This window comes from Protopterus annectens, chromosome 10.part0 (genome assembly GCF_019279795.1).
Source record: "Protopterus annectens isolate FY-2018-M chromosome 10.part0, PAN1.0, whole genome shotgun sequence".
Lineage (NCBI taxonomy): Eukaryota > Metazoa > Chordata > Ceratodontiformes > Protopteridae > Protopterus > Protopterus annectens.
In genome coordinates this window covers 1,013,950,719-1,014,094,897 of record NC_056744.1, presented here as the reverse complement: position 1 = coordinate 1,014,094,897, position 144,179 = coordinate 1,013,950,719, and positions in this window count along the sequence as shown.

The following is a 144,179-nucleotide window of genomic DNA, read 5'->3' as shown; positions in this document are numbered from 1 at the left end:
TTGGGATTTCTTTAAGTGGAGCATGTCCAACAGCTCTGGGTTTGACATAGCTTTGTATGTTAGGCAGAGATCGCCTCTGAGTAGGGTTTGAAGGATGTCAGAGCCTTTTGTACTGTCATCATTTCCTTTTGCTTGATATGTAAGGGAAGGTGCTGGGCATACCAAAGACCTTGGGTGCACCTGCCTTCTAGGTGAGTGCCCCAAGCAATGTCTGAGGCATCGGTGGTAATGGTCTGCTGGCAGGACGAAGGGTGAAAGGAAGACCCTTGTTGTTGGCGCAGGCCCCTGCCCACCAGAGAAACTCGGCCCTTATACAGGGGATCAGAGGGAGAGAGGTCTTCAGAGGTTAAGAGTGCTGACACCAATAGGTTCTTTAGATACCACTGAAGTTTTCTCATGCGAAGCCTGGCCAAAGGAATTAGAAGGATGCAAGATGCCAAGTACCCCCCAAAGGCTTGCAGGAACTTCCTCGCAGTAAGGTGACTTCTGGAAGCCAGCTGGGTAAAGCAGAGAGGCAGGAAGCTCTGCTTTTCTGGGGGTATGAAGGGCATTTGGGATGCTGTGCCCAGCAGTGCTCCCAAGAAAATGATCTTCCTGGAGGATGTATGCTTGGATTTCTTCTCATTGATGGTGTACCCTAAGGAGGTTAGGACAGTTTTGACAAAGAGGAGGTCCTTGAGTAGCTTCTCTTTTCACTCTGCCTGAATGAGGCAGTGGTCCAGAAAAGGGTAAATCTGTATATTTTTCCTGTCTGCAAAAGGCTATGGCTGAGGCTAAGCATTTGGTGAATACACTGGGAGCAGTAGATAAGCAAAAGGGTAGTGCAGAGAACTGAAAGTGCTGTGAGCTTGCTCTGAAGTGAAGGAATTTCCTGCAGGATTCCCTTATGGGGATGTGCAGGTAGGCATCTTTTAGATCTAGGGTAGCTAACCAGACATTTTTGGTCAGCATAGGCAGCATTTGCTGCAAAGTTAGCATTTTGAATTTGGGGACCACCAGGGAGGTGTTCAGGATAGATGGATCCAGGATGGGGTGCCAGGTGCCCTCTTTTCTTGGAACAAGGAATAGTCTGGGCCTTTGCCTTTTTGATCTGAGGGGACAGGTTCTACTGCCCCTTGGGAATTAAGAGTTAGGTCTTGTTTCAGTGCCTCTGCCCAGTGACTTGGAGGTAAGTCTGGCTACCCTCTTGGAATAGGGAGTTAACTGAAGGAGAGTTTGTATCCCTGAAAAAATTATCTTTAAGACCCATTGGTCCTTTGTTACAAAAAGCCAATTTTCTTTGCAGAGGGAGATCCTTCCTGACAAGAGGGCAGAGGGGGGAGAGGGAGTCATTGAGAGTTCTTATCATAGAAGGATAGCTTAGAACTCCCTGCCTTTGGAGCAGAAGTGGTCCACTATTTGGTTCTCTGCTGTCCCTGGGATAGGAGCCTGGGTGGTCTGTCCCTGTAGGGCTTACCTTGCCCCTATCTGCTAGGTGCAGGAAAGGACCAGTGTTTAGAGGAAAAATTCCTGATGAACCTAGGAGGTTGTACTTGAAAGAAATATTTTACTGTCTGCATAGATTTTGCTTTGTCTTACATCTTTTTTAAGCATCTCTCCTGCTTTTACTCCAAACAAGTGGTCCTTATCCAAGGGTGCATCAATTAATTTAGATTTGACATGATCAGGGAGAGGTTGTTCCTTCAATCATGCAAGTCTCCTAAAGACAAATCTTGACACTGCTGCCCTGCTTGAGGCTTCTAGGGTGTCATATCCACAGTGTAAGGAGTGTTTTGCCACTTGACAAGTAGAGTGCAGTAAATCTAACTCTAGAATTGGCATAGTCAGGAAAGGTTGAAATCTTATAGTTCCAAAGTGTGTTGATATTTTAACATGTGGAACTGTGGCAGTTGAGTGCTCTGATGACTAAGGTTGCAGAGGTGTATACTTTTTTACCCCATCTGTCCAGAGCTCTGGAATCCTTGTCAGAAGGAATAGGATTCTTAGCAGAACTAGCCTTAGCTCCTTTTGGTCCCTATGCAATGACTTCTGGGTCTGCAGCAGGATTTCTGTACAGGTGTTTGTGAGAATCTGGTACTCTGTAATACCAGTCAGGTTTACTGGGAGCAGGTGGGAGGGCGTCAGGTGCCAAGCTGGATTCATGGAAGACATCATCAACCACCTCTAAAATGGGGGGGGGGCAAGGGTCTGTGCTGGGGCAGGTCTAGAAACCTTTCGTCTTTTCTTAGTCTGAGGTAAGTCCTGGGATTCTCAGTGGAAATGTTCCCCGAGGGTGTGAAGGGTTTCTCCAAAGGAAAGATCTTTGGTGGGGAGGCAGATGGAATGGATTCATCTGCATCTGAATCCTCTTAAGCAGTCAGAGGTGGTGGTGGTTCTTCAAAATCTGAAAATTCAGATTTCTCAGAATCCTGTTCTGTCAGTATTTTAGGAGAAGGGTCTCTTTTCCTTTTAGAAGTTGTGGCCTGACTGCCCCGATAAGGGAGATAAGATCCTCCGCCATTTTAAGCATTTGAGCTTGGGGTGGTGGAGGAGGAGAAAGATGGTGGCTAGAAGTAGGTACCCCAGAAGTAGTCTTGCTTCTAGGCAGAAGGGTATTCATCGGTCTGAGAAAAATGGTAGTCGAATGAGAAGACGTCTGCTTTTGCCTAAATTTGGTAGTGAGAATAACCTCCTCGGATGCCAGTGCCGGAGTCGCGGCTCTGGACCCAACCAACGCAGAGAGAGCCAAAGGGTCAGAAGACGAAAAAGATTTCTGCAGCATACCGGACTCTGAAAGGGTCTCGGTAGAGGCCTGCGAAAGTATCAGATCGGTCATCAGGGGCTGTGAAAGCGCATCACTGAATTCCGGAGAACTGAAGACCTGCTCAGCGGGAGACTCGTCGGAATGCTTAGCCTTGAGTGGTCTGTCTCTATCTTTACTTTTTTCGGAATGTTTATGGATTGCTGGCTGACTGATGCCATTACAGAATGCGAGGGCAGAAGGCTAAAATACCTGGCTACAATAAGAGCTCTACAATGAATAGTTCTCGCGTTAAAGAGGGCACAGAAAGTACAGTTGTTTACACTTACCATAAATGTAGATGTCCGAGTGTATTCACTGTTGCAGTCATCACATTTGGGTTATCTGCCTGCAGGTAGCCCTCAGCCGGCCTGAATACCAGAGTCTTTGAATTTCTGCGTCGGATGCTGTCGCTTCTTCCATGACATCAGGTCGTCAGGGGTATAAAACATGCAGCTGATGCCATTACATCAGATTTTCTTGCCCCAGATGTCAGCTGCCCCCACAATAAGAAGCAATTATATGGTATGGAACACCCCCAGCAAAAAGCAAATACACATGATATAATATATGCCAAACAAGAAGGAAAGGTAAAAGTCAAGAGAAGACAGGGGGCTGGAGGGAGGGTAACCAGGACTGCAACAGTGAATACACTTGAACATCTACATTTATGGTAAGTTTACACAACTTTACTATGTTCTTCGCGTTTCAGTGTTGCAGTCATCACATTTGGGTTGATTCCCAAAGCTAAGGAAGGGTGGAGGTAGTTAAAGAGCATTAGGGCTAGCAATCAGGCCCTGTAAGACTGCTGTGGCAAATCCAGCTCTGGATTTAGAAAAGACAGGCAGGTGGTAATGCTTAGTGAAAGTATGTACAGAGCTCCAGGTTGCAGCTTCCAGGATGTTCCTGGTACGGACTCCTCTGAGAAATGTAGTAGAGGTAGACCCAGCCCTGGTGGAATGTGTTCTTATCCCCTGTGGGGTAGGTTTTCCATGGTGTTTGTAGCAGAAATGGATGTAATGTGCTATCCATTTAGAAATGGTTTGCTATGAAATGGCCTTCCCCTCTGCCCCTGCAGCAAAAAGTACAGTTTTGTACCTACCATAAATGTAGATGTTCGAGTGCTAATACAGCTGCAGTAATTACAGATGGGTTCTCTGCCGTCAGGCGGGTCCTCGGTCAGCTGAATTCCAAAGTCTAGATCCGGTGTCGGTTGTTGTCGCTTTCTTTCCTGATGTTAGTGCGACATGGGTATATAAGACACAGCCAATGCCATATTCTTCAGTCTTTCTTGCCCCAGATGTCAGGTGCTCCCAGAAGGAAGGCAATACATAAATTATATATATAATCATGCAATGCAATATAATCAAAAATCAGTAGTTGCAAGCAAATACACCATTGAAGGATAACCCAATCAGGTTTTATGAGGAGGTGTTAGCCACTAGGCCTTTACCAAGAGGGGAAGGAGGGAGGGAAACCTGTACTGCAGCTGTATTAGCACTCGAACATCTACATTTATGGTAGGTACAAAACTGTACTATGTTCATCGTGCATACAGCTGCAGTAATTACAGATGGGTAGAATCCCAAAGCTACGCACAGGGTGGTAGGCACTAGGTGGAACTGGGAGGAGCCAGAATGCCCTACAACACAGCAGTGGCAAAGCCTGCTCTAGTTTTGGGAGTATAAAGGCAGGTGGTAGTGTTTTGTGAAGGTATGCACAGAACTCCAAGTGGCTGCCTCCAAAGTATCTTTGGTAGGGACTCCTCTGAGGAAGGCTGTAGAGGTAGCTGTGGCCCTTGTGGAGTGGGATCTGATGCCTGTAGGAACAGATTTGCCATGAAAGGAATAACAAAACCGTATGCAGTGGCCTATCCATTTTGAAATTGTCTGTTTGGAAATTGGCTTCCCTTGAGCTCCTACAGCATAGGACACAAAGAGTTGTTCTGATTTCCTGAAAGGCTTTGTTCTGTCCAAATAGTAATGTAGCTGTCTATGGATGTCTAAGGAATGTAGCAGCCTTTCCCCTTTGTTTTGAGGACTGGGGTAAAAGGTAGGTAAGTGCATGGTCTGATTTAAAGCTACCCTGGATACTACCTTAGGCATAAATGACGGGTTGGGTTCGTAGGGAAACCCTGTCCTGATGGAAGATGAGAAAGGGCTGCACAGCCATGAGGGCTTGTAGTTCCGAAACCCTACGAGCTGAGGTAATGGCCAGAAGGAAAGCTGTTTTCCAGGACAAATATTGCAAATCTGTTGAGGCAGCTGGTTCAAAGGGAGGCAATGTTAATTTTTCTAGAATGTAATTAAGATCCCAGGCTGGTATTGGTTGTTTCCTTGGAGGTCTTATATTCTTAGCTCCTCTGAGGAACTGTCTTAAGAGTGGGTGAGAGAATAAGGGTGGATCAGTGTTGTATTCTGCAGAAATGGCTGAGGCATGAATTTTGATGGAGGAAAATGAAAGTCCACTGTTCAACAGCTCAGCTAGATACTGTAATATCTGAGGCAAATTCAGTTTTCTAGGATCCTGGCCTTTTTTCTCATTCCAAGCTCAAAACCGTTTCCATTTTGCGGAGTAAGCCTTTCTAGTAGATGGCCTTCTTGCCTCCAAAATGACATCCTGCACCTCTTTGGAGTGTAGGGTCTGTTGTGGTGTTAAGGAATTTTCCATGCAGCCAATTGAGTGTTTTCAGCTGACTGTGAAGAGTTTTGTAGCTGTGCTGAGTCAGTAGAAGAGGCATTAGAGGTAGGGTCCAGGGAGGAGTATGTGTTAGGCTCCTCAGGAGTGGGTACCAGTGTTGTCTTGGCCAGTCTGGAGCAATCAGTATCATCTTCGGTCTGTCTGCTCTTGCTTTCAAGAGCACCTTGGGCAGAAGAGGCAAAGGTGGGAAGGCGTAAACTGTCCGTGCTGCCCAACTGAAAGAAAGGGCGTCCACTCTCCAGGCCTTTGTATGGAAGGTCCTTGAGCAGAACTTTGTCAATTGCTGATTCCTGTGGGAGGCAAAGAGATCTACGTCTGGCCTTCCTCACAATTGGATTATCTTTGTAAACACTTGAGAATGCAACTTCCATTCATGTGGGTCTGTCATATTTCTGCTTAGATTGTCTGCCAGCGTGTTTTCCAATCCTGGCAGGTACTGTGCTTGAAGTTCGATTTGTCATTCCAGAGCCAAGTTCCAAAATGACATGGCTAGCCTGCACAGGGGGTATGAATGTGTTCCTCCTTGTTTGTTTATGTACCACATTACTGTTGTGTTGTCTGTTCTTATCAATAATTGCCCTGGATGCAGGAGGTCCTTGAAAGCTGTAATTGCATTTATCACTGCTAGCATTTTCTTTTGACTGATGTGAAGGTGCTTTTCCTTTTGGGACCATTTGCCCTGAATGCACCTGTCTGTCATGTGTGCCCCTAGGCGTAGTCTGAGGCGTCTGTTGTGATGACTTGATTTGCTTGAGGCTTGCAGAATGGTAGACCTGTGTTTGTTTGGCATGCTTGGGCCCACCATAGAAATTCCTTTTGCAAACATGGGATTATTGGTATTATTGTTTCCAAACTGTGGCTGTGTTGAGACCATAGGTTTTTTAGGTACCATTGAAGTTTCCTCATATGCAACTTTGCACATGGGATTAGAAGAATGCAAGATGCCATGAAGCCCAGAGCCTGCAGGATTTTCCTTGCAGTTAGCCTGGTACAATTTGCTAGTATTTTGAAGTACTGAGTTAGTTGCCCCTGTTTTTCTGGTGTAAGATAGGCCATCTGGGTGTTTGTGTCCAAGTTGGCACCCAGGAAAGTTATTTTCTGAGATGGTGTTAGCCTGGATTTCTCTTTGTTGACTGTGTATCCCAGAGAATTCAATAACCGTTTTACATAATCCAGATGTTCCAGAAGTATGTGTTTGCTGTCCGCTTGGATCAGGCAATCGTCCAAATAAGGGTAAATTTGTATCCCTTGAAGTCTGCAGTAGGCAATTACTGATGCCAGGCATTTCGTGAATACTCTGGGCGCAGTAGATAAGCCAAAGGGCAATGCAAAGAATTGATAGTGGATTGAACCTGCAAGAAATCTGAGGTATCTTCTGCAGCTTTGTCTGATTGGGACATGCAGGTATGCCTCCTTGAGGTCCAATGTTACCAGCCAAAACTCCTTGCCCAGCATGGGAAGAAGCTGCTGTAAGGTGAGCATCTTGAATTTTGGTACGAGTAGAAATGTGTTTAGGATGGATAAGTCCAAAATGGGTCTCCAGTCGGTTCCTTTCCTTGGTACCAGGAATAATCTGGAATAAAAACCTTGACCTTGTTCATGAGTAGGTACCTCTTGAATAGCTTTCATGTCCATGAGCTTTGAAATTTGTATTTGAGCCTCTGCCCTTTGATTGTGTGGCAGGTTCGGCATGCCTCTCATTTTTGGAAGAGTGTGAAAATGAAATCTGTAGCCTCTGTTTATAATGTCCAGGATCCATTTGTCTGTTGTGATAATATGCCAATTTCTTGTAAATAATGCCAGCTTTCCTCCCAAGGGTGCTGCCAGCTGAGACTTGCTTGGCATGAAAAGGGGAAAGTCATTGGGTTTGTTTCCTGTATTGTTGTGCACTGTCTTCACCACCTCTTGGTGCTGGAATTTGCCATTGTCTGCCTCTATATGATCCTTGAGATTGTCCTCTGTCCCTTGTGCGCCTGTATCTACCTCTTTGGGGCTTGTCCGTGGCTGGAAAGGACCAGTTTTTTGAAGGCCAATTTCTGCTAAAACGTGGTGGTTGAACCTGTAGAAAAGCTTTGACAGTTTGCATAGATTTAGCTTTTTCTTACATTTTCCGTAGTATCTCCTCAGCATTAGTACCAAATAATACATCCTTTTGTAAAGGAGCATCTAGTAGTTCAGCTTTAACATGATCAGCCAAGGTTTGTTCCATAAGCCAGGCATGCCTACGAATGACTGATCCTGTCACAGCAGCTCTACTTGAGGACTCTAGAGCATCATAGCTACATTCTAAGGTGTGTTTACCCACTTGTTCTGCACTATGCATCATATCCTGCAACTCCTTCAAATCTGGTTGTTCAGGTTGTGACATTTTATTCCTTAATTGTGATAACAGAAACTGCTGATATTTAAGCTTATGAAACTGACAATTTAAGGCCCTCATGGCTAAGGTGGCCGAGGTATATACCTTTTTTCCCCACCTTTCTAAGGATCTAGACTCTCTTTCGGAAGGTAGTGGATTCTTAGCAGTAGAGGCCTTCATTCCCTTGGGGCCTTGAGAAATGGTTTCAGGGTCAGCATTATGGCTTTTGTAAAGAAATTGGTGAGAGTTAGGAACGTATGTCCAAGACAGGAGGTATTTTAGCATCTGCTTTTTAGGCATGGGGAAGGAAGATGAGGGTCTCCATCTGTAATTAAAGTACAGTTTTGTACCTACCATAAATGTAGATGTTTGAGGTATGCATGCTGCAGTCATAACATATTGGGGTTGTCCTGCTGTCCAGCCCTCGGCCCGAATACCAAAGTCTGGCTGGCCTCGGTCAGGCGCGTAGACTGACGCCAGCGTCAGGGGTACTAATGCGCATGACCGACGCCATATCCTCAGTCTTTTCTTGCCCCAGATGCCAGAAGACCCTGAAAAGATAAGGCCAAAAACAAAACTCCCAAAATACCTGCACCAAAAAATATATATACAATATATACACAATTAGCAGAATATAACCTCACCTACACAACCACCCTAAACACAGAGGGGAAGGAGGGAGGGTAAACCTGACTGCAGATGTGGATACCTATCGGACATCTACATTTATGGTAGGTACAAAACTGTACTATGTCCTTCAAGGATGAATCTGCAGTCATAACATATGGGTAGAATACCATAGCCAATCTGGGGTGGAGGTACTAAGAAAATGATGGTGTAGTTAAGATACCCTGCAGGACTGCTGTAGCAAAACCTGCTCTGGATCTGGAGTATAGAGGTAAGGTGATAATGCTTGGCAAATGTATGCACTGAACTCCAAGTAGCTGCCTAAAATGTCCTTAGTTGCCACCCCTTAGGAAAGGCTGTAGTGGTGGCTGTGGGTCTCGTGGAATGAGGCCTAATCCACAGGAACAGTCTTTCCATGAAAGGAGTAGCAAAATGTAATGCAATTTCCTATCCACTTTGAAATTGTCTGTTTGGAAATTGCTTTTCCTTGTGCCCCAGCAGCATATGCTACAAACAGTTGGTCAGTCTTTCTGTAACTTTTAGTTCTGTCCAAATAGTAGCGTAATTGTCTGTGTATATCCAGAGTGTGTAGAAGTTTCTCCCCTTTATTTTGTGGATTTGGGAAGAATGTAGGCAAGTGAATTGCTTGGTTTAAGGATACCCTAGATACCACCTTTGGCATAAAAGTAGGATTGGTTCTTAATGAAACTCTGTCTTGATGAAAAATAAGAAATGGCTGCACTGCCATTAAAGCTTGTAACTCAGATACTCTTCTTGCAGAAGTTATGGCCAGAAGGAATGCAGTTTTCCAAGACAGAAACTGTGGATCCGCCGATGCTGCTGGTTCAAAGGGAGGAAGTGTTAGTTTTTCCCAGCACAAAATTAAGGTCCCAAGCAGGTAAACGTGGTCTCCTTGGAGGATTGATGTTTTTGATTCCTCTGAGAAATTGTCTTAAGAGAGGATGCGAAAAGACAGGTGGATTTACATTGTATTCTGCTGAAATTGCTGAGGCACGTATCTTAATGGAAGAATAAGACAGGCCATTGTGGAACAATTCTGCTAAGTATTCCAGTATTTGTGCCATGCTCATCACTGACACATCTAGGCCTTTTGTTGTGTTCTAAACGAAAAATATTTTCCATTTTGCCGAGTATGCCTTCCTTGTGGAGGGACGGCGAGCTTCCATAATAATGTCCTTTACCCTCTGGGATAAGCTGTTCTGAGTAGGAGTCATGCTATTCTCCAGGCAGTCAGTTGCAAGGTTTTTAGGTTGGGATGCAGGATCTTGAAATTGTTCTGCGTCAGAAGAAGTGGCCATAGGGGGAGAGGCCACGGTTTCGTCTGTGATAAGCTCTTCAACAGTGGGTACCAGTGCTGCCTTGGCCAGTCTGGAGCTATCAGAATCACTCTTGGCTGTTCTGCCCTGATCTTCAGTAAAACCTTGGATATTAATGGGAGTGGTGGAAAGCATAGACTTTTCGAGCTTTCCAGCTGAAAGAAAGAGAGTCCACCTTCCATGCTTGTGGGTGGTATGTCCTTGAGCAAAAAATTTTCAGTTGATGTTTGTGGGGTGAGGCGAACAGATCTATCTCCGGCCTTCCCCATGTTTGTGTTATGAGTAAGACGATGTCTGGGTGCAGCATCCATTCGTGTGTATCCATGGTAGTTCTGCTTAAGCTGTCTGCGAGGGTATTGTATTTCCCTGGCACGAACTGGGACTGTAGTTGTATATTGAGTTTCAAGCAAAGTTCCCATAGATTCATGGCCAGTCTGCATAGAGGGTAGGAATGTGTGCCTCCTTGCTTGTTTATGTACCACATGACTGTGGTGTTGTCTGTCCTTATTAGCAGGTGGCCCTGTTGAAGGAAAGGTTTGAAGGCCTCGATTGCGTGGATCACTGCCAGCATCTCCTTTTGGTTTATGTGCATGCGTAGCTGTCCTTGAGACCATAGCCCTTGGATACATTTGTCCTCCATGTGTGCTCCCCAACCTCGGTCTGAGGCGTCCATGGTGATGGTTTGGTTTGCTTTTGGTTTGTTGAAAGGCAACCCTTTGTTGGACTGGCAGGCTTGAGCCCACCACAGAAATTCCTTTTGAAGGCAAGGGATGAGTGGAATCAAAGTTTCTAAGCTGTGACTGTGCTGAGTCCATACACTCCTTAGGTACCATTGCAATTTTCTCATATGCAGCCTGGCTTGTGGAATTAGAATTATGCAGGATGCCATGTAACCCAGGGCCTGCAGGATTTTCCTTGCAGTCAGCTGAATTTGTCTTGTTAGATTCTTGAAGTAATCTGGAAGTTGTTTTTGTTTTTCTTCTGTGAGAAAGGCCATTTGGGTGGTTGTGTCTAGATCTGCCCCCAAAAAGGTTATTCTTTGGGATGGAACAAGTCTTGATTTTTGGATGTTGACTGTATCCCAAGGCCTGTAATAGTTGGATGGCATAGTCCAAGTCCTTTAACAAATTTTCCTTGTTGTCCGCTTGTATCAGACAGTCGTCCAGACATGGGTGGATTTGAATCTCCTGAAGTCTGCAGTGTGCAATTACTGATGCCAGGCATTTCGTGAATACTCTGGGCGCAGTAGATAAGCCAAATGGCAATGCTGAGAATTGATAATGCTCTGATCCTGCAAGAAATCTGAGGTGTCTTCTGCAACTTTGTCGAATAGGGACATGCAGGTATGCCTCCTTGAGATCTAGAGTCACCAGCCAAGACTCCTTGCCCAGCATGGGAAGAAGCTGCTGTAGGGACAGCATCTTGAATTTTGGCACAATGAGGTAAGTATTTAGTGCGGATAGGTCGAGAATAGGCCTCCATTGATTTTCTTTTCTTGGAACAAGGAATAATCTGGAGTAAAATCCTTGGCCTTGTTCTGAAAGAGGTACCTTTTCTATGGCTTTCATTTGTATTAATTTGGTGATTTGCTTCAAAGCCTCTGCCCTCTGATTTGGTGGCAGGTTTGGCATTCCTTTTGGCAATGTGTGGAAATGGAACCTGTATCCTTTGTCTATACAGTGTCCATGAGTCCCTTGTAATGTAATGCCAATTTTTTGAAAATAAAGAAAGCTTTCCGCCCAAAGGTGCTTCTAATTGAGCCCTGGTTGGTGGAGTCAAAATTAAGTCATTGAGTCTGTCCTGGAGCAGCAGTAGTTGTTGTTGTTCCTGCACTACCTCTCTGGTTGGGAGGCTGCCACTGACGGCCTCTGTAGGAGCCTCTGGCTTGCCCTCTACCTCTGGCACGCCTGTTCCTGCCTCTCTGAGATCTGTCTGAGTCCGGAAAGGACCAATTCTTAGTACGCCAATTTCTGCTGAATCTCGGTGGTTGTACCTGCAGAAAATCCTTGACTGTTTGCACAGATTTTGCCTTTTCTTCAAACTTCTTTAAGACCTCCTGAGCCGTGGAACCAAATAATTTTTGTTTTTCCATTGGAGCATCCAGGAGCTTAGCTTTAACATGGTCTGGTAGAGATTGTTCCTTCAACCAGGCATGCCTTCGTATAACTGCCCCTGTCATAGCTGACCTACATGAAGCTTCCAGTGCATCATAACCACACTGCAAAAAATGGTTGCTAACCTGCTGTGAGTTATGCACCAGATCCTGAAGTGATTTACGGTCAAGGGGTTCAGAGGAGGAGAGTTTCTTGTACAATTCATCTAACAAATACTCTTGGTACTGAATCATATGAAATTGACAATTTAATGCCCTCATGGAAAGAGTTGCAGAAGTATAAACTTTCTTTCCCCATCTCTCTAAAGCTCTAGACTCCCTTTCAGAAGGAAGAGGATTTTTAGCAGTGGCAGCTGCAACCCCTTTTGGGCCCTGGGAAATAGTTTCTGGGTCTGCAGAGTGGGCCTTGTATAGGTGTAGATGAGAATCCGGGACCCTGTAGTACCTATCAGGTTTGGCAGGAGCCGGAGGGAGAGAATCAGGGGCTGTACTAGCATCAGAGTACACATCATCAATAACATTCAAAACAGGAGGTATAGCTAAAGGCCTATGCTGAGGTAAATGTAAAAAGGTCCTTAATCTCTTTCTAGAATCAGAAAAATCCTGGCCCTGCCATTGAAAATGTTCTCTCATACAGTGCAGTGTCTCACCAAAAGAAAACTCTTCAGGAGGGGAGGCCGAAGGAATAGATTGTTCAGCATCAGAATCCTCGTAGGCCGAATAAGCCTCCTGCTGGTGCTCTGACAACACAGATTCATCCGTAGACTCATCTGAAGAGTGGGGGTCAGAGGGCTCAACCCTATGCCTTTTGTCTGGTGGTGGAAAAGAGCCCCTGTCCGGGTGAGGTTGTGAGCCTCTAATTAAGGAGATAAGATCCTCTGCTAGGCTGAGAATCTGAGTGTCTGTAGAAGGCCTCTGAGAGGTAGTCTTGGGAGGCAAAGCTTTGGCAAGTTTGGCAGATTTAGCCCTGGAGAAGGCCTTAATGGACATGGATGCAGGGGGTCTGGCTGCCCCACGTGCAGGAGTAGACTTGTCTAAAGGAATGGTGTGGGACGTCTTGGACACCGGTTTCCATAGGTAATTCAATAACCGACTCGGCCGGAGCCTCTGTGGCCGAGGTAGTCGGCTGAATGAATTCGGTAGTAAGAAGCACTGAGGACTCGGTTTCAGCCGAAACCGAGACACTCGCGGTAGGCCTGACCGTGGTTTCAGCCGAAACCGCGGGCCGCGAGGGTCGGTCCTTGTCCTTCCGTTTTTTAACCACATGCAAAGTCGGAGTATCCGACAGCATCTTATACGCAAAATTAGCCCCAAAAAATTCCTCTGCAAACTACGACCGACGTCTAAGAGTTCGTTGGTTGAAGGAAGCACAGGCAGAGCAAGCCGAGACGTCGTGGTCTGGGCCTAAGCAAGGGAGGCAGTAAGAGTGGAAATCCTTATGAGGTATTTGTTTCCCACAAGTTAAACAATTATTTACTTTATCTGACATCGGCTGAGGCATGAAAGAGTCCCCAATGGGGTACTTAGCTTTTTCGAAGTCTTCGGTAGCTGAATCACAGGAGCTGGCTGACCGGCACTTGCAAACTGCTTCTGCTTCGGGCACCACGCGGCAAGAAAGACTGGGGAAAATGGCGTCGGCTGATGCTTTTATACCCCAGACGCTCTGATGTCAGGGAAAGTGCGACATCAGTCGAGGCCAGACCCAGACTTTGGAACTGCCGATCAAGGGCTGCCTGAGGCAGGACAACCCATATGTTATGACTGCAGATGCATCCTTGAAGGACATCTCTGTAGTACCCATCAGGCTTGACTGGGGCAGGAGGCAGGGAATCCGGATTAAGGCAAGCCTCCGAGTAAACATCATCAAGTATGTCCAAGACAGGAGGTATCGCCAGAGGTCTGTGCCGAGGTAGCAAAAGAAATTCCCCAAGTCTTTTCTTGGAATCAGAAAAGTCTTGGCCTTCCCAATGGAAGTGTTACCTCAAGGTATGCAAGGTTTCCCCAAAAGAAAAATCCTCTGGGGGAGATACAGAAGGAATGGACTGCTCTGCATCAGAATCTTCAAAAGGGGAGTACGAGTGTTCCTCTTCATCAGAATGTTCTGAAATAATGGAGCCCTGGTCAGAAGAGGGAGAATCTTCCTCCACTCTGGGTCTCTTGTCCGGAGGGGGTTGGGAACCCCTGATAAGAGTAATTAAATCCTCAGCCATTTTTAGCATCTGCTTTTTAGGCATGGGGCCTGGAGATGGGCCCTGTGCAACAGGCCTCTTGGGATGCATGGCTGATTTGGACTTAGTAAAGGCCTTTATGGAAAAGGAAGATGAGGGTCTAAAGACACCATGGGTGGAAGTGGACCTGTCCACATTAGGAGGCTCAACACTCACAGTGGCTTCGGTAGTTGTAGTCTGGGTATGGGCTGAGGCACCTGCGGTCTTGGTTACAGAAGACACTGCCAGAGAAGTGTCGTCGGTAGTCAGGGGCTGCGTAGGTGCCTCGCTGAGAACCAGACCACGTGTAGCCGGTTTTGGCGTGGTGTCGGTGGAGACCGCGGACCTCGCATGTCGGTCTTTGTCCTTGCGTTTTTTGGACAAAACGGTAGTCTGAGTCTTCGACGAGATTTTATAATCAAAAGCTTTACCAAAAAGTGCTGGGCTTAACTCTGCCCGACGCTTAATAGTGCGTTTATTGAAAGTAGCGCAAAAGCGACAGCCCGAGACGTCGTGGTCTGGGCCTAAACAAGGTATGCAGAGGGAATGGAAATCCTTATGCAGTATTTGCTTCCCACAAGAAATACAATTGTTAACTTTGTCTGACATCGGTCTGAGGCAAGAAAAGTTTCCCCAACGGGGTACTTAGCTTTAAAGAAGACTTCGGTTTCCAAATTTTCATAATTTCAGGAGCTGGCCGACCGGCACTTGCGAAATGCTTCTGCTTCGGGCACCGCACGGCAAAAAAGACGGGAGAAAATGGCGTCGGCTGTGTCTTATATACCCCTGTCACACTGACGTCAGGAAAGAAAGCGACAACAACTGACGCCGGAACTAGACTTTGGAATTCGGCCGACCGAGGACCCGCCTGACGGCAGAGAACCCATCTGTAATTACTGCAGCCGTATGCACGATGAACATCTAACTAGTAGCTGGTCATATTTTCTGAAAGGCTTAGTCCTGTCCAAATAGAATCTAAGCTGTCTGTGTACGTCCAGAGAGTGCAGTATCCCTTCCCCTTTATTCTGAGGATTAGGGAAAAAGTATGCAAATGAATGGATTAGTCCTGAGGGAAACCCTGTCCGCATGGAAGATAATGAAGGATTCCACTGCAATGAGGGCCTGCAGTTCAGACACTCTTTTTGCTGAAATGATGGCTAGAAGTAAAGCTACTTTCCAAGAACGAAATTTCAACTCTGCTGTAGCAGCTGGTTCAAAGGGGGGAAGAGTGAGTTTTTCCAATACAAAGTTAAGGTCTGATGAAGCGATAGGCATTATCGTGAAAACGCTTATGTTTTTTATTTTTTAAATAAATACAAGTTTGTTAGTGCAAGACTGGTGCATTTTGTTTGTTCTGAAGTTAAGGTCCCAGGCTGGATTGGGAGCTCTCCTGGGCGGTCTTAAAGTTTTGGCCCCTCTAAAGAAGTGTTTTAGCAGGGGATGAGAGAAGAGGGGAGGCTCAGTATTATAATGTGCTTATATGGCCGAGGCATGAATCTTAAATGAAGCAAAGGGTAGGCCCTTGTGGAGCATTCCTGTTAAATAATCTAGAATATGAGGTAAGCTGGGCACCGTTGTGCCCATCCCCTGAGCCTGGCTCCAGGAACAGTATCTTTTCCACTTTTCTGAATAGGATTTTCTAGTACTAGGCCTCCTTGCCTCACGAATGACATCCAACACCTGTTTGGTGAGGGTTGCTGGAGGTGGGTTCAGGGAAGTAACCAGCTGCAAGGTTCAGGGTTTGAAGCGGAGGGTACAGAATCTGGCCCGCCTGCTGGGACAGCAGGGAAGGGGTCTGAGGCAGGTGCCATGGTCGAAGCACTGTCAGACTGCGCAAAAGGGGGTACCAGTGCTGGAATGGCCAGTCTGGTGCAATCAGTGTGGTCCTTGGCTTGTCCTGTTTGATCTTTAGTAGAACCTTCGAGAGGCGAGGCGGAGGGGAAAGGCATAAACTGAGAGGCTTTCCCAAGTAAAGGACAGGGCATCCAATTTCCAAGCTTGACTGTGGGGAGTTCTGGTGCAGAATTTGTTCAAATGGAAGTTGTGAGGGGAGGCAATCAGGTCTACCTCTGGCGTCCCCCATTTGTTCCTCAAGAGCTTGAATATTTTGGGTTCCAGTTTCCATTTGTGTGGGTCCATGAGATTTCCGCTTAAGTCGCCTGCCAGTGAATTTAGTTTGTCTGGCAGGAATTGAGCTTGTAGGTTCAACTTGGTAGCTCAAGGCAGTGTTCTACAGAGCCATGGCTAGTCTGCAGAGTGGGTAGGAATGGGTCCCCCCCTGCTTGTTTATGTACCACATAACTGTAGTGTTGTCTGTCTTTACCAATAGTTGTCCTGGAAGAATAAGGTTGTTGAAGGCTGTCAGAGCATTCTGTACAGCTAACATTTCTTTTTGAGTGATATACAGGTGCATCTGTTTTGGGTTCCATTTGCTCTGAATGTACTGCCCTGCCATGTGAGCCCCCCATGCATAGTCTGATGCGTCTGTTAGGGTTTGGGTGGCAGGGGGTAGAGTGAAAGGGAGTCCCTTGTTGTGGTGGCAGGCCTCTGCCCACCAAAGAACTCTGTCCTTAGACAAGGAATGATAGGAATCATTGTTTCCAGGTCCTGAGAATGCTGACACCATAGATTTTTTAGATACCACTGAAGTTTCCTCATATGCAGTCTTGCATATGGAATCAAAAGAATGCAAGAGGCCATGAACCCCAGGGCTTGCAGGATTTTCCTTGCAGATAACCAGGATTTTGTGGCCAGTAGTTTGAAGTAGGTTGTCAAATAAACTTGTTTCTCTGTAGTGAGGAATGCATCTGGGAAGTTGTGTTCAAGCTTGCCCCTAGGAATACAATCTGTTGACATGGTAGTAGGTGTGATTTCCTCTCATTGATGGTGTACCCCAGTGAAGTTAGAAGTCTCTTTACAAATGCCAGGTGTTGTAAAAGCAAGTCCTGACTCTCTGCCTGGATCAGGAAATCGTCCAAGTATGGGTAAATCTAAATATTCCCCTGCCTGCAAAATGCAATGGCTGGAGAAAGGCACTTTGTGAATACCCTGGGCACAGGAAGTGCAGAGAACTGATATGCATGGAGCCTGCCCTGAAGCGTAGGCATTTTCTGCATGATTCCCTTATTGGGATATGCAGGTAAGCTTCTTTTAGGTCTAGGGTTGCCAGACATGCGTCCTTGGCTAGCACAGGAAGAAGCTGTTAAAGAGTTAGCATTTTGAATTTTTGGAACCTCCAGAAAGGTGTTGAGAATAGACAGGCCCAGGATAGGACGCCAGGAGTTTTCTTTTCTGGGAACCAGGAACAGTCTTAAATAAAAACCTTGTCCTCTTTGTTCTGCTGGGACAGGTTGAATAGCCCTGACAGGAGGAGAGACAGTACTTGTTTTTGGGCCTCCGCCCACTGGTTTGGTGGGAGGTCTGGCTATCCACTTGGGGTTGGGAGTGAGTGGAAGTGGAATCTGTATCCTAGGGAATTAGAAGTTATGTACTCACCATAACGTTCCATCTGAGTAGGTGTATTCATTTGTCTGCAACCTGTGGGTTATGGATCCGATATCGGATCCGAACCGGCATGGTTTACCAGCTATGGATCCGAGCTCTCAGCTCCTCCCCTCACCCATAATGCCCTGCTCTCCCTACATGACCTCAGATCGAGTTTGCCAACAGCATGAACACCCTGAAAAGGGTAACACATATTATGCAGGAAACTGAAAAAGGCCAGGGGGATAGGAGGGCGGGATGGTTGCAGACAAATGAATACACCTACTCAGATGGAACGTTATGGTGAGTACATAACTTCTAAATCTGAAGTAGGAGATTCATTTGTCTGCAACCTGTGGGACAGAGTCCCCAGCTACCTGAATCTTGGGCGACCATCATAGAAGGATATTCCGGAGCACCGTGGAGCCAAAGGATGCTCTACCCCTAGATGTAAGATCCAACTTGTAGTGGGAAATAAAGGTATGAGATGAAGCCCAAGTGGCTGCTGCACAAAATATCATCTAGAGGAATCCTAGCCTTAAAGGCGGCCGAGGTAGAGACTGACCGGGTTGAATGGGCATGTACACCCTCCGGTGCGGGCCTTCCAGAAGCTTGATAAGCCAATAAGATGCACTGTGAAATCCAGCGAGATAATGAGACTTTAGAAATTGGCTTGCCCAAATTAAATTTAGCAAAGGAAATGAACAACTGGTCGGATTGCCTATGACCAGCCGTCCTGTTTAGATAAACATCTAAGGAATGAAGCTTGTATTCACCCTTGTTTTGATATTTAGGAAAGAAAACAGGGAGGTTAATGGATTGATTAATGTTTGCTTCAGAAGCTACCTTAGGAAGAAAGGACGGGTTGGTCCTGAGGTATACACGGTCCGGATGAAAGACCAAGTAAGGAGGTTTGGCTGATAATGCTTGAAGTTCTGAGACTCTCTTGGCCGAGGTAATGGCTACTAAAAAGGCTGTCTTGAAAGATAAAAATTTCAGATCTACCGTAGCCGCCGGTTCGAAGGGGGGAGCGGTCAAGGCCTGGAGGACCAAAGAAAGGTCCCAAGGAGGAACCACTTGCTTTACAGGGGCCTGAGAAGGAAAGTACCTTTTAGGAAAATCTTACACAATTTGGCAGACATCAGTGGACTGGAGTCATGACCAATATGATAATGAGAAATTGCCGCAAGTTGTACTTTGACCGTGGAACTGCTGGCACCATCATTAAAAAGAGTGGTTAAGAAGTCAAGCACCAGAGGAAGGGGAACTGTGAAGGGGTTTAGGCCTTGCCGCTCCACCCACAAGGAGAACCGTTTCCACCTACTGCGTAGAATTTCCTAGTGGATGGTTTATGAGCCGCCACCAGGATGGCCTTAACAGGGGACGAAATACCGGGAGTCCTGATCAGGAGTGGAACTGGAGCAGCCAAGCGGTCAGCTTCAGGTTGTCCAGGTTCGAGGGTGATAAGCGGGATGGATGAGATATCAGATCCGGAATGGGATCTAGAATCCAAGGAGGATTCACTGAGTGAGACCTTAGGAAAGGGAACCAGATCTGTCGAGGCCAAAATGGGGCAATGAGAATCATTCCTCACCCCAACCGAGAGGCTTTCTGAAGAACTTGGAGCATCAGAGGCAAGGGGGATAAGCATAAAGAAGACCGGGTGGCCAAGCATGCACCAGAGCATCTCTTGGGGTACCTCCGGGAGGAGGTATTAGAGCGAAAAAACTGTCGCACTTGGTGTTTGAGGGAGACGCAAAAAGATCGCAACAAGGAGTTCCCCACCGTGCGAAGATGCGTTCCGCTACCTGAGTATTGAGAGACCACTCGTAAGGGTTGAGAATGGTGCGACTGAGTTTGTCCGCCAGGATGTTGGACCGACCCAGAATATGCGTTGTTATGAGAAAGCGGTTGGTGGAGATTGCCCATTCCCACACTCTCATGGCTTCTCGACAAAGAGGGTAAGACCTGGTTCCTCCTTGTTTGTTGATATACCAGACAACAGACATGTTGTCCGATTGAATCGCAATTGTTCCCAAGGGAAGAAAGGCCTGAAGTGCTAGCAACGCTAAGAGCACTGCTCTCATCTCTAGAACGTTGATATGCAGTAAGGTCTCTGAATCGTTCCACGTGCCTTGGACCGTCCGGCCTGCAAAATGCCCTCCCCCACCCCACCCGAGGCGGGAGGCGTCCGTGGTCACCGTGGCAAGAGGGGGAGAAGCACAAAAGGGGCGGCCTCCGTGGAGATCTGGAGAGTGTAGCCACCACAGGAGGGACCGCTTGCAAGCCTTGCTGATCGCAATGGGATGATGCATAGGAAGAGCAAGATACGACCACTGAACTAGGAGTGTCCACTGAAGGATGCGCATATTGAACCTGGCGAGAGGAAGAAACGCTATCGCTGCCGCCATGGACCCTACGGCCCTCAGGACCAACTCCGCTGGAACTGAGCTTGAGTGGAGAATGGCCCGCACCTGGAGCTGCAGATTTTGAATTCTGTCCGCAGTGAGGAAGGCTCTTAATCTCCTCGTGTCTAACCTGGCACCTATAAAATCTATGAACTGCGTGGGTGCTAGGTTGGATTTTTCTGTGTTTATTGTGATGCCCAGACGGGGAGCAAGATGGAGAAAGGAGTCTCGCGCCAATAGTAGTAGATGCCTTGTTGGGGCGGTGAGAAGCCAGTCGTCCAGGTAGGGAAAGACCTGCACCCCCTGAAGCCTCAGGTGGGCCGCTACCACTGCTAATGCTTTGGTGAACACCCTGGGGGCTGTGGTGAGACCAAAGGGAAGGACCCGGAATTGGTAGTGACTGGCTCCCAGCCGGAAGCGGAGAAACCTCCTGGATGCCTGTCCATTAGTATATGGTAGTATGCATCCTTGAGGTCTATGGAGCACATCCAGTGATTTTCTCCCAGAAGGGGGAGAATAGACTGCAACGTAACCATCCGGAATTTCTCTTTGGGGACTGTCAGGTTCAAGAGTGAAAGGTCTAAAATTGGTCTTAGATCCCCTGTCTTTTTTAGCACTAAAAAGAAACTGGAGTAGAACCCTGATCCGATCTGGTCTGGGGGGACGGGCTGGATGGCTCTTTTCTTTAGCAGACGGCCAATTTCTGCCAAAGCGGCCTCCCACTGACTGGGTGGAACGTCGGGGAGGGACTTCAATTTTGGCATGTGACGAAACGGGATACGGTATCCTCTGGATATGATTTGGAGGACCCAGCGGTCTGTTGTTATGGACTCCCATGCCGCTAGGTGCTCCGGAACGCCCCCGACTGCCCCCAGAGTGGAGCAGTCGGGCAACCCTTCAGGGCTGCTGCGCGGGCCGTTCAGAGAAGAGTTCTCTGGACCCGAAGTTCCTGGGAGCCCCTCTGCCCCTGGGGCGGCATCCTCCCTGTCCTCCTCTGCCACGGAAGGACTGGTTGTCTGGAGCGGCGGATTGCTGCGACTTCCGAACCACATCTTCTTCTGGCCCTTTTGGTTCCTAGAATAGGGCCTCTGGGGCAGAGAAGCGGATTCCGACGGCAGACAGCGCCTTCCGCCCTTTCGCTCTGGGTCAAGGTATCGCAAACAGATTTGCCAAAGAGGGCAGAACCATCAAGGGAGCGCTCGCAAATGACGCCTTGAAGGGCTCCGAAATCGCAATGACGGAGCCAGGCCTGATGTCTAGTAACTAGGCCTGCCCTGCGGCTCTAGCGGCACCTTCCGTGGCGTGGGACAGTAACCGCATAGAGGTATTAGTGACGGACCTAAGAGTGGCCATGTGGGTGGAGTGCAATGCTTTGTCCTCCTCCGACATGGACTCTGGGGGGGATGCAGCGTATTCTTTAATAAGATCGTGCTGTATCCTAATCACATGTGCCAGGTAGTTCAGCCTTACTGAAAAGGTCGCGAACTAAACATCCGCTTCCCCAAGCGGTCCATCATCCGAGACTCCTTGCTCGGGAATGGACTGAGGGACTCTCCTGAGCAAGTTCCCTCTTGGTGGCAGCCGCCGTCAACATGGCATCTACCAGAGGCCCCTTACTCCAATGGGCACGGTCAGCCGGGGGACTGAGAATACGGTCGGGCCTTTTCAGGATTGGCTCCACGGTGTCCGGTTCCTTCCACGCCCTGGTGGTAATGAGGTCCACCAGGGGGTCGGCGGGAGGGGACACCCAAGAGGTAGACGGGCCCGCTTCAAATGCCTCCAAGAACACGGACTCGTCCGAGGAAGACTTGGGGGCAGACCACCCCCTTATGCGGAGCATTCCCATGATGTCTCCAAATGAGACAGCCACAGGGGGTGATCTTGGGAGCCTTCCTTCCTCCAAGTCCGTGTCTTCTGTGAGAGACTCGGGAGTCAATGTGCCTCCTTTGCACGTATGTTTGCAAGGGCATCCTCCGGGGCTGTCAGAGGACTCTCGCAACAGTGACCTGTTCCAAAGGAACAACTTGGGGCAAAGGAGCGGGCTGTCCCAAGGGCCGGATGGTGGAAGCCTGACCCAGTGCAGAGGGAGCAGGACGGAGCCGGGCAAGTGCCGGGGTCCGGAGACCCTCAACAGGGCCCTCTCCACTACATCAAACGCCAAGGGGAGCCGACCTCGCCAAAGGATCTGACAATCGGCTCCCTCGGATCCGAGGAGTGGATCGAGCCGGCGCCGGCGCTTGGATCCGAGGGACAGTGCGCCCGACACAGACAGCGCCAAGGAGCACTGATCCCCGGATCCGGCTCGGATCCAGGCTCCGAGAGGTCGGATCCGGCACTCGAGGCAGGGTCGGATCCGGCATCGGTACTGTCGGCGCGACCCACCCCGCTCGGCTGCTCGGCTCCAACTGCTCCAACCCGGTAGCGGGTCGGAGAAGGAGCAATAGGTTTAAAGAAAGGTCGAGCTCCCCAGAGGGGGCAAGAGCACTCCCATCTGCATCTGGGCCTGGATGAACCTTCTCATCATCCGTCCAGATCAGCACCTGATAAGCTATAGGTCGATCTCGACGAGGCTACCGAGGTAGGCCTTGAGTGCCTCCTGGATAGCCTCGATGGAGATCGGGTCTCCTCCTCCTCAGGTCCCGTGAAAACACACGGGTGACCGGAGCCGAGGAGGGGAGAACCAGCAGACAAGGAGGCCGGAGGAGAAGCCTTGGCAGGCGGGCCGAACGGAGGTCTCGCCCGCCGCTATGGTGCTTCTCCCTCCGGTCCTTCTTTCTAGCTTCCTCTCCTCCAACCACTACAGGGAGGTTGAGTCCCAGGAGGAGGAGGGGAGCAGAGGAGGTAACCGTGGACACGGTTCCCCCCGAAGGAGCGGAGGTCGGAGCCGAGTCCGGGGGCAAAAGTCCCGCCAGGACCAGCTTAGACCTCCGCTCCTTCAATGCCCTGGGGTTGAACCCTGCACAAATGGAACATCCAGAAGTGAGGTGTTCAACCCCAAGGCATCGAACGCACCGAGTGTGGCCATCAGCAGGGGAAAGCTTATGGCCACACTCGGAGCACTTTGAGAAAACAGCCTTGGGTTGTTCTGACATCCCAAATGCTTAGAATTTACTTAAACTAAATGTAAAAAGCAAAAGTAAATTACACACACAACAGGCCCAAACACACACTACGCTACCAGCGAGGGGAGGGAAAACTAAGTAAAACTTATTAAGTTAACTAAACAAGTTTAAATATCAAAAAGGGAGCCTAAACTTTCACTCAAACTTTCAAAAACAATTAAGTTTTAACACTAAAACACTTTATATATCTACTTAGCTGAAGAGCTCGAGAACACCAATCTGGTCACCAGCGCGGCAAACTAGATCTGAGGTCATGTAGGGAGAGCAGGGCATTATGGGTGAGGGGAGGAGCTGAGAGCTCGGATCCATAGCTGGTAAACCATGCCGGTTCGGATCCGATATCGGATCCATAACCCACAGGTTGCAGACAAATGAATCTCCTACTTCAGATACTATGTTTAAAACTCATCTGTCTTGGGTAATGAGTTACCAGTTTTTTGCATGCATTGCGAGCTTTCCTCCTAAGGGAGCAAGTAGCTGAGCAAGGCTTGGAAGAGTTAAAGATAAGTCATTGTGCCATAAGAGGGCAGCGAACTACTCCCTGCTTTGGAAGTGGGAGCCTCCCACTTCTTAGATCTGTGCATAGCCTGAGACTGAAGTCTGGGTGGTCTGCTGCTCCTGGGTTTGGACTGAAAAGGCCTGGAAAGGACCAGTTCTTTGAAGGCCAATGCCTACTGAATCTAGGTGGCTGTACTTGTAAGAAATCTTTAACAGTTTGCATAGATTAAACTTTTTCCTCCATCCTTTTTAGGACCTTCCTCTGCTTTGTTGTCAAAAAGGCGGTCTTGGTTTAAGGGTGCATCTAATAATTTATCTTTAACATGATCTGGCAAGTTTTGTTCCTTAAGCCAATCATGCCTTCTAAGTGCAGACCCAATGACAGCAGCCTTGCAAGATGCTTCTAAAGCATCAAAACCACATTGCAAAGTATGTTTTCCAACTTGGTCAGCAGAATGCATTAACTCTTGCAAATCTTTGTATTCAGCACAGTCAGGAACCAACATCATTTTCTATTTAATTAATCCCATAATATACTGCTGATACTTTACCATATGAAACTGGCAATTTAAAGCCCTAATGGCCAAAGTAGCAGAAGTGTATACCTTCTTACCCCATTTGTCTAAAGTTCTAGTGTCCCTATCAGAAGGGGTAGGATTTTTGGCAGTAGTAGCCTTAATGCCTTTTGGTCCTTGGGACATGGTCTCTGGATCCGCAGTAGGATTCTTGAAGAGGAATTTGTGAGAATCAGGTACGCTATAGTACCTGTCAGGTGTCAGGGTTAAGGCTGGATTCCAAGAAAACATCATCTACAATCTCCAGAATAGGAGGGATAGCTAGAGGCCTGTGCTGAGGCAGGTTTAAAAATTTCCCAAGTCTCTTTTTGGACTGAGAATAGATCTGGCTTTCCCAGCAGAAATGCTCCTTAAGGATATGCAAGGTTTCACCAAAAGAAAAATCTTCTGGAGGGGAAGCAGAGGGAATGGAATTGTCTGCATCGGTATCTTCATAAGTAGATAAGGGTAAATCCTGGTAGTCAGAAGGAACAGAGATATCAGATTACTGGTCAGAAGAATCAGAAATAAAATCAGTTCTAGGTCTCTTAGAGGGGGAAGGCTGACTTCTCCTAATTAAGGTAATAAGGTCTTCAGCCATTCTAATCATTTGTTTTTGAGGCATATGGGCCTGAGAATGAGTTTTGGTAGTCGGTTTTCTAGGTGTAGTACGAGCTTTAAGCCTGAGGAATTCTGTATTCTTAGCTTGAAATAAAGTTGTCTGTTTAATATGAAAATTGGTAGGCCTGAATACACCCTCAGAAGCTGGTTCCTGCACAGCGGCTCCGGACCCATCCACGGTAGAGACATCCGCAGGTTCCATAGTCGAAGAAGCATCTCGTGTTATACCGGACTCCGAATGGGTCTTGAGGACTGTGAATCTGTAGTAGTGGGTATCAGGGGCTGCAAAAGTGCCAGTGCAGGCAGACTGGTGACTAGCTTAATGGAAGAGTCGTCGGCAGTTTTGGAGCTATGCTGTCCGTCTCTGTCTTTATCCTTACGTGTTTTTTTTTTTTTTTTTGGAAGATCGGTAGTTGGATGGCTTAACAAAGCCATTTTGGAGTACGGAGATCGAGAACGAAAGTATTTAGCTACAAAAATAAATAAAATGAAGAACCAGTGGTAGATTGGAGAGAAAGAAACTCGAAGCAAACAGCAAAAAATAGAAAGTATTCTCTCCACACCGTCAAGCCAATAACAAGTTTATTAAAACTGACAAAGCTTTCGGATAGCAAACTACCCTTCCTCAGTGACTTGCATAAAATAAAGGTTAAAAGCAAAGCATTTATACAAAAAACACACGACACAGCCATAATTCAGTTGTAACACATGGTTAACTCTTAAAGACATAGCAGCTGTAGGGGAGCCTTATTCAAACAAGAAAAAACTTTTTTCATTATTATTATCCTTTATTTTTTCTTCAGAACTGGTTTTAGTGTAACCTGTTTATTTATACCTGTAGCTCCTAAAGAGATAGCAGCTGTAGGGGAGCTTTATTCAAACAGGAAAAAAAACTTTTTTTATTATTACTATTTTTTCCCAAGCTTCCTTTGTTTTTTCTTTAAAACTGGTTTTAGTGTAACCTGTTTATTTACACCAGGAGCTCTATCTGCTTCAAGTCTCACTATCCATTCATATTTTTTCATGTTAATATTATTATTATGATCACCCAGTCTTATTCCTGAGTAGATAACAGAAATGACCCTAAAGGTAAACTCATGGGTAGGACCCATCATAAAAATATGATGAGCCAAAGAATTTGTACCTATATTCCTTCTAATCTCAGACCTATGTTCAAGGATTCTATCCCTTAGTCTCCTTGCTGATTTCCCCACATAGAACCCTGGGCATTGCGTGCAAGTGGCAAGATATACTATTGCAGAGGTGTTACATGTCACTGTACAGTGAAAGGTAAACTTTCTGCCACTAACAGGATGCACAAACTCTGAACTTTGATTTATACTTGTGCAGCATGAACAATTATAACATGGAAAAGTACCCGTCTTCTGAAAGTCCAATTTTTTCAGATTATTAAATGAAAAATCCTTATAACATAAAAGTTGCTTTAAATTATTACAATTACGATAACTAAATAGAGGTTTGTTGGGTAGCCACTTTTCATTTCCAGGTACAGATTTCAGAATAAACCAATTATTTTTTATGACCGTCTCAATTGTTTTACTCATTCTACTATATGTCATCAGATATCTAAGTGGCTGTCCACCATTAGTACCAGAATTATCAATACCATAAGGATCAGTAGCAGAAAAATATGGTCTGGCAGTAGAGTTCCTTAAACCTATCACAACCTTCTTGGCAGTTTCTATTTCCTCCACATTATATCCTCTTGCCAGGAAATTACTACTCATTTCCTGCATCTGTTCATTACACACCTCTATTTCTGTATTCAGTCTACTAGCTCTTAGACACTGGCTTTTCAGGACACTTTTAAAAGTTCTCTGAGGCGTCTGTAGTCATGGTCTGTGTTATCTGTGGTTTTTTGAATGACATACCTGTGTTTTCCTTGCTCACCGAGGCCCACCATAGGAATTCCTTTTGTAGGCATGGAATGAGTGGCATGATTGTCTCCAAGTTGTTGCTGTGTTGAGACCAAATGCTTTTTAGGTACCATTGAAGCTTTCTCATGTGTAGTTTTGCTAATGGAACCAGTAGAATGCAGGATGCCATGTAACCCAGGGCCTGTAGGAATCTCCTTGCAGTCAGCTGGGTGAGTTTTGCTAAACCTTTGAAGTAATGAGTTAACTTCTCTTGCTTGTCTTCTGTCAGGTAAGCCATCTGAGAGGCTGTGTCTAGTTTGGCTCCTAAGAAGATTATTTGCTGGGATGGCTGCAGTCTTGACTTTTGGAAGTTGACTGTGTATCCCAGAGCTGCAGTCTTGACTTTTGGAAGTTGACTGTGTATCCCAGAGCTTGAAGTAATCGTATGACATAATCCAGGTTTTTTGTCAACATCAATTTGTCGTCCGCTTGTATGAGGCAGTCGTCCAGGTACGGGTAAATTTGTATACCCTGGAGCCTGCAATGAGCAATTACTGAAGCCAGGCATTTTGTAAATACTCTGGGCGCAGTAGATAAGCCAAATGGCAATGCTGAGAATTGATACTGCTCTGGCCCTGCAAGAAATCTGAGGTATCTTCTGCAGCTGTGTCTGATAGGGACATGCAGGTATGCCTCCTTGAGGTCCAGAGTAATCAGCCACGACTCCTTGCCCAGCATGGGAAGGAGCTGCTGTAGAGTCAGCATTTTGAACTTTGGTACTATGAGAAAGGTGTTTAATGCGGACAAGTCCAGTATTGGTCTCCATTGAGATTCTTTTCTTGGAACAAGGAACAGTCTTGAGTAAACCCCTGTTCTTGTTCTTGTTGTGGAACTCTTTCTATTGCTTTCATTCGAGTCAGCAGAGTGATTTGCTTGATAGCCTCTGCCCTTTGATTTTGTGGTAGGTTTGGCATGCCTTGTTTTCTTGGTAAGGTATGAAAATGAAACCTGTACCCTCGGTCTATAATGTCCAAAATCCATTTGTCCTTTGTCAGTCTGTGCCAGTTTTCTGCAAACAGAGATAATTTCCTTCAAGGGAGCTTCTAGTTGTTCCCTGGTAGGCGTAGTAGAGGAAAGTCATTGAGTTTGTGGTTGTTGGGCAGGTGAAACCCCAAGGCCACTTCTTTGGTTTCCTGGCTGCCATTGTCGCCCCTGTAAGGGCCTCTGTATTGGCCTCTTCCTCGGCCACGTCTGTTCTTACCCCTTTGAAACTTTTCTGGATTAGGAAAGGACCAGTTTTTTGAAGGCCAATTCCTACTGAATCTGGGGGGTTGAACCTGGAGGAAATCTTTCACAGTCTGAACTGATTTTGCTTTTTCTTCAATGGTCTTTAACACATCCTTAGCATTTGCACCAAAAAGCTTGTTCTTTTCCAAGGGTGCATCCAGAAGTTTTGCTTTTACATGATCTGGTAGACGTTGGTCTTTTAACCAAGCATGTCTACGAATCACTGCCCCTGTCATAGCTGCCCTACATGAAGCTTCCAGTGCATCATATCCACACTACAGGAAGTGATTGCTTACTTGCTGAGTGTTATGTACAGCTTCCTGCAAAGTCTTCCTGTCTAAAGGATCAGGAGAAGCTAATGTTTTTTGTAAATCTTCTAAGAGATAATCCTGATATTGTAACATATGAAAAAGGCAATTTAAAGCTCTCATAGATAAGGTAGTGGATGTGTAAACCTTTTTGCCCCATCTCTCTAATGACCTTGCTTCCCTGTTGGAGGGCAAAGGATTTTTTGAGGTGGAGGCTGAGGCTGGGCCCTGAATAAATGGGAATGAGTTTCTGGGACCCTGTAATACCTGTCTGGATTGGCTGGAGCTGGAGCAGGAGGAAGAGAATCAGGGGTAGCACTAGAGTCAGAATACAAATCATCCAGAACATCAAGTACAGGAGGAATAGCTAAGGGCCTGTGCTGAGGCTTCTTAAGGAAAGTCCTAAGGCGTTTCCTAGAATCAGAAGATTCCTGACCCTGCCACTTGAAATGTTCCCTCATGGTGTGCAGAACTTCCCCAAAAGAAATATCCTCAGGAGGGGAGGCCGAAGGGATGGAATCTTCTGCATCCGAGTCCTCATAGGTCTGGAAGAGCTCTTCCTGGCTATCAGAGTGAACAGAGCCCTCAGAGTCTTCATCTGAAGGAGTAGGGTCAGAGGGGTCAACCCGGGGCCTTTTATCAGGAGGAGGCTGTGATGCTCTCTCAGGATAGGTCTGTGAACCTCTAATCATGGAAATTAAATCAGCAGCCATGGACATAATTTGTGTCTCCGGAGTCGGCTGAGGTAAGGATTTAGAAGTAATATGCTTTGTTTTGCTGGCTGCCTTAGCCCTAGTGTAGGCCTTAATAGACATGGCCATAGGGGGCCTGGCAGCTCCATCGCAGGAGTGACCTTGTCTACAGCAATGGTCTCGGCATTTCCTCGGTTTCGTATCCGGAGGAAAGTCTATAACTGGCGCCGGAGTAATGTCTGGAATCGAGTAGTCGGTAATGCGGTGTCTTCGGTTCGAGCGGTGGAGAGACCGTCTCAGAGGGAACCGGAGCACTCGTGCTAGGTTTTGGCGTGGAGTCGGTGGTAGACGCGGCGAGGATGTCGGTCCCGGTCTTTTCGCTTTTGGGAGTTTGCGATGTCGGAAGATCCGACGGCATGGTGTAGGCAAATTTATCGCCAAAAATCTTCAGCGAACTCCGCCCGGTGCCTGAGAGTGCGCTTGTTGAAGCGAGCACAGGCTACACAGGCCGAGACGTCGTGGTCTGGGCCCAGGCAAGGGAGGCAGTAAGAGTGGAAATCCTTATGAGGTATTTGTTTACCACAAAAGACAATTGTTAACTTTTTCGTAATTTCTGACATCGGCTGAGGCAAGAAAAGGTCCCCAACGGGTACTTAGCTTTTGATGACTTCGTATCGTAGAATACAGGAGCTGACCGACCGGCACTTGCGAACTGCTTCTGCTTCGGGCACCGTGCGGCAAGAAAGACTGGAGAAAATGGCGTCGGCTGATGCTTATGTACTCCAGCCGCTCTGACGTCGGAGAGAAATGCGACATCAGCCGTCGGACCCAGACTTTGGAATCCGGCCGACCGAGGGCTGCCTGAGGCAGGACAACCCACATGTTATGACTGCAGTTGCATTCTTGAAAGACATCCCAAGGTTTGCAGTATTTGTCTTGCAGATAGCAGGGTTTTTGTGGCCACTTGTTTGAAATAGTTTACCAAATGAATTTGCTTTTCTGGCTTAAGGTAAGCCATCTGGGAAGTTGTATTCAAGCTTGCTCCCGGGAATGTAATTTGTTGACAGGGTACCAACTGTGATTTCTTTTCGTTTATAGTGTAGCTCAGACAAGTTAGAACCCTTTTTACAAATGCCAGATGATTTAGAAGTATGCTCTGGCTTTCTGCCTGAATTAGACAATCATCCAGGTATGGGTATATTTGAATACTTCTTTGCTTGCAAAATACAATAACTGGAGCCAGGCACTTTGTGAATACCCTGGGTGCAGTAAACAAGCCAAAGGGCAGTGCAGAGAACTGATAATGCGTGCAGCCTGCTGTGAAGTGTTGGTACCTTCTACAAGATTCCCTAATTGGGATGTGCAGGTATGCTTTTTTTAAATCTAGTATTGCCAACCAGGCGTCTTTGCCTAGCATAGGAAGTAACTGATGAAGAGTCAGCATCTTAAATTTTGGTATCTCCAGAAAGGTGTTTAGAGTAGTCAGGTCCAGGATTGGAAGCCAAGATTTGTCTTTTCTGGGTACCAGGAAAAGTCTGGAGTAGAAACCTTGTCCCTTTTCCTCTTCTGGTACTAGCTGAATAGCCCCCATGCTTAAGAGGGAAATTACTTGTTTTTGAGCCTCTGCCCACTGATATGGGGGCAGGTTTGCCCACCCATTTGGTGTTGGCAACGTGTGGAAATGAAATCTGTATCCCTGGGACACTAAATTTAAAACCCATTTGTCCTGGGTTATGAGTTCCCAGTTGTTTGCATGAAGGGCAATCTTTCTCCCCAAAGGGGTGGTCAAAAGATAAGTGCTTGGTACTTTTTAAAGGAAGTCATTGAGACTGTTTACCATAGGGGGGTGTCTTGTTATTTCCAGATTTGGAAGAGGAGGCCCCCCACTGCTTGGTTCTGAGAGTCCCCTGGGACTGAAACAGTACAGTTATGTACACTTACCATAAATGTAGACGTTCGAGTGTATTCACTGTTGCGGTCATTACAATTGGGTTATCCTGCTGGCAGGCTACCCTCAGTCGGCCTGAATTCCAAAGTCTAGGTCCAGCGTCGGTTGCTGTCGCCTCTTCCCTGACATCAGTGCGCCAGGGGTATAAAAGATGCAGCCAACGCCATTTTCTTCAGTTTTTCTTGCCCCGGATGTCAGGTGCCCCCAAAAGGGAAGGCTAAAAATAAGTTAATAAAACATGCATACACCAGTAAATATTTTGCCTTCATCTACAAGCAAATACACCACATAGGTTGTATAGAATAGAGAAGTACAGATAAGTTCCAGCAAAGAAATGGGGGATGGCGGGTGGGTAACCTGGACTGCAACAGTGAATACACTTGAACATCTACATTTATGGTAAGTGTACACAACTGTACTATGTTCTTCGTGTTTTACTGTTGCAGTCATTACAATTGGGTTGAATCCCAAAGCTAAGATTGGGAGGCTGGAGCTAAACAGCATTAGGAGTGGCTATTAGGCCCTGCAGAACTGCAGTGGCAAAGCCTGCCCTGGATTTAGAGTAGAGTGGTAAGTGATAGTGCTTTGTGAAGGTGTGCACTGAACTCAAGTAGCAGCCTCTAAAATATCTTTGGTTGGTACTCCCCTGAGGAAGGCTGCTGAAGTGGCTGCTGCTCTGGTTGAATGTGGCCTAATGCCCTGAGGTACTGGCTTGCCATGCTGTGAATAGCAGAAACAAATGCAGTGGCCTATCCACTTTGAAATAGCCTTTCCTTGTGATCCTGCAGCATATGCCTCTAGTAATTGCTCTGTCTTTATGAAAGCTTTGGTTCTGTTCAAATAGAAGCATAGCTATCTGTGTATGTCCAAAGAATGCAGAATTCTCTCTCCCCTTTATTCTGTGGGTTTGGATAAAAGGTAGGCAGATGAATAGTTTGGTTAAGGGCCACACTGGACACTACCTTAGGCATAAATGTCGGGTTTGTCCTCAGAGAAACACTGTCTGGATAAAACATGATAAAAGGTTCCACAGCCATGAGTGCCTGAAGCTCTGAGACTCGTCTTGCAGAAGTTATTGCTAGGAGCAGAGCTATTTCCCAAGATAAAAACTTTATATCAGCTGTACCATCTGGCTCAAAAGGAGGCAGGGTGAATTTTTCTAAGTAATGATAATTGAGGTCCCATGCAGGTACTGGTGATCCTCCTTGGAGGCCTTAAATTTTTGGCACCTCTGAGGTACTGCCTTAGTAAAGGATGAGAAAAAATTGGTGGCTCTGTATTGTAATGAGCCGAAATGGGAAAGGCATGAATCTTTATAGATGAAAAGGATAGGCCTTTATCCAGCATCTCAGTCAAGTATTGCAAAATCTGAGGAATATTTGGTACTGCTGTGTCAATTCCTTGTGCCTGGTTCCAAGCACAGAATCTCTTCCATTTTCCAGCATAGGATTTTCTAGTACTAGGCCTCCTGGCCTCCAAAATGACATCCATCACCGCTTTAGTGAGAGGTGTGTTTTGTATGACTACATAATTCGCCATGCTGCCGGATTTAAGGTCTTGAGTTGGCTGTGCAGGATCTGATTGTTCTGCTGGGACAGCAGATGAGGCACTTGAGGTAAGGTCCAGGCTGGGCATTGAGACAAGTTCCTTACGATTGGATACCAGTACTGGCGTGGCCAGTCTGGGGCAATCAGCATCATTTTTGGCTTCTCCTGTCTGACCTTTAGGAGTACCTTGGGGAGGAGAGGCAGACGAGAAAGGCATATACTGTTAAGTTTTTCCAGCTGAAAGATAGGGCATCCACTTTCCATGCATGTCTGTGATAAGTCTTTGTGCAGAATATCTTTAGCTGGCAGTTGTCAGGTGAGGCAAATAGATCCATGTCCGGACATCCCCATTTCCTTGTTACCATGCTGAAGACTTGTGGATCCAATTTCCACTTGTAGGGATCCATGAGGTTTCTGCTTAGTTCGTCTGCCAGAGTATTTATCTTTCCTGGCAGGAATTGTGCCTGCAAATGTACTTGGTAAGTCAATGCTGTGTCCCACAAAGTCATGGCCAGTCTGCAAAGGGGGTAAGAATGAGTGCCTCCCTGCTTGTTTATATACCACATGACCGTGGTATTGTCTGTCTTTATCAGTAGTTGTCCCGGATTTAGTAGGTCCTTGAAGGCTGTCAGGGCATTTTGAACAGCTAGCATCTCTTTCTGATTGATATGTAGATGCATTTGTTTTGTGGACCATGTGCCTTGAATACATTTTCCTGCCATGTGGGCTCCCCATGCATAATCCGATGCATCCGTTGTTAATGTCTGTGTGGCTGGGGGTAGAGTGAATGGCTGTCCCTTGTTCTGGTGACAGGCCTTCGCCCACCATCGAAACTCCTGTTGCAGGCAGGGAATGAGAGTAACTATTGTTTCCAGGCTGTGGCAATGTTGAGTCCAAACACTTTTTAGGTACCATTGCAGTTTCCTCATATGCAGTCTTGCATATGGAAATTAGTAGAATGCAGGATGCCATGAAGCCCAAAACCTACAGAATTTTTCTTGCAGATAACTGGGCCTTTGTTGCCAACATTTTGAAATAGGTAGTCAGTTGCCTTTATTTGTCTGGTGTGAGATAAGCCATCTGAGCAGCTGTATTTAAGCTTGCATCCAGGAATATTATCTCTTGAGAGGGTACTAGTTTAATTTCTGTTCATTGACCGTATACCCTAGGCATGGTAGTAATCTCTTTACAAACGCCAGATGCTGTAGTAGAATGCCCTTGTTCTCTGCTTGAATGAGGCAGTCGTCCAAGTAAGGATATATTTGTATTCCTCTTTGTTTGCAGAATGCAATTACTGGTACCAGGCACTTTGTGAAGACCCTGGGCGCAGTAGATAAGCCAAAGGGCAGTGCAGAGAATTGGTAGTGCATGGAGCCAGCTTTGAATATGAGGTATCTTCTGCATGTTTATCTGATTGGGACATGCAGGTATGCCTCTTTTAGATCTAAAGTCACAAGCCAAGCCTTCTTGCTCAACATGGGCAGAAGCTGCTGTAGAGTCAACATTTTGAATTTTGGAATATCCAGATATGTGTTTAGAATAGATAGGCCCAGTATTGGTCTCCAGGCTTTGTCCTTTCTGGGTACCAAGAACAGTCTTGAATAGAATCATTGTCCCTGCTCTTGCTCTGGTACTTGTTGAATGGCCCTCATGTCCATGAGGGATGAGACTTGTTTTTGTGCCTCTGCCCACTGATGTTTTGGCAGGTCTGGCCAACCGTTTCCCTTGGCAGGGTATGGAAGTGAAACTTGTAGCCTTGTGACACTGTTCAAGACCCATTTGTCCTAGGTTATGTGCCAATTTAGAGAAAAAAGTGCTAGCTTTCCCCCTAAAGGAGCTCCCAGAAGATAAGTGCTTGGCGCAGGCAGTTGGGACTGTTTCCTGTATGGCTGTGATTTGTCTTCTCCAGTTTTGGCGGTAGAAGCACCCCATTGTTTAGACCTGTACGAACATTGGGGCGGGGATCTGCCTCTAGGGGGTCTGTATCTGCCCCTTTGTGGCCTGTCTGACAATGGAAAGGACCAATTCTTTATAGGTCAGTGTCTGCTAAATCTTGGTGGCTGTACCTGTAAGAAATCCTTGACTGTTTGCATAGATTTAGCTTTGTCCTCCATTTTCGTTAACGCCTCTTCTGCTTTAACACCAAACAAAGCATCATGCTGTAATGGAACATCTAATAATTTTGTCTTAACATGATCAGGTAGTTTTTGTTCCTTTAACCAAGCATGCCGCCTAATGACAGAACCCGTAACTGCGGCCCTGCAGGAGGCCTCCAGAGAATCAAAACCACATTGAAAAGTATGCTTTCCAACTTGTTCAGCTGCATGCAATAATCCTGCATTTCTTTGTTTTCTGCACATTCAGAATTTATCAACAGTTTCTGTTCAAGCAGTGACATAATATATTGCGGATATTTGAGCATATGAAATTGACAATTTAAAGCCCTTATAGCCCAGGTAGCAGACGTGTAAATCTTTTTTTCCCCATCTGTCCAGTGCCTTAGAATCCCTGTCAGAGGGAGTAGGGTTTTTTTGCAGTGGAAGCTTTGACCCCCTTTGGGACCCTGAGAGATAGTTTCTGGGTCAGCAGCAGGGTTTTTGAAAAGGAATTTATGAGAGTCAGGAACCCTGTCCGGCTTAACAGGAGCTGGAGGTAAGGAGTCAGGGGTCAGACTGGACTCTGAAAATACATCATCTACAATGTCTAACACAGGTGGAATAGCTAGGGGCCTCTGTTGTGGTAGTAAAAGGAAGTCTCTGAGTCTTTTCTTAGATTCAGAATAGTCTTGACTCTCTCTCTGGAAATGCTCCATCATGGTATGTAAAGTTTTCCCAAAAGAATAATCCTCAGGAGGAGAGGCTGAAGGGATAGATTCTTCAGCATCAGAACCCTCATAGGGAGGAAGAGAGTATTCCTGATCAGAAGAGGAATCAGATGAAATGGAAACCTGATCTGAAGATTCATATTCTGTCTCTTGCCTAGGCCTCTTATCAGGAGGGGGATGGGAACCCCTGATCAAAGTAATTAGGTCTTCGGCCATTTTGAGCAGCTGTTTTTTAGGCATGGAGGCCTGTCCATGAGGCTGTTGTACTTGTTTGTCTTTAAAGGTGCTTTAGTCTTTGCCTTAGAAGCAGAAATCATTTTAACATATAATTGAGTAGGTCTGAAAACACCCTCAGAAGCCGGTGCCCGCTCAGCAGCTCTGGCCCCATCTGTGGGAATATTTTCTGAAGGTGCAATACCTTGAGCGTCCAGCGGCCTGCTCGACTCCACATGGGTGTCGGTAGCGGCCTGCGAGTCTAAAGTAGCAGTCGTCAGGGGCTGCGAAGGCACCTCACTGAGAACCGGCGACTGGCTTAGAAGAAGCTTCGTTGTCAGTTTTGGACCTCGGATGCCTGTCCTTTTCTTTGTGTTTCTTGTGAATTCTGGTAGTCAGATGGCTATCCGACGACACTGTATAGTTAAATCTTCTGCCAAAATAGTGAAATGCAAAATCGTACCGATGCTTAATAGTGAGTTGGTTAAATCTAGCACAAAACCGACAACTAGCAACATCGAGGTCAGGGAATAGGCAAGGAATACAGTAAGAATGAAAGTCCTTATGAGGTATTTGCTTCCCACAAGAAATACAGTTATTAACTTTTTCTGACATCGGTCTGGAGCAAGAAAAAAGTTTCCCCAATGGCGTACTTAGCTTTTTAGTGAAGACTTTGGATCTGAAATTCAAACACGAAAATCACAGGAGTCGGCCAACTGGCACTTGTGAACTGCTTTTGCTTCAGGCACCGCGCGGCAAGAAAAACTGAAGAAAATGGCACCGGCTGCATCTTTTATACCCCTGGCGCACTGATGTCAGGAAAGAGGCGACAGCAACCGACGCCAGACCTAGACTTTGGAATACAGGCCGACTGAGGGTAGCCTGCCAGCAGGATAACCCAATTGTAATGACTGCAACAGTGAAACACGAAGAACATCTGGGTTTTTTGCTGTGCCTGGGTTTGGCCTGAGAAGACCTGGAAGGGACCGGAAAGGACCAATTCTTAGTAGGCCAGTGCCTACTAAATATAGGAGGCTGCACTTGTAAAAAATCTTTAACAGTTTGCATAGATTTTAGCTTTATCTTCCATCTTTTTAAGAACTTCTTCAGCCTTGCTGCCAAACAGGCGGTCCTGATTTAAAGGAGCATCCAACAATTTAGCTTTAACATGATCAGGCAAAGATTGTTCCTTAAGCCAAGCATGCCCTCTAAGCACAGACCCAGTAACAGTAGCCCTGCAAGAGTCCTCTAAAGAATCAAAACCACATTGCAAAGTATGTTTTCCAACTTGTTCGCAGAATGCATTAAGTCCTGTAAATCTTTATTTTCCACACAGTCAGGAATCAACATCATTTTCTGTTTAAGCAGTCCAATAAGATGTTGCTGATATTTTAACATGAAATTGGCAGTTTAAAGCTCTGATTGCCAAGGTTGCAGAAGTATAAACCTTTTTACCCCATCTATCCAGCGCCCTGCAGTCTCTATCAGAAGAGGTAGGATTTTTAGCAGTAGAAGCCTTAATGCCCTTGGGCCCCTGAGAAATAGTCTCTGGATCTGCAACAGGATTTCTGAAAAGGAACTTGTGGGACTCGGGAACCTTGCAGTATTTGTCAGGTTTACTAGGAGCAGGAGGCAGGGAATCAGGGGCCAGACTGGATTCAGAGAAAACATTATCAACAATGTCTAGTACAGGAGGTAAAGCCAAAGGCCTATGCTGAGGTAGAAGGAAATCCCTAAGCCTCTTTTTTGAATCATAAAATTCCTGGCTTTCCAGTGAAAATGCTCCCTTAAAGTTTGTAAAGTTTCCCCAAAAGAAAAATCCTCAGGAGGGGAAGCAGAGTGAATGAATTCTCTGCATCAGAATCCTCATAAGTAGGTATGGACAAATCCAGGTTACCAGAAGAGTCAGAAGAAATAGAATCCTGATCAGAAGATTCATAATCAAGCTCAGCCCTAGGCCTCGTGGGGGGGGGGGGGGGGTTGACTACCCTTAATTAGAGTTATTAGATCTTCAGCCATTTTTATCATTTGTTTTTTAGGCATAGGGGCCTGAGCATGTGGCCTGGGCATCGTTTTTTTTATACATGGATTGAGATTTAGGCCTTAGTAATGAAGGAGGTGTAATTTTAATATGCACGTCTGTAGGCCTGAATACACCCTCAAAAGCCGGTGCCTGCACAGCGGCTCCGGACCCTTACAAGGTAGAGACATCTGCGGGTTCCACAGGTGAAGTATCTCGCGGCATACTGGACTCCGAATGGGCCTCAGTATTGGCCTGTGAATCAGAAGTAGCGGGAATCAGGGGCTGTGAATGCGCCTCACTGAATACCGGCGAACTGGCAACTGGCTTAGGAGAAGCGTCGTCGGCAGTTTTGGACCTCGGCGGCCTGTCTCTGTCTTTATCTTTGCGTTTTTTCGGAATCCCGAAAGTCGGATGGCTAATCGATGACACATCTGAATAATTAAACCGAGACTCGAAATAATGAGAGGAAAAAATATGACGACGATGGATAGTGCACTGATTAAATAAAGCACAAAACAGACAGTAAGGTACGTCATGGTCAGTGTCTAGGCAAGGAATACAGTACGAATGAAAATCTTTACGAGGTAATTGCTTTCCACAAGTAATGTGATTATTAACTTTTACTGACATTGGTAAGGAGCAAGAAAAGTTTCCCCAACGGGGTACTTTGCTTTAAGTTGAAGACTTTGTAGCTGAAACTCGAAAACGAAAATTTCAGGAGTCGGCCGACTGGCACTTGCGAACTGCTTCTGCTTTGGGCACCGCACGGCAAGAAAGACTGATGTAATGGCATCGGCTGCATGTTTTATACCCCTGACGACCTGACGTCATGGAAGAAGAGACAGCAACCGACGCAGGACCCAAGACTTTGTTAATCAGGCCGAATGAGTGCAACCTGCCAGCAGATTACCCAAATGTAATGACTGCAACAGTGAAACACGAAGAACATCAGAAAAGTCACCACAGATCCTGTAAAGATACTGGGGGAAATTTTGGAAGTTTTATGAAAATTTGTATAAAGCAGAGGAATGTGGAAATCAAGAAAAAGTACAAACAAAAAAAATATTTATGGAAGACAAGTATGCGAAGGTTAGAGGTAGATGAGGCTCAACAATTAACAGTTGTTAGAGAGATGAAATAAAAATGATGTATAATCAATCTGCAAAAATGTCTCCAGGAATAGATAGTATTCCTGTGGAAGTCCGGAAGCTAAGAAAGAAGAAAGTGGTAAAGATCTGGAAGCATTTTTAACAGTATTTTAAAGCAGGGGAAAAGTACAGTTTTGTACCTACCATAAATGTAGATGTCCGAACAGGATAGCATCTGCAGTCCTAACAAATGGGTTGTCCTGTTGTCAGGCAGCCCTTCGGTCGGCCGGATTCCAAAGTCTGGGTCTGGCCTCGGCTGGTGTCGCACTTCACCCGACGTCATCTCTCCTGGTCTTCGGGTATAAAGGCATCAGCCGATGCCATTTTCCTCAGTGTTTCTTGCCCCAGATGCCAGTTGCCCTCTTGGAAAACTAAATTTTGGATAAATGCCAATGTTTCCAAAAAAAATAGTAGGCAAACACAAAAAATAAGCATGTATGTACATATACAAACAAATACACCATAAGAGATCCCCCCCTAGCTAGCTATTAGGAGGGTAAATACCCTAGGAGTACCACAGAGGGGAAGGAGGGTGGGCAATCCTGACTGCAGATGCTATCCTGTTCGGACATCTACATTTATGGTAGGTACAAAACTGTACTATGTCCTTCAAGGATGCATCTGCAGTCCTAACAAATGGGTAGAATACCATAGCCAAACTAGGGGAGGAGGAAGAAGAATTATGGTGTAGTTAGGATCCCTTGCAAGACAGCAGTGGCAAACCCTGCTCGGGATCTAGAGTATAGAGGTAAGTTGTAATGCTTGGCAAATGTATGCACGGAGGTCCAAGTAGCCGCCTCAATAATGTCCTTGGTAGCCACTCCTCGTAAGAAAGCTGTGGTAGTGGCTGTAGCCCTTGTAGAGTGAGGTCTTATGTTCTGTGGAATTTGCTTTCCATGGTAGGAGTAACAGAATCTTATGCAATTTCCTATCCATTTGGAGATTGTCTGTTTGGAAATTGCTTTTCCTTCCCTTCCTGTTGCATAGGCTACTAAAAGCTGGTCAGTTTTTCTGTTACCTTTGGTTCTGTCCAGGTAGTAGCGTAACTGACTATGTACATCCAAGGTATGCAGCAGTCTTTCCCCCCTGTTCTGTGGATTGGGAAAGAAGGTAGGTAGGTGGATTGCCTGGTTTAGAGACACTCTGGATACCACCTTAAGCATAAATGTAGGATTAGTTCTCATGGACACTCTATCCTGATGGAAGATTAGGAAGGGTTGTACTGCCATTAAGGCCTGTAGTTCCGAAACCCTTCTTGCTGAAGTAATTGCCAGTAGGAAAGCAGTTTTCCATGATAGGTGTTGAAGATCTGCTGTTGCTGCTGGTTCAAATGGAGGGAGTGTCAATTTTTCTAGCACAAAGTTCAAGTCCCATGCTGGTAATGGTGGTTTCCTAGGAGGTTTTACATTCTTGATTCCTCTGAGGAACTGCCTGAGTAGAGGATGTGAGAAGACAGGGGATCAAGCTGTATTCTGCAGAAATAGCTGATGCATGTATCTTGATGGAGGAATAGGACAGGCCTGTATGGAGAAGCTCTGCCAAGTACTCCAGGATGTTAGCAATATCTATCTTTGACACATCTTTTCCTCTTTCAGTACTCCAAATGACAAACCTTTTCCATTTTCCTGCACAGTTCCTTCTTGTTGAAGGTCTGCGGGCTTCAAGGATAATGTCTTTAACCCTTTGGGATAAATCTGGGTTAGTTGCTGTTATGTGATGTTCCAGGCAGTCAGTTGCAGAGTTTTTAGGTTTGGATGCATGATGTTGTAGTTGTTCTGAGTTAACATCAAAGGCATCAGGGGTAGTGTCCACGTTCTCCCCCGAGACATGCTCCTCAGCAATGGATACCAGTGTTGTCTTGGCCAATTTGGAGCTATCAGAATTATCCTTGGACGTTCCTCTTTGATTTTCAGTAGTACCTTGTGCATCAAAGGAAGAGGTGGAAATGCATATGCTGTCAAGCCTTTCCAGCTGAAGGATAGAGAGTCCACACTCCATGCAAGTGTGTGGTATGTCCTTGTGCAGAATTTCTTGAGCTGGTGAATGAGTGGGGATGCGAATAGGTCTATTTGTGGCATTCCCCATTTCTTTGTGATGGCCTTGAAGATGTCCGGGTGTAGCATCCATTCGTGAGCATCCGAGGTAGTTCTGCTTAACATGTCTGCTAGGATGTTTTCTTTTCCCGGTACAAATATTGCCTGTAACTGGATGTTGTAGCTCAGAGCCATATTCCAAAGGTCCAGAGTCATTCTGCATAGGGGGTATGAATGAGTGTCTCCCTGTTTGTCGATGTACCACATGACTGTGGTGTTGTCTGTCCTTATCATTAAATGGCCTTCTTTGAGGAATGGTCTGAAATTCTGGATTGCTAGTTTTACTGCCAGCATTTCTTTTTGATTTATGTGCAGGTGCAGCTGGTCTGGAGTCCATAATCCTTGTATGCATTTGTCCAGCATGTGTGCCCCCCAGCCTAGGTCTGAGGCGTCCGTTGTGATGGTTTGGCTTGCTTGAAAGTTGTGGAAGGGCAAGCCTGGGTTTGACTGGCATGCTTGAGCCCACCATAGGAACTCTTGTTTCAGGCATGGGATTAGTGGGATTTCGGTTTCTAAGCTGTGCCTGTGTTGAGACCATAAATTCTTTAGGTACCACTGTAGCTTTCCTCATATGCAGTCTGGCATGGGGGATCAGGATTATGCATGATGCCATGAAGCCCAAGACCTGCAGTACTTTTCTTGCTGTTAGTTTGTTCTGCTTTGTTAATGCCAAGAAATAAAGAGGGAGTTGTTCTTGTTTTTCTGCAGTTAGGAATGCCATCTGTTTTACTGTGTCCAATTCCGCACCCAAGAATGTTCTTGTTTGGGATGGTATCAGTCTTGACTTTTTTAAATTGACTGTGTATCCCAGGGCTTGTAGTAAGCAAATGACTCTTTGTAAGTCTTTTGTCAGCTTGCTTTTGTTGTCCGCTTGTATCAGGCAGTCGTCCAGGTATGGATAAATTTGAATTCCCTGTAGCCTGCAATGAGCGATTACTGATGCCAGGCATTTTGTGAATACTCTGGGCGCAGTAGATAAGCCAAAGGGCAATGCTGAGAATTGATAATGCTCTGATCCTGCAAGAAATCGGAGGTATCTTCTGCAATTTGGTCGTATGGGGACGTGCAGGTATGCCTCCTTGAGATCTAGAGTTACCAGCCAACACTCCTTGCCCAGCATGGGAAGAAGTTGCTGTAGGGTCAGCATTTTGAATTTTGGGACAATGATGAATGTGTTTAAGACAGACAGGTCGAGAATAGGTCTCCAACTTTTCTCTTTTCTTGGTACTAGGAAGAGTCTGGAGTAGAATCCTTTGCCCTGTTCTGTTAGTGGTACTCTTTCCACAGCTCTCATCTTTGTTAATTGAGCTATCTGCTTTAGAGCTTCTGTTTTTTGATTTGGAGGTAGGTTTGGCATTCCTCTTTTTACTGGTAAGGTGTGGAAGTGAAACCTGTAGCCTTGGTCTATGGTCTGCAAAATCCACTTGTCTTTTGTGATATAGTGCCAATTTTTTGAAAATAAGGCTAACTTTCCGCCTAAAGGTGCTGCTATTTGTTCCCTGGTAGGCGGTGTCAGAGCCAAGTCACTGTGATTGTCCTGTTGCAGTGGAAGTGGTTGTGTCTGTGCCTCGCTGGTTATAGCCTTGCCATGGCGTCCTCTGTAGGCACCTCCTCTGGATTGATTTCTGCCTCTGGAACGTCTATTCCTGCCTCTCTGAGATTTTGAGGAGTCTGGAAAGGACCAATTTTTGGAAGGCCAGTTCCTGCTAAACCTTGGGGGCTGAACCTGTAAGAAATCCTTAACTGTTTGTACAGATTTTGCCTTCTCTTCCATTTTCTTCATTACTTGCTGAGCAGGAGTACCAAATAGACTGGCCTTATCCATAGGAGCATCTAACAGCTTTGCTTTAACATGATCCGGCAAGACCTGTTCTTTCAACCATGCATGCCTTCTTATAACTGTGCCAGTCATGGCTGATCTAAATGAAGCCTCCAGTGCATCATAGCCACATTTTAAAGAATGGTTACTAACCTGCTGAATGTTATTCTCCATTTCTAAAACATATTTCTTATCTAAGGAGTCATCAGAGGACAGTTTCTTAGTTAACTGATCAAGCATAAACTCTTGGTATTGGATCATATGAAACTGACAGTTCAAAGCTCTAGCTGAGAGAGTAGCAGAGGTGTAAACTTTTTCCCCATCTCTCTAAGGACCTGGATTCCCTTTCAGAAGGGAGAGGGTTTTTGCTGAGGTCGGCTACTGCCTTAGGCCCCTGGGAGATAGTCTCAGGATCTGCAAGTGGGGCCTTGTATAGGTGGTGATGAGTGTCTGGTACCCTGTAAAACCTATCTGGTTTGGCAGGGGCTGGAGGTAAAGTATCAGGAGCAGTGCAAACATCATTAAATGCATCATCCACAACAGGCAGAACTGGAGGTATAGCTAAAGGCCTATGTTGTGGTAAGTGTAGAAAGGTCCTAAGCCTTTTTCTTGAATCTGAGAAATCTTGTCCCTGCCATTGGAATTGTTCTCTCATGGCATGTAAGGTTTCCCCAAAGGAAAATTCCTCTGGTGGAGAGGCAGATGGAATAGATTCTTCAGCATCGGAATCTTCATAAGTAGAAAAAGGAGCCTCTGGATGGTCTGTAATGTCTGAGTCATCCGAAGAATCATCTGAGGACAATGGCTCTGCTCTAGGTCTCTTTTCTGGAGGCTGAGAGGCCCTGTCTGGGTGAGATTGGGATCCCCTAATTAAAGAGATGAGATCCTCTGCCAGAGTAAGCATTTGTGAACTGGAACTGGGCCTGTGTGAGGGGGGCTTAACAGGCACTGATTTAGCAGTTTTGGCTGCTTTAGCCCTGGCAAAGACCTTAATAGACATGGCTGCAGGAGGCCTAGCAGCACCACGTGCTGGGGTAGAGACATCCAAAGGGATGGTGTCTGATAATTCAATAGGAACCACATTAGTAGGCAAAACTTCAGAGGCCGATTCAACTAGGGTAGCAGGAGCCTCGGTAGTAGTCATGGATTCGGCTGTAGATTGACCCGTTTGCTCGGTTTCGGCGAAACCGAGACACTCATGATTTGCTTAACCGTGGATTCGGCCGAAACCGCTGACCGCGAGTGTCGGTCTTTTTCTTTGCGTTTTTTAACAATTTGAGTAGTCGGAGGATCCGACGGCATAATGTTGCAAAATCTGAGCCGAAAAACTGTTCAGCAAACTCCGACCGACGTCTAAGCGTTCGTCGGTTGAAGGAAGCACAGGCTAAACAGGCTGCTACGTCGTGGTCTGGGCCTAAACAAGGTAAGCAGTAAGAGTGGAAATCTTTATGAGGTATTTGTTTCCCACAAGTTAAACAGTTATTTACTTTTTCTGACATCGGCTGAGGCAAGAAAGAGTCCCCAGCAGGGAACTTAGCATTGTAGAAGTCTTGATAGTATTCGGTAGTAGTAATCTCTGGATCTGACCGACCGGCACTTGCGAACAGCTTCTGCTTGGTATACGCCGCAAGAAAGACTGAGGAAAATGGCATTGGCTGATGCCTTTATACCCGAAGACCAGGAGAGATGACGTCGGGTGAAGTGCGACACCAGCCGAGGCCAGACCCAGACTTTGGAATCCAGCCGACCGAAGGGCTGCCTGACGACAGGACAACCCATTTGTTAGGACTGCAGATGCATTCTTGAAGGACATCATCAATAATTTGGAAGAAAGCTGTTGTGGCTGTAATACCCAAAGAAAGTAAAGACCCATCAGGTCCACCTTCATAAAGAATCACTTAAATTTTACGTCATGATCATAAAAATGTTTGTCAATAAAGAATGGCAACGTGATGCCAAAATTAATAGATACGGATCACTATGGTGCGGTGGAGGGGAGCTAAACACTTGACAACATTAATATAACAATAATGATCCAGAGGGAAGCAGAATGTAAGAAAATACTACTGTTGTTGGTGGGTCTTGATGCAGAGAAAGCATTCAACAAGAATAAAAAGAAGTTATGTACTCACCATAACGTTCCATCTGAGTAGATAGTTCATTTGTCTGCAACCTGTGGGTAGTCGGATCCGACCTCGGATCCGAACCGGCAGCTTTCCAAGCTTTAAGATGCGAGCTCCTAGCTCCTCCCCTACCCATAATCCCTTACTACCAACCACATTACCTCAGATCGGTTAATTTGCCCTATAGGCTAAGACGGAGAAGAAATTCTCAAAGGAACAATACCTTACTGAGGTTGGGGGGATGGCAGGGGGGGGGGGGTCGGTTGCAGACAAATGAAGTATCTACTCAGATGGAACGTTATGGTTAGTACATAACTTCTTTATCTGAAGTAGTTACTTCATTTGATTTGCAACCTGTGGGACAGAGTCCCCAGCTTACCTAAAGGCCCTGGGTGGTCCCTACGGAAGGATATGCCAAGCACCCTGAGCCAAAGGAAGCCCTACTTCTGGAGATCATGTCCAGTTTGTAATGAGAAATGAACGTGTGGGAAGAAGACCAGGTAGCTGCTGAACAAATATCGTCTACTGGAACTCTAGACCAAAAAGCTGTTGAGGTAGCCACAGATCTAGTAGAATGCGCCTGGACGGCAACCGGAGCTGGCTTCCCAGCTGAAATGTATGCTTATCTAATACATTGAGAGATCCAATTTGCCACTGTCACCTTAGAAATTGGTTTGCCCATGGCTGACTTAGCATAAGAAACAAACAACTGGTCTGACTTGCGAAAATCTTTAGTCCTATGCAAGTAAAAACGTAGTTGTCTGTGCACATCCAATTTGTGCAATATGTATTCACCTTTGTTTTGGAAACTCGGGAAGAAAACAGGAAGGTTAATAGATTGATTAATGTTAGTTAGAAGGATTAGTCCTGAGGGCCACCCTATCTTTGTGAAAAATAAGGTATGGATACTTAATGCACAAGGCTTGCAACTCTGATACCCGATTGGCTGAAGTAATAGCAACCAAGAAGGCCGTTTTCCAAGATAAGAATTTTAAAGGCACTGAGGCCGCCGGTTCGAAAGGTGGTCCTGTTAATGCTTGTAAGACCAAGGTAAGATCCCATGGAGGCACAGCCGGCTTAATGGGAGGCTTTAAGAGAAAAGTACAGTTTTGTACCTACCATAAATGTAGATGTCCGAGAGGTATGCATCTGCAGTCCTTACAAATGGGTTGTCCTGGCCTCAGGCAGCCCTTCGGTCGGCCGGATTCCAAAGTCTGGGTCTGGCCTCGGCTGATGTCGCACTTCACCCGACGTCATAGCTGCAGTTCAGCGGGTATAAAGGCATCAGCCGACGCCATTTTCCTCAGTGTTTCTTGCCCCAGATGCCAGGAGCCCTCTAGGAAGGCTAAATTTGGATAAATGCAAATGTTTCCAAACAATAGAGAGCAAATAGAAATAAACAAGTATATACATATATACAAACAAATACACCATAATAGATTCCCCCAGCTAGCTACAAGATGGGCAAATACCCTAGGAGTACCACAGAGGGGAAGGAGGGTGGGTAATCCTGACTGCAGATGCATACCTCTCGGACATCTACATTTATGGTAGGTACAAAACTGTACTATGTCCAAGGATGCATCTGCAGTCCTTACAAATGGGTAGAATACCATAGCCAAACTGGGGGAGGAGGTAATGATTAGATTATGGTGTAGTTAAGATCCCTTGCAAAACAGCAGTGGCAAAACCTGCTCGGGATCTGGAGTATAAGGGTAGATTATAATGCTTGGCAAATGTATGCACGGAGCTCCAAGTAGCAGCCTCTAAAATGTCTTTGGTAGCCACTCCTCGTAAAAAAGCTGTAGTAGTGGCTGTAGCCCTTGTGGAGTGAGGTCTGATGTTTTCTGGAGTTGTCTTTCCATGGTAAGAGTAACAAAATCTAATGCAATTTCCTATCCACTTTGAGACTGTCTGTTTTGAAATTGCTTTTCCTTCCATTCCTGTTGAATATGCTACCAGTAGCTGGTCAGTTTTTCTATTGTTCTTGGTTCTGTCCAGGTAGTAGCGCAATTGTCTATGTACATCCAAGGTATGTAATAATCTTTCTCCCCTGTTCTGTGGGTTGGGGAAGAATGTAGGTAGGTGGATAACTTGGTTTAGAGATACCCTGGAGACCACCTTTGGCATAAAAGTAGGATTAGTTCTCATGGACACTCTATCTTGATGGAAGATAAGGAAGGGCTGTACTGCCATTAATGCCTGTAATTCAGAAACCCTTCTTGCTGAAGTGATTGCAAGCAGGAAAGCAGTTTTCCATGATAAGTACTGTAATTCTGCTGTTGCTGCTGGTTCAAAAGGAGGAAGTGTCAACTTTTCCAGCACAAAGTTCAAGTCCCATGCGGGCAATGGTGGCTTCCTTGGTGGCTTTATATTTTTAATTCCTCTCAGAAACTGCCTGAGTAGAGGATGAGAGAAGACTGGAGGGTCCATGTTGTATTCTGCTGAAATAGCTGATGCATGAATCTTAATGGAAGAATAGGACAGGCCATTGTGGAAAAGTTCTGCCAAGTATTCCAGGATGTTAGCTATGTTTACCAGTGACACCTCTTCTCCTTTAGCTGCACTCCAAATGAGAAATCTTTTCCATTTTGCTGAATAAGTTTTCCTTGTTGAAGGTCTGTGAGCCTCCAAGATAATGTCTTTAACCCTTTGAGATCAATCTGGTTTATTTTGTCTTATGCAATGCTCCAGGCAGCTAGCTGCAACGTTTTCAAGTTTGGATGCAGGGTTTTGAAGTTGTTCTGTGTTAGCAGTAAGGGAACTAGGGGCAGAGGCCATATTTGTTCCCGAGACATACTCCTCAGTAATGGGTACCAATGCTGCCTCGGCCAGTCTGGAGCTATCAGGATGATCCTTGGGCGGTCTTCTTTGATCTTCAATAGCACCTTGTACATCAAAGGAAGAGGTGGGAATGCATATGCTGTCAGGTTTTCCCAACTGAAAGATAGGGAGTCCACCTTCCAAGCCAGAGGGTGGTATGTCCTTGTGCAGAATTTTTTCAATTGGTGGTTGTGTGGGGATGCGAATAAGTCTATTTCTGGTAGTCCCCATTTCCTTGTAATGGATTTGATGATGTCTGGATGCAGCATCCATTCGTGGGCATCCGTGGTAGTTCTGCTTAGGATGTCTGCTAGTATATTTTCTTTTCCTGGTACAAATATTGCCTGGAGCTGAATGTTGAAGCTTAGGGCCACATTCCAGAGGTCCATTGCCATGCGGCATAGAGGGTATGAATGTGTGCCTCCCTGTTTGTTGATGTACCACATAACTGTGGTGTTGTCCGTCCTTATCAGCAATTGACCCTGTTGAAGAAACGGTCTGAATGTCTGAATTGCCAGTTTTACTGCCAGCATCTCCTTTTGATTTATGTGTAGGTTCAGCTGGTCTTGAGTCCATAAGCCTTGTATGCACTTGTCCAGCATGTGTGCCCCCCAACCGAGGTCTGAGGCGTCCGTGGTGATAGTCTGGCTTGGTTGAGGGCTGTGGAAGGGCAGTCCTTTGTTCAATTGACAGGCCTGAGCCCACCATTGGAATTCTTGCTTCAGGCATGGAATTACTGGAATTTGGGTTTCTAGGCTGTGCTTGTGCTGAGACCATAAATTCCTTAGGTACCATTGCAACTTCCTCATATGTAGTCTGGCATGTGGAATCAATATTATGCAGGATGCCATGTAACCCAGGGCTTGCAGGACTTTCCTTGCTGTTAGCTGGTTCTCGTTGTTAATGCCATGAAATAGAGAGGAAGGTGCTTCTGCTTTTCTGCTGTGAGGGATGCCATTTGATTTGATGTGTCCAGTTCTGCACCCAAGAAAGTTATCCTCTGGGATGGTATCAGCCTTGACTTTTTTATATTGACTGTGTATCCTGGGGCTTGTAGCAGGAATGACCTTTTCAAATCTTTTGCTAATTTGGTTTTGTTGTCCGCTTGTAACAGGCAGTCGTCCAGGTAAGGGTAAATTTGAATTCCTGAAGCCTGCAATGAGCAATTACTGATGCCAGGCATTTCGTGAATACTCTGGGCGCAGTAGATAAGCCAAAGGGCAATGCTGAGAATTGATAATGCTCTGATCCTGCAAGAAATCTGAGGTATCTTCTGCAATTTGGTCGTATGGGGACGTGCAGGTATGCCTCCTTGAGATCTAGAGTTACCAGCCAAGACTCCTTGCCCAGCATGGGAAGAAGCTGCTGTAGGGTCAGCATTTTGAATTTTGGAACAATGAGATATGTGTTCAGAGCGGACAGGTCTAGAATAGGTCTCCATTGGTTTTCTTTTCTTGGCACCAGGAAGAGTCTGGAGTAAAATCCTTGCCCTTGTTCCATAGACGGTACCTTTTCTATAGCTCTCATCCTTATTAAGTTGTCTATTTGTTCTAGAGCTTTTGTCTTTTGATTTGGAGGTAGGTTTGGCATTCCTCTCTTCCTTGGTAGAGTATGGAAGTGAAACCTGTAACCTTTGTCTATTGTCTGTAAAATCCATTTGTCTCCTGTGATGTAATGCCAGTTTACTGAAAATAAGGCTAGCTTTCCGCCTAAGGGTGCATCTAGTTGTTCCCTGGTAGGCGGTCTCAGAGCCAAGTCACTGTGATTGTCCTGTGGAAGTGGTAGTGGCTGGATCTGTGGCAGTACCGCTGGCTGTTAGGCTGCCACTGGCGTCCCCTGTAGGCACCTCTGGATTGACCCCTGCCTCTTGGGCGCCTATTCCTGCCTCTCTGTGCTCTGGTGGTGTCTGGAAAGGACCAATTCTTGGAAGGCCAGTTCCTACTAAACCTTGGAGGCTGGACCTGTAAGAAATCCTTGACTGTCTGGACAGATTTTGCTTTCTCTTCCACCTTCTTCAGCACCTGCTGTGCAGGTGAGCCAAACAAATTATGCTTATCCATGGGAGCATCTAGGAGCTTTGAGTTTACATGGTCTGGTAAGGACTGCTCTTTTAACCATGCATGCCTTCTGATCACTATACCCGTCATAGCTGATCTAAAGGAAGCCTCCAGTGCATCATAGCCGCATTTTAAGGAATGATTACTGACCTGCTGTATGTTATGTACCATTTCCTGAAGAGACTTTTTGTCTAATGGTTCAGGCGAGGACAGTTTTTTAGTTAACTGGTCTAACATAAAATCCTGATACTGAATCATGTGGAATTGACAGTTTAAGGCCCTAGCCGAAAGAGTAGCAGAAGTATAAACTTTTTTACCCCATCTCTCTAAGGCCCTAGATTCCCTTTCAGAGGGAGGGTTTTTGGCAGAGGTAGCTGCTACAGCCTTGGGTCCCTGTGAAATCGTTTCAGGATCTGCAAAAGGAGCCTTATACAAATGATAACGTGTGTCCGGAACCCTGTAGTACCTGTCGGGCTTAGCAGGGGCCGGAGGAAGTGAATCAGGGGCAGTACAAGCATCATTAAATGCATCATCCACAACAGTAAGTACTGGAGGAATGGCTAAAGGCCTATGCTGTGGCAAATGCAAAAAGGTCCTAAGCCTTTTCCTAGAGTCTGAAAAATCCTGGCCCTGCCATTGAAATTGTTCCCTCATAGCATGCAAGGTTTCCCCAAAGGAAAATTCCTCAGGCGGAGAGGCAGAAGGAATGGAGTCTTCTGCATCAGAGTCCTCATAAGGAGAATAAGGGCCTTCTGGAGGGTTTGTATTTTCTGAATCATCAGAAGAGTAATCTGAAGAAACTGGCTCAGGGGGCTCTGCTCTAGGCCTCTTCTCTGGAGGTGGGTGAGAGGCCCTGTCAGGGTGAGGTTGGGATCCCCTGATCAAAGAAATGAGATCCTCTGCTAGACTAAGCATTTGAGTACTAGAACTAGGCCTGTGAGAAGGGGTCTTTGTAGGCACAGTCTTGGTTGATTTTGCTGCTTTAGCCCTGGCAAAAGCCTTAATCGACATGGATGCAGAGGGCCTAGCAGCTCCACGTGCAGGAGTGGATATATCTAAAGGGATAGTATCAGATAATTCCTGTGAACCTGTAAGAGCAGGTGGAATTCAGTAGCAGATTCAGCCATGCTGGATGAGGCCTCGGTGGGAGGCAAGTTTTCGGCCGAAGGAAGAACCGAGGGGACGGTTTCAGCCGAAACTGAGACACTCGCGATTGACTTAACCGCGGTTTCGGCCGAAACCGCTGACCGTGAGTGTCGGTCCTTTTCCTTGCGCTTTTTAGCTAATTGTGAAGTCGGAGTTTCCGACGGCATGTTAAACAAAGCGGGCGAAAAACTCCTCAGCAAATTCCGACCGACGTCTGAGTGTCCGTCGGTTGAAAGAAGCACAGGCTAGACAGGCTGCTACGTCGCGGAGCAATCTCTGGTTCTGACCGACCGGCACTTGCGAACAGCTTCTGCTTCGGGCGCCACGCGGCAAAAAAGACTGAGGAAAATGGCGTCGGCTGATGCCTTTATACCCGCTGAACTGCAGCTATGACGTCGGGTGAAGTGCGACATCAGCCGAGGCCAGACCCAGACTTTGGAATCCGGCCGACCAAAGGGCTGCCTGAGGCCAGGACAACCCATTTGTAAGGACTGCAGATGCATCCTTGAAGGACATCACGCCTTTTAAGAAGGCTTTGCATATCTTTGCTGACGCCAAAGAATTTACGCTATCCCCCACATGATAATGAGAGATGGCTGCAAGTTGGACTTTAATGGTGGACGCACTAGCTCCCTGTCTAAAAAGGAAGGATAGGAAGTCCAGGATAGTGGGAATAGGAACCGTAAAGGGATCTAATTCCTTATCCTTTGCCCAGATGGAAAAGCGTTTCCATTTACTGCTGTAGAGCTTTCTGGTGGATGGCTTATGAGCTGCCACCAGAATGGCCTTAACAGGGGACGAGATACCGGGAGTCCTTGCCATTAACGGAACTGGATCAACCAGGCCGTGAGCCTGAGGTTGACCAGGTTCGGAGTGTGGCATCTCGTCGGATGCGAGATTAGGTCTGGTCTGGGATCCAGAATCCATGGGGGGGCCACACTGTGAGACTGCAGAAAGGGGGAACCAGACTTGTCGAGGCCAGAATGGGGCAATGAGAATCACTCTGCTCCCCAACCGACAGGCTTTCTGGATGAATTTCATCATCAGAGGAAGAGGAGGATACACATAAAGGAGACCGGGCAGCCAAGCATGAACCCTGGGGGATTCCCCTCTGGGGGGAACTATCGCGAAGTAATCGCTGCATTTGAGTTTAGGGGAGAGGCAAAAAGGTCGCAGCGAGGTTGACCCCATTTGAGGAATATCTGCTTCGCGACAGAGGGATTCAGAGACCACTCGTAAGGGCCGAGAAATACCCGACTTAACTTGTCCGCTAATATGTTGGACCGCCTCGGAATGTGCGTTGCTATCAGAAAGCGGTTGGTGGAAATAGCCCATTCCCACACTCTCATGGCTTCTCGACACAGGGGGTAAGACCTGGTCCCTCCCTGTTTGTTTATATACCAGACAACGGACATGTTGTCCGTCTGGATTGCAATAGTCCCCAGAGGTAGAAGGTGATGGAGAGCTTGCAACGCCAAAAGCATTGCTCTCATCTCTAGGACGTTGATATGCAATGCAGTCTCTAGAGAAGTCCACGTGCCTTGGACGGACTTGCCTGCGTAATGCCCGCCCCACCCGAGGCAGGAAGCGTCCGTGGTCAACGTGGCTTTGACTGGGGGAAATCACAAAGGGTCTCCCTTCTTTGGTTTCCTGAGCCTGTAACCACCAAAGTAGGGAGTCCCTGCATGCCCTGCTCAGGGGAATCGGCATGTCCAAGGGATGGACCGATAGTGACCATTGGACCTGGAGAGTCCATTGTAACACTCGCATTCGCAGATGGGCATGGAGAGAAAGGCCGATCGCTGCTGACATAGACCTTAACGCCCTCAGGACTAATTCTGCTGGAGGAGCGGGGCTCCGAAGAATGTCCAAGACTTGGCGAGACAAACTGTTTAGCCTGACCGATGTCAGAACCACTCTGGAGATTTGAGTATCCAACCTGGCCCCTATGAATTCTAGGGCTTGAGTGGGGCACAGGCAGGATTTCTTTAGATTCACTGAAATGCCCAAATGACAAAACAGAGATAGGGCGTAATCTCTCACCGCAACCAGTAGATGCTTGTTGGGGGCGGCGAGGAGCCAGTCGTCCAGGTAAGGGAACACCTGAATGCCTTGGAGTCTCAGGTGGGCTGCAACCACTGCCATGACTTTGGTAAACACTCTGGGGGCTGAGGTTAGGCCAAATGGAAGAACCCTGAACTGATAATGACTGGCTCCTAGCGAGCGGAGGAACCTCCTGGATCGTCTGTCCATTAGTATATGGTATGCATCTTTGAGGTCCAACGAGCACATCCAGTCGTTCTCCTGCAGAAGGGGGAGAATAGATTGGAGGGTGACCATCCGGAACTTTTCCTTGGGTATGAACAGGTTCAGGGACGAGAGGTCTAGAATGGGTCTGAGGTCCCCCGTTTTCTTTGGCACCAAGAAGAACCTGGAGTAAAAACCCAATCCGGACTGATCTGGGGGGACGGGCTGGATGGCTCTTTTTCTTAGCAACTCCGAAATTTCTTGAGCTGCAGACCCCCTTTGATGGGGTGGAACATCTGGGAGATGTTTGGGTTTGGGGGGGGGGGTGTGAGAACGGTATCGTGTAACCTCTGGATATTATCCGGAGCACCCATCGATCATTTGTAATGTACTCCCAAATTGACAGGTGCTCCGATAATCGCCCCCCGACTGCCTCCAGAGGGACAGTCGGGCAAGCCCTCAGGGCTGTTGCGCGGGTCCCTCCGAGAAAGGTTCTCTAGACCCGAAGTTACGCGGGCCCCCCTCTGCCTCTGGGCCGGCGTCCACCTTGTCCTCCTCTGCCTCTAGAGGAAGAGTTGTCCGCAGCAGGACGGGATTGCTGAGATTTACGGAACCACAGCTTCTTTTGCCCCCTCTGATTCCTGGAGAAGGATCTTTGGGGGTTAAAGAAGCGGACTCCGACAGCCGACAGCGTCTTCCCATCCTTTTCGCTTTGGACTAGTGTGTCGCGAACAGATGAGCCAAATAAGGCCGAACCATCGTAAGGGGCGTTCGCGAAGGACACCTTTAAGGGATCCGTGAAGTCGCAAAGGCGGAGCCAGGAGTGACGTCGCAAGACTACCCCCGCTCCGCTAGCTCTAGCGGCTCCTTCCGTGGCATGGGAAAGAAGCCGCATAGATGTATTTGATATGGACTTTAGAGTGGCCATTCGAGTCTCAAAAACCTTTTTGTCTGGGACCGACATGGACTCTGGAGGGGCTGCAGCGTATTCTTTAATTAAGTCACGCTGTAGCCTGATAGTGTGTGCCATGTAGTTCAGCGACCTTATGGCAAAGGTCGCTGAAGCAAACATCCGCTTCCCAATACGGTCCAAAGCCCGGGACTCCTTGTCCGGCAGATGGACCGAAGAACTTTCTTGGGCAAGTTCTTTCTTAGTGGCCGCTGCCACCAGCATAGCATCAACCGGCGCGCCTTTGGACCAAGAAGGTCTATCAGAGGGAGGGCTGAGGACCGTATCTGGGCGTCTAGGGATAGGCTCCATGGTGTCGGGCTCCTTCCAAGCCCTGGTGGTAATTAGGTCCACCAAGGGGTCAACTGGGGGGTCACCCAGGAGGTAGATGGGCCTGCCTCAAAGGCCTCCAGAAATACGGACTCGTCCAGGGAGGGCTTTTGGGCAGACCACCCCCCTCTTATCACCTTAACATTTCCATGATGTCTCCAAATGAGACATCTTCAGGGGGTGACCTTGGGGAACCCTCCGTATCATCCAAATCCGTATCCGTGGTAATGGACTCGGGAGAGTCCAGGTGCCTCCTTTTGCACTGGTGCTTCCGAGGCACCTCTTCGGTGGGACTGTCCGAAGAGGGCTCGTCCACCGGGTGGTGTTCCTCCCTAGGAACTAACTGGAGGCCTTTGGGCAGGCTGTCCATATGGACGGATGATCGAAGACAGACCCTGATACAGTGGGGTCACGGGTGAATCTGAAGGCCCGGTCGGGGACCTGGATGACCTTGACAGTACCCTCTCCACTACCTCAAAAGCAGAGGGAGATTCACTGGTCACCAGCCTGAGAAAGCAACCTCCTCGGCTATGAGGATAGGATCGGGGTCGGAGCCGAAGCAATCGGAGCCGAGGTAGTGGTGTGCTCCGCCCCCATCGGCGCCGAAGACACAACCACTCCCTCGGATCAGATGCTCAACCCTCGGCCCCGAGAGCTTGGATCCAACAAGCTCGAAGGTATAGTCGGCGTCGAAGACACCATCCCTGTCGGCGCCGACGTATCCCCGGATCCGAAAGGGCCTGGATCCGACAACTCAGAGACCCGAAAACGGGTCGGAGAAGGAGCGATCGGGGCAAAAATGGGGGCTGCACTCCTCCCAAAGGGGAGGCAAGAGCATCCCCATCTGCATCTGGGTCTGTAAAAATCTTCGCATCATCCGATCCATGTCTGCTTCGGAGATGCTTCTTGTAGACTGCGAAGAGGTAATCGAGGCAGGCCGGGACGGCCACCTCGAAGACCTCGAGAGACCTATCCTCCTCCTCCGGCAAAAAAGAAGGTGAACGGAGCCGAGAGGACAAGGATCCGGAGACCCTCTCAGGGGACTTCAGAATCTTTTCAGGCGGAGCCGAGGGATGAGACTCGGCCCGCCTCTTTGAACTATGGCCCTCTCTGTCTCTATGCTTCTTCTTCTCCCTGTGGGAAGAAGCACTAGACTCCATAAGGGAGGTTGAGTCCCGGGTACAGCTAAGGGAGTAGCCGGCGCCGAAGCTACAGGAGTAGCTTGAACCCGGCTGGGAGAGGAAGAAGAAGCTGATTCCTGAGGGAGTTTTCCCGCCAGGATCAGCTTGTTCTTCCTGTCCCTAAGTGCCCGAGGGTTGAAGGCCGCACATATCTGGCAGGCCTCCGATAAATGTGCTGCCCCCAGACATAAAACACACTGAGTGAGGCCATCAGCTGGGGAAAGCTTGTGGCCACACTCAGTACATTTTGAAAATATGGCCTTAGACTCAGCCATAAGTTCTCTCACACACACACACCCAAACACTAGGGGGGGGGGGGGGGGGAGAGATAAATCTAAACTAAGGAAAAAAAGGGTTTTTTTTTTTTTTTTTTTTTTTTTTTTTTTTAAGTGGGTTTTAAAGGATTCAACACTAAAACAACACACACACACACACACACACACACACACACACACACACACACACACACACACACACACACACACACACACACACACACACACACAATTTAAACTAGAAATAGCTATAAAAAAGGAATACTCTCACCAGGCCAGGAGCTCTTCACTAAGAAGCAACTGTCTTTAGCCGCGGCAAAAAACGATCTGGGGTAATGTGGTTGGTAGTAAGGGATTATGGGTAGGGGGGAGGAGCTAGGAGCTCGGATCTTGAAGCTTGAAAAGCTGCCGGTTCGGATCCGAGGTCGGATCCGACTACCCACAGGTTGCAGATCAAATGAAGTAACTACTTCAGATGTTGTGATTTTACGAGTACAGCAATGATAGCATTTGCATTTCCTGATACAATAACAAGGTTAATTAGAAGATTATGTGAGGGATCGAGGTAAGAATTAAAGTGAGAGGGTTCCTCTCTGATAAGTTGTGTCTGAACAGAAAACCAGGCAGTGCTGTCCTCTTTCCCTTAGTCATTTACTTTATATTTAGACAACTGGTCAAGAAATAAGTGACTTAGAAATTCAAAGATGCACCTGGTATAGTGGTCAAGAAAAGGTGGGTTTATTTGCAAACACACATCTGATAAAAAAACATAGAAAAAGGACATTCAGTGTTGTGGAACATTTTGTGACAGTCAGGTTTTTTTTTAGGGATATAAAATTAATGAAGACAAAACAAAAACTATGTGCCCACACACAAACTGGTTCAGCAATACCCATATTTACAGGGACACCATAAAATAGGAGTATAGGTTAAAATTATTTTGTTATGGCAGGTATGGATATGTGAGAAGAGACTAAACAAAAGATGACACAAAACACGAGAAACTGTGTTAATAGATAAGGATAGCAAGTTACAAGCAGTGAAAATGTTTTTATTCCTTTTAGTTTTATATACAGGTCAGGTCAGGCATATATATATATATCCTTACGGAGAATAACAGATGTACAAAATATTATATTTATAAAATAGCAGAAAGGATTCTAAGAACTAAGCTGACATGAGAATGGAGAAAGATTCTGCCAATAGGATGACTGCAATTAGAGGTACAGAGAATAGGCAAGCGGGGGCTGGAATTTACTGGAGAAAGCTGGCAAAGAAACAAGGTATTGGGAGCAAATGACTAGACAGGGAAAGGTGATAAAATGGAAACAGGTCAAGAAAACATTTTCTGCAGGCTAGAGACTACCTTCCTTATCAGGGACCGATAAGAGTATAGGCAAGGAGAAAGATAAGGGAATCCTAGGTGAAAGACTTGCTTTGGTAGAGTTTTTATCTGAACCTAGAACCAAAGCTGCTAAGGGAACATTGGTATGCCATATAAAATACTGCAAGATGACTATAGGATACAGAGGAGGTTAGAAAAGATTGGTAAGAGTGCAACTCACAAGATAACACTGGAAGGACATATGCATGGCTCCCAAATATGCAACAAGTGTAGAAGATTTAGGATTTTGTTGCTTGAACATGTTTGCATAGGTATTTTTATAGCACAAGTAGACTCCAAAAGAATTTTTCCTCAGATTAGATGGCAGGTGCTGAAGTTGCAATGGGGAAGAAACAGGTAACTGAGACCATACGTTTTGAGTGTAATGAGTTGGCCAACTTCAAAAATTCACTAATGAGTAGTCTGTCAGAAATATAGGATTAGCAAATGGGTGTAACTAAGGAAAGGTTTCTTTTAGCTAGGATACAGATTGGAAAATGCCTAGAGATATTAAGGCCTAGCTAAGTTCAACTTTGACGGCTGGGGAAAAAAAAAAAGCAACTACTAGAAAATGAAAATCACATTCTAAACCAACTGTATGTAAAGTAGTGAATATTGTGACAGACATAAAAGAACTGGAAGTGGTATCTTTAGAAAAGGACAGGAGCAAGCCGTATATGAAGAAAAGTAGAAATTCTGGAAACAATACATGTAGAACAATGCTTTGGAAATGGTGTGAGGTTTAACAGTCTGCAGGAATTGAGACATTTATTAATGTTGGACTGATGATAATCATACAGAAGCACATATGTGATGCATTTGTTTGTGTCTTTCGTCTTTTCCCGGTTAGGGGTCGCCACAGCGGAACTCCGGTCCGCTAATGACTGGCAGTTGATTTTTACGTACTGGCTTGCCAGGCCTGATGCACAAACTTCAACGAAGGTACGCCCATTCGGTTCTAGGTTACAACATCGACAGCACATTACACCGACAACGACATCGACACCACATCATCGACAGTTCACAAACACGACACCTCATACACTCAACACATCATCACAACAACCAATAAACAAAACAAATCCCGTCTAAAAACCACACACACAACACAAGCACACCTAAATCCTAACAAACAAACACTAAACCTTACATACACAACTATCTACAACCCTAACGAAACCTAATCCTAAGGTCCGTCACTATCGCACACTAACCTAACCGCGCTAACCTAACTCACTTAACCACTAACTAAACAATATCACTACTGCACCCTTACCTAACCCGGCGCTAACCTAACTCACTTAACCGCTAACCCAAAAATTTCACTACTGCACCCTTACTAACCCGCGCTAACCTAACTCACTTAACCCACCCCTATCCCTACAGACCGTCAACATCGCACACTTACCTTACTCGCACCCTAACGTCCGTCACTACCGCATACTTACACATCCTTTCCCCATGTCGGTGTTCTCCGCGTCGGTGTTTTCATCCGTCGATCCTCTGGCGTCGGTGATTTCGTTGTCGGTCTTATCATCTGTCGATGTTGTAACCCAGAACCGCCCATTCACGCATGTCTCCACGCAGAAGACGCTCTAGCTGAAAATCGAACCGGACAGCGTCTTACTGTGAGGCGACAACGCTACCGCAGCACCACCACTGCATAATGTTTGTAAATGAACATGTTAACATTGTTTTCTTTTACATAATGTAAGACTATCTAGGTCTTAAGTGATAATTCAATAAAGGTGGAAAACTTTTATGGCCTGAATCACTGCTAACATTTCTTAAGACATTTGCTTTGTAGCGTCTGACGGACCCCATTCACCTTGCAATTGAACTCCCCTGGACACTGCTTCCCCATGCAAAAGATGACAAGTCCGTCTGGACTCAATGAACTGGGGTCTGGAGGGAGAAGTGTATGCCTGGACTGAGAAACATTAGATGTTAAGTTGTCAATCTCGCCTTCATTCTTGCTTGATGGGTTCGGAGCCGATCCCTCGGCTCCGACTCGGCACTTGCTAAGCTCGAGAGTCACTTTTACCAGCTCGAGGCAGCCCCATATCCCATGATGCAAGGCGGTAAGTACCCAGATCTCGTTGCCGCTTAAACTTATGAGGTCCTCCTTTTACCAGCTCCTGGTAAGTGATTCACTTTGTTGATATTTAAGCCCCTTTTTGTAAAAAAACCTTTAATTTTTAGTTATAAGTTAATTATATAGATTTTCTGACAGAAAATCCCTGTCTCTTCTAATTTTTTTTTAGTCAAACTTTACCCATCCCATCCCCTCCCTGTTAGGGTGTGTGTGTTTGTTTTTATAGTAATACCTTTTTGGTATTTTATTTAATTTAATTTTTTGACTGGTGTGTGTGTGTGTTTTGTGAAGCACCATGTCAAAGGAGAGGGTCTCAGGTTTTAAGAAGTGTGACTCGTGCTGTCAGAAGATGTCTCTGACAGACGGTCACACTTCTTGCCTGTATTGCCTGGTGTCTCTTCACCTGCAGGACTCCTGTGCTATTTGTCATTCCTTCAGCCAGAGAGTCCTGCAGGAAAGACGTAACAAGCTGATACTTAGGGGCCTTCTTAAGCGGAGGGCTCTCCGGCTAAGTCGGCTCCATCAAAATCAGCTAAATCTTCCAAGGCCCAGGCTTCTGTGTCTAAGCCTGCGGCCTCGGCTCCGACTTCGTTCAGTCGAGATCGCTCGGCTGGAGCGATTCTGGCTTAACAAAGCCTTGCACCGATGGCTATCGGTGCCGATTCTGCATCGACTCCGGTGTCGGCTCCGATCAGTTCCGACCACCATGTGGCACAGGCATCGGTGTCGGCTCCGATCGGCTCCGACACCGTTACTTTTGGCTGTATCGGCTCCGGCTGGAGCCGATGCATCGAGCTTCCTGTCGGCTCTGATAAGTCTTGGCTCCGACAGGATCTATATCGGTTCGATGGCTCATTCCAGGAAGAGGTCGAGGTCTCCTTCCTTGGAGCGATACTTTCGGCTCCGGCTTCACCTCTCTTCGGAGCGGAGCCATCGGAGCCGATCTTCAAGGTCATCCAGACTTTCAGACCATGACCTAGAGAGAGTGGTCAGCAGATTACTTAAGTCACAGGTACTGGCCCAAATGTTACATAGTCCGTCTCAACAGGCGACTGTTGGTCCACACCCGTTACAGTTCCTCCTTCAACTCTACCCCAGAGCTTGGAGTTGGAGTCTTGAGAATGGTTACTGCTACGGCTGGAGGACAGATACCCCCTTCTGTTCCTTCAGCCTCTACTCTTATCTCCTCTTGAGACCTTCCTTAGAGGGATTCGTGGTGGGCTTCAGGGTCTCCTCCGAGGGTGAGTGGCATCGGACCCTTGTCCGAACCGCTCTTCCCTTGGAGCCTCGGCCTGGTGAGCTCGGCTCCGACATCTGCCTCGGAGACTTCCCTTCGGTGGTCCCTGGGTTCCTAGTTCTTGAACGGGTTCTCTCGGACCTGCCTGGGAGGGAGCATTCGAGGTGATGAAGAGTGTGCTGGCCACTGGTATCAGTCAGCAGTCTGTTCCCGTAGCTCCTCCCTCTATAGTGCCTGTTGACATCTCTGCCACTTCTCTTGCTATAGGACCCAGAGATCCTCTGCCTCGGGTTTCCCCATTGGGAATTTCTCCCTCTTCCGAGGATTCTCCTGATGTTTCGGGAGATCCTCCTAGGAAGAGGACTTGTAAGAGGAAACATGTAGACTCCCCCGAGTCTGTCACTTGGATACTGACTTTGATGAGTCAGAGGGATCCCCTAGATCCCCTCTGAGGATGTCTCCTTCTCAGACATCCTAGAACTCCTTAAACAGAGGGGAAACTGGCCCACCAACAATCCCTCTGAGGATGAGTCAGTATACCTAGAGGCGTTTGGATCTCGGCCCTCCACCTCCTGGGTGTCTCCGCCTTCGGCCCCTTATGCAGGTTATTGCCCGAAGTGGGCAGCTCCTGACTCTGTAGAGCCAGTCCCTAGGAGGCCTTCAAAATTTATCACTGCCCAGTGACAAGCAATTCCTCACTAAGGGTGTCCCGCTGATGCCATGGTGGTGGCTGCGGCCACCAAGAAGGAACTTGCAGATCCTTCCGTGCCGTCCATCCTCCTAATAAGGACTCTAGGACCATGGATAGATGCAGTGGCGGATGTTTTCCTCAGCGACCTTTGCTGTCGTTAAGCTGAATTACCTATGTCACTTCACCAGACTCCAGAGGGATATCCTTAAGGAACTGGGTGAAGTAGTACAGGATCCTACAGCTGCAGGAGCTCAAGAAAAGATTGCTTCAGCTAGGAACCCTTAATTCCATTGCAAACTCCTCCATGCGGCTAATATCTTATGCTGCTGATGGGCGAGTAGAGCCGCAGGTACAGGTGTGGCTCTTAGGCGTAAGCCTGGATGCGGCTATGTGATTTTGCTGATCCCTTTAAGGCGTCCTTCACAAACTCTCCTTTGATGGGTCAGCTTTGTTTGGCCCTCAGGTGAAGGAAACTTTGACCAGGTGCGAACAGGACGGCAAGACTCTTTCTGCTGTAGGAGTCCGTTTTCCACCCCTTCTAGACCTTATCCCAAAGGACAGAAAGGTGGCAAAATGTGGTTCCGTAAATCCCAAGGAGTCACGCCCGGATTCACGTGGTCAGTTTACCCCTAGAGGCAGAGGGGTAACAACAACAGGCGCTTGGCTCTAGAGGCAGAGGGGTCCAAAACCAGGAAACAGAGAGCCTCTCTCTGACAAGCCCTTTCAGCATCCCTGAGATGTTGCCCGGCTGTCCCTCCTTGGAGGCAGTCGGGAAGATTATCACTGTACCCAGAAGCCTGGCATTCCCTCACTCAAGACAGATGGGTACAGTCGATCATATCCAAGGGTTACATAATTCCTTTCGAGGAAAGTCCCTTCCCCTCAAATATCCTTCCAGATGTACCACCCGGTCTAAAGGAAATTGCAGAGTTAGAAGTCTCAAAACTACTGCAAAAAGAGCCATTCAGCCAATTACAATAGACCATTCAGAGCCGGAATCTACTCAAGGTTCTTTTGGTCCCCAAAAGGCAGAGACTGGAGACCAATATTGGATCTCAGCAGACTCAACAAGTCTGTCAGGAAGACAAGATTCGAATGGTCACTCTTCAGTCAATTCTGCCCTTCTTACAGAAGGACAACTGGATGTGCTCAATAGATCTTCAGGATGCGTACTATCACATCAAAATTCACAGGCGCTCCAGGAGATTTCTCCGCTTTCAGCTGGGGTCCAGTCATTTCAGTTCAGAGCCCTGCCCTTTGGTCTCACTACAGCCCCAGAGTGTTCACCAAATGCATGGCAGTGGTCACGGCTCACCTGAGACGTCAAGGATTCCAGGTGTTTCCATATCTCGACGACTGGCTCCTGTCAGCCACCACCAGGCATCAGCTTATACAAGCCAGGGATTACACAATAAACCTTTGTTCTCATTTGGGAATCTCGATCAACTTCGAAAAGTCATCCATATCGCCCTGCCAGTCTATTACCTTCATAGGCGCAAACTTAAACACTGTTCGGATGTCAGCTACCCTTACAGATCAAAGAGTTTCAGACATTCAGAGTCATGTCAGGATCATTCTGGCCAACAAGAAAGTACAGGCCAGAATGGTTCTAAAGGTATTAGGTCTCATGGCTGCGGCCATTACTCTTCTTCCCCTGGCTCGATTCTACATGCGCCTTCTTCAGTGGATGCTGTTCACACAATGGTCATACCAACAACTTCAATCGTCACCAGATTCTGGTGACACAGACATCTAAGAGCATCTTGCTTGGTGGATCACATCTCCTCAGGTTCACCAAGGCAGGTACTTTGTACCCCATCCCGATAGCCACTGTCACCACGGAAGCCCCCCTGAGCGGGTGGGGGGGTCATTTTCAGGGCAGGATGGTTCATGGGATGTGGCAGCCGTTCGAGTACCATCTGCACATTAATGTCCTGGAGATGAGAGCAGTGCTTTTAGCGTTGCAAGCCCTCAGCGACTTTCTTCCCGTAGGACAATTGCAGTCCACACAGACAAGATGACTGTAGATTGGAATATCAACAAACAGGGCGGAACCAAGTCCTACCCCTTGTGTCGAGAAGCGCTCAGACTATGGCAATGGGCGATCTCCTCTCATCGGTTTCTGGTAGCAACGCATATCCCTGGGAAAACCAACATTGTAGCGGACAGATTGAGCAGAGCTATTCTCATGCCTCACGAGTGGTCTCTCAAGCAATCTATAGCGGAAGAGATTTTTCTGGAATGGGGTCGTCCATGTTGCGATCTTTTTGCTACTCCCCAAAACAGCAAATGTCCAGACTTCTTCTGCCTATCAGGCCATCCCCCCAGAGACGCTCTGACCCAGGATTGGCCCCAGGGACTTCTTTATGCCTTCCCTCCATTTCCTCTGATCCCTCAGGTTATCCAGAAAGCTACCGTTTTGAGAGCCAAATTGATTCTCATTGCCCCTTACTGGCCTCGACAAGTTTGGTTCCCGTTCCTCCATCATCACCTTTTGGTGCAGCCATGGCATCTGGACCCAGTGCCAGATCTTCTGATTCACCAATCGGGTCAGCTGCAACGGTCAATCCCTTCTCTCAACCTCACAGCATGGTTGCTCCACTTCCTTCCTTAGCCAGGCTTCCTTTGATCTCTAGCAGTTAGAGACATCATAGTAACCGCTAAAATCCTCTACCAGGAGGATTTATACAAGCAAATGGAAGCGTTTCTCTTATTGGGCTAAGGCCAAGAATATTGATCCTTTACTGCCCCTGTTCAGGCAGTTCTGGATTTCTTGCAGAGATTTTTCATGCAGGCTCTCTTCTTCCCACAGTCAGAGTTCAATTGGCTGCTATTTCCAATTTTCATGTCGGGATAGCAGATCATAATATTATGTCCCATAGGCTCTGCAGGGCCTTCTTGAAAGGAATTTTCCTACTAAAGCCTCCAATCAGGAATCCTCCTCCTCAGTGGGATCTAAATTTAGTGCTGACATCTTTGATTCTTCCCCTTGAGCCAGCTGCTTCTTGTTCCTAAATATCTTTCTTGGAAAACTTTATTCTAGTGGCTATTACATCGGCCAGGAGGGTGTCGAACTTCATGCTCTTTCGGTTCAAACCCTATTTGGTTTTCACAAAGACAGAGTATCTTTGAGAACTAACCCAACCTTTTTGCTAAGGTCGCTTCAAAGAACAATTTGAATCAATCCATTGATCTCCTGTATTTTTCCTAACTATTCAGATAGAGCTGAACAAAAGCTACATTATCTTGATGTCCACCGTCAACTTAGATATTATTTGGACAGAACAAAAAATTTAGAAAATCTGATCAACTTTTTTGTTTCCTATGCGGATAATAAAAAGGCCTTCCCTGTTTCTAAAAGTGACTTTGTCTAGATGGCTTTCTTGGTCATCTCTGAAATTTATCTGCTCAGGGAAAACAGCTGTGCTCAAAACCTAAAAGCACATTCAACTAGGAGCTTAGCTACTTCTACAGCTTTCAAGCTAGACTTCCTTTAGACACTATTTGTGCAGGCCACTTGAGCCCTCCTCACACTTTTGTTTCCCATTACAAATTGGACTTGGCCTCAGGGACAGAGCCAGTTTTGGCTCTACAGTCCTCAAGAGTTTGTTCCATTGAGCCACCCAGGATAGAGGTGCTAGGGACTCGGTCCCATCAAGCAAGAATGAAGGCGAGATTGACAACTTAACATTAAGAAGTTATGTACCTACCATAACGTTCCATGTTAGTTGTCTTCTCTCGCCTTCTTTCTTGCGACCCTCCCTCCTTCCCCCTGGCCTGGACAGACCTTGTTATAAGAAACTGTTATGCTGAAGACCATTCAGACCTGGTCCTTCTTCCATCTGTAGTTTTCTTTCTTCCTTTGGGAAGTATTTTATGCTTGGTGCTATTGCCCTTTGTCATCAAACGAGATCTGGGTACTTACCGCCTTGCATCATGGGATATGGGGCTGCCTCGAGCTGGTAAAAGTGACTCTCGAGCTTAGCAAGTGCCGAGTCGAGCCGAGGGATCGGCTCCGAACCCATCAAGCAAGAAAGAAGGCGAGAAGACAACTAACATGGAACGTTATGGTAGGTACATAATAAGGTTATGTACCTGCCATGGCGTTCCATGTTCTTCTTGCCCGATGGATGCATCAGTCGATCTTGACTCGACTTGATGCTTGCCTCGAGTACCGACTCGGCGTGCGCAACTTACCACCATGATGCTGGCGAGAAATACCCAGATCTTGTTGACAAAAGGGACACACCAAGCATAAAATACTTCCCAGGAAGAAGAAACTTACAGATGGAAAGAACCAGGTCTGAATGGTCTTTAACATAATGGTTTCTTATACAAGGTCTGTCCAGGCCAGGGGAAGGCAAGAGAAAGAAGGCGAGAAGACAACTAACATGGGCGCTATGGTAGGTACATAACCTTAATGTTAAGTTGTCAATCTCAGCCGATTCTTGCGATGGACGGCGTCCCTCCTGGGTGTCAATGAACAAACTCCAAGGACTGTAGAGGCAAACTGGCTCTGTCCTGAGGCAAGTCCAATTTGTAATGAAACAAAAATTGAGGTGGCAGTGTGCTAAATAGTGTCAAAAGGCAGTCTGGCTTGAAAAGCTGTAGAAGTAGCTAAAACTCCTAGTTGAATGTGTTTTAGTTTGAGCACAGCTGTTTTTCCCCTGATCGTATAAATTTCGGTGACCAAGAACCTGGACAAAGTCACTGGCAGGTAGGCCTATTATCCGCATGAAAGTTGAGGATGATCTAAATTTTTTGTTCTGTCCAAATAATATCTGAGCTGGCGGTGGGCGTCCAAGATAATAGCAACTTGTTCAGCTCAATCTGGCTGGAAAAAATCGGGGAGATCAATGGATTGATCCGATTGTTTTGAGCGACCTTGAGTAAAGGATGGTTAGTTCTCAGGATACTCTGTCTTTGTGAAAAATCAAATATAGGGGGTCGGGCTGAAGGCATGTGAGACAGCCGGGCGTAATAGCCACTAGGAATATCGCAAGAAAGATATTTCAGGAACAAGATGACAGAGGGGCTGTCAGGATGATGTCAGCGCCTAAATTTAGATCCCGCTGAGGAGGAGGATTCCTGATTGGAGGCTTTAGTAGGAAAATTCCTTTCAAGAAGGCCCTGCAGAGCCTATGGGACATAATATTATGATCTGCTATCCCGACATGAAAATTAGAAATAGCAGCCAACTGAACTCTGACTGTTGAAGAAGAGGAGCCTGCATGGGCTCTGCTAGTCCAGAACTGCTGAACAGGGGCGTAAAAGGATCAATATTTTGGGCCTTGGCCCAATAAGAAAGCGTTCCATTTGCTGTGTAAATCCTCCGGTAGAGGATTTAGTGAAGTTGACATGATATCTCTAACTGGGTTAGAGAGCTAGGCCACAGCTAGAGAAGGAAGTGGAGCAACCATGCTGTGAGGTTGAGAGAAGGGATTGACCCGGTGCAGCTGACCCAGTGAATCAGTAGATCTGGCACTGGGTCCAGATGCTAAGGCTGCGGAAAGGTGACGATGGCAAACCAAACTTGGCGGGGCCAGTAAGGGGCAATGAAATCAATTTGGCTAAACGTAGCTTTCTGGATCACCTGAGGATCAGGAGGAAATGGAGGGAAGGCATAAAGTCCCTGGGCCAATCCTGGTCGGAGGGTAATCTGGGGGATGGCCTGATAGAGGAAGAGGCTGAAGAAGTCTGGACATTTGCTGTTTTGGGGAGTAGCAAAGATCGCAACATGGACGCGACCATCTCCATTCCAGAAAAATCTCTTCGCTATAGATTGCTTGAGAGACCACTCGTGAGGCATGAGGATAGCTCTGCTCAATGTCCGCTATAATGTTGGTTTTCCCAGGGATATCGATGCGTTACCAGAAACCGATGAGAGGAGATCATTTGCCCATTGCAAAGTCTGGCGCTTCTACAAGGGTAGGACTTGGTTCCGCCCTGTTTGTTGATATACCAAACTACAGACATGTTGTCTGTGTGGACTGCAATTGTCTACGGAAGAAAGTCGTTGAGGGCTTGCAACGTTAAAAGCACTGCTCTCATCTCCAGGACATTTATGTGCAGATGGTACTCGACGGTTGCCACGCGTCCCATGAACCATCCTGCCCTGATAATGACCCCCACCCGATCAGGAGGCATCCGTGGTGACAGTGGCTATCGGGGACGGAGGTACAAAGCACCTGCCTTGGTGAACCTGAGACGATGTGATCCACCAAGCAAGATGTTCTTTGCATGTTTGTGTCACCAGAATCTGGTGACGCGTGGGAAGTTGCTGGTATGACCACTGTGTAAACAGCATCCACTGAAGGAGGCATGCAGAATCGAGCCAGGAAGAAGAGTAATGGCCGCAGCCATGAGATCTAATAATTTTAGAACCATTCTGGCCTGTACCTTCTTGCTGGCCAGAATGATCCTGACATGAGTCTGAATGTCTGAAACTCTTTGTTCTGTAAGGGTAGCTGACATCCGAACAGTGTTTAAGTTTGCTATGAAGGTAATAGACTGGCAGGGCGATAAGGATGACTTTTGAAGTTGACTGAGATGCCCAAATGAGAACAAAGGTCTATTGTGTAATCCCTGGCTTGTATAAGCTGATGCCTGGTGGTGGCTGACAGGAGCCAGTCGTCGAGATCTGGGAAAAACCTGGAATCCCTTGGCGTCTCAGGTGAGCCGTGACCACTGCCATGCATTTGGTGAACACTCTGGGGCTGTAGTGAGACCAAAGGGCAGGGCTCTGAACTGGAAATGACTGGACCCCAGCCGAAAGCGGAGAAATCTCCTGGGCGTCTGTGAATTTTGATGTGATGATGCATCCTGAAGATCTATTGAGCACATCCAGTTGTCCTTCTGTAAGAAGGGCAGAATTGACTGAAGAGTGACCATTCGAATCTTGTCTTCCTCACAGACTTGTTGAGTCTGCTGAGATCAATATTGGTCTCCAGTCTCCCGTCTTTTGGGGACCAAAAAGAACCTTGAGTAGATTCGGGCTCTGAATGGTCTATTGTAACTGGCTGAATGGCTCTTTTGCAGTAGTTTTGCGATTTCTAACTCTGCAATGTCCCTTAGACCGGTGGTACATCTGGAAGGGAACTTGAGGGAAGGGACTTTCCTCGAAAGGAATTATGTAACCCTTGGATATGATCGACTGTACCCATCTGTCTTGAGTGAGGGAATGCCAGGCTTCTGGGTACAGTGATAATCTTCCCCGACTGCCTCAAGGAGGGACAGCCGGGCAACACCTCAGGGATGCTGAAAGGGCTTCTCAGGAAGAGACTCCCTGTTGCCCTGGTTCTTGGACCCCCTCTGCCTCTAGAGCGGCGTCTGTTGTTGTTACCCCTCTGCCTCTAGGGGTAAACTGACCACGTGAATCCGGCGTGACTCTTGGGATTTGAACCACATCTTCCCACCCTTCTGTCCTTTGGGATAAGGCCTAGAAGGTGGAAAAACGGACTCCAACAGCAGAAAGAGTCTTGCCGTCCTGCTCACACCTGGTCAAGGTCTCCTTCACCTGAGGGCCAAACAAAGCTGACCCATCAAAGGGAGAATTTGTGAAGGGCCTTAAAGGATCCATAAAATCACATAGCAGCATCCAGGCTTGGCGTCTAAGAGCCACACCTGTGCCTGCGGCTCTACTCGCTCCATCCGCAGCATAAGATATTAGCCGCATGGAGGAGTTAGCAATGGAATTGAGGGTTCCTAGCTGCGAAGCAATCTTTTCTTGGGCCCCTGCAGCTGTAGGATCCTGAACTACTTCTCCCAGCTCCTTCAGGATATCTCTCTGGAGTCTGGTGAAGTGACAAAGATAATTCAGCGAACGCATAGCAAAGGTCGCTGAGGAAAACATCCGCTTGCCGTACCTATCCATGGTCCTAGAGTCCTTCATGCTTCCTCTTACAAGTCCTCTTCCTAGGAGGATCTCCCGAAACATCAGGAGAATCCTCGGAAGAGGGAAATTCAATGGGAAACCTGAGGCGGAGGATCTCTGGGTCCTGTAGCAAGAGAAGTGGCAGAGATGTCAACAGGTACAATAGAGGGAGGAGCTACGGGAAGAGACTGCTGACTGATACCAGTGGCCAGTACACTCTTCATCACCTCGAATGCTCCCCTCCCAGGCAGGTCCGAGAGAACCCGCTCCGAAGAGCTAGGAACTCCAGGGGCCACAAGGAAGTCTCGAGGCAGATGTCGGGCCGAGCTCACCAAGGCCGAGGCTCCAAGGGGAAGAGCGGGCTCGGACAAGGGTCCGATGCCACTCACCCCTCGGAGGAGACCATGGAAGCCCGACCACCGAATCCCTCTAAGGAAGAGGAGATAAGAGTAGGGGCTGAAGGGACAGAAGGAGGTATCCGTCCTCCAGCCGTAGCAGTAACCATGCCCGAAGACTCCAACTCCAAACTCTGGGGTAGAGTCGAAGGAGGAACAGTAACGGGGTGTGGACCAACAGTCGTCTGCTGAGACGGACTGTGTAGCATTTGGGCCAGTACCTGTGACTTGAGCAATCTACTGACCACTCTCTCTAGGTCATGATCTGACAACCTGGATGACCTTGAAGATCGGCTCCGATGGCTCAGCTCCGATAGAAGAAGCGGCGGGCCGAAAGTATCAGCTCAAGGAAGGAGACCTCGACCTCTTCCTGGAATGGGCCATCGGGCCGATACTACTGATCCTGTCGGCACCGATTTCTGGAGCCAGCAGAGCGTCTCGATGTATCGGCTCCAGCGGAGCCGATACAGCTACCAAGGTAACGGTGTCGGAGCCGATCGGGCCGACACCGATGCCTGTGCCACATGGGTGTCGGAGCCGATCGGAGCCAACACCACAGTGGTCAAAGCAGATTCGGCACCGATAGCCATCGGCGCTGAAAGCTTTGTGGATCCAGAATCGGCTCCAGCCGGAGCCGATCTCGACTCTATCTGAGTGGGGCGAGGCCGCAGGCTTAGAAACAGAAGCCTGGGCCTTGGCAGTTTTGGTTGATTTTGTGGAGCCGACTTGGCGGAGGCCCTCCGGCAAGAAGACCCTGAGAATCAACTTATTTCGTCTCTCCTGCAGGACTCTCTGGCTGAAGGAGTGACAAATAGCACAGGAGTCCTGCAGGTGAAGAGGGCCCAAACAGTACAGGCAAGAAGTGTGACCGTCTGTCAGAGACATCTTCTGACAGCACGAGTCACACTTCTTAAAACCTGAAACCCTCTCCTTAGACATGGTGCCTAAAACACAACACACACACACCAGTCAAATTAAATTAAACTAATACCAAGAGGTATTTAGTAAAAACACCAACACACACACCTAACAGGGGAAGGATAGGGAAAATTGACTGACTAAAAATTAAAAGAGACAGGGATTTCTGTCAGAAAAAGGTTAAAATTAAAAATAAACTATCAAAAATTAGTTTTAACTAAAAAAGGTGCTTAAATATCACAATTGTGAACTACTTACCAGGAGCTGGTAAAGAGAAGACCTCCCAAGCTGCAAGCGAGATCTGGGTACTTCCTGCCTTGCATCATGGGATATGGGGCTGCCTCGAGCTGGTAAAAGGAGTTCTCGAGCTAAAGCAAGTGCCGAGTCGGAGCCGAGGGATCGGCTCCGAACCCATCAAGCAAGAATGAAGGCGAGATTGACAACTTAACATCTTCTTAATTCCTCCACCTCAGTAACTCTTGTTTCACTAATTCCAGCACTGGTACCGGGAACTCTAAAGGATGCAGGTGCTGGGAATAAATTTGTTTAAGTACCAATAAATCTTCATATGGATGCAATGTGGCCTAGAATTTTGAGAAAATGGCACAGGCAGCTTATTAAAGACAGAAATCCTTGAAAATGTTCTAATAAGTCAGGATTTTGTATTCTGTTAGAAAGGCCATTTTTTGTGTCTATCATACACTCCAAGAAGAAATTTTTTTGAGGGTTTAAGAAAAGACGTTTACAGATTCAACTTGAAGCCCAGCCAACCCAGAACAGCCAAGACCTTGTACAAGGATTCTAAACGCCTGGAAATAGACTCTGCACAAATTAGCAAGTCATCTAATTAAGGGAAAAAGTGGATTCCCTGGCTCCTGCAGTAAGCAATCACTGAAGCCAGGCAATTTGTTAATACCCGAAGCCCAGTAGATAGCAAAAACGGTAATGCTAAAAACTGATAACATAGCCAGACACGGCAAATCTGTTTCTTGAGGTTGGCAGCAACTGGAATGTGATAAGCATCTCTCAGATCTAAGTTATCATGAAACAGTGGTCAGAAAGAAATAGCAGGAAGTGTCTGTAGGGTGAGCATTCTAAAATCTGTGTACTTATAGAAAAGCATTTAGATGAGACAAATTTAAAAACACTGGTCTCCATGACAGCTTCCTTTAGGGTACCAGCAAGATTCTAGAGTAAAGTCCTTTTCCTATTTGTGGTACAAGAACTGGTTCTATAACCCCATCCTGCAGCATGTGAAGGAGTACCAGACAAAGAAGAGATGTTTCTGGCCTGGTTGTTGGGGGGGGGGGGGGTCTGTCTACTACAAAGACTGTCCTTTCCGAATTATCCTCAGCAGCAATTTGTCTGAGACTATTTGTGGCCAGGCTGCTGTGTTAAGTAAAGGCCCACAGAGACAGAAAGGGGAGAAGAGACAAGAAGAAGGGACAGGATGCCAGAGTGTCCGCTCAACCATTCTTTAGCAGGGGACTGATCCTTTTTGAGAAAGGAACCCACTTTGTTTGGTTTGAAAGCATTATCCTCCTGCCATTTCCTCTTGGTACCCTAACTCTTGTTAGGCTGGGAAGTCTGTTCTGCCCTTTGGAATTGGAGTGCCTTGTTAGGGGAGAATGTGGGAATACGAGACATTCTAGATACCCCAAGCATCAATTTACCACTATTATCCCATTGTCTGGTCCTGCTGCTACCCGAATTCTCAAACACAAATTCAGCATTTAGAGGAGCAATCAAAATCTCTTTTTAAATCCTTAGGAAACACTCTGGTTATGTTACAAAAGCAAACTTTCTCAATTCAACAGAAGTGGCTGCATTTCTAGTAACAGTATCCACACCTTAATGCCATGGAACAACTAGTCACCACCCCCACAAGAGGAGAAAACATACTAGATCTCATCATCACGAACATGGGGACACAATGTTCAGCACCGGAGGTGTACCCCTCATTGGTGAGATCAGATCATAAACTAATCTCACTGGAAGTCCACATCCCGCCCCCACCCCAGATAAAAAAGACCACAGTGAAGAACTTCTCAAAAGCCGACTTCACACTTCTTAAGACTGGTGTGGTTTCCTTCAAGGCCCCCGAGCCAGCGGAAACCATTACCCAAACCGCTGAATCACTTACAAATGCCTTCTACCAGCACCTCCAGGACTGCATGGATCAGGCAATCCCAAACAAAACAAAGACTCTTTGCACCAAAGGCAAGTGCCCAGTCTGGTGGACCCCAGCCATAAACAAGTTCTACAATAAAAGGAGAAAGCTACTACAAGATAGGGCAAAATCCTTAAAAGGGAAGACACCCTTGATCATTATAAGTAAAAAACTACGATCGCTCATAAAATCATCCAAGGCAAATTTTGAGAGGAAAGTCGCTAGGGACTCAAAAGACAATCATAAGGCCTTTTTTAGCTATGTTAGAAACCTGGGAGGAAACTCCCAGATATGCTCAGAATTAGTTCAAAATGATGTAAAAATTACTGAACCAACAGACATTGCCAACATACTGGCTGACAGGTTCAGTGCAAATTTCTCCCCCCCCAAAAGGAGAGATATCTATCCCAGCGGATTGTAGCCTCCCACACATCTCAGATGCTCAGGTGAAAACTGCTCTCTCCAAGGCAAAAAACACAGCATCTATGGGACCAGACGGTGTCCCCGGTTGTGTGCTCCACGAACTCAATGAGGAATTAAACCCGCTGTTAGGGCAGCTGTTTAATCTTAGCCTCACCTCAGGATACATACCCAAGGAGTGGCGTATGGCAACTGTGGTCCCACTTCACAAAGGCGGTGCCTCCACTGACACTGGAAATTACCGCCCCATCAGCTTGACAAGCTTGGTCTGCAAAGCTATGGAGAGGATCATAATGGAACTCATAAATAAAGACATAGGGGACTTACAGACATTGGATCCAACCCAGTTTGGCTTTGTCAAGGGCAGATCATGCCTTTTAAACTTGGTTGATTTTTTTGAAACAGTCACCAAGGCCATTGATGAGGGCAAGGCAGTCCACACAGCCTACCTTGACCTTGCAAAAGCTTTCGACACAATACCCCACTCGGGTATCATAGAAAAACTCGCCAACTTAAATGTAAACCCATACGTCACAAGATGGGTTGCAAACTGGCTAAGAGACAGAACCCACAGGGTCAGAGTGGCTGGCGCTATGTCAGACTCCAAACCGGTCACAAGTGGTGTCCCACAGGGCTCAGTCCTGGGCCCCCTCTTGTTCGGCATCTACTTTTCGGAAGTACAGTTAAACACAGGAGGATTACGACTGACAAAGTTTGCAGATGACTGCAAACTGGGCGCCATAGTTGAAAACACATCAGACACAGATATCCTTCAGAAGGGTCTCACAGAAACGGATAACTGGTGCCAGAGCCATGGCCTAAAATTAAACGCCAAAAAATGCATAGTCATACCCTTCGGGAAAAACAAGGTTACCCCTAGCTACCATATAGGTGGCAATCCACTAAGCACAGAAGAGTTTATCAGGGATCTGGGGACCCAGGTTGACAGTAACCTTTCATTTAACACTCACGTTGCCAAGGTAGTTAGGAAAACCTTCTACATTGCCCACCTGATCATGAAGGGATTCACATCTAGATCAAGGGAGGTCATTGTTCCCCTGTACTCATCACTCATCAGACCAATGATTGAGTACAATGCCCCATTCGGAATGTATCTTACCCGACACCTGCAGCAATTGGAAAGGCCCCAAAAGTTCCTCACCAAAAGGATAAAGGGTCTCAAAATATGTCTTATGCTGCCCGACTGAAGGAACTCCAGCTCTATTCAGTCGCATACCGTCTGCTCAGAGGTGACCTGTGCCTGACATACAAGGCCATGTCCAACCCGGAATTGATGGACATGCTCCACCTCAAAAAAATCTAAATCCATAAGAAATACAAGAGGAAGAGACTCAAACCTTAACACAGTTATAAATAGGACGTGCTGGAGGGACAGATTCATCACCCAGAGACTCCCTATGCTGTGGAACAAAATCCCGGTACATGTGAGGCAGAGCACCTCGCTGGCCCTGTTCAAGAGAAATCTTGACCAATGGATGGGAGATCGCAGGTTTACCCCGGGGATCACCTCAGTGTCACTGCTGGACAGAGGCACGGTAAAATAATGGGCATAACCCTTCAAACTTAAGGGGTGGTGAAAGCCACAAAACTTTGGGCTAGGCTTATAAATGCCCTAGGGCAGATAGCCTAGTATAAACCTATGAACTTCTCAAAAGCATGCTTCTAAACCAGAGTCACAGCAGCAATAATCTCAAAGATGCAGCAAAGTCATCTAAACTGTAAGCAAATTGCAAAATCAGCTTTCACGTAAAGCCTAAATAATTTGGAATTACAAAGGATATTCCTAGACTGAAACAACTTTTTCCCCTGAGGTTCTAACAACTTGCCAATTTTATCCAGGGGTGCAGGGTTAGAAAAAGTGAAATACCTCAAACTGTAGCTGAGTCAGTTAGCAAAACAGCAATGAGAGCTGCAAGATCAGATGTACCTTGTACTTCCTCACAGAGTTTTTGGGGACTGGTTCACTAGCCAAAGGTGATTTACATGCAGTTTTATACATATCTAATGATGATAAAAGAAGAAAAAAAGCAAAAACATTTGGAATCTCATCCTCAATAAAGATCAAACTCTGCCAATCTCTCGCACAGCTCCATATTGCTTCCAGTCAATCAAATCTCTAAGCCTAGCTAACATCCGTGGAAAGGTGAACATCTGCTTGGGTTGTATACCTTCCAAAGAAAGTGTTTACTATTATCAGCATCAATGTCCCCATCGAAATCTACAGCCACAGACTGATCTGTAGAGAGGGTAGCCCCACAATCATTCTGAATAGGAGCATAGTCTCAGACATTATCTGACTGTAAAACACTGTTAGCTAAGGAAACCACATCTTCCCTATACATGATAATAACCTGATTGTCAGCAGTCCAATGAAATATCTGCTTTTTCTTACCATGGACAAAACATCTGAGAACACAGTATTATGTCTGGCAAGGGCCCTCTCATCCCAGACCTCCTACACCTTAAGGGTTGGGTTCTCTCACACCTGAACCAGGTACTGGAACAGCCTTGAAGAATGCGTCTGACCCGCACACCATATAAGACTGTGGGCTCACACCTGAGGGCGATGGTGAAAAGAGTAAGTGGTCTGCAGGCAGGCTTCAAAGAGCAGCAGATTCATAAACCATAGGCTGAAGCATGTTTCTGTTGAGTTTTTCCTTTTCAGGTGTAACAATTTGATTGAGGGGAAGGGGATATTAAGATCCCTCAAGTCAGGGGAAAAAAAAAGAACAGTCAAAACAATACACTGACACTGTTATGGGATGGCCAAGGACAGTGACATTAGAAAATATAAACCATGTTTCCACACAGTAAATAGGGCTAAACTGCATAATATATAGCAAAACAGTTTAAAATATGCAAAACCTTGTTCTACAGCATGCACAGTACAGTAAACAGCAGCACATCCACAGTACCAAGTAAAATTCACTTGTCCAAATAGTGAAAAAAAAAAATCAAATCTATACCCTTAAATCATAAGAGTTGAAAACAGCATAAATAAGCACTTGGAGATTCCATTGTGATTTCCAAAGAAAATGCAAGCAAAACAATTTGTGGTAAAATCACAAGGCAACGATAAAAACAGCTGTAGCAGTTTTAAATCAGAAGAAAAATGTGAAACAAAATGCAATACCTTCCTGTAAGAACTTTAAAATGAAGCAGATAAACAGAAACGGGCATGATTTCAGTGCGGCTCTACAAGCATAAGCCAGTCCTTTATTCAACTAAGGCCACAGAACTTCAGTTTCCCAGTACAAGTCATACCATTTTTTTAGAAAATTCCCTTAACTGCTTAAAAGGCAGTATTACACATACACAATAGCAAGTTTGAATTTCCAGATGAATTAGCAGTAGTAAATAGCACGTATATTAAAATAGAACACATGCACACCTGTACATCTATATCTAGAGAGATTTTCTAATAAAACAGAATATCAGAATAAACAATAAGTGGCAGGGAAGTTCCCAAAGGGATCTTATCAGAGTGTGGAAGCTGTAATAACCAATGCAGGTTGCTGAGGAGATTTAACTGTGCTAGGCTTAGCTGATCCCCGATCAATGAGCCACAGGAGATAATTCTGAGGTCTGGAAAGCTGCTAGTGGGTATGTTTGTGCAGGCTTATAACCCATATGCCACTGAAGTGGCAATGTGAATGAATATTTATCTGCTCTTATGCAGTTTTAGTAAGCATGACCCATGCACTCACTGAAGTGTTATAAAAACTATGTACTAAACATACAGCTGTCAGAGTTAGAATAGGACTTCTAATATTATTCTATACTTCTGAAAGACCAATTGAAATGCTGGCATGGTGCAAGGAGCATAATATCGTTACTAGGCTAAACAGCCATTAGCCACACATCCCAAACCATTTTGGTCCAGAGTATCATGAGCAACTGTATGGAGGCAGCATGTCCGTTAGCCCTCTAATGATATGTATAAAAAAGGGGGTGAGGGTTAGAATAGTGCTGTCAATAAGAAAAATATCTGCCCATGAGTGACACTACCGCCAGACTTGGGCAAATTTATGACATTCCACAGAACTGTCAAGGTTTTACTTCAACAGACTCAGGTTCTGCATCCATGTAAAACATATTTAATTCCTATTTCATAGTATGGTGAACATTTGGTATACCCCCCCCCCCCACACACACACACACACACACTATGTTCTGTTTATGATATAAGCGAAGTTGCAGATCCTTGGACCTGGTGTTTCTGGTGCTGTTTGTTTGCTGTATGTGCAACAGATCCATCACGGCTGGGTCTACTTTCCTATATAAGCTAAATGACAAAATGATTTTCTTGTATATCTTAGCTAAATTTTGGTCAAAGGCCAGATTGCTGTTTACATATGTTCCCAGATCCCTTACTACTGGGTTGACTCTCAGGGATGTTTTAATCAATGGAATAATTAAATTTGGATTGACAAGTTTCTCAAAGGGCATTATAATGCATTTCTGGCATTGAGTTTTAGGCCATGGCTTTGGAAACAGTCATTTGTCTGAATTAAACCCTCATGCAAGATGTTGGTGCCTTGGGGGGAAATCTATAATAGCTCACAATTTACAGTCATCTGCAAACTTGGTAAGCAGAGTCATTTGCAAACTTTGTGAGTCACAGGCCGCTAACATGGAGCCCTGGGTACTCTGGTGACTGGTCTCTTGGTGGGGGAAGTCTTACCAATCCTGACTTTAAAAGTCCTCTCTGAGCTGGCTGGCAATCCAGTGAGTTAAGCAGGGATTTATGCCTAGCTCAGAGAGCTTGTCAACAATGTCTGAGTGGGGTAATGTATCAAACTCCTAGGTCAAGATACGCAGTACGTATTGTTTTGCCCTTAACTATTGCCTTGGTGACCCTCTCAAAGTCTACAAGGTTAAGTAGGCATGAAGTTCCCTTAAAGCCAAATTGGGGTGGGTCCAGTGTCTGTAGGTTGCCAATGTCCTTGATAATCATTTCCATGACGATTTGTTCCATGGCTTTACATATCAGGCTTGTTACACCGATGGGCCTCTAGTTCCTTTGGTTGGTTGATGATCCTCCCCTATTGAGGGGAATGACTGTTGTGGTCTTCCACTCACTTAGAATGCAGCCTCTTTCAATGCTCCATCTGAAAAGTGCCTAAAGTGGTCCTAGTAGGTCATGGTTTACACTGCTCAGGAGGCAACTGGGAATGTTGTTGGGACCCATGGAGCTGCTACCAGCATTTGGTCCATACTAATAGTTGGGGGTAGTATGCTGAAAGTTATTTCATCTGGTGGAGCTGGAGGAACTCTGGGGGGTGAAGTTTGAGCTGAATTTATCAGCCAGTAGACTTGCTACATTACCCTGATTAGTGAGGGTAGTACTGTTCACCACCAGTTCAGCAAAATGCTGCAAGTTACCTTTAAGGTTCCAGACATGAGTGAAGGCAACCCTGTGATTGTCCTTAAAACTGCAACACTATCTTGACGTTGTAAATGGGCCTTGTTGGACTAAACTAGACTTCTTAGTTTCTTGTTTAGTTGTACAAGAGAGCACTTGCCTTTAAGGGAGTTGCTCTTCCTGATTTTGGCCATAAGTTTTCTTCAATTATATACCACATTTGGGTGAGGATTCCACCAGTGGGGTTTGATTTGGATTTACTTCTGGTAGGTATGGCAGTCTCTATGCAACCATTCTTATGTTTATAACAGGGACTATGAATAATTCTGCAGAGGTAACTGTGGTCTCAGGGTTAGAGAGAACCTTGAATATTGACAAACTAATGTAGTCGCCCAAAGAATTGTTCCTAACTGTTAATGGTCTAGCTGGGTTTTACTGGTTGATTTTTTTTTCTTTTCTCTCTCTTTTTTTAATTCAAAGGAGACAATGGTAGGCATTTTGACATTGTCAGCAGAACTGCAAATTTCTGAAGATGATGATGTGAAATACATCCACTTACAGCACATAAAACTGGAAGAGTACGTTACATAAAGTGAATCTTGCTGAACTGTACAGTACTACAAAATCAATGCATAAACCCCAACCAAAAGTCAACAAAAGTACATGTCAAAATCAACTTAAAAACTCAAGAAAAAGGAAAAATGTCTACTTACAATTGTACTTCCCAAACCACAATAACACAACTTTCTCAAAGTTTACATCTTTAGAATGCCCCCAAATTCAGGCACGCCATGTCTGGCACTGCTCTCTCAAGTTTTTCTACATCAAACTGCTGATTATACAGGAAATTACTACATGTGCCCCCAATACCGGGGACATGGCACATCATTTTAAAGTCAACAACTAGCCACACAGTAGACTGAAATCTGAGGACTATGAAAACCTAACAGCTTTATTACTGTAACAGTAACATAGCAGAAGTAGATAAATGGGAAGCCAGCAAATGTGATTTTCTACAGTTAAGCAAAGCCTTTGACAGAGTTCTAGACACAATTGATCAGTGAGAGAGAGAGAGAGAGAGAGTGCGTGTGTGTATGTGTGTGTGTGTGTCTGGGGGGCAAAAATCAGTGGACCAAGAATAGTCAAATATAGTAAGGTGATCAAAAACTGATTAGGAGGAAGAATGAGGGTGGTGGGTGGGAGACAAAGTCAAATGACAGGAAAAAGTGATAGGGTACCTCACAAGTTAGTTCCGAGTTGGGTGCTACTTAACTTATCTATGGCATATGACAGTAATGGGACTGAGAGAGTACAGCTGTGTTAGGAACCTGCTGTAGAAATTTACTGTTGCAGTCATATTGGGGAATTTCTGCTTGCAAGAAGCATGGGGCCACCTGACTTCCAGAGCTTCACATTCAACCTAGGCTTCAGTTGATACCGTCCACCAACAGAGTCAGTATATCCATAAGAATATCAGCTAATATCTTCAGTTCTTTCTTGCCTCCACAAATGCTAGGGAGAAGACCCCATAGCCACAGCTTTGGTGGACAGGAGGATGGTACAACTCTAGCTTCAGGTCCAGATACGCCCCAATACCCTTTTCCAGCTGACAGGCAGACAAAAGGGGATAGTAGCTCAGTTGGAAAGTGAGAAGGAAGTTATACATGAGAACAAGGGTGCCACCCCAACTATTTATCTTTTTTTAACCAATGTTTTCAAATTATGTCTAATTTGGTATAATTATTTAAACTGTAGTTTATTATTTTTAAAGACTATGAAATTATTGTTCTTAATGTTTTGCAGAACTTTGGAGATTCTGTCCACGGGCCTCTACTGAAAATGGGCTCCTACTCAGTCGGACTTTCCCGGTAATCAAATGTCAATAAATAAAACAGCAACAGCCAAATTAGTACAGAAAAGAAAGGGAGAAATGAGGGTAGCTGGAATGCAATAGTAAATCTACTCAATAATATTGATATGGCAAGCTCTTGACAATACTATGTTCAACGCTGCAGCTATCACACTGGAGAAGATTTCCAAAGTACACAGTACCTGGAGGAAGTCAGTCACTTGGAAATTATACTTTGATGACCATAGTTATACTGTTTGGAAATGGTGTGGACAGAAGACTAAAGTTCCTTCAAGAACAGTGTGGGTGGCAACTCCCCTAAGGAAAGCTGTTGTGGCAGTAGTAGTAGTGCTAACACAGTGGGGTCCTGATATAGCCTTTTACAGATCGGACATCTTCCCCCCTTTACAAAAAAGGGGTAAGAAGCTAATCAGACTTTCTGAATTCCTTTCTTCTGCATACATAGTAGCTCAGCTGCCTATACACAAAGTAATGAATGGTCCTTTCTCCTGAATTCTGAGACTGAAGGAAAATGGTAACTGAAAAGCTTGATTTGAAATAATTTCTGATACCACCTCAGGCACAAAGGTGATGTTAATGCACATAAATACCCTGACCTGGTGAAAGGCCAAGGAGGAACTTTACACACCAGGGCTTCAGAAATTCTTCTTGCAAAAGTAATAGCCACCAAAACAGCAATTGCCAATATAGACACTCAAAGGAGGAATAAACAAGCTGGTTCAAAAGAGGGGAAGGCAAGCCTTTTTTCTTTCTCGGTCATTTGAAGTGGATGACCCTTTGACAAAACTGTTTGACTGAGGGCATGGACAATAGGGGTGAGTCCAAGACAGGTTGAAAGAGAAATAGTATGCCCTTTTTGTGTGTGTGTAAAGGCATGACATGTCATGACATGTACTCCATCATCATGAATGTATTCCACCACCATGACTACTTTAGCTTTCTTTGGGTCAAGGTCCCTGGACTGGCACCAGAATGAGACTCTTTTCCATTTTGGCTTGATAACATTTTTTTGTATTCAGTTTACTAGTCTCCTTCATAATATTTACCATATATCCTCAGCATACCTGTGAATACCTCGTACAAGCTGTCAGCTTTATAGTAGCACGTCTGGGTGTTTCACAGGACCCCGGTTTTCAGTTAGAAGGTCTTGCACATGGAGGCATCACTTTGCAATTTCCTCTTGCCATACTTCTCAGGAGGGAACCGGTGCTACTTTGGCCAAAAAGGGGAACTCTTTGATTTTGAACACTCTAGTGATAAAGAGGGCTGAAGAAAAGCATAAAAAGGTACAGACAGTTCCGAAAGAAGACAAGGCAAACTTCTGCAATTAATGTCCTGCCACATAACTTTTTAACTTCTTGTTCAGATGAGAGTTAAATAGGTCTACCTCAAGTATACCCATAACCCCATCAGATCCAAGGACATTCCTGTTCAACATCCACCACATTAATTCTAAGAGGAGGCAGGCCGAGGTCAGTGTTAATCTCAACAATTTCTCCCAGGGCTGCATGGCCAGTCTGCACAAAAAGTAAGCATGCTCCTTTGCTTGTGTAACACCTACACAACAGTATGGTCTGTCCTCATGTGTAGGTTCCTATGCAGGAGGGAACATGGTGAAGGCTTTCAGGGCAAGGAAGGCAGCCATCATCTTTGATGTTTACATGTTTTTCGCTTTGTCCTCCCATGTACCTTTGACCTGAAGGGTTCCGAAATGTGCTTTCCTGGCCAGGTCTGAGGAATCTATAGTCTAGGTCATAGTAGGTACAGACATTCTCAGATTCTAAGCACATCAATTTCTCAGGTATCACTGGAGTTTCCACTTGTGCAGGCAAGCTACAAGAACCAATACAATACAAAATGCCACGAACCCCAACAGCCAGAGAAACTCACTGGCAGTAATTAGTCTGTTGTAGAATATTTTAGAAGTACAGGGCAAGTAATTTCACCTAGTCATGGGTAAGGAAGGAATGAAGGTTCTGCTGAGGAAGGTATCCAAGAATGCCCCCAGACAAACTAGTCTCAGAGGAAATCAAACATGACTTGTCATTGTTGACTGCAAGCTCAAGTCCCCGAAACAAGTGCAAGTTAATTCCAGAGCCTGAAGGATGTCCTGTTGGACTCTGCCAGGATCAGGCAGTTGTCCTGTTAAGAAAAAAAATCTGAACCCTCTGTCTTGTAACACAAACCCACTGCAGCCAGACATTTTGTTAACTTGTGGAAACAGTGGACAGGCCAAAAGGTAAGGAGGACAACTGGAAGGGCTTTCCACCTGCAGTGAACCTAGAGTATTTTTTATTTTCTGGCAGCAGAGATATGGAGACAGACATCACTCAGAACTATAGTTACTATGAATGTGTCTGATGACATCATGAGTAAAACTTTGCAGGGTTACTATTATTAATTTTAGAACCGTGAGGAATTTGTTCAGACAGGACTGGTCTGGAATGGGTCTCCACTGGAGGGTAAAAAGGTCACACAGACAAAACCATTCAGTTAAAAACAAGAAAAATCCAGCCAACCTAGAGTTTTCACTGTGCGATACCCTAAACCTCCTGTAATGCATGCCCATGGGATATATGCAAATTACTCCTTAAGGACATCAACTGTTTCAGCTACCTGGCTTTTGAATGCCTATGACTATTTTTTAAATCTTTATGGATACATTCAGGCCAATAAAGCCAAACCCCACTAGCTGGGGACATGCATGCTTGGCCTTTTACTGACCTCAACACTGCATAAGTGGGCCATTTGGCTATACATTAGAAGCACATGGGGCTCTTTGGTTTGGACGTAAATTGGGATACTTGCAGGCAGCAATGTTTATGGGTATCGCCAGAGTTTAAAGATTCTCGAAATGAAGCCTTACCTTTTCTCCCCCCCAGGCAGACCTTTTCTCTTTTACCTACTCACAACATGTCTTGAAATACTTCTGATAAGAGGCCAAAGTGGTCTTTGGGAACTGTAGGAATGCTCCTTGAACTTGGAAAATCTGAAGACTGTCAAATAAAAAGGTACAAATTGCAAAGTTCAGCACCTACTGATCTTGTGAGGAAGTAAAGTGACCTCCACCTTTTTCTAAGGGGGAAGGTTAAAGGGAAGGCCATAAAGTACAGTTTTGTACCTACCAAAAATGTAGATGTCCGATAGGTATGCATCTGCAGTCATAAAGTACAGTTTTGTACTTACCATAAATGTAGATGTCCGAACTGGATAGCATCTGCAGTCATAACAACTGGGTTGTCCTGTCGTCAGGCAGCCCTTCGGTCGGCCAGATTCCAAAGTCTGGGTCCGGCTTCGGCTGATGTCGCACTTCACCCGACGTCATCTCTTCTGGTCTTCGGGTATAAAGGCATCAGCCGACGCCATTTTCCTCAGTGTTTCTTGCCCCAGATGCCAGTTGCCCTCTTGGAAGGCTAAATTTTGGATAAATGCCAATGTTTCCAAAAAGATAGAAGGCAAACACAAAAAAATAAGCATGTATGTACATATATACAAACAAATACACCATAAGAGACTCCCCCCCCCCCAGCTAGCTATTAGGAGGATAAATACCCTAGGAGTACCACAGAGGGGAAGGAGGGAGGGTAATCCTGACTGCAGATGCTATCCAGTTCGGACATCTACATTTATGGTAGGTACAAAACTGTACTATGTCCTTCATGGATGCATCTGCAGTCATAACAACTGGGTAGAATACCATAGCCAACTAGGGGAGGAGTATGATAAAATTATGGTGTGGTTAGGATCCCTTGCAATACAGCAGTGGCAAACCCTGCTCGGGATCTAGAATATAGAGGTAAATTATAATGCTTGGCAAATGTATGCACGGAGGTCCAAGTAGCCGCCTCAATAATGTCCTTGGTTGCCACTCCTCGTAAGAAAGCTGTGGTAGTGGCTGCAGCCCTTGTAGAATGAGGCCTTATGTTCTGTGGAATTGGTTTTCCATGGAAGGAGTAACAAAATCTTATGCAATTTCCTATCCATTTGGAGATTGTCTGTTTGGAAATTGCTTTTCCTTCCCTCCCTGTTACATAGGCTACCAAAAGCTGGTCAGTTTTTCTGTTACTTTTGGTTCTGTCCAGGTAGTAGCGTAGCTGTCTATGTACGTCCAAGGTATGCAGCATTCTTTCCCTCTGTTTTGTGGATTGGGAAAGAAGGTAGGTAGGTGGATTGCCTGGTTTAAAGACACTCTGGATACCACCTTAGGCATAAATGTAGGATTAGTTCTCATGGACACCCTATCTTTATGGAAGATTAGGAAGGGTTGTACTGCCATTAAGGCCTGTAGTTCGAAACCCTCCTTGCTGAGGTAATTGCCAGTAGGAAAGCAGTTTTCCATGATAGGTGCTGTAGATCTGCTGTTGCTGCTGGTTCGAACGGAGGGAGTGTCAACTTTTCTAGCACAAAGTTCAAGTCACATGCTGGTAATGGTGGTTTCCTTGGAGGTTTTACATTCTTGATCCCTCTGAGGAACTGCCTGAGTAGAGGATGTGAAAAGACAGGTGGATCAAAGCTGTATTCTGCTGAAATAGCTGATGCATGTATCTTGATGGAGGAATAGGACAGGCCTGTATGTAAAAGCTCTGCCAAATACTCCAGAATGTTTGCAATATCTATATTCGACACATCTTTTCCTCTTTCAGTACTCCAAATGACAAACCTTTTCCATTTTCCTGCATAGTTCCTTCTGGTTGAAGGTCTGCGGGCTTCAAGGATAATGTCTTTAACCCTTTGGGAAAGATCTGGCTTAGTTGCTGCTATGTGATGTTCCAGGCAGTCAGCTGCAAAGTTTTTAGGTTTGGATGCATGATGCTGTAGTTGTTCTGAGTTAACATCAAAGGCATCAGGGTATTGACCACATTTTCTCCCGAGACATGCTCCTCAGCAGTGGGTACCAGTGTTGTCTTGGCCAGTTCGAGCTATCAGGATTATCCTTGGGCGTTCCTCTTTGATTTTCAGTAATACCTTGTGTATCAAGGGAAGAGGTGGAAATGCATATGCTGTCAGACCTGTCCAGCTGAAGGAAAGAGAATCCACCTTCCATGCAAGTGGGTGGAATGTCCTTGTGCAGAATTTTTGAGCTGGTGATTGAGAGGGAAGCGAATAGATCTATTTGTGGCATTCCCATTTCTTTGTGATGGTCTTGAAGATGTCTGGGTGTAGCATCCATTCGTGAGCATCCGAGGTGGTTCTGCTTAACATGTCTGCTAGGGTGTTCTCTTTTCCGGTACAAATATTGCCTGTAACTGGATGTTGTAGCTGAGAGCCAGATTCCAAAGGTCCAAAGTCATTCTGCATAGGGGTATGAATGAGTGCCTCCCTGTTTGTTGATGTACCACATGACTGTGGTGTTGTCTGTCCTTATCATCAAATGGCCTTCTTTGAGGAATGGTCTGAATTTTGGATTGCCAGTTTTACTGCCAGCATTTCTTTTGGTTTATGTGCAAGTGCAGCTGGTCCTGAGTCCACAATCCTTGCGCATTTGTCCAGCATGTGCGCCCCCCCATCCTAGGTCTGAGGCGTCTGTTGTGATGGTTTGGCTTGTTTGAAACTTGTGGAAGGGTAGGCCTGGGTTTGACTGGCATGCTTGGGCCCACCAGAGGAATTCCTGTTTTAGGCATGGGATTAATGGTATTTCTGCTTCTAGGCTGTGCCTGTGTTGAGACCATAAATTCTTTAGGTACCACTGTAGTTTTCTCATATGCAGTCTGGCATGTGGTACCAAGATTATGCATGATGCCATGAAGCCCAAGGCCTGCAGAACTTTTCTTGCTGTTAGTTTGTTCTGTCTTGTTAATGCCAAGAAGTAAAGAGGGAGTTCTTTTGTTTTTCTGTAGTTAGGAATGCCATTTGTTTTACTGTGTCCAATTCCGTGCCCAAGAATGTTCTTGTCTGGGATGGTATCAGCCTTGACTTTTGTAAGTTGACTGTGTATCCCAGGGCTTGTAGCAAGTAAATGACCCTTTGTAAATCTGTTGTCAGCTTGCTTTTGTTGTCCGCTTGTAGCAGGCAGTCGTCCGGTATGGATAAATTTGGATTCCCTGTAGTCTGCAGTGAGCGATTACTGATGCCAGGCATTTTGTGAATACTCTGGGCGCAGTAGATAAGCCAAAGGGCAATGCTGAGAATTGATAATGCTCTGATCCTGCAAGAAATCTGAGGTATCTTCTGCAATTGGTCGAATGGGGACGTGCAGGTATGCCTCCTTGAGATCTAGAGTTACCAGCCAACACTCCTTGCCCAGCATGGGAAGAAGTTGCTGTAGGGTCAGCATTTTGAATTTTGGGACAATGGTATATGTGTTTAAGATGGACAGGTCGAGAATAGGTCTCCAACTTTTCTCTTTTCTTGGTACTAGGAAGAGTCTGGAGTAGAATCCTTTGCCCTGTTCTGTTATTGGTACTCTTTCCACAGCTCTCATCTTGGATAATTTCGTTATCTGCTGTAGAGCTTCTATCTTTTGATTTGGAGGCAGGTTTGGCATTCCTCTTTTTACTGGCAAGGTGTAGAAGTGGAACCGGTAGCCTTGGTCTATGGTTTGCAAAATCCACTTGTCTTTTGTGATATAGTGCCAATTTTTCGAAAATAAGGCTAACTTTCCGCCTAATGGTGCTGCTATTTGCTCCCTGGTAGGCGGAGTTAGAGTCAAGTCACTGTGATTGTCCTGTTGCAGTGGCAGTGGTTGTGTCTGTGCCTCTGTTATTACCTTGTCACTGTCGTCCTCTGTAGGCACCTCCTCTGGATTGATTTCTGCCTCTGGATCGTCTGTTTCTGCCCCTTTGGGATCTTGTGGAGTCAGGAAAGGACCAATTTTGGCAGGCCAGTTCCTGCTAAACCTTGGGGCTGAACCTGTAAGAAATCTTTAACTGTCTGTACAGATTTTGCCTTTTCTTCCATTTTCTTCATTACCTGCTGGGCAGGTGTACCAAATAAACTGGCCTTATCCATGGGAGCATCTAATAGCTTTGCTTTAACATGATCCGGTAAGACCTGTTCTTTCAGCCATGCATGTCTTCTTATCACTGTGCCAGTCATGGCTGATCTAAATGAAGCCTCCAGTGCATCATAGCCACATTTTAAGGAATGGTTACTAACCTGTTGTATGTTATTTACCATTTCTAATACATATTTCTTGTCTAAAGATTCATCAGAGGATACTTTCTTAGTTAACTGATCAAGCATAAACTCTTGGTATTGGATCATGTGAAATTGACAGTTTAAAGCTCTAGCTGAGAGAGTAGCAGAGGTGTAAACTTTTTTCCCCCATCTGTCTAAGGACCTGGATTCCCTTTCTGAAGGAATAGGGTTTTTTGCTGTGGTCGAGGTTACTGCCTTAGGCCCCTGGGAAATAGTTTCGGGGTCTGCCAGTGGGGCCTTGTATAGGTGGTGATGAGTGTCAGGTACCCTGTAATATCTATAAGGTTTGGCAGGGGCAGGAGGTAAGGAATCAGGAGCAGTGCAGACATCATTAAATGCGTCATCCACAACAGGTAAAACAGGAGGTATAGCTAAGGGCCTATGTTGTGGTAAGTGTAGGAAGGTCCTAAGCCTTTTTCTTGAGTCTGAGAAATCTTGCCCCTGCCATTGGAATTGTTCTCTCATGGCATGCAAGGTTTCCCCAAAGGAAAATTCCTCTGGTGGAGAGGCAGCTGGAATGGATTCTTCAGCATCGAGTCTTCATATGTAGAAAAAGGGTCCTCTGGCTGTTCTGAAATGTCGGAGTCATCCGCAGAAGCCTCAGAGGACACTGGCTCGGGGGGCTCTGTCCTAGGTCTCTTTCAGGGGCTGAGAGGCCCTGTCTGGGTGAGATTGGGATCCCCTAATTAAGGATATTAAATCTTCTGCCAGAGTAAGCATTTGTGAACTAGAAGTGGGCCTGTGAGGGAGGTTTAACAGGCACTGACTTAGCAGATTTGGCTGCTTTGGCCCTGGCAAAGGCCTTGATAGACATGGCTGCAGGGGACTAGCAGCACCACGTGCTGGGGTAGAGACATCCAAAGGGATGGTGTCTGATAAATCAGTAGAAACCACGGTTGTAGGCAAAATTTCTGAGGCCGATTCAGGTAAGGTAGCAGGAGCCTCAGTAGTAGCCATGGATTCGGCTGGAGATTGACCAGTTTTCTCGGTTTCGCCGAAACCGAGACACTCATGCTTGCTTCACCGTGGTTTCGCCAAACCGCGGACCGCGAGTGTCGGTCTTTTCTTGCGTTTTTTAATAATTTGGGTAGTCGGAGGATCCGGCGGCATAATATACGCAAAGTCTGAGCCGAAAAACTGTTCAGCAAACTCCGACCGACGCCTTAGCGTTCGTCGGTTGAAGGAAGCGCAGGCGAACAGGCTGCTACGCCGTGGTCTGGGCCTAAGCAAGGCAAACAGTAAGAGTGGAAATCTTTATGAGGTATTTGTTTCCCACAAGTTAAACAGTTATTGACTTTTTCTGACATCGGCTGAGGCAAGAAAGAGTCCCCAACGGGTACTTAGCTTTTAGAAGTCTTGAAGTAGTATTCGGTAGTAGTAATCTCTGGATCTGACCGACCGGCACTTGCGAACAGCTTCTGCTTCGGGCGCCACGCGGCAAGAAAGACTGGGGAAAATGGCGTCGGCTGATGCCTTTATACCCAAAGACCAGCAGAGATGACGTCGGGTGAAGTGCGACATCAGCGAAGCGGACCCAGACTTTGGAATCCGGCCGACCGAAGGGCTGCCTGACGACAGGACAACCCAGTTGTTATGACTGCAGATGCATCCATGAAGGACATCATATGGGTTGTCCTGCCTCAGGCAGCCCTCAGTCGGCCGGATTCCAAAGTCTGGGTCTGGCCTCGGCTGATGTCGCACTTCACCCGACTTCATAGCTCCTGGGGTATAAAGGCATCAGCCGACGCCATTTTCCTCAGTGTTTCTTGCCCCAGATACCAGGTGCCCTCTAGGAAGGCTAAATTTGGATAAATGTTGAAAATTCCAAACAGTAGCAAGCAAAAAAAAAATATATATACATACAAACAAATACACCATAATAGATTCCCCCAGCTAGCTGAAAGAGGGGTAAGCACCCTAGGAATACCACAGAGGGGAAGGAGGGTGGGTAATCCTGACTGCAGATGCATACCTATCGGACATCTACATTTATGGTAGGTACAAAACTGTACTATGTCCTTCAAGGATGCATCTGCAGTCATAACATACGGGTAGAATACCATAGCCAAACTGGGGGAGGAGGCACTAAGATAAAGATGGTGTAGTTAAGATCCCTTGTAAAACTGCAGTTGCAAAGCCTGCTCGGGATCTGGAGTATAAAGGAAGATTGTAATGCTTGGCAAATGTATGCACGGAGCTCCAAGTAGCAGCTTCTAAAATGTCTTTGGCAGCCACTCCTCGTAGAAAAGCTGTAGTGGTGGCTGTTGCCCTTGTGGAGTGAGGCCTGATATTTTCAGGAGTTGTCTTTCCATGAAAAGAGTAACAGAATCGAATGCAATTTCCTATCCATTTTGAAATTGACTGTTTGGAAATTGCTTTTCCTTGCACTCCTGTTGCATATGCTACCAGAAGCTGGTCAGTTTTTCTGCTGGTCTTAGTTCTGTCCAGGTAGTAGCGCAGTTGTCTATGTACATCTAAGGTGTGTAGTAGCTTTTCCCCCCTGTTCTGTGGGTTAGGGAAGAACGTAGGTAAATGAATAGCTTGGTTCAAGGATACCCTGGATACCACCTTTGGCATGAAAGTAGGATTGGTTCTCAGAGACACTCTATCCTGGTGAAAGATAAGGAAAGGCTGTACTGCCATTAATGCCTGTAACTCGGATACCCTTCTTGCTGAAGTGATTGCTAGAAGGAAGGCAATTTTCCAAGATAAGAACTGTAAGTCTGCTGATGCAGCTGGTTCAAAAGGGGAAGTGTTAATTTTTCCAGCACAAAATTGAGATCCCATGCAGGCAGAGGTGGTTTCCTTGGAGGTTTTACATTTTTGATCGCTCTTAGAAATTGTCTGAGGAGAGGTTGAGAGAAGATAGGAGGATCCATGTTGTACTCTGCTGAAATTGCTGAAGCATGAATCTTAATGGAAGAATAGGACAGGCCATTATGGAACAGTTCTGCTAAGTATTCTAGGATGTGTGCTAGGTTTGCAGGCGTGACATCTGTTCCCTTTGATGCACTCCAAATGAGGAATCTCTTCCATTTGGCTGAGTATGTTTTCCTTGTGGAGGGTCTGCGAGCCTCCAGGATAATGTCCTTGACCCTCTGAGATAAAGCAGGTTGGTTTTGTTTTATGCAATTTTCCAGGCAGTTAGCTGCAGCGTTTTCAAGTTTGGATGCAGGGTCTTGTAGTTGTTCTGTGTTAGAAGTAAAGGCCATAGAGGTAGAGGCCATGGTGTGGTGCGAGACATGCTTCTCAGTAGCGGATACCAATGTTGCCTTGGCCAGTCTGGAGCTATCAGAATTACCTTTGGCTGTTCCTCCCTGATCTTCAGTAGAACTTTGTACATCAATGGGAGAGGTGGGAAGGCATAAACTGTCAGGGCCTTCCAGCTGAAAGAGAGAGAGTCCACCCTCCAGGCTTGTGGGTGGTATTCTCTTGAGCAGAATTTCTTCAGTTGGTGGTTGAGTGGGGAGGCGAACAGGTCTATTTCTGGCATTCCCCATTTCTTTGTTATGGTTTTCAAGATATCTGGATGCAGCATCCATTCGTGAGCATCCGTGGTAGTTCTGCTTAATTTGTCTGCTAGTGAATTCTCTTTTCCTGGTACGAATCTGGCCTGCAGTTGAATGTTGAGATTCAGGCCTAGGTTCCACAGCTCCATTGCCATCCGGCATAAAGGGTAGTAATGCGTGCCTCCCTGTTTGTTGATGTACCACATGACTGTGGTATTGTCCGTCCTTATCAGCAGGTGTCCTTGCTGAAGAAATGATTTGAATGCCTCTATTGCATGCTTCACTGCCAGCATCTCCTTTAGATTTATGTGTAAATTCAGCTGGTCTTGGGACCATAGGCCTTGGATACACTTGTCTTCCATGTGTGCGCCCCAGCCTAGGTCTGAGGCGTCCGTGGTGATGGTCTGTTTTGGTTGTGGTTTGTGGAAAGGCAACCCTCTGTTGGTCTGGCAGGCCTGAGCCCACCACAGGAATTCCTTTTTCAGGCATGGAATGATTGGTATCATGGTTTCTAGACTGTGTCTGTGTTGAGACCATACATTTCTTAGGTACCATTGTAATTTCCTCATATGCAGTCTGGCATGTGGTATCAAGATTATGCAGGATGCCATGTAACCCAGGGCCTGCAGGACTTTCCTTGCAGTAAGCTGAGTTTGTCTTGTCAATGCCATGAAGTAGACTGGAAGTTGTTTTTGTTTTTCTTCTGTGAGAAAAGCCATCTGAGTTATTGTGTCCAGTTCTGCACCCAAAAATGTTATCCTTTGGGATGGCACTAGTCTTGACTTCTGTATGTTGACTGTGTATACCAAAGCTTGCAGCAGTTGTATGACATAGGCCAAATCCTTTATTATTTTTGTCTTGTTGTCCGCTTGTATTAGGCAGTCGTCCAGGTATGGGTAGATTTGAATTCCCTGAAGCCTGCAATGTGCAATTACTGATGCCAGGCATTTCGTGAATACTCTGGGCAGTAGATAAGCCAAAGGGCAATGCTGAGAATTGATAATGCTCTGATCCTGCAAGAAATCTGAGGTGTCTTCTGCAATCTGGTCGTATAGGGACGTGCAGGTATGCCTCCTTGAGATCTAGAGTCACCAGCCAAGACTCCTTGCCCAACATGGGAAGAAGTTGCTCTAGGGTCAGCATCTTGAATTTTGGTGCAATGAGATATGTGTTCAGTGCGGACAAGTCGAGAATAGGCCTCCATTGAGTTTCTTTTCTTGGTACAAGGAATAGTCTGGAGTAAAATCCTTGGCCTTGTTCCATAGATGGTACCTTTTCTATTGCTCTCATCCTTAGTAAGTTGATGACTTGTTTTAGAGCCTCTGACTTCTGGCTTGGTGGAAGGTTTGGCATTCCTCTCTTTTTTGGTAAAGTGTGGAAGTGAAACCTGTAGCCTTTGTCTATTGTTTGCAAAGTCCATTTGTCTCCTGTAATGCAATGCTAGTTTTTTGAAAATAAAGCTAACTTTCCGCCCAAGGGTGCTGCCAATTGTTCCCTGGTAGGCGGAATCAGAGCCAAGTCATTGTGTCTGTCCTGTGGAAGTGGTTGCAGTCGCAGCTGTGGAGGCACTCCTCTGGTTGTCAGGTTGCCACTGACGGCCGCTGTAGGCACCCCTTGATTGACCTCTGCCTCTTGGGCGTCTATTTCTGCCTCTCTGTGCTCTGGTGGTGTCTGGAAAGGACCATTTCTTTGAAGGCCAACTTCTGCTGAACCTCGGAGGTTGGACCTGCAGGAAATCCTTGACTGTTTGCACAGATTTTGCTTTTTCTTCCACTTTCTTTAGTACCTCCTGTGCAGGGGAGCCAAATAAACTTTGTTTCTCCATAGGGGCATCTAGGAGTTTAGACTTAACATGGTCTGGCTAGGATTGCTCTTTTAGCCAGGCATGCCTTCGAATCACTGCTCCAGTCATAGCTGATCTAAATGAAGCCTCCAGTGCATCATAGCCACATTTTAAAAAAATGATTACTGACCTGCTGAGAATTATGTACCAACTCCTGAAGGGACTTGCAGTCTAAAGGTTCAGGAGAGGAAAGCTTTTTATTCAGCTGATCTAACAAAAATTCCTGGTACTGTATCATGTGGAATTGACAGTTTAAAGCCCTGGCAGAAAGAGTAGCAGATGTATAAACTTTTTTACCCCATCTCTCTAATGCTCTTGATTCTCTTTCAGAGGGTAGGGGGGTTTTGGCAGAGGCAGCTGCAACACCCTTGGGGCCCTGAGAAATGGTTTCTGGGTCTGCAGCATGGGCCTTGTACAAGTGGAAATGAGAATCCGGGACCCTGTAATATCTGTCAGGTTTGGCAGGGGCCGGGGGAAGAGAATCAGGGGCTGAACAGGCATCATTGTATTCATCATCAACAACTGAAAGTACAGGAGGTATGGCTAGAAGCCTATGCTGTGGTAAGTGTAAGAAAGTCCTTAGCCTTTTCCTAGAATCAGAAAAATCCTGACCCTGCCACTGGAAATGTTCCCTCATTGAATGTAGAGTTTCCCCAAATGAAAATTCTTCTGGGGGGGAGGCAGAAGGAATGGAGTCTTCTGCATCCGAATCCTCATAAGGTGAGTATGGTCCTTCCTGATGGTCTGATAAATCTGATCCATCCGAGGAATAGTCAGAGGAAAGAGGTTCAGGGGGTTCAGTCCTAGGCCTTTTCTCAGGAGGGTTGTGAGGCCCTGTCTGGGTGAGGTTGGGATCCCCTGATCAAAGAAATAAGGTCCGCAGCGAGGCTGAGAATCTGAGAACTTGAGGAAGGTCTGTGAGGGGGAGCTTTTGTAGGTAAGGCCTTGGAAAGTTTAGCTGCTTTAGCCCTGGAGAAGGCCTTAATAGACATAGAAGCAGGGGGTCTAGCTGCCCCACGTGCAGGAGTAGAAATGTCCAACGGAATGGTGTCGGACAATTCTTGTGTGCCTGCTTCTTCGGTAGGAATTTCTGTAGCCGACTCAGTCGGGGCCTGTGAGGCCTCGGTAGTCGGAGGCATGCTTGCGGCCAAAGGAAGAACCGAGGACTCGGTTTCAGCCGAAACCGAGACACTCGCGGTAGGCCTAACCGTGGTTTCAGCCGAAACCGCAGGCAGCGAGTGTCGGTCCTTTTCCTTGCGTTTTTTAGCTAAATGAGTAGTCGGAGTCTCCGACGGCATTTTATATGCAAAAGCGGGACCAAAAAACTCTTCTGCAAACTCCGACTGACGTCTAAGTGTCCGTCGGTTGAAGGAGGCACAGGCTAAACAAGCTGATACGTCGTGGTCTGGGCCTAAGCAAGGAAGGCAGTAAGCGTGGAAATCCTTATGAGGTATTTGTTTCCCACAAGTTAAACAATTATTTACTTTTTCTGACATCGGCTGAGGCAAGAAAGAGTCCCCAACGGGGTACTTAGCTTTTTTAGAAGTCTTCGGTAGCTGAAATCTCTGGATCTGACCGACCGGCACTTGCGAACAGCTTCTGCTTCGGCACGCGGCAAGAAAGACTGAGGAAAATGGCGTTGGCTGATGCCTTTATACCCCAGGAGCTATGACGTCGGGTGAAGTGTGAGATCAGCCGAGGCCAGACCCAGACTTTGGAATCCGGCCGACCGAGGGCTGCCTGAGGCAGGACAACCCATATGTTATGACTGCAGATGCATCCTTGAAGGACATTGAGTCACTGCTGTACCTCTGGGTGTCTTGGCCATGAGAGACCCCTGGTTTGTCTCTGGATCTCACTTGATATTCTTTCTTAAATTCTCCTTTCGTCTCTTTGCCAGGTCTGGCACAGTGCTGTTTAGAATCTGAAGGCAACATTTTTGCTGCAAAATTCCTGCTGTATATTAGGGCTTGGGTCTGAAAAATCTGCCTTCTAGACTGGTTAATTTTATCCTTTTTTATATTTTCCTATAGATTTCCAAAGCAAGAGGGCCAAACACAAGGTCCTTATTCAAAGGGACATAAGGGATCTCTGTTTTCTGGCCGGGGCACAGTCCTCAACCTGGCATGTTTCCTTATTACAGATCAAGAAGCTGCTTTCCTACACAATGCACCCACAACATTCTAGTCTCATTTATTAAAAGTGCTTGACAAACTGAAAGAAAAAGGTCCTCTATGCCTTAGCCTTCATCTTTTCCAAAAAGGGATTACTAGTACTAAAATATGAGGTACTGGCAGTTTAAGACTTTGAAAGAAAGGGCAAAAGTATAAAGTTTTTTTCCTTAAACCTATCAAGTGCTTTGCTATTTATAATTGGGAATGTGATTCTTGGTTGAAGCGGTAGCTCTCTTGCTGGCATAGACTGGCACAACATATGAATCTGCCAAAGGGCTCCTAAAGAGGTACTATGAAAGTCCTTGACTCCATACAACCAGACAGGCTTCACAGATGCACTGTTAAACTCATCATCCAGGACATCTCAAAATGAACAGTCTGCTAGAGGTTTAGGCTCTGGCAAACCCATACAAACCATGAACCTTTACTGGGCTTCTGAATATTCTTCCATTTCTTGATGGAACACTTCTTTTATTCTATGTATGGTATTCCCAAAGGAAAAATCATCTGAAGAAGCGGAGGACAATGTGCCTTCAATACCAAAAATCAAGTTTCAGTAGCTGAAATAATGGCTTCGCTCATCAACTTCCGAATCCTCTTTAGGAGGATCCACCCTTCTCTTTTTAAGAATGAGTCTCAGACATTTACGGTATATCCAAAGTCTGGCCTCAAACTCTTTAAGAAAGACACAGTATTCAGCCTACTTGGCTAAGAACTCTGATGAAACTGGGGAAGTAAAGTGGTAAGAAGCACTGCCTGGCTTTGGCTGAGGCAGTTTCTGCTTTAGTGTTTAAGCCTGACTTTAGGAACTGCCTCTTTGGAGGCACGAGCTGTGGATGAGCAGCCAATGACCTGGAACCTCCTTGTAAAGACATTGGGATGCCACCATTCTCTTGGAATTACAATGCACATTGTTGACAAAGATCATACTTCAGCTTCAGGAAATATCACATGTATCAGTCCGGGACACACAAAAAGTCAGTAGTATAGGCAACTGCCCAGCCATCATGGCAAGAGGCCTTGGTCATGTCAGACTCTGCAAATGGAGGCTGTGAAAGCACTTCAGCACACAAAGCCACTGGATCCACTGGATCCATGGAAATTAGAAGTTATGTACCTACCATAACGTTCCATGTTAGTTGTCTTCTCTCGCCTTCTTTCTTGCTGGATGGGTTCGGAGCCGATCCTCGGCTCCACTGCACTTGCTAAGCTCGAGAGTCACTTTTACCAGCTCGAGGCAGCCCCATATCCCATGATGCAAGGCGGTAAATACCCAGATCTCGTTTGGTACCTAGAGGGAAAACTACCTAGCATAAAAACTTCCTACTAAGGAAGAAGAGCAATAAGCCCAAAGAAACAAAATAGTACAGTTTTGTACCTACCATAAATGTAGATGTCCGATAGTTATGCATCTGCAGTCCTAACATATGGGTTGTCCTGCCTCAGGCAGCCCTTCGGTCGGCCCGATTCCAAAGTCTGGGTCTGGCCTCGGCTGATGTCGCACTTCACCCGACGTCACAGCTGCTGGGGTATAAAGGCATCAGCCGACGCCATTTTCCTCAGTGTTTCTTGCCCCAGATGCCAGGTGCCCTCTAGGAAGGCTAAATTTGGATAAATGCAGATAATTCCAAACAGTAGAGAGCAAAATATATATACATATATATACATACAAACAAATACACCATAATAGATTCCCCCAGCTAGCTAAAAGAGGGGTAAGTACCCTAGGAATACCACAGAGGGGAAGGAGGGTGGGTAATCCTGACTGCAGATGCATACCTATCGGACATCTACATTTATGGTAGGTACAAAACTGTACTATGTCCTTCAAGGATGCATCTGCAGTCCTAACATATGGGTAGAATACCATAGCCAAACTGGGGGAGGAGGCACTAAGATAATGATGGTGTAGTAAAGATCCCTTGCAAAACAGCAGTTGCAAAACCTGCTCGGGATCTGGAGTATAAAGGAAGATTATAATGCTTGGCAAATGTATGCACGGAGCTCCAAGTAGCAGCTTCTAAAATGTCTTTGGTAGCCACTCCTCGTAGGAAAGCTGTAGTGGTGGCTGTAGCTCTTGTGGAATGAGGCCTGATATTTTCAGGAGTTGCCTTTCCATGAAAAGGGTAGCAGAATCTAATGCAATTTCCTATCCATTTTGAGATTGTCTGTTTTGAAATTGCTTTTCCTTGCACTCCTGTTGCATATGCTACCAGAAGCTGGTCAGTTTTTCTGCTGGCCTTAGTTCTGTCCAGATAGTAGCGTAGTTGTTTGTGCACATCCAAGGTGTGTAGTAGTCTTTCTCCCCTGTTCTGTGGGTTGGGGAAGAATGTAGGTAAATGTATAGCTTGGTTCAATGATACCCTGGAGACCACCTTTGGCATAAAAGTAGGATTAGTTCTCAGAGACACTCTATCCTGATGGAAGATAAGGAAAGGCTGTACTGCCATTAATGCCTGTAACTCAGATACCCTTCTTGCTGAAGTGATTGCTAGCAGGAATGCAGTTTTCCAAGATAAGAACTGTAAGTCTGCTGTTGCTGCTGGTTCAAAAGGGGAAGTGTTAATTTTTCCAGCACAAAGTTGAGATCCCATGCAGGCAGAGGTGGTTTCCTTGGAGGCTTTACTTTTTGATTCCTCTCAAGAACTGCCTGAGTAGAGGATGAGAGAAGACAGGAGGATCCATGTTGTACTCTGCTGAAATTGCTGATGCATGAATCTTAATGGAGGAGTAGGACAGGCCATTGTGGAACAGTTCTGCTAAGTATTCCAGGATGTGTGCTATGTTTGCCAATGAGACATTTTCTCCTTTGCTGCACTCCAAATGAGGAATCTTTTCCATTTGGCTGAATATGTTTTCCTTGTGGAGGGTCTGCGAGCCTCCAGGATAATGTCCTTAACCCTCCGAGATAAATCTGGTTGATTTTGTTTTATGCAATATTCCAAGCAGTTAGCTGCAGTGTTTTCAAGTTTGGATGCAGGGTCTTGTAGTTGTTCTGCGTTAGAAGTAAGGGACATAGAGGTAGAGGCCATGAGTGTGTCCGAGACATGCTTCTCAGTAGCGGGTACCAATGTTGTCTTGGCCAGTCTGGAGCTATCAGGATTACCTTTGGCTGTTCCTCTCTGATCTTCAGTAGGACTTTGTACATCAAAGGAAGAGGTGGAAATGCATATGCTGTCAGGTTTTTCCAGCTGAAAGAAAGAGAGTCCACCCTCCAGGCAAGTGGGTGGTATACTCTTGAGCAGAATTTCTTTAATTGGTGGTTGTGTGGGGAGGCGAACAGGTCTATCTCTGGCATTCCCCATTTCTTTGTTATGGTTTTGAAGATATCTGGATGCAGCATCCATTCGTGAGCATCCGTGGTAGTTCTGCTTAAGGTGTCTGCTAGTGAATTTTCTTTTCCTGGTACAAATCTGGCCTGCAGTTGAATGTTGAGATTCAGGGCCAAATTCCACAGGTCCATTGCCATCCGGCATAGAGGGTATGAGTGTGTACCTCCCTGTTTGTTGATGTACCACATGACTGTGGTATTGTCCGTCCTTATCAGCAGGTGACCTTGTTGGAGGAATGGTCTGAATGCCTCGATTGCATGTTTCACTGCCAGCATCTCCTTTAGATTTATGTGTCGATTCAGCTGGTCTTGGGACCATAGGCCTTGTATACACTTGTCTTCCATGTGTGCTCCCCAGCCTAGGTCTGAGGCATCCGTGGTGATGGTCTGGCTTGGATGTGGTTTGTGGAAAGGCAATCCTCTGTTTGTCTGACAGGCCTGAGCCCACCACAAAAATTCGTTTTTCAGGCATGGAATAATTGGAATCTGGGCTTCTAGACTGTGCTTGTGTTGAGACCATACATTCCTTAGGTACCATTGTAACTTTCTCATATGCAGCCTGGCATGCGGGATCAAAATTATGCAGGATGCCATGTAACCCAGGGCTTGCAGGACTTTCCTTGCAGTAAGCTGAGTTTGTGTTGTTAATGCCATGAAATAGACTGGTAGTTGCTTTTGTTTTTCCTCTGTGAGAAAAGCCATCTGAGTTGTTGTATCCAGTTCTGCACCCAAAAATGTTATCCTTTGGGATGGTACTAGCCTTGACTTTTGAATGTTGACTGTGTATCCCAAGGCTTGCAACAGTTGTATGACATTGGCCAAATCCTTTATTAATTTTGTCTTGTTGTCCGCTTGTATTAGGCAGTCGTCCAGGTATGGGTAAATTTGAATTCCCTGAAGCCTGCAATGAGCAATTACTGATGCCAGGCATTTCGTGAATACTCTGGGCAGTAGATAAGCCAAAGGGCAATGCTGAGAATTGATAATGCTCTGATCCTGCAAGAAATCTGAGGTGTCTTCTGCAATCTGGTCGTACAGGGACGTGCAGGTATGCCTCCTTGAAATCTAGAGTCACCAGCCAAGACTCCTTGCCCAACATGGGAAGAAGTTGCTGGAGGGTCAGCATTTTGAATTTTGGAACAATGAGGTATGTGTTCAGTGCGGACAAGTCGAGAATAGGTCTCCATTGATTTTCTTTTCTTGGTACAAGGAATAGTCTGGAGTAAAATCCTTGGCCTTGTTCCATAGATGGTACCTTTTCTATTGCTCTCATCCTTAGTAAGTTGATGATTTGTTTTAGAGCCTCTGTTTTTTGGCTTGGTGGAAGGTTTGGCATTCCTCTCTTTTTTGGTAGAGTATGGAAGTGAAACCTGTAGCCCTTGTCTATTGTTTGTAAAGTCCATTTGTCTCCTGTAATGCAATGCCAGTTTTCTGAAAATAAGGCTAGCTTTCCGCCCAAGGGTGCTTCCAGTTGTTCCCTGGTAGGCGGAATCAGAGCCAAGTCATTGTGTCTGTCCTGTGGAAGTGGTTGTAGTCGCAGCTGTGGCAGCACTTCTCTGGTTGGCAGGTTGCCACTGACGACCCCTGTGGGCACCCCTAGATTGGCCTCTGCCTCTTGGGCATCTATTTCTGCCTCTCTGTGCTCTGGAGGTGTCTGGAAAGGACCAATTCTTCGAAGGCCAATTTCTGCTAAACCTCGGAGGTTGGACCTGCAAAAATTCCTTGACTGTTTGGACAGATTTTGCTTTTTCTTCCACTTTCTTTAGAACCTCCTGTGCAGGGGAGCCAAACAAACTTTGTTTCTCCATAGGAGCATCTAGGAGTTTTGACTTAACATGGTCTGGTAAGGATTGCTCTTTTAACCAGGCATGCCTTCGAATCACTGCTCCAGTCATAGCTGATCTAAAAGAAGCCTCCAGTGCACCATAGCCACATTTTAAAAAATGATTACTGACCTGCTGAATACTGTACCAAATCCTGAGGGGACTTACGGTCTTATAGGTTCAGGAGAGGACAGTTTTTTATTTAGCTGGTCTAACAAAAATTCCTGGTACTGTATCATGTGAAATTGACAGTTTAAGGCCCTGGCAGAAAGAGTAGCAGATGTATAAACCTTTTTACCCCATCTCTCTAATGCTCTAGATTCCCTTTCAGAGGGAAGAGGGTTTTGGCAGAGGCAGCTGCAACACCTTTAGGGCCCTGAGAAATGGTTTCTGGGTCTGCAACATGAGCCTTATACAAGTGGTAGTGAGAGTCCGGGACCCTGTAATATCTGTCAGGCTTGGCAGGGGCCGGAGGAAGAGAATCAGGGGCAGTACTGGCATCATTATATGCATCATCAACAACTGATAGTACAGGAGGTATGGCTAAAGGCCTATGCTGTGGTAAGTGTAAAAAAGTCCTTAGCCTTTTCCTTGAATCTGAAAAATCCTGGCCCTGCCATTGGAAGTGTTCCCTCATAGAGTGTAGGGTTTCGCCAAAAGAAAATTCTTCAGGAGGAGAAGCAGAAGGAATGGAGTCTTCTGCATCAGAATCCTCATAAGGTGAATATGGGCCTTCCTGATGGTCAGAAATATCTGAGCCATCCGAGGAATAGTCTGTAGAGAGAGGTTCAGGGGGTTCAGTCCTACGCCTCTTATCTGGAGGAGGTTGAGAGGCCCTGTCTGGGTGAGGTTGGGATCCCCTGATCAAAGAAATAAGGTCCTCAGCAAGGCTGAGTATCTGGGAACTAGAGGTAGGCCTGTGAGAGGGAGCTTTTGTAGGTAAGGTCTTAGAAATTTTGGCTGCTTTAGCCCTGGAAAAGGCCTTGATAGACATAGAAGCAGGGGGTCTAGCAGGCCCACGTGCAGGAGTAGAGATGTCTAAAGGAATAGTGTCTGACAAATCCTGGGTGCCTGCTTCTGCAGCAGTAATTTCTGTAGCCGATTCAGCCATGGCCTGTGTGGCCTCGGTTATCGGAGGCATGCTTTCGGCCGAAGGGAGAACCGAGGACTCGGTTTCAGCTGAAACCGAGACACTTGCGGTAGGCCTAACCGTGGTTTCAGTCGAAACCGCGGGCCGTGAGTGTCAGTCCTTTTCCTTGCGCTTTTTAGCGAATTGTGTAGTCGGAGTCTCCGACAGCATTTTATATGCAAAAGCGGGACCAAAAAACTCTTCTGCAAACTCCGACCGACGTCTAAGTGTCCGTCGGTTGAAGGAAGCACAGGCTAAAAGTACAGTTTTGTACCTACCATAAATGTAGATGTCCGAATTGGATAGCATCTGCAGTCATAACAACTGGGTTGTCCTGTCGTCAGGCAGCCCTTCAGTCGGCCGGATTCCAAAGTCCGGGTCCGGCTTCGGCTGATGTCGCACTTCACCCGACGTCATCTCTGTTGGTCTTCGGGTATATAAGCATCAGCCGACGCCATTTTCTTCAGTGTTTCTTGCCCCAGATGCCAGAAGCCCTCTAGAAGGCTAAAAATTTTGGATAGATGCCAATGCTTCCAAAAGATAGAGGTAAACACAAAAATAAGCATGTATGTACATAAATACAAACAAATACACCATGAAAGAAGTCCCCCCACTAGCTAGCTATTTGAAGGGTAAACACCCTAGGAGTACCACAGAGGGAAGGAGGGAGGGTAATCCTGACTGCAGATGCTATCCAATTCGGACATCTACATTTATGGTAGGTACAAAACTGTACTATGTCCTTCATGGATGCATCTGCAGTCATAACAACTGGGTAGAATACCATAGCCAACTAGGGGAGGAGGATAAAGGTAGATTATGGTGTGTTTAGGATCCCTTGCAGAACAGCAGTGGCAAACCCTGCTCGGGATCTGGAATATAGAGGTAAATTATAATGCTTGGCAAATGTATGCACGGAGGTCCAAGTAGCCGCCTCAATAATGTCTTTGGTAGCCACTCCTCGTAAGAAGGCTGTGGTAGTGGCTGTTGCCCTTGTAGAATGAGGTCTTATGTCTTGTGGAATTTGCTTTCCATGGAAGGAGTAACAGAATCGTATGCAATTTCCTATCCATTTGGAGATTGTCTGTTTGGAAATAGCTTTTCCTTCCCTTCCTGTTGCATAGGCTACGAAAAGTTGGTCAGTCTTTCTGCTATTTTTTGTTCTGTCCAAGTAGTAGCGTAGCTGTCTATGTACATCCAAGGTATGCAGTATTCTTTCCCCTCTGTTTTGTGGGTTGGGAAAGAAGGTAGGTAGGTGGATTGCCTGGTTTAAGGACACTCTGGATACCACCTTAGGCATAAATGTAGGATTAGTCCTCATGGACACTCTATCTTGGTGGAAGATTAGAAAGGGTTGCACTGCCATTAAGGCCTGTAGTTCTGAAACCCTCCTTGCTGAAGTAATTGCCAGTAGGAAAGCAGTTTTCCATGACAGGTGTTGCAGATCTGCTGTTGCTGCTGGTTCAAAAGGTGATAGAGTCAATTTTTCTAGCACAAAGTTCAAGTCCCAGGCTGGTAATGGTGGTTTCCTTGGAGGTTTTACATTCTTGATTCCTCTGAGGAACTGCCTGAGCAAAGGGTGTGAAAAAACAGGTGGATCAAAGCTGTATTCTGCTGAAATAGCTGATGCATGAATCTTGATGGAGGAATAGGACAGGCCTGAATGAAGTAGTTCGGCCAGATATTCCAGAATGTTGGGCATATCTATGTTTGATACATCTTTACCTCTTTCTGAGCTCCAAATGACAAATCTTTTCCATTTCCCAGCATAGTTTCTTCTTGTTGAAGGTCTGCGTGCTTCAAGAATAATGTCTTTAACTCTTTGTGAAAGCTGTGGATTAGCAGCTGCTATGTGATGTTCCATGCAGTCAGTTGCAACGTTTTTAGGTTTGGATGCATGGTGCTGTAGTTGTTCTGAGTTAGCATCAAAGGCATCAGGGGTATTGGCCACATATTGTTCCGAGACATGCTCCTCAGCAGTGGGTACCAATGTTGTCTTGGCCAGTTTGGAGCTATCAGGATTATCCTTGGACGTTCCTCCTTGATTTTTAGTAATACTTTGTGTATCAAGGGAAGAGGTGGGAATGCATATGCTGTTAGTCCTTTCCAGCTGAAGGAGAGCGAGTCCACTTTCCATGCTAGTGGGTGGAATGTCCTTGTGCAGAATTTTTGAGCTGGTGATTGAGAGGTGATGCGAATAGATCTATCTGAGGCATTCCCATTTCTTCGAGATGGTCTTGAAGATGTCCGGTGTAGCTGCCATTCGTGGACATCCGATGTAGTCCTGCTTAACATATCTGCTAGAGAGTTTTCTTTTCCTGGTACAAATATTGCCTGTAACTGGATGTTGTAGCTGAGTGCCAGGGTCCACAGCTCCAAAGTCATTCTGCATAGGGGTAGGAATGAGTGCCTCCCTGTTTGTTGATGTACCACATGACTGTGGTGTTGTCTGTCCTTATCATCAACTGGCCTTCCTTGAGAAATGGTCTGAACTTTTGGATTGCCAGTTTTACTGCCAGCATTTCTTTTAGGTTGATGTGCAGGTGAAGTTGGTCCTGTGTCCACAATCCTTGCACGCATTTGTCCAGCATATGTGCCCCCATCCCAGGTCTGAAGCATCTGTTGTGATGGTCTGGCTTGCTTGACCTTTGAAAGGGCAGGCCTGGGTTTGACTGGCATGCGTGAGCCCACCATAGGAACTCCTGTTTTAAGCATGGTATTAGTGGAATTTCCGCTTCTAGGCTGTGTCTGTGCTGGGACCATAAATTCTTTAGGTACCACTGAAGCTTTCTCATATGTAGTCTGGCAAATGGAACCAAGATTATGCATGATGCCATGAAACCCAAGGCCTGCAGTACCTTTCTTGCTGTTAACTTGTTCAGATTTGTTAGTGCCAAGAAGTAAAGAGGGAGTTTTTTTGTTTTTCTGTAGTTAGGAATGCCATTTGCCTTACTGTGTCCAATTCCGCTCCCAGGAAAGTCCTTGTCTGGGATGGTATCAGCCTTGACTTTTGTAAATTGACTGTGTATCCCAGTGCTTGAAGCAAGTAAATGACCCTTTGTAAATCTGTTGTCAGCTTGCTTTTGTTGTCCCCTTGTATCAGACAGTCGTCCAGGTATGGATAAATTTGAATTCCCTGTAGTCTGCAATGGGCGATTACTGATGCCAGGCATTTTGTGAATACTCTGGGCGCAGTAGATAAGCCAAAGGGCAATGCTGAGAATTGATAGTGCTCTGATCCTGCAAGAAATCTGAGGTATCTTCTGCAGATAGGTCGAATGGGGACGTGCAGGTATGCCTCCTTGAGATCTAGAGTTACCAGCCAACACTCCTTGCCCAGCATGGGAAGAAGTTGCTGTAGGGTCAGCATTTTGAATTTTGGGACAATGATGTAAGTATTTAGGGTAGACAGGTCTAGAATTGGTCTCCAACTTTTTTCCTTTCTTGGAACTAGGAATAGCCTGGAGTAGAACCCCTTTCCTTGCTCTGCTGTTGGCACTTTTTCCACAGCTCTCATGTTTGCTAATTCCATTATCTGTTGTAGAGCCTCTGTTTTTTGATTTGGAGGTAGGTTTGGCATTCCTCTTTTGACTGGTAAAGTGTGGAAGTGGAACCGTAACCTTGATCTATGGTTCAAAATCCACTTGTCCTTTGTTATGTGGTGCCAAGTTTTTGAAAATAAGGTTAGCTTTCCGCCTAGAGGAGCTGCTATTTGTTCCCTGGTAGGCGGGTTTAGGTTTAAGTCACTGTGGCTGTGTTGATGTAGAGGCAGGTGTTGATTCTGTGCCTCTGTTGTTACCTTGCCACTGTCGTCCTCTGTAGGCACCTCCTCTGGATTGGTTTCTGCCTCTGAGCGCCTATTCCTGCCCCTTTGAGGTCTTGTGGAGTCAGGAAAGGACCAATTTTGGCAGGCCAGTTCCTGCTAAACCTTGGGGTTGAACCTGCAAGAATTCTTTAACTGTCTGGACTGATTTTGCCTTTTCTTCCATTTTCTTCATAACCTGCTGGGCAGGTGTACCAAACAAACTGGATTTATCCATAGGAGCATCAAGCAATTTAGATTTAACATGATCCGTAAAGCTTGCTCCTTTAGCCATGCATGCCTTCTAATTACTGTGCCAGTCATGGCTGATCTAAATGAAGCCTCCAGTGCATCATAGCCACATTTTAAAGAATGGTTACTAACCTGCTGTATGTTATTTACCATTTCTAATACATAATTCTTATCAAGAGATTCATCAGTGGTTAGCTTTTAGTTAACTGATCAAGCATAAACTCTTGGTATTGTATCATGTGAAACTGACAATTTAAAGCTCTAGCTGAAAGAGTGGCTGAAGTGTAAACTTTTACCCCATCTGTCTAATGACCTTGCTTCCCTTTCAGAAGGAACAGGGTTTTAGCTATAGTCGCTGCTACTGCCTTGGGACCCTGGGATATAGTTTCGGGTCTGCAAGAGGGGCCTTGTAAAGGTGGTGATGAGTATCTGGCACCCTGTAAAATCTGTCTGGTTTGGCAGGGGCTGGGGGTAAAGAATCTGGAGCAGAACAGGCATCATTGAAAGCATCATCCACCACAGAGAGAACAGGAGGGATAGCTAAGGGCCTGTGCTGTGGTAGGTGCAAAAAAGTCCTAAGTCTTTTCCTGGAGTCTGAAAATCCTGTTGCTGCCATTGGAACTGTTCTCGCATGGCATGCAAGGTTTCCCAAAAGGAGAATTCTTCTGGTGGGGAAGCAGCTGGAATGGATTCTTCAGCATCCGAATCTTCAAAATTGGAGAAAGGAGCCTCTGGCTGGTCAGTTATGTCTGATTCATCAGTAGAATCATCAGAGGACACTGGCTCAGGGGGCTCTGTCCTAGGTCTCTTTTCTGGGGGCTGAGAGGCCCTGTCTGGGTGAGATTGAGATCCTCTAATTAATGAAATTAAATCTTCTGCCAAGGTAAGCATTTGAGAACTGGCAGAGGGCCTGGTGGAAGGGGGTTTAACAGGCACTGTTTTAGTAGTCTTGGCTGCTTTAGCCCTGGCGAAGGCCTTAATGGACATGGCTGCTGGAGGCCTAGCAGCACCACGTGCTGGGGTAGAGACATCCAAGGGAATGGTGTCTGATAAGTCAGTGGTAAGCACCGTAGTGGTTAAAATTTCTGAGGCCGATTCAAGAGTGTTAGCAGGGACCTCAGTTGTAGTGATAGTTTCAGGTGTAGTTTGATCAGTTTTCTCGGTTTTCGAAACCGTGACACTCGCGTTTGCTTAACCATGGTATCGGCCAAACCGCGGACCGGAGTGTCGGTCTTTTCTTTGCGTTTTGGCAGAATGCGAAGTCGGAGGGTCCGACGGCATAATGTACGCAAAGTCAGAACCAAAACTGTTCTGCAAACTCTGACCGACGCCTAAGCGTTGTCGGTTGAAAGAAGCACAGGACGAACAAGCTGCTACGCCGTGGGCTGGGCCTAAACAGGGCAGGCAGTAAGAGTGGAAATCTTTATGAGGTATTTGTTTCCCACAGGTTAAACAATTATTAACTTTTTCTGACATCGGCTGAGGCAAGAAAGAGTCCCCAACGGGTGCTTAGCTTTAGAAGTCTTCAAGTATTCGGTAGAAGTAATCTCTGGATCCGACCGACCGGCACTTGCGAACAGCTTCTGCTTGGGCGCACGGCAAGAAAGACTGGAGAAAATGGCGTCGGCTGATGCTTATATACCCGAAGACCAACAGAGATGACGTCGGGTGAAGTGCGACATCAGCCGAAGCCGGACCCGGACTTTGGAATCCGGCCGACTGAAGGGCTGCCTGACGACAGGACAACCCAGTTGTTATGACTGCAGATGCATCCATGAAGGACATCAAGCTGATACGTCGTGGTCTGGGCCTAAGCAAGGAAGGCAGTAAGAGTGGAAATCCTTATGAGGTATTTGTTTCCCACAAGTTAAACAATTATTTACTTTGTCTGACATCGGCTGAGGCAAGAAAGAGTCCCCAATGGGGTACTTAGCTTTTTTAGAAGTCTTCGGTAGTAGAAATCTCTGGATCTGACCGACCGGCACTTGCGAACAGCTTCTGCTTGCACGCGCAAGAAAGACTGAGGAAAATGGCGTTGGCTGATGCCTTTATACCCCAGCAGCTGTGACGTCGGGTGAAGTGCGACATCAGCCGAGGCCAGACCCAGACTTTGGAATAGGGCCGACCGAAGGGATGCCTGAGGCAGGACAACCCATATGTTAGGACTGCAGATGCATCCTTGAAGGACATCTTCCAGAGCCAAGGGAGATCAAGGTCTGTCCAGGCAAGGGGGCAGGAGGGAGGGTCACAAGAAAGAAGGCGAGAGAAGACAACTAACATGGAACGTTATGGTAGGTACATAACTTCTAAATGTTAAGTTGTCAATCTCGCCTTCATTCTTGCTGGATGGGACTGCGTCCCTAGCACCTCTATCCTGGGTGGCTCAATGGAACAGACTCTTGAGAACTGTGGAACCAAAACTGGCTCTATCCCTGGAGGCCAAATCCAATTTGTAATGAGAAACAAAGGTATGAGAAGTGGCCCAAGTGGCTGCTGCACAAATAGTATCTAAGGGTAGCCTAGCCTGAAAGGCTGTAGAAGTGGCTAGGCTTCTAGTGGAATGTGCCTTTGGTTTTGAGCACAGCTGTTTGCCCCTAAGTTGATAAATGTCAGAAATGGTGGAAGATAGCCATCTAGACAAGGTCACTTTGGAAACAGGGAGGCCTTTCTTATTTTCAGCATAAGAAAGAAAGAGCTGATCAGACTTCCTGAATTGTTTTGTTCTGTCCAAATAATATCTGAGTTGGCAGTGAACATCAAGATAATGTAATTTTTGTTCCGATCTGTTGGAATAATTAGGAAAAAATACAGGGAGATCAATGGATTGGTTTAAATTTGTTTTTGAAGCAACCTTGGGCAAAAAGGATGGATTAGTTCTCAAGGATACTCTGTCCTTGTGGAAGCCCAAATAAGGGGGACGAAAGTACAGTTTTGTACCTACCATAAATGTAGATGTCCGAACAGGATAGCATCTGCAGTCCTTACAAATGGGTTGTCCTGTCGTCAGGCAGCCCTTCGGTCGGCCGGATTCCAAAGTCTGGGTCTGGCCTCGGCTGGTGTCGCACTTCACCCGACGTCATAGCTGCAGTTCTTCGGGTATAAAGGCATCAGCCGACGCCATTTTCCTCAGTGTTTCTTGCCCCAGATGCCAGTTGCCCTCCTGGATAGCTAAATTTTTGGATAAATGCCAATGTTTCCAAAAGGTAGAAGGCAAACACAAAAAATAAGCATGTATGTACATATATACAAACAAATACACCATAAGAACCCCCCCCCCCCAGCTAGCTATTAGGTGGGCAAATACCCTAGGAATACCACAGAGGGGAAGGAGGGTGGGTAATCCTGACTGCAGATGCTATCCTGTTCGGACATCTACATTTATGGTAGGTACAAAACTGTACTATGTCCTTCAAGGATGCATCTGCAGTCCTTACAAATGGGTAGAATACCATAGCCAAACTAGGGGAGGAGGAAGAAGAAATTATGGTGTAGTTAGGATCCCTTGCAAAACAGCAGTGGCAAACCCTGCTCGGGATCTAGAGTATAGAGGTAAGTTATAATGCTGGGCAAATGTATGCACGGAGGTCCAAGTAGCAGCCTCTATAATGTCCTTGGTAGCCACTCCTCGTAAGAAAGCTGTGGTAGTGGCTGTAGCCCTTGTAGAATGAGGCCTTATGTTCTGTGGAATTTGCTTTCCATGGTAGGAGTAACAGAATCTAATGCAATTTCCTATCCACTTGGAGATTGTCTGTTTGGAAATTGCTTTTCCTTCCCTTCCTGTTGCATATGCTACCAGAAGCTGGTCAGTTTTTCTATTGCCCTTGGTTCTGTCCAGGTAGTAGCGCAACTGTCTATGTACATCCAAGTTATGCAGCAGTCTCTCCCCCCTGTTCTGTGGATTGGGAAAGAAGGTAGGTAGGTAGGTAGGTGGATTGCCTGGTTTAGAGACACTCTGGATACCACCTTAGGCATAAATGTAGTATTAGCTCTCATGGACACTCTATCTTGATGGAAGATTAGGAAGGGTTGTACTGCCATTAAAGCCTGTAGTTCCGAAACCCTTCTTGCTGAAGTAATTACCAGCAGGAAAGCAGTTTTCCAGGATAGGTGTTGAAGATCTGCTGTTGCTGCTGGTTCGAAAGGGGGGAGTGTCAATTTTTCTAGCACAAAGTTCAAGTCCCATGCTGGTAATGGTGGTTTCCTAGGAGGTTTTACATTCTTAATTCCTCTCAGAAACTGCCTGAGTAGAGGATGTGAAAAGACAGGGGGATCGAAGCTGTATTCTGCAGAAATAGCTGACGCATGTATCTTGATGGAGGAATAGGACAAGCCTGTATGGAGAAGCTCTGCCAAATACTCCAGGATGCTGGCTATGTCTACCTTTGACACATCTTTCCCCCTTTCAGTACTCCAAATGAGAAACCTTTTCCATTTTCCTGCATAGTTCCTTCTTGTTGAAGGTCTGCGGGCCTCAAGGATAATGTCTTTAACCCTTTGGGATAAATCTGGGTTAGTTGCTCTTATGTAATGTTCCAGGCGGTCAGTTGCAGAGTTTTCAGGTTTGGATGCAGGATGTTGTAGTCGCTCTGAGTTAACATCAAAGGAATCTGGGGTAGTGTCCACGGTTTCCCCCGAGACATGCTCCTCAGTAATGGATACCAATGTTGTCTTGGCCAATCTGGAGCTATCAGAATTATCCTTGGACGTTCCTCTTTGATTTTCAGTAGTACCTTGTGCATCAAAGGAAGAGGTGGAAATGCATATGCTGTCAGGCCTTTCCAACTGAAGGATAGAGAGTCCACCTTCCAAGCAAGTGGGTGGTATGTCCTTGTGCAGAATTTCTTGAGCTGGTAATTGAGTGGGGATGCGAATAGGTCTATTTGTGGCAGTCCCCATTTCTTTGTGATGGCCTTGAAGATGTCTGGGTGTAGCATCCATTCGTGAGCATCCGAGGTAGTTCTGCTTAACATGTCTGCTAGGGTGTTTTCTTTTCCCGGTACAAATATTGCCTGTAACTGGATGTTGTAGCTCAGAGCCATATTCCAAAGGTCCAGAGCCATTCGGCACAGAGGGTATGAATGAGTGCCTCCCTGTTTGTTGATGTACCACATGACTGTGGTGTTGTCTGTCCTTATCATCAATTAGCCTTCTTGGAGGAATGGTCTGAAATTCTGGATTGCTAGTTTTACTGCCAGCATTTCTTTTTGATTTATGTGCAGGTGCAGCTGATCTGGAGTCCATAAGCCTTGTATGCACTTGTCCAGCATGTGGGCCCCCCAACCGAGGTCTGAGGCGTCCGTTGTGATGGTTTGGCTTGGTTGAATGCTGTGGAAGGACAAACCTGGGTTTGACTGGCATGCCTGAGCCCACCATTGGAACTCTTGTTTCAGGCATGGGATTAGTGGTATTTCGGTTTCTAAGCTGTGCCTGTGTTGAGACCATAAATTCTTTAGGTACCACTGTAGCTTTCTCATATGCAGTCTGGCATGGGGGACCAGGATTATGCAGGATGCCATGAAGCCCAAGGCCTGCAGTACTTTCCTTGCTGTTAGTTTGTTCTGCTTTGTTAATGCCAAGAAGTAGAGAGGAAGTTGTTTTTGTTTTTCTGCAGTTAGGAATGCCATTTGTTTTACTGTGTCCAATTCTGCACCCAAGAAGGTTATTGTTTGGGATGGTATCAGTCTTGACTTTTTTAAATTGACTGTGTATCCCAGGGCTTGTAGTAAGCAAATGACTCTTTGTAAGTCTTGTGTCAGCTTGTTTTTGTTGTCCGCTTGTATCAGGCAGTCGTCCAGGTATGGATAAATTTGGATTCCCTGAAGCCTGCAGTGAGCGATTACTGATGCCAGGCATTTCGTGAACACTCTGGGCACAGTAGATAAGCCAAAGGGCAATGCTGAGAATTGATAATGCTCTGATCCTGCAAGAAATCTGAGGTATCTTCTGCAATTTGGTCGTATGGGGACGTGCAGGTATGCCTCCTTGAGATCTAGAGTTACCAGCCAATACTCCTTGCCCAGCATGGGAAGAAGTTGCTGTAGGGTCAGCATTTTGAATTTTGGAATAATGATGAATGTGTTTAAAGCGGACAGGTCGAGAATAGGCCTCCAATTTCTCTCTTTTCTTGGTACCAGGAAGAGTCTGGAGTAAAATCCCTTGCCTTGTTCTGTAGGTGGTACCCTTTCCACAGCTCTCATCTTTGCTAATTGAGCTATTTGTTTTAGAGCTTCTGTCTTTTGATTTGGTGGTAGGTTTGGCATTCCTCTTTTTACTGGTAAAGTGTGGAAATGAAACCTGTAGCCTTGGTCTATAGTTTGCAAAATCCACTTGTCTCTTGTGATGTAGTGCCAGTTTTTTGAAAATAAGGCTAACTTTCCGCCTAAGGGTGCTGCTATTTGTTCCCTGGTAGGCGGTGTCAAAGCCAAGTCACTGTGATTGTCCTTTTGCAGTGGTAGTTTTTGTGTCTGTGCCTCGTTGGTTGTTGCCTTGCCACTGGCGTCCCCTGTAGGCACCACCTCTGGATTGATTTCTGCCTCTTGAACGCCTATTCCTGCCTCTCTGAGTTTTAGAGGAGTCTGGAAAGGACCAATTTTTGGAAGGCCAGTTCCTGCTAAACCTTGGGGGCTGAACCTGTAAGAAATCTTTCACTGTTTGTACAGATTTTGCCTTCTCTTCCATTTTCTTCAGTACCTGTTGGGCAGGAGAACCAAATAGACTGACCTTATCCATAGGAGCATCTAATAGCTTTGCTTTAACATGATCCGGCAAGACCTGTTCTTTCAACCATGCATGCCTTCTTATAACTGTGCCAGTCATGGCTGATCTAAATGAAGCCTCCAGTGCATCATAGCCACATTTTAAGGAATGGTTACTAACCTGCTGAATGTTATTCACCATTTCTAGAACATATTTCTTATCTAAGGAATCATCAGAGGACAGTTTCTTAGTTAACTGATCAAGCATAAACTCTTGGTATTGGATCATATGAAACTGACAGTTCAAAGCTCTAGCTGAGAGAGTAGCAGAGATGTATACTTTTTTACCCCATCTCTAAGGACCTGGATTCCCTTTCAGAAGGGAGAGGGTTTTTCGCTGAGGTCGAAGCTACTGCCTTAGGCCCCTGGGAGATAGTCTCAGGATCTGCAAAAGGAGCCTTGTATAAATGGTGATGAATGTCCGGGACCCTGTAGAACCTATCGGGCTTAGCAGGGGCTGGAGGTAAAGTATCAGGAGCAGTGCAAGCATCATTAAATGCATCATCCACAACAGAAAGAACTGGAGGTATAGCTAAAGGCCTATGTTGCGGTAAGTGTAAAAAGGTCCTAAGCCTTTTTCTTGAATCTGAGAAATCTTGTCCCTGCCATTGGAATTGCTCTCTCATGGCATGTAAAGTTTCCCCAAAGGAAAATTCCTCCGGTGGAGAGGCAGAAGGAATCGATTCTTCAGCATCGGAATCTTCATAAGTAGAAAAAGGAGCCTCTGGATGGTCTGTATTGTCTGTATCATCAGAAGAGTCATCTGAGGACACTGGCTCAGGGGGCTCTGCTCTAGGTCTCTTTTCTGGAGGTTGAGAGGCCCTGTCTGGGTGAGATTGGGATCCCCTTATTAAAGAGATGAGATCCTCTGCCTGAGTAAGCATTTGGGAACTGGAACTGGGCCTGTGAGAGGGGGGCTTAACAGGCACAGACTTAGAAGTTTTGGCTGCTTTAGCCCTGGCAATGGCCTTTATAGACATGGCTGCAGGAGGCCTAGCAGCACCACGTGCTGGGGTAGAAACATCCAAAGGGATGGTGTCCGATAATTCTTGTGAAACCACAGTAGTAGGTAACACTTCAGAGGCCGATTCAACTAGGGTAGAAGGGGCCTCGGTAGTAGTCATGGATTCGGTTGAAGATTGAACCGTTTGCTCGGTTTCGGCCGAAACCGAGACACTCATGTTTGTTAACCGTGGTTTCGCCGAAACCGCGGACCGCGAGTGTCGGTCCTTTTCGTTTCTTAACAATTTGAGTAGTCGGAGGATCCGACGGCATTATGTACGCAAAATCTGAGCCAAAACTGTTCAGCAAACTCCGACCCGGCGCTAAGCGTTCGTCGGTTGATAGAAGCACAGGCTAAACAAGCTGCTACGTCGTGGTCTGGGCCTAAACAAGGTAAGCAGTAAGAGTGGAAATCTTTATGAGGTATTTGTTTCCCACAAGTTAAACAGTTATTCACTTTTTCTGACATCGGCTGAGGCAAGAAAGAGTCCCCAACGGGGTACTTAGCTTTTTAGAAGTCTTCGAAGTAGTATTTGGTAGTAGTAATCTCTGGATCTGACTGACCGGCACTTGCGAACAGCTTCTGCTTCGGGCGCCACGCGGCAAGAAAGACTGGGGAAAATGGTGTCGGCTGATGCCTTTATACCCGAAGAACTGCAGCTATGACGTCGGGTGAAGTGCGACACCAGCCGAGGCCAGACCCAGACTTTGGAATCCGGCCGACCGAAGGGCTGCCTGACGACAGGACAACCCATTTGTAAGGACTGCAGATGCATCCTTGAAGGACACCAGAGAGGGCATGAAGTCCTGACACTCTCCTAGCCGAGGTAATAGCTACAAGGAAGAGTGTCTTCCACGAAAGAAACTTTAGTGAGCATGAAGTAGCTGGCTCAAAAGGAGGAAGAATTAAGGATGTCAGCACTAGATTTAGGTCCCATTGAGGAGGAGGACTCCTGACAGGAGGTTTAAGGAGAAAAACTCCTTTCAGAAAAGCTCTACAAAGCTTGTGGGACATAATGTTGTGATCTGCAAACCCGACATGGAAGTTCGAGATTGCAGCCAACTGAACTTTGACCGTGGAAGATGAAGAGCCCGAGTGAAAGATTTCCGCTAGAAAATCCAAAACTGCATGAACAGGGGCAGTAAAGGGATCTATGTTCCTTGATTTCGCCCAAAGGGAGAAACGTTTCCACTTGCTAGAGTAAATCCTTCTAGTAGAGGATTTAAGGGAAGCCACTATGATATCCCTAACAGAGTTAGAGATCATAGGAAGCCTGGCTAAGGAAGGAAGTGGAGCAACCAAGCTGTGAGGTTGAGAGAAGGAATGGAGCGATGCAGCTGACCCGATTGGTGGATCAGAAGATCTGGCACTGGGTCCAGATGCCACGGCTGCACCAAAAGATGACGATGAAGGAACGGAAACCAAACTTGTCGAGGCCAATACGGGGCAATGAGAATCATTTTGGCTCTCAAAACGGTAGCTTTCTGGAGTACCTGCGGTATCAATGGAAAGGGAGGAAAGGCATAAAGAAGTCCCTGGGGCCAATCTTGGGTAAGAGCGTCTCTGGGGGGATGTCCCGGAAGTGGGAAGAGAGAGAAGAAGGCTGGGCATTTGCTGTTTTGGGGAGTAGCAAAAAGATCGCAACATGGGCGGCCCCACTTCTGAAAAATCTCCTCCACTATCGATTGTTTGAGAGACCACTCGTGAGGCATGAGTATAGCTCTGCTCAATCTGTCCGCTAAAATGTTGGTTTTCCCAGGGATATGCGTTGCTACCAGAAACCGATGAGAGGAGATCGCCCATTGCCAAAGTCTGAGAGCCTCGACACAAGGGTAGGACTTGGTTCCGCCCTGCTTGTTGATGTACCACACTACGGACATGTTGTCCGTGTGAACTGCAATTGTTCCCAAGGGAAGAAAGTCGTTGAGGGCTTGCAACGTTAAAAGCACTGCTCTCATCTCTAGGACATTTATGTGCAGGTGGTATTCGAACGGTTGCCACGTCCCATGAACCATCCTGCCCTGATAATGACCCCCCCCACCCGATCAGGGAGGCGTCCGTAGTGACTGTGGCTACCGGGGCCGGGGAAACAAAGGGTCTGCCCTGATGGACCTGGAAAGAAAAAATCCACCAGGATAGGTGGTTTTTGCAAGTTTGTGTCACCAGAATCTGGTGACGCATGGGAAGCTGTTGGAAGGACCATTGGGTGAACAACATCCATTGAAGGAGACGCATGTAAAAACGGGCCAAAGGAAGAAGAGTAATGGCAGCTGCCATGAGGCCCAATACTTTTAGGACCAGTCTCGCTTGCACCTTTTTGTTGGCAAGGATGATCCGCACATGGTTTTGGATATCTAGGATTCTCTGGCTTGTGAGGTTTGCTGACATCCGAACAGTGTCTAAATTTGCGCCTATAAAGGTAATAGACTGGTAGGGCAATAAGGAGGATTTTTCGTAGTTGATCGAAATTCCTAATTGAGTGCAGAGATTTAGGGTGTAATCTCTGGCTTGGAGAAGTTGATGCCTGGTGGTGGCTGAGAGGAGCCAGTCGTCGAGATACGGAAACACCTGGAATCCTTGACGTCTCAGGTGAGCCGTGACCACTGCCATGCATTTGGTGAACACTCTGGGGGCTGTAGTGAGACCAAAGGGCAGGGCTCTGAATTGAAAATGACTGGACCCCAGCCGAAAGCGGAGAAACCTTCTGGAGCATCTGTGGATTTTTATATGATAGTACGCATCCTGAAGGTCTATTGAGCACATCCAGTTGTCTTTGCCCAAGAAGGGCAAAATTGATTGCAGTGTGACCATCCGAAATCTTGTCTTTTTCACAGACTTGTTGAGTCTGCTGAGGTCCAATATTGGTCTCCAATCTCCCGTCTTTTTGGGAACCAAAAAGAACCTTGAGTAGATTCCGGGCTCTGAATGGTCTGTTGGAACTGGCTGAATGGCCCTTTTTTGTAGAAGCTTTGATACTTCTAATTTTGCGATTTCCCTTAGACCGGGTGGAACATCTGGAAGGGAATTTTTGTGAGTGAAGGGACTTTCCTCGAAAGGAATCTTGTAACCCTCGGATATGATCGACTGTACCTATTTGTCTTGTGACAGGGAAAGCCAGGCTTCTGGGTACAGCGATAATCTTCCCCCGACTGCCTCCAAGGATGGACAGTCGGGCAACACCTCAGGGATGCTGGAAGGGCTTGTTAGAGAGAGGCTCCCTGCTGCCCTGGTTCTGTGGACCCCCCTCTGCCCCTAGGGCGGCTATTATTATTACCCCCTCTGCCTCTAGGGGTAAACTGACCACGTGTGTCCGGCGTGACTCCCTGAGATTTACGGAACCACATCTTTCCCCCCTTCTGCCCTTTAGGGTAAGGCCTGGAAGGGGTGGAAAAACGGACTCCTACGGCAGAAAGAGTCTTACCGTCTTGCTCACACCTGGTCAACGTATCCTTCACCTGAGGACCAAACAATGTTGACCCATCGAAGGGAGAGTTTGTGAAGGACGCATTAAAGGGATCAGCAAAATTACAGAGCCGCATCCAGGACTGACGTCTAAGAGCCACTCCTGTCCCTGCAGCTCTAATCGCTCCATCTGCTGCATACGAAATCAGTCGCATGGAGGAGTTGGTTATGGAGTTAAGGATTCCTAGCTGAGAAGCAATCTTGTCCTGAGCCCCTGCAGCTGTAGGATCCTGTACTACTTCACCTAATTCTTTAAGGATGTCCCTTTGAAGTCTGGTGAAGTGACATAAATAATTCAGCGAACGCATGGTAAAGGTCGCTGAGGAAAAAATCCGCTTACTATACCTGTCCATGGTCCTAGAATCCTTGTTAGGAGGATGGACTGGTACGGAAGGATCTGCAAGTTCCTTCTTGGTGGCGGCCGCCACCACCATGGCATCAACAGGGACACCTTTTGTAAGAAATTGTTTCTCGGAAGGAGCTGTGATAAATTTAGAAGGCCTCCTGGGAACTGGTTCCACGGAATCAGGAGCTGCCCACGCCTTCCGAGCTATCACCTCCATGAGGGGGTCGAAAGGCGGAGACACCCAGGAGGTGGAGGGTCGAGATCCAAACGCCTCTAGGTATACCGACTCATCCTCAGAGGGATTAATGGAGGGCCAGTTTTCCCTCTGTTTTAGGAGTTCTAGGATGTCTGAAAAAGAGACATCCTCAGAGGGGGATCTTGTGGACCCCTCCGACTCATCTAAGTCGGTATCCGAAGTTGTAGACTCAGGGGAGTCTAGGTGCATCCTCTTACAGGTCCTCTTACGCGGAGGATCTCCTGACGGATCAGGAGAATCCTCGGAAGAGGGGGTTCTTCCCACTGGGGAAACCTGAGGCGGTGGATCTCTCGGTCCGGGAGCAAGAGAGTGGGAAGAGATATCTACAGGCACCATAGAAGGAGGAGCTAAAGGGATAGACTGCTGACTAAGCCCAGGGGCCAGCACACTCCTCATCACCTCAAAGGCTCCCCTCCCAGGGAGATCCGAGAGACCCCGTTCCGAAGAAACAGGGGCTCCCGGGCCCACCGAAAAGGAAGGCTCCGAGGCAGATGTCGGGGCCGAGCTCACCAAGGCCGAAGCCCCGAGGGGAAGAGCAGGGTCAGACAAGGGTCCGATGCCACTCACCCCCTCGGAGCAGACCAGGGAAGCCCGACCACCGGATCCCTCCAAGGAAGGTCTCGAGGAGGAGATAAGAGTAGAAGCTGAAGGAGCAGAAAGGGGTGGTATCTGCCCCCCAGCCGTAGCAGTGACTATTCCCATAGACTCCGGCTCCGAGCTCTGAGGGAGAGTCAAAGGAGGAACTTGAAGAGGGTGTGGACTAGTAGTCGTCTGTTGAGACGGACTATGAAGCATTTGGGCTAGTGCCTGTGATTTTAACAATCTGCTTACCACTCTCTCCAAATCATGGTCTGAGAGCCTGGAAGACCTAGATGAACGGCTCCGATGGCTCCGCTCTGAAAGAAGAGGAGAGGTCGGAGCCGACAGTATCGGTTCCAAAGAGGGGGACCTGGACCGCTTCCTCGACGGAACCATCGGAGCCGAAGAACCCTCGGTTCCAGACGGAGCCGACAACTTATCGGCTCCAAGCCTGGTCAAAGATGTATCAGCTCCGGCCGGAGCCGATACAGGCAAGGAGATAATGGTATCGGAGCCGGCCGGCGCCGATACCGCAGCCTGAGACGCATGGTGGTCGGAGCCGACACCAATGTGGCAGTTAAAGTATCGGCACCGATAGTCATCGGTGCCGAAGATTTAGTCAAAATAAGATCGGCTCCAGACGGAGCCGATCTCGACTCCAAAGGAGTTGGAGCCAGGGCCGAAGGCTTAGAAGCAGAAGCCTGGGCCTTGGAGGTCTTAGTGGGCTTGCCCGAAGCAGACTTGGCCGGGGAGCCCTCCGGTTTAAGAAGTCCTCTTAGAATTAGTTTATTTCTCCTTTCCTGCAGGACTCTGTGGCTGAAAGAGTGACAAATAGCACAGGAGTCCTGCAGGTGGAGAGGTCCCAGGCAATAGATACAAGAAGTGTGACCGTCTGTCAGAGACATCTTCTGACAGCACGAGTCACAATTCTTGAAGCCTGAGACCCTCTGTTCTTTGGACATAGTGAGTACACACAACACACTACTCACACAGTCCCAGATTCAGAAAATTTAACTTAAAATGGGGGAAAAATAAACCACACACACACCCTGACAGGAAGGGATGGGAGGGGATTGAAGGCCTGACTAAATAAAAACAACTAGGGAAACAGTAAAACTAGAGCTAGAGACCCTACAACTATCTAAAAATGACAAATAACTAAAATATGAGAGAAAAAATTAGGAATGGGTGACTAAAATTTGTTTAACAAATTACTTACCAAGAGCTGGTAAAAGGAGTACCTCATCAGCGAAGCGGCAAACGAGATCTGGGTATTTACCGCCTTGCATCATGGGATATGGGGCTGCCTTGAGCTGGTAAAAGTGACTCTCGAGCTTAGCAAGTGCCGAGTCGGAGCCGAGGATCGGCTCCGAACCCATCCAGGAAGAATGAAGGCGAGATTGACAACTTAACATCCTGTGTTGTCCAAATTGTCCTCCGTTTCCCATTGCTTCTTTTTCTTCTTGCAGTGCTGTTTAGGTGGGAAAGCACCCAAAGGCTCTGGCAGATGGCATGGAACCAGGTTTGTACTTCTTTTTAAGGAGTGAACTCTTGGGAAAGACCTTTGTCTATGATGGATTGTCCTTGGAGTAAATGAAGTACAATGTGGACACAAGTCCATTTTGGGATCTGGACTAAGGCTGAGCAAACACTGTCTTTGCATGAGACTTGATTACCACACATCAATTATTAAACAAATTATTCTATACTAGAGCCAAAATGAGACACTAACTCAAGAGAGATACAACAATATATTCGGTATGAAGGAAATACCAGTGAGCTGCTTATCCTGGGTTGCTGGTAGAAGTAGGCCCCACTGATGCGCTGAGTACTGTGAATAAAGTACAACTGAGTCACACTTGGCAAGAATTGTAGCTGCTCGAGTAGATCAATGTTGCAGTAATGATCCTTGGGTCTTCTTGCCATGCAGAAACTCATAACCTGCCTGATTTTCAAGGTCCTTTTATCATCCATAACCAACTGACATTAGATGGCTGACATTTGGACATCAAGGTTTAAGAGGGGCACCTGTTGGTGCCATCTTCGCATCTTTTAACAGAGAACAGCACTCTGATGCCCATGCCCGAGGTAAGCACGACTCTTCCAGATGTCAGAAAGGACTGTTTTGAATGGGAATAAGGGAATATAACTGTGTTTCAGAAGTAAAAGTAGGGGATGGTGGTGGATAAGAAATGCTCATCTGAAATGCTTTCCTCCTCTGCCTCCCTCTGTAAAAGGGGGGGGGGGCAGAAGGAGGCAGCAGTCAGAGCGGCAAGACTGTAGGAATGTGCACGGCAACAAAAATCTACTAGAACATCTATAACTACAGTTAAGTGTAACACGCAACTATACTATGTTTTTCTGTAGTGATTCTTGGGAGGCCTCCCAAAATGACAAGTTGAGGTGCAAGCTGTCCTTTTGACTCTTGAGAAAGCAGGTTTTGTAGGAAGGCAGTAGCAAATTCTGCCTTAGCCCTGGAGCCACTGGCTAAATAACATTTAGTGAAGGTGTGAATGGATGTTCATGTGGGCAGCTTCCAGAACAGCTGGTGTAGGACACCTTTAAGAAAGGCAGTGGTGGCTGCACTGTGTCTGGTGGAGTGGACCCTGACATGCAAGTACCGACTTGCCATGATGGGCCTAAAAGAAAGTAATGCAGTTAGCCACTTAGACATAGTCTGTTTGGAGACCGAGCTACCCTTCTTTTCCTTCAGCAAATGCCACTAGCAGTTCTTCAGCTTTGTTACGGGAATTTTGTCCTGTCCAGGCAATACCGGATCTGCTGGTGCACATCCAGGGAGTGCAAGACTTACTCTACTCTATTCTGTGGGTTAGGGAAAAAACACTGGCAAATGAATAGCTTGACTCAAGGAGAGATCTGACACTACTTTGGGCATAAAGGAGGGATTACTTCTAGATTACCCTGTCTCTATAGAACACAGTGAAGGGGTTTCTTGCACATCAGGACTTATAGCGCAGACTCACCTAGATGAAATGACAGCTAAGAGCAGGATCGCTGTCCTTGCATCACAGAAAAAGTATGATTTTTCTGGTATTCAGTCGTCTTGCCTCTCTCAGGATGGACAGCAGCCCATCATATAGAAATACTGTACCTGGGGTCAAAAAACAATCCTCCAAGCTGTTCATCTGAAGGTGCTCAAATGAGGATTAATGACAGACCCTTTTATCTCCCCTTAATGTGGCTCAAGAGGAGGAAGAAAATACAGCTGTGTACACTTACAGTCCTGACTTGTGGAATTTACTGCCATGAAAGGCCTTGGCCAGCCCGATTACCAGAGAAAAAAATCTCCCTCCTCTATGGCTGGCAGACATCCTGACTGAAGTCAGAACACTTGGGTATATAGGGAGCCATCCGACATCATAAGATCAGTTTTTCCTTGTCACCTTGAAGGCACGAGTCCCAAAGACGGGTCTTAAAGCAAAAGTCCCAAGACAGTGAACTTAAGCAAGGGAAAGGACAAAAAGAAAACAGGGGTTCCTCTTGGCTTGAGATGAGGTTTCAACCAGACTACCCTGTAGACTAAGGGGAAGGAGGGAGGGAAAGAAGACTGCAACAGTGAATACACTCAACCATCTACATTTATTAATAACTGTACTATGTTTGTGTTTCACTGTTGTAGTCCTGACTTGTGGGATGATTCCCAAAGCTGAATGGAGGGTGGAAGGAAGATTAGGGAGAAGACAAGATGCCTAGCAGAATGGTAGTGGCAAATCCTGCTCTGGACCTGGAAAAAGCTGACAAGTGGTAGTGTTTAATGAAGGTATGCACAGAGGACCAGTAAACATGCTGACTGTCACAAAATGTGATACAGTGAGAGATCCATTTGGAAAGTATGTTTGGAAACTGTTTTCCCTTCAGAACCAGCGGCAAAAGCCACAAAGAGCTGGTCTGATTTTCTGAAAGTTTTAGTTCTGTGAAGATGGTAATGGAGCTGCTTTTGGACATCCTATGAATGTAAGATTTTTTCCCCTCTTGGTTCTGAGGATTGGGAAGGAAGGTGGGCAGGTGTATGGCCTGATTCAAGGATGTGTCTGTGACCACCTTGGCAATAAAGGAAGAGTTAGTCCTCAGGGAGACTCTGGATAGGAAAAGAGGAATGGTTCTACTGCCATGACAGCCTGCAGCTCAGATACTCTCCTAGCAGAGGAGACCGCCAGCAACAGCAGTTTTTCAAGTTAAAAACTTCAAGTTAGCAGAACCCGCTGTTTTGAAGAAAGGCAAAGTCAGTTTTTCCAGAATAAAACTGAAGCCCCATGGAGGGGTGGGTTGCCCCCTAGGAGGTCTGATGTGGACCCCACCTGCAAGAACTGCCTTAGCAGGGGGTGTTAAAACACACACACACACACACACACACACACACACACACACACACACACACACACACACACAGGAGGAAGATCAGGGACATGGGCCGAAATGGCACAGGCATGGATTTTGATGGAAGAATAGGACAGGCCCTTGTCAACCAGACTAGCCAGATAATTTAGGATGATGGAGAATTTGGCTAAAGCAGGATTGTAGCCCTGTTGCTGACAACAGATGGAAAATCTTATCCATTTAGCTTAGTAATATTTCCTGGTTTACGCCTTCTAGCTTATTTAAGATGTCTTGAACCTGCTTGCTTAGGGCAGGCTTGGTCCTGGATGCTGTGAGATTATCCAGGTTGAGAGTTTCTGGTGTACACAATCCTTCCCTTGTCCTGAGTTAGAAGGTCCACCCTCTGAGGTAACTGCCATAGATTATCTTTACTTAGGTTGAGTAGTAGAATACACCAATGCTGTCTGGGTCAGTCTGCAGCTATCAGTATTGCCCTTGGCTCCTCTTTCCCAATTTTAGATGCACTTGAGAAAGTAGAGGTAACGGTGGGAATGCATAAATGAAGAGGCGAGTCCAAAGGAAAGAGAACGCATCTTTCTTACAAGCTGACAGTAGCTTGCTCCTGGAGCAGAATCTTTTCAGTTAAGCATTTTCTTTGGTGGCAAAGAGGTCTACTGGGGGACTCCCCATTTCCTGACTATGGTGAAAAATGTTTCCAGATGCAGTTTCAATTCATGGGGACCAATCAGGTTTCTGCGGAGGTTATCTGCTAGTGTATTTTGAGCACCTGAAAGGTATTGTGCCAAGAGATGCAACCCCAGAGAGTGAGCAGACTCCCAAATCTGTATTGCTTGGTGACCGAGGCTAGAAATGGGTGCCTCACTGCTTGTTCATGTACCACATGACTGTGGTCTGTTTTGACTAACAGGACCCCTGGTTTCCATTTTTCTCTAAACGCTACCAGGCCTTTTGGCACTGCCAATCAGCTCTTTCCAGTTTTGTGCGTTTGTCTCTGAAATGGATTTCCCACTTCCCTTGGGATTGAAGTGTTTGAAATGAGCCCCCCCCCCCCCCCAGGCAGTCTCTGAAGCATCTGCGGTGAGTGTTTGCTCCTAAGGAGTGAATCTGAAATGAAGACCCTGGTTGTGAGTCAAAAGCCTGTGCCCACCATGCAAATTCCTCCACAAGAAGGAATCGGTTCTATTTCAGTCAAAAAGGATTGTGCGTATTGGCACCACACTTTGACTTACCATGGAGTTTCCTCATGTGAAGCTACAGAACCACCATTAGGATGCAAGATGCCATGTGACCCAGTGCTCTGAGGAATTCCCTGGCTGACGGGCATCATCTCTGCATGACCTTTTGGAAGTAGTGAGTCAAGAAGGAGACCTTGTTTGGCAGTAAGAAGACCTTTTGAAAGGATGAGTCTAGAAGAGCCCCCAGGAAAATAATCCTGGTGATGGATTTGTTAGATTTGCTTATATTTATGGTAAAACACACTGAGGTCAAAAGGTTCTGGGTAAACACGAGATCCTTGGGGAGTTTTGCCAGACACATGGCTTGCATTAGACAATCATCCAGGTAGGAGTAGATATGGACCTCTCTGGTCCCATAAAAGGCAATATAGGGGCTAAGCACTTTGTGAAGACCCTGGGAAATGTAGAGAAATGAAAGGGCAGTGCAGGAAATTGAAAAAAATGACTGGTACCTGCTCTGAAGCCCAAAAAGCTTTGTGTGATGCCTCTATAGAAATGTGCAAGTAGGCATCTTTTACCTCCAGGATGACCATGAAGGCCTGAAGAGCTATCATAAAGCTTTAAGATGACTTCTCTCTGATGCGGACTAACCGATGCAGTAAAACACTACTTCTGGCTCTGACAGCATTAAAAGACTGGTGGTATGATATCAGCTGGCTCCCTATATACTCAAGCGTACTGACGTCAGTCGGGATATCTGCCAGCCATGGAGGAGGGAAATTTTTTCTCTGGCAGTCAGAACAGCCAAGGGCTTTCATGGCAGGAAATCCTACACGTCAGGATTGCAGCAGTGACATACGAAGCACATCTAATGTTGCCTTGGCCAGAAGTGGGCTAGGAGTATCATGCTTGGCCTGTCTGACTTTACCTTGATCAGTACCCCTAGAATCAGGAGAAGCAGTGGGAAGGCATAAAGGAATTCTGTCCATTTGAATAAAAAGGCTTCTGATCTCTTTATCCTTCTCTGTTTGGTTCTTGAGCAGAACCTTTGAAGTTGTCTGTTCTGGTGTGTGGCAAAAAGGTCTACACTGGGGTGTTGCCACTAATGGGTGAGGTCCAGGAAGGCTTCATTTTGTGCACCCATTTGTTGGGGTCCAGAATGCCCCTGCTCAAAGAATCTGCTAAAGTGTTGTTGTGGCCCAGGATGCAATACATTAAAAGTGTCAACTGCAATTGTAATTGTTGTGCCAACAGCCAAATCCTTATTGCTAGACTGTTCAGGGGTAGGAATGGGATACCCCTTACTTGTATATGTACCATGTAACTGTTGCACTGTCTGTCCAGATGAGCAGCACTTCTGGGGAAAAGTGGCCTTGAAGAGTTTTCAAAGCTAGAAAAACTGCCAACTCCTAGTTTATATGAAGTTTTGTTTGCTCTGGGGTCTAGACATCTTGCACCTTCATGAACCCCAAGTGTGATGTCCAGGTTACTTCGAAATCGGCTGTGGTTATAGTTTTGTCGGTCTCTGGTAGAGAGAAATTTGCTGGCTTCAGCTTGATGTCTACCCACCAAAAATGCTCCCTTTTCAAGCATGGTAGAAGAAGTAACAGGGCTTCCAAGGGATGAGAGTATTGTTCCCAAGTATTTGTGGAACTACTGAAGTTTCTTCATGTGAAATTTTGCCAGGGGGATGAAGTTCCATGATGTTTTTTTCCCTGGATGAGACAACTGTCAAAACAGAGGTAAATGTGCACTCAGTGTTCTGCAATATGCTATAAATGGGGATAAATGTTTGGTGAAGACTCTGTGTGCAGTGGATAAACCATGTAGTAAAGCACAGAACTGGTAGTGCAAATCTGCTGCTATGAAACAAAGGTACATGAAGACAGGTGTCCTTCAGATCTACTGTAACCATGCAAGCTCCTGGAAAAATCATGGGCAGCAGTTTTTTGAGGAGTCAGCATTTTGAGTTTGTGAATCCTTACAAGCTTGTTCAACTTTGAGAGGTCTAGAATCGGTCTCAAAGTTCCTTCTTTTCTTTGGAACAGAAAAATCATGGCGTGAAACCCCGTTTTTTCTTCTCCAACAGGCTCTTGTTAAATGGATCCCTGTTGCAAGAGTTCTTGCTAGACAGAAGAGGAGAGGGGTGGGGTTCTTGACCTTTTGGAGGCTTTGGTATCCTTAAGAAGGGAAGTCTTTCTCTGAATTGAATGAAGTAGCCTTCCTTAACAATGTTTAGTACCCACTTATCTCAGGTGATTAATTTCCACTGGTTTAGAAAGGAATTAGAAGTTATGTACTTACCATAACGTTCCATCTGAGTAGGTGTATTCATTTGTCTGCAGCCTGTGGGTTACGGATCCGATATCGGATCCGAACCGGCATGGTTTTCCAGCTATGGATCCGAGCTCTCAGCTCCTCCCCTCACCCATAATGCCCTGCTATCCCTACATGACCTCAGATCGAGTTTGCCATAAATCAACATACCCTAGAAAGGGTAACATGTACTATGCAGGAAACTGACAAGGCCAGGGGGATAGGAGGGCGGGATGGTTGCAGACAAATGAATACACCTACTCAGATGGAACGTTATGGTAAGTACATAACTTCTAAATCTGAAGTAGGAGATTCATTTGTCTGCAACCTGTGGGACAGAGTCCCCAGCTACCTGAATCTTGGGCGGCTGTCATGGAAGGATATTCCGGAGCACCATGAGCCAAAGGATGCTCTACCTCTAGATGTAATATCCAACTTGTAGTGGGAAATAAAGGTATGGGATGAAGCCGAAGTGGCTGCTGAACAAATATCATCCAGAGGAATCCTAGCTTTAAAGGCTGCTGAGGTAGAAACTGACCGGGTTGAATGGGCATGTACTCCTTCAGGTGCGGGCCTCCCAGAAGCTTGATAAGCCAATAAGATGCATTGTGAAATCCAGCGTGATAAGGAGACTTTGGAAATTGGTTTTAGAAAAGGAAATAAACAACTGGTCGGATTGCCTATGACTAGCTGTCCTGTTCAGATAAAATCGAAGTTGCCTGTGAACATCTAAGGAATGTAGCTTGTATTCACCCTTGTTTTGATATTTAGGAAAGAAAACAGGGAGGTTAATGGATTGATTAATATTTGCTTCCGAAGCTACCTTAGGAAGAAAGGACGGGTTGGTCCTGAGGAATACACTGTCTGGATGAAAGACCAAGTAAGGAGGCTTGATGGACAAGGCTTGAAGTTCCGAAACTCTCTTGGCGGTAATGGCCACTAAAAGGCTGTCTTGAGAGAAAAATTTTAGATCTACTGTGGCCAGGTTCAAGGGGAGCGGTCAAGGCCTGAAGAACCAAAGAAAGGTCCCATGGAGGAACCGCTTGCTTTACAGGGGGTCTAAGAAGAAAAGTACCTTTCAGGAAGATTTTACACAATTTGGCAGACATCAGTGGACTGGAGTCATGACCAATATGATAGTGAGAAATTGCCAGTTGTACTTTGACTGTGGAACTGCTGGCACCATCATTAAAAAGAGTGGTTAGGAAGTCAAGCACCAGAGGAAGGGGAACAGTGAAGTGGTCTAGACCTTGCCGCTCCGCCCAAATGGAGAACCGTTTCCACTTGCTGCGGAAAACTTTCCTGGTAGATGGTTTATGAGCCGCTACCAGGATGGCCTTAACGGGAGACGAAATACCGGGAGTCCTGATCAGGAGTGGAACTGGAGCAGCCAAGCAGTTAGCTTCAGGTTGTCCAGATTCGGGGTTGATAGATGGGACGGATGAGATATCAGATCCGGAATGGGATCTAGAATCCAAGGTGGATTCACTGAGTGAAACCTTAGGAAAGGGAACCAGATTTGTCGAGGCCAGAATGGGGCAATGAGAATCATTCTGCACCCCAACCGGGAGGCTTTCTGAAGAACTTGGAGCATCAGAGGCAAAGGAGGGTAAGCGTAAAGAAGACCGGGGGGCCAAGCATGCACCAGAGCGTCTCTTGGGGTATCGCCGGGCGGAGGTATTACAGCGAAAAAACTGTCGCACTTGGTGTTTGAGGGAGACGCAAAAAGATCGCAACAAGGAGTTCCCCACCGTGCGAAGATGCATTTCGCTACTTGAGCATTGAGAGACCACTCGTAAGGGGAGAGAATGGTGCGAATGAGCTTGTCCGCAAGGATGTTGGACCGACCCGGAATATGCGTTGCGATGAGAAAGCGGTTGGTGGAGATTGCCCATTCCCACACTCTCATGGCTTCTCGACAGAGAGGGTAAGACCTGGTTCCCCCCTGTTTGTTGATGTACCAGACGACAGACATGTTGTCCGACTGAATCGCAATAGTTCCCAAGGGAAGAAAGGCCTGAAGTGCTTGCAACGCTAAGAGCACTGCTCTCATCTCTAGAACACTGATATGCAGTAAGGTCTCTGAATCGTTCCACGTGCCTTGGACCGTCCGGCCTGCAAAATGCCCCCCCCACCCGAGGCGGGAGGCGTCCGTGGTCACCGTGGCGAGAGGGGGAGAAGCACAAAAGTGGCGGCCTCTGTGGAGATCTTGGGAGTGGAGCCAACACAAGAGGGACCGCTTGCAAGCCTTGCTGATCGCAATGGGATGATGCATAGGAAGAGCAAGATAAGACCACTGAACTAGGAATGTCCATTGAAGGACTCGCATATTGAGCCCGGCGAGAGGTAGAAGAGCTATCGCTGCTGCCATGGACCCTAGAGCCCTCAGGACCAATTCCGCCGGAACTGAGCTGGAGTGGAGGATGGCCCGCACCTGGAGCTGTAGATTCTGAACTCTGTCCGCCGTGAGGAAGGCTCTCAACTGTCTCGTGTCTAACCTGGCACCTATAAAATCTATGATCTGCGTAGGGGCTAGGTTGGATTTTTCTGCATTTATCGTGATGCCCAGGCGGGGAGCTAGATGGAGAAAGGAGTCTCGCGCCAATAACAGTAGATGCCTTGTTGGGGCGGTAAGGAGCCAGTTGTCCAGGTATGGGAAGACCTGTACCCCCTGAAGCCTCAGGTGGGCCGCTACCACTGCTAATACTTTGGTGAACACCCTGGGGGCTGTAGTGAGACCAAAGGGAAGGACCCTGAATTGGTAGTGACTGGCTCCCAGCCGGAAGCGAAGAAACCTCCTGGAGCGTCTGTCCATCAGAATGTGGTAGTACGCATCCTTGAGGTCTATAGAGCACATCCAATGATTTTCTCCCAGAAGGGGGAGAATGGACTGCAAGGTAACCATTTGGAACTTCTCCTTGGGAACTGCCAGGTTTAAGAGTGACAGGTCTAAAACTGGTCTTAGGTCCCCCGTCTTTTTTGGCACTAAAAAGAACCTGGAGTAGAACCCTGATCCGATCTGGTCTGGGGGGGACAGGCTGGATGGCTCTTTTCTTCAGCAGACGGCCAATTTCTGCCAAAGCGGCCTCCCACTGACCGGGTGGAACGTCGGGGAGGGACTTTAATTTTGGGATGTGATGAAACGGAATGAGGTATCCTCTGGATATGATGCGGAGGACCCAGCGGTCTGATGTTATGGATTCCCATGCCGCTAGGTGCTCCGAGAAACGCCCCCCGACTGCCTCCAGAGTGGAGCAGCCGGGCAACCCTTCAGGGCTGCTGCGCGGGCCGTTCAGAGAAAGGTTCTCTGGACCCGAAATTCCTGGGAGCCCCTCTGCCCCTAGGGCGGCATCCTCCCTGTCCTCCTCTGCCACGGAAGGACTGGTTGTCCGGAGCGGGTTGGGACTGCTGCGACTTCCGGAACCACATCTTCTTTTGGCCCTTTTGGTTCCTAGAATAGGACCTCTGGGGCACAGAGAAGCGGATTCCGACGGCAGACAGCGTCTTCCCGTCCTTCTCGCTCTGGGTCAAAGTATCGCGAACAGTTTTGCCAAAAAGGGCAGAACCATCGAAGGGCGTTAGAATGACGCCTTGAAGGGCTCCGTGAAATCACAATGGCGGAGCCAGGCCTGTCTAGTAACTAGGCCTACCCCTGCTGCTCTAGCGGCTCCCTCCGTAGCATGGGACAGTAACCGCATAGAGGTATTAGTCACGGACCTGAGAGTGGCCATACGGGTGGAGTGCAGCAGTTTGTCCTCCTCCGACATGGACTCTGGGGGGGATGCAGCGTATTCCTTGATGAGATCGCGCTGCATCCTAATCACATGTGCCAAGTAGTTCAGCGCCCTCACTGAAAAGGTTGCTGAACTAAACATTCGCTTCCCCAAGCGGTCCATCATCCGAGACTCCTTGCTCGGGGGATGGACTGAGGGACTCTCCTGAGCAAGTTCCCTCTTGGTGGCTGCTGCCGTCAACATGGCATCTACCGGAGGCCCCTTGCTCCAGTGGGCACGGTCAGCCGGGGGACTAAGGATGCGGTCTGGCCTTTTTGGGATTGGCTCCACGGTGTCCAGTTCCTTCCACGCCCTGGTGGTAATTAGGTGCACCAGGGGGTCGGCAGGAGGGGACACCCAAGAGGTAGACGGGCCCGCTTCAAATGCCTCCAAGAACACGGACTTGTCAGAGGAAGACTTGGGGGCAGATCACCCCCCCCTTATGCGAAGCATTTCCATGATGTCTCCAAAGGAGACATCCTCGGGGGGTGATCTTGGGGAGCCTTCCCCTTACTCCAAATCCGTGTCTTCTGTGAGAGACTCGGGGGAGTCTATGTGCCTCCTTTTACACGTATGCTTGCGAGGTGCATCCTCAGGGGGGCTGTCCAAGGACCCCTCGCAAGTGGTGTCATGTTCCAATGGAACAACTTGGGGCAAAGGAGCGGGCTGTCCCAGTGGACGGATGGTGGAAGCCTGGCCCAGTGCAGATGGAGCGCAGGAAGGAGCCGAAGCAAGTGCCGGGGGTCCTGAAACCCTTAACAGGGCCCTCTCCACTACATCAAAAGCCGAGGGGGAGCCAACCTCGACCAAAGGATCCAATAATCGGCTCCCCCTCGGATCCGAAGAGTGGATCGGAGCCAGCGCCGAAGCACTCGGATCCGAGGGGGCAGTGTGCTCCGACACCAACGGCGCCGAAGGAACACTGATCCCCCCAGATCCGAAGCTCGGATCCAGGCTCCGAGAGGTCGGATCCGATCCGAAGTACCCAGTACTATCGGCGCCGACCCACCCCCGGCTCCGAAGCTGCTCGGCTCCAACCGCTCCGAACCCGGGTAGTGGGTCGGAGAAGGAGCTATAGGTTTGAAGAAAGGGGTCGAGCCCCCCCCCCAGAGGGGGGGGAGGCAGGAGCACTCCCATCTGCATCTGGGCCTGGATGAACCTTCTCATCATCTGGTCCAGATCAGCGTCAGATAAACTGTACATAGATCTCGACGAGGTTACCGGGGTAGGCCTTGAGTGCCTCCTCGATAGCCTCGACAGAGATCGGGTCTCCTCCTCCTCAGGTCCCGGTGAGAAGCACACTGGAGACCGGAGCCGAGGAGGAGGAGAACCAGTAGACAAGGAGGCCGGAGGAGAAGCCCGCTTGGCAGGCGGGGCCGAAACAGAGGTCTCGGCCCGCCGCTTATGGTGCTTCTCCCTCCGGTCCTTTTTTCTTGCTTCCCTCTCCTCCAAACCACTAGAGGGAGGTCGAGTCCCAGGTGGAGGAGGGGGAGCAGGAGAGGAGGGAACCGAAGACACGGTACCCCCTGAAGGAGCGGTAGCCGAAACCGTGTCCGGGGGCAAAATTCCCGCCAGGACCAGCTTCGACCTCTGCTCCTTCAATGCCCTGGGGTTGAACCCTGCACAAATGGAACATCCAGAAATGAGGTGTTCAACCCCAAGGCATCGAACGCACCGAGTGTGGCCATCAGCAGGAGAAAGCTTATGGCCACACTCGGAGCACTTCGAAAAGAAAGCCTTAGGGGGTTCAGACATCCTAAGGATACTTCTACTCTTTTTTTTTTTTTTTAAAAATAATAAATGCTAACTAGCCAAAGTAAACACAGGCCCAAACACACACTATGCACCAGCGAGGGGAGGGATAACTAAAAGTTATAAAAAGTTATTAAAAACTTTAAACTTTAAGCTATAAGGATAGGGAACCTAAAACTTTCACACAAAACTAACTAAAAATTTTAAATTTAACACTTGCAAAAGGAGAATAACAAACACGCTGAAGAGCTCTGAAATCCAATCTGGTCACCAGCGCGGCAAACTAGATATGAGGTCATGTAGGGAGAGCAGGGCATTATGGGTGAGGGGAGGAGCTGAGAGCTCGGATCCATAGCTGGAAAACCATGCCGGTTCGGATCCATAACCCACAGGTTGCAGACAAATGAATCTCCTACTTCAGATCAAGTCTTTCTGCTAGTGGAATGGGGGGGTTGTGCATACTCACAGCTGTTCACTTAAGGGGAAAGGGACTTTGTCACCCCCCCCCCCCGGTCTAAGGCGTTGCTCAGCTGGCCATCTCCTGAACTGCCTATGCCTTTTTATCATGGAGGCCTCCCTTCATCTTACCTAAAAGGCAGAAGACAAGGCTTTGAAGGATAAGTTTTATTGCATCTTTGTGCTGGACACAAAATTCTTTTACAGAAAACCTCTGCAGAAGGCCCAAACAGGAATTATTTATCCAATGGGGCATTCAAAAGTTCAACCTTAACTTGGTCAGAGTGGCTGGTACCTCAGCCAAGCGTGCCTGCAAGTAACCCAGCCGGTAGCAGCTGCTCTGCATGATTATCTAAAGCATCACAGCCAGATTTCGCAGAATGTCTGGAAACCTAAATACTGTTCTAGCTACGTCCTGTATGTCCCTTACTAACACCTTATCTGCAATGCTTTCAGCTTTGGGAATGGATTTGGTCCTGCAAATATTTTTAACATGTGAAACTGGCAACAGAGGGCCCTTGTGGAGAGGGCAGCAGATATGCAGATCTTTTCCAAACCTGTTTAGTAGCCCATTTTCCTGGTCATTAGTTAGGGGGTGTCTATAAGCAGGCATAGGTGCATCTGTAATGGATCTGGTAGAGCTTATGCCACACAGCCCATTTTCCTGGTCATTAGTTAGGGGGTGTCTATAAGCAGGCATAGGTGCATCTGTAATGGATCTGGTAGAGCTTACAAAGGGATCAGCATGTGGGTTCTTGTAGAAATGTTTGAAAAAGTGTCAAACACTATACTGGTCTGGTTTTGGAGTGGAGTGTGTGTGTGTGTGTGTGTGTGTGTGTGTGTGTGTGTGTGTGTGTGTGTGTGTGTGTGTGTGTGTGTGTGTGTGTGTGTATAAACAGGCATCTTCGAAGACATCGTCTAATGCCACACAGCCTGGTGTGATAGCTAGTGATTTGGGGATGGCAAGCTTAGAAGCTGCTTGTAGTGGGTTTGGGCCCGCGAGAATTCCTGACTTTCCCACCGAAAGGCCCCCATGTTATGTGATGTATCCCCAAAGGACAACTCTTCTGGATGAGAAGCAGAAGAAAAGGCATCATCTAAGTAAGAATTAGAATAGGATTGAGGGGGGAGGTGTACAAAATAAGATAACTCTTCCTAATACTCAGATCCTGAAGAATCAGAATTCTCTTCAAAAGTGACAATCCCTAGGTCTTCTACAGTTAAAGGCTACCAGCGGTAGTCTGTAGTGCCTGGCTGGTCTCCTTAGATTCCATAAAGGCCATGAATTCCTGGGCACTTTTAAGGAGGTCCAGAGTTTTGACCTGGGTAGAAATAGCCGATGACTCAGGGGATTGGCCAAGTTAGGCAGACTGGTCTCATTGGTTTAGGCACCTGTTAAAGAGAGTACTCTGTCTGCAGCTGGGTGACTGCAGCTTTGATCTAGGTGAAAGATGGGTGTTCCTGCAGAACAGTTACAGGAGATGAACCATCTCCCTCAGTAAATGTATTCGGATGTCCGAAGCTGAGGCATGCCACGTTACCTCAGAGCCAACTAAAGATGATGAAGATGGAGTTTAGTGGCCTGCTCAGGCCTGGTAGTTGGACCTGGGGGCTGCAAAAGCACCTCACCAAAGTTGGTAGACTTTGGTGCTGATGCAGAATGATTGCCATCATCTGCAGAGTTCTTTTCTTTTGTCTTTTCATCTTTTTATTTCTTTGAAAAAGTACCACTGGAAGCAGAGGTGATTCTGGAACTGGGCCCAGTGACTCCCATGTGTGCTGCAAAGACTTCGGCCCTATGCTTAAGGGTCTTCAATCTAAATCTATCACAATCCTGACAAATAGAAATGTCATGGTGAAACCCCAAATAAAATGAACAAAAAGAGTGAAAGTCTTTATGTGGGATTTGCTTCCCACACTTCAAGCAGTTAAAAAGTCAAAGTCAAAAGCCAGAAAGTAACTTTATTGTCATTCAGACATACACAAGTGCACATCTGAATCTCCAAGCTCATGTGTAAACAGAAAGCAACACAGAACCCCCCCCCCACAAATAATGACAGCAGTGACAGAGCTAAACATAAGGTACATAACCGACTACGCACAATCCCATGGATTACAGCAATCCACTTTGTTCACACCACTCCCATCACCCTCTCCAACATCAACAACCAAAAGTCACCAGTCCGGTCTCCTACACCACAAACCAAGTCAGACTCCACAAACAAACTGGCAGACAAAAAAACGGACATCTGCTACCTGCATTCGACATGACCGTTACCTGCAGGCCCAAACAGCCACACCACAACCAGTCCAATGATCCTCCCTCAGCCCTCACAATCCACACAGACACCACCAACTCAATTTCCATCATCATTATCAGCTTCCAAATCCAGCTAAGCATCCTCCAACCAACAAATCCAACACAATTCCCCTCAACCAAACCCAGGAGCCTAGAGTCAGAACCCCAACCTCCGTTTAACTTGACACCAAAGGTCCAAGCTTCATGATCAGTCTGACTCAAAAAAAAAAAAAAAAAAAAAAAACAAAGAGGACACCACAGCTGCAGTTGACCGCACACTCGACCCAACTGAACAGTCCAGCCAATGAATCACAAAGAAAAACACAACATGCACTTTTGGAGCCAACTGCTGCCATACAAGGCATCACCATCTTCCCAGAATTAACTTTTTTGAACATTAATCAGAAGGAATTTGCCAACGGGGCACTTATCTAAAAATACTTCTAGATATTGTGGAAACAAACCAGCTGGATTGTGAGCATCTAGTACATGTAAAAGCACATTGGACTGCACAGATAAAAGTACTGAAGGTGGAGCTGGATGCCCCTTTTAAACCCGGACATCCAAACTTTGGCCATTGGACGTCCCATTGGGAATGATGACAAAACTGAGTACAAAGAACATATGAAAGTTACACATCTACCATAATGCCAGACTCTTGTTGTCCCTCTCCGTCCACTTTGACTGTTGAACTGTCTGCCTTGTGTCAGATCCAAACTGGTAACACTTGGAGAGCTTCTCTAGCACTCAATTTCTTCCCCTCACTTAAAGTTGACCAAATTAACTCTTCAGATACAGTCTGCCCCTGAAGAACAAACAATAAATAATAGGGAAGAAGGAAACCCAGTGGATGGTAGGGAAGGAGAAAGGCAATGCCCATCATAATCCACCAGGAGAAAAATATAAAAGGAACATGACAATTTGTAAATTGGAAGGAAAGGGGTTTGTTGAGATGAAAGCAGAGGATCTAGCATCATGGCAAGTACATAACAGGCAGGAGATCACGTTTTTGGATACAAACGTAGAGTACTGGGATAGATTCCTTAACTACCACAAATCCTGAGTGGCATCACAACACTGTACAATTTAGAATGGTGGTACAGAATGCAGCTTTGGAACTAGAAACATCATCCAGTTTGTAATGTTTGACAAATGCACGTACCAAGTTGATGCTGCACAGACATTCAATAGAGGAGTGTCTGAAGAAGACAGAAGTACAAATGGGTCTAGCGTAATGTGCTCTTTGGCTGAAAGATAGAAGCCCTTTGAGTTATATATAAAGGCAATGAAATACAAATGGGCCTAGAGTAATGTGCTCTTTGTTTGGCTGAACGATGGAAGCCCTTTGAGTTTTATATAAAGGTAATGAAGTTACGCAGTCACAGTCACTAGTCACACTAACCTTAGAAACCTGAAATCTCATGATTTAAAAAAGGCACACCATTGTACATAAAACTTATGTTGCAGATAAGTACCCAGTTGAATTTCTGGTTACTTTTAACGTTTGTTTTCTGCTGTTTGGGGTTAATGTCATTCAGGATGGGTAAATGCCAGTGTGGGTGACTGATTCCCCATCAAGACCGGCACAATCAGTGTCTTTTTTGCCTAGGTGTGCTGCTCACGATCATACGTTTTGTTCGATTTGTCAGGCATTTGTCGCCAAAACACTTCGTAGTAGGCTTTCTTCCCTTTCCTTGTATCCTGAGCACCAGTGTCTTGAGCTTCTTGCTGCAGATACTATGGATGGAACTTCCTGTCCCAAGGGTCAGCCATCAGGGGAAGAAGGTGCCTTATAGACCGGAATCTTCTGCTGTCCAGCCTCTGCCAGGAGTTTCTCCTGAGATTATTATGCACTTGGAGGCTCACCTGGTTGTTTTGTCAGATTCTTCTACCGCGTCTTGGTTGGAAGCCGGTGAGGATCTGGCAGGCAACACATCCGACGAGGCTTTGCAAGCATCTGTTTTGGGCGTTCAGAGGGAACTACAGTTGACCGTTTCCAAAGGGTCTAGACGGGTTCCGCCGTTTCTCTTTAGGGAAGAGGTTCCTACTGTTGTTGTGGAATGCCATCCTGAGTCTGGGCCTTCTCAGCTTTCTAGGACAGATGCCCCCTTAAAAAAGGAACAGTAAACTAATCATGTTTCATCTGCTCCTAGGGATCCACAAAGTGAGTGGCAGGCCTTTACTCAGGTGTTATTTAATGCTTTACTGTCGTTGAGGCCTCCTCAAGAGGTTTCAGTTCCTGCTCCTCCTTGATCCTTCTCTTCCCCTAAAAGACCCAGAGGACTGCATTTCTGAGGTGGATTCCGATGATGACTTCCTTGCTTATTCTATCCAGATTTCTTCTGCTTTAGGCTATGGGTCTGAGGAGGATTCTCAATACTGTAGATAATCCTTCAGAGGAAATTTTCTTTGGGGACACGCTCTCTAGGATGATGACATTTTTAAGTGAGATTGTGCCCAGTTTTTGGATATCCATAAGAGGTACTATGAGCTACTGCAGATGGAATCTCCTAAACCTGCGGCCATTCCTCCTGTCTTGCCTGCTTTAATGGTTGTTTTTCCCCACTGCCTCTAAAGCCCCCTGCTCCCAGGAAGTCCGATAGGTTTTATAAGGTGCCTGAGGATTGTTCCTTTATTTAAATGTCCTGCTGCTGACCCCTCTGTGCTGTTTGTAGCCTTTGATAAGCCATCTCAATTGCTTCCTTCATTCAAGTTATTGCCTTCTGACAAGGACAGTAGAACCATGGCTAGGCTGGGTTAAGAAGGATTCTACTTTAGCCACCCTAGCTTTTATGGCTATAAATTATCAGACCCAAATCTCTAGGTATGTCTTGGCTCTTCTTTCTCAGGCTTGTCAGATTCTTTCTGATCTTCCAGACTTAGAGTAAATCTTCTGCTCTTGCCTTGCTTGGGACTTCCTCTCAGGTAGTTCGTCATTCTATCAAAAGTAGTTATGATGCAGCAATTGCCTCTTCTAGGGCTGCTGCTTCTGGTTCGGCTCTGAGGAGATTATCATTGCTTTGGCTTGAACCATTGCCCGATGATATTACGGCCAAGTTGATGGATGCTCCTCTGGATAATTCTCTTTTGTTTGGTGAAGCAGCTGTGGGTTTATTTAAGTCTCTTCAGGACAATGGGAAGGCTTTACAAGAGCTTTAGCATGTTTGTTTTTCCTGTGCCTAAATTTCAGCGAAGCTACCTTGCTAAGCCAGCCTTTGTTCGTAGGCAGTCTCGATCTCCTTCTAAAGGCATAAAGGGTAGCAAATGGACTCCTCCTGCTAAGGCCACTCAGACTGCAAGGGTTCTTAATGCCTTCCTTTCCTGACAAACCAGGTGATGTCCGACTCTCTGCCTGTTCACAGCCATATTCCTCTTCTGACAAACCAGGTGCTGTCTGATTATCCACCTGTTCCCAGCCATATTCCTCTTTCTCTTCCTGTTAGTCTCCGAATGACCCAGGATTCTTGGTTTCTGTCAATCATTTGGCAAGGGTACTTCATGGTCTGGATTTCGCTCCCCTCCTTTTATGGGCATTCCTCAGCCTCCCCGGGAGCAACTTCCTTTTTCCCCAGAGGTTCTTAGAGACCTCTTTTGTCAAGGTACCATTCAAGAGGTGCCTGTGTCCCAATGGGGGAAAGGGTTTTATTCAAGAATGTTTCTAGTGCCCAGAAAAGAAGGTACTTGGAGACATATCCTACACCTCCCCTTCTGAACACCTTTCTGAAGGTGCCTTCCCTTTCAGATGTTGTCCCTTCAGTCCCTTTTTCTTCTCTTGCTCCTCAGGCCTTTCTAGTGTCTCTGGAACTCAAGGATGCTTATTCTCCATATTCTGATCCATCCTCTTTGCAGGAGATTTTTGTGTTTCTCTGTTGCTTCCTGGCATTTTCAGTTCTGTGCTTTGCCCTCTTGCCTTTCTACTGCCCCCAAGGGTGTTCATCAAATGCCTCCTCCTGTTATTGCCATTAGCAAGCTTCAAGGGATCCAAATCTTTCCTTGTTTGGATGACCTGCTGATTCAAGTATCTTCTCCAGAGGTCCTATTGCAAAGCCTTCATTTTACTATTTCTCTTCTTCAAAGCACGGGGTTCACAATAAACTTTAAAAACTCTTCCCTGACTCCTAAGGATCATGTCTTTCTGGGTTGCAGGTTTCAAATGGTGCCAATGCTGCCCTCCCTGCCTCCTCCAAAGGCATTAACTAATGTCTTTCTTTCAAATTCTTCTGCCCCTAGCCTCCATTACAGTCAGGGAGTTTTAGAGCTCTGGGATTCATGGCTTCCACTATTCCGATGCTCCCTCTGGCCAAGCTCCACGAGGAAGTTCCAGTGGTTTCTGAAGTCAGTGTGGCTTCAGCACACACATCCCCTAGACTTTCCTGTTCCTCTTCTCCAGTATCTCAAGAAGGAACTTCTATGGTGGATTCAGCAGTTGTCTCTGAATCCAGAGTTCCCTTTTCAGCCTCCTCTTCCCTCTCAGAATCTGATCACAGATGCTTCAAATGTGGGATGGGGAGCAACGTTTGGCTCCCTGAGGGGTCAGGGGGTGTGGTCACCTCATCAGCGGAAGGAGCACATCAACATCAGAGAGATGGGGGCTCTTATGCTGGCTCTTCGGGCCTTTCATCCTCTCTCCAGCGCCTCTCAAGGTATTCACAAACAATACCGAAGTCATGTGATTCATCAACAAACAGGGGAGTATGAGATCCATCTTTGCTAACTGGCACTTCTGGTATGGGATCTGGCTATCCAATATCTGGCGACTCTTTAGGCAGTTTACATTCCTTAAGATTGAAACGCTGTGGCAGATAATCTGAGTAGGTCCTTCACTCAATCCCACAAATGGATGCTTCACAGGGATGTGTTTCTGGACATTGTTCACCAGTTGGGTACTCCTCAAGTAGATCGCTATGCCTCCCCTCTGAACAGACGACTTCTGTTTTGTGCCAGAGTCCCAGGTTCTCTGGTATGGAAGGTGGACGCCCTCTCCTATTCTTGGAAGGGGATGTTTCTTTATGTATTTCCTTCCCTTTAAGTCCTGTTCATGATTCAATCAGGATGCTCCCAAAATCTTACTGGTGACTCCCTTTTGGCCATGACAGCACTGGTTCCCTCTAATTCTGCATCTCGCCAGGGGCAATCACCACAAGTTACCCAACAGGGTGGATCTCCTCACACAAGACAAGGGGTCTCTCATCCATCCCCACCTGTTCATGTTTCATCTGACACTGTGGGTGATAGGGTTTTGATTCTTCATAGACACCTTTTTTCCTCAGGACATGCTGCAGGTCCTGCAGGAGGCCAGGAAACCTACTACTACTAGGAAATCCTATTCATCTAAATGGAAGAGGTTTTCTATTTGGTGTCTTTCTCATGACCTGGACCCACCTTCTGTGATTGTTCCTTTGGTTCTCTCTTTTTTGTAAGAGTTGCTCAATGCTGGTTTGGCCTATTCTTCTATTAAGGGCCACTTATCAGCTCTTTCTGCTTGTTTGCCTTTAACTCCCCCATTAGCTTCTACATTTGAGGTTAAGCAGTTTCTTAAAGGCATCGTTAATATTCGACTTCTCAGGAAGCCTGTTCCTCCTCTTTGGGATCTTAATTTTGTTCTGGAAAAATTGACTTGAGCCTGCTGTTTCAGCTTCCATGCAACATTGTTCTTGGAAGACCCTTCTTTTGTTAGCTCTTACTTCTGTCAGATGGGTGTCTGAGTTGCAGGCCCTTATGGCTTGTCCACCTTATTTGATATTTCACGAGGACAGGGTGTCCTTGTGTACTAATCCTTTCATGCCCAAGGTGGTTAATGAAGTGTCACTTAGTCTATTAATTTGCCTTCTTTTCCCCCCTCTCCGCAATCTGACAGTGAGAGGATGCTGCATACCTTAGACGTGCATAGACAGCTCAGATTTTATTTGGATAAAACTAAAGCTGTCAGAAAATCTGACCAGTTGTTTCCTTTCATCCTAGGTCTTTAGGTTTAGCTGTTTCCAAGCAAACTATTTCCACTTGGATTTCAAAGGCCATTTCTTTTTGTTGCAATTTTCATGGCAAGAGGCTTTCTTCTTTTTCTGTAAAGGCTCATTCCACTAGGGCTGTGGCTTCATCTGGTGCTTATTTCAAAGGCATAGATGCTAATTCTACTCTTGAAACAACTACTTGGACTTCTGTGCTTACCTTTACCAAACATTACCTAGAGCTGGTTTTGCTTCCACCATTCAGCATGGCTTCATGGAGGGCTCTGCTGCTTCATTCTCCCAGGTTTCTTCTTGAGCTTTGTCACTCTCCCATTTGTAAGGAATACTGCAGTGGTGAATGTAAGGAATACTGCAGTGGTGAATGTAAGGACATAGTACAGTTGTGTATAATCTGACCAGAACGGTATATGTCCTTGCATTCTCCGCTGCAGTATTCTCTCCCTCCCTTCATCCCCCTTGGTCTTTTTTCCTTCCTGGATGTGCAGGTTCTCCTTGGTTTTCCTTGGACTGCTGTTCCTTCTGAGGCAATCACTTCTGAGGATGGTATGCCTGAATGTCACCTTTATGCCCTACCTCACGCAAGGAGTGTACAGGTGATGTTTAGCATTCCTTAAAGCTATAGTAGACTTTGGTAAACTGGCCGGACGGGTGGGCTTCATGGCAGTGAATCCCATTTGCAAGGAATACTGCAGTGGTGAGGGCAAGGACATCTACCGTTATGGTAAGATTTTTACAAAACTGTACTTTCCCTTGCAAATAAGAATTTTGCTATTAGCAGAATAAGAGGAAAAGAGTACAGAAGACCTAGTAGCCAAGTATGACCTAGAGCTTCCCTCTGTGACTGTAAAGACAATGTAGCTGCTGCAACTACAACTGGCAGGAGATGGGAAAAGGTTACAGCAAGGCTGGCCCCAGCAGCTTAAAATATTTGCTGCCATTGTGCTGCTGAGGGACTACCAGTGAGGCATAAAAATGCATCAATTCAACTAGTCTGCTAGAATATTGTATCGACCTGGTATGCATTTCGCCCATGTGCCTCCAATGCTAAAAGCACTGCCCTCATCTCAAGAACACTGGTGTGAAGATAGGTCACCTGACAAATTCCTGAGCCATCCTCCCCTCATAACTCCCATCACACCAAAGGGGAGGCATATATGGTAACTGTGGCGAAGAGAAGAGGAAATGCAAACGAGCATCCCTGATGAACCAGGGAGGAATTCATTGTCCAAGAAACGTAAAGGCAATAATGAACAGACAATCTGATGGGATAATGAACACCATGGATTAACAGAGGCCATTACACTGATACTGTCCTGGACCCTCAAAGAATTCTGCACGAAGAGCTAAGGCTACTGAAGCCACCATGGAGTCCAGCAGACGTAGAATCAAATATGCTGATGGCGTACGAGAACAGAGATCATCTTATGCTTGCATGTGAAGAGATGTCAATCTTGACTGCAACAAACCTCACAATTTGAGATGCTGTGTCAATAGGCAAACCTATGAATTGCAAGGACAGAGTGGGATGTAGACTGGAGTTTTCAAAATTTATGGAAATGCTGAAGGATTGGCACAAGCTGAGCAAACAGTCTCATTTTAGGATTAAGGATCCCTTTGTGCTTGCAGTGAAAAGCCAGTTATCTAGTTATGGGAACACTTCAAACCGCTAAACTGTGTATTGCCATGTGACCAAACTGTAAATGCTGTTTGTGGTCCACGTACATAAATAAAACTAATATTTTAAAATGTACTGGTGCACTTTGTGATGCCCGTGCCCTGGCCCAGCAATCAAGGAGCCTCGTTCCTCACCACCAACACCAGTGAGGGGAGTCCATATAGGGAAAGGATAATAAATACACACACAGTAAAGTCCAATTTCCCTTAAGAGCACACAGAGATCAGTCAGTCAAGTCTGGGGCTGGTTTCTCCCTTTGTCTCCAAGTCCCCAGTAAGACTCCCCACTGGCAGAGCTATAGGGTCCTGATCTTAGCCTAGTGGGCAAGCTAGAACCTACAGCACCCTCTCTGTCCATCCAGTGCTTCATGTCCCTGCCCAAGTAGCTGACAAACATACACTTTGAGATAAGTGTTGTATACGACCACACAGACACTCCGGAGGATGGCTGGCACAGGTTCTCCAGCTGCACCCCTTTTACCCAGGCTATACTGTAGAAATCACTGCCATCACCCAGCTAATATTTATCCAGCTACTCAAAGGCCCTTAATAGGGTGTCCAGTTATTACTGTGTAATATTATCCAAATGGTAAGTGCGACTGAACAGCAAAGCTTATTTGAAGTGACTTGCTACAGTATTACTATATACATGCAATGTACTCTAAAGCTTAAATTAACTCTACATAAAACAGCCACAGTTGAAAGGTTTAAAAATATTTAATAAATAATAAAAACACAAGACAAATACTTCTTACTACACAGTGCTAGCAAGAGTTCACAGATCACAGAAATACCATAAAAAAGTTCTGACATCACAGAAAAACAAACTAGTCTAATTTTCCTATTTCCTAGCTATATCTAAGAGAAAAAAACACTTCTAAATAACTTGCATATAGGAATGGAAAAAAAGTGTTTTGATACCGATTGTTAAGAATAAGGGTGATGTGCAGAGCTGTAGTAATTGCAGAGGGATTAAATTGATCAGTCACAGCATGAAGTTATGGGAAAGAGTAGTGGAAGCTAGGTTAAGAAGGGATGTGATGATTAGTGATCAGCAGTATGGTTTCATGCCGGGAAAGAGCACTACAGATGCGATGTTTGCTCTAAGAGTGTTGACGGAGAAGTACAGAGAAGGTTAGAAGGAGTTGCATTGTGTTTTTGTAGACTTAGAGAAAGCATATGACAGGATGCCTAGAGAGGAGTTGTGGTATTGTATGAGGAAGTCGGGAGTGTCAGAGAACTACGTAAAAGTGGTACAGGATATGTACGAGAATAGTGTGACACTGGTGAGGTCTGCGGTGGGAGTGACGGATGCATTTTAAGGTGCAGGTGGGATTACATCAAGGATCAGCTCTGAGCCCTTTCTTATTTGCAATGGTGATGGACAGGTTGACAGACAAGATCAGACAGGACTCCCTGTGGATTATGATGTTTGTAGATGACATTGTGATCTGTAGTGAGAGTAGGGAACAGGTGGAGGAGACCCTGGAGGGATGAAGATATGCTCTAGAGAGAAGAGGAATGAAGGTCAGCAGGACTAAGACAGAATATATGTGTGTGAATGAGAGGGAGGATAGAGGAATGGTGAGGATGCAAGGAGTAGAGGTGGCAAAGGTGGATGAGCTTAAATACTTGGGATCAGTAGTTCAGAGTAATGGTGAGTGTGGAAGAGAGGTGAAGAAGAGAGTACAGGCAGGATGGAGTGGGTGGAGAAGAATGTCAGGAGTGAATTGTGACAGACGAGTAACAGTAAGAGTGAAGGGAAGGTCTAACAAGAGGGTAGGGTGACCAGCTATGTTAGATGGGTTGGAGACAGTGGCATTGACAAAAAGGCAGGAGTTTGAGCTGGATGTGGCAGAGTTAAAGATGTTAAGATTTGCACTGGGTGTGATGAGGGTGGACAGGATTAGGAATAAGTATATTAGAGGGTCAGCCCTGTTTGGAAGGTTTGGAGACAAAGCCAGAGAGGCAAGATTACACTGGTTTGAACATGTGCTGAGGAGGGATGCTAAGTATATTGGGAAAAGGATGCTAAGGATGAAGCTACCAGGTAACAGGAAAAGAGGAAGGCCAAAGATAAGGTTTATGGATGTGGTGAGAGAGGACATGCAGGTGGCTGGTGTGACAGAGCACGATGCAGAGGACAGGAAGAAATGGAAAAAGATGATCCACTGTGGCGACCCCTAATGGGGACATCTGAAAGAAGATGATGATGATGATAGCGCAAAACAGTGCTGGTGATGTTGGATGTTCTCAAGACAAAATGCTCTGAACTCTCTGATTCTCTCTCTTTAAATTGATAACACAGAGCTGCTTCACATGACATCATTCTTTACACTTCTCTGGTGTTCCCAGGCTAACAGAAACTACATTTACATTCTTTGCACCTGGTCAGAAACCAAAGCATTAAAGGACATTTATACATGCAACTTCTTGCCATTAACTCTGGTCTTAAAACAATAGGCAGGATGCCTCCCTCTATACATATCATCTCTGAATTTTGACATCAAAGACCGTCATAAAATGCTTGACTTAGCTTTCTTACAACAGAGTGCACTGTTACATTTTTGCAGTTCAACATCCAATGCAATCTTTTCACATTTAAGAGAACAAGCCTGTGACTTACATTAATATTTACAAATGACAGAATTATCTACAAAATTCTATCTGGCTAGGCTGGCAGCCTTCACCTATCTTCACACACTTATTCTTACATTTTGAAGGAGGATTAGCTTTCTGGTGGCTGCCTGGACTATGTGAGCCCCACCCCTGAATTCAAGATGTGCTACTACTACTATTGCCATGCACTTGGTGAACATTTGGGGGGGGGGATGCTGTGGGGAGACCA